Source organism: Squalius cephalus (genome assembly GCF_949319135.1).
Source record: "Squalius cephalus genome assembly, chromosome: 9".
Classification (NCBI taxonomy): domain Eukaryota; kingdom Metazoa; phylum Chordata; class Actinopteri; order Cypriniformes; family Leuciscidae; genus Squalius; species Squalius cephalus.
Genome location: NC_137130.1, coordinates 19,028,316 through 19,151,142, shown reverse-complemented (window position 1 = coordinate 19,151,142; position 122,827 = coordinate 19,028,316). Strand labels below are relative to the sequence as shown.

The 122,827-nt window shown below is 38.5% G+C and overlaps 1 protein-coding gene and 1 long non-coding RNA gene across 7 annotated transcripts; one reads left to right on the top strand and one right to left on the bottom strand.

Moving 5' to 3' along the window:
* Positions 1–1,133: 1,133 nt before the first annotated feature.
* Positions 1,134–68,586, bottom strand: tmeff2a (transmembrane protein with EGF-like and two follistatin-like domains 2a). Of its 4 annotated transcripts, none has more exons than XM_079881602.1 (10): positions 67,904–68,586; positions 58,426–58,535; positions 33,018–33,168; positions 27,402–27,428; positions 10,521–10,620; positions 4,078–4,226; positions 3,687–3,746; positions 3,445–3,568; positions 2,884–3,042; positions 1,134–2,016 (listed from the first exon to the last, which is right to left on the bottom strand). In XM_079881602.1, exons 1-10 carry the CDS (start codon positions 68,085–68,087, stop codon positions 1,920–1,922), a joined length of 1,161 nt encoding a protein of 386 aa, XP_079737728.1. In that variant the 5' UTR covers positions 68,088–68,586; the 3' UTR covers positions 1,134–1,919. The 4 variants fall into 4 exon arrangements, with proteins under 4 accessions (XP_079737728.1, XP_079737729.1, XP_079737730.1 ...); XM_079881603.1 differs by having other exon boundaries at positions 10,521–10,617; XM_079881604.1 differs by having other exon boundaries at positions 33,039–33,168.
* Positions 68,587–100,342: 31,756 nt separating this feature from the next.
* Positions 100,343–102,492, top strand: LOC307164746. 3 transcript variants are annotated; one of them, XR_013822332.1, is made up of 6 exons: positions 100,343–100,357; positions 100,463–100,563; positions 101,035–101,128; positions 101,293–101,360; positions 101,688–101,791; positions 102,413–102,492. It is a non-coding gene; the product is annotated as an uncharacterized lncRNA (long non-coding RNA). The 3 variants fall into 3 exon arrangements; XR_013822333.1 differs by lacking the exons at positions 100,343–100,357; positions 100,463–100,563 and adding an exon at positions 100,678–100,739 and having other exon boundaries at positions 101,063–101,128; XR_013822334.1 differs by lacking the exons at positions 100,343–100,357; positions 100,463–100,563 and adding an exon at positions 100,681–100,739 and having other exon boundaries at positions 101,038–101,128.
* Positions 102,493–122,827: the final 20,335 nt, after the last annotated feature.

Sequence of the window (122,827 nt, the reverse complement as noted above, 5' to 3'; positions counted from 1 at the left end):
CGAGAAAGGAAAAGACCTCAGCCTTCATTAGCCGAATGATAGCTGACAGATTTCTTTCTCTCGTCTCTGGGACCTTTTGACCAGTGATGAAAAAAGCAGAAGATGGTAAAGACATTTGAGAGATAATTTGACAATTTTCCTCAGATCTTAAAGGCCCTGAAGAAAAGTGTTTCTCAAAGCCTTCTCAACCACCCACATGAAATGCTTCTCGCCTTGCATTTCAGCCTAGCAAGATTTGACAGTTTTAGTTTTTTGTTCTTCAAGAATGCAATAACAAGAGTCAAATAATTGTTGTCTAATATTTTAAAGCAGATTTTCTCAACCAGGGTTATATTAAAAGTGAATTACTGTAAAATAGCCACTTTAAAATCAGTAATGCAAATGCTAAATGACATTCAGAGAAATATAAGAAACACATTTATGGTTTGGTTCAAAATTTTGAAATGGTTCTGTCTGATGATAAGATACAATGAAACAATGATATTCATTTAAAATGAAGGTCTTGGAATGGATCAGATATTGCTTTCTTCACGTGGCTTGGAAATTGATTCTGTCTTGCTAAACATGCGAAGTATGTCTACTATGTACCTGAATCTTGCACTTTACTGTTCGACAGGAACATTGTATGCAAATTCAGTTTTTACGGCACCACATCACCAGGGCTTCAATGTCTTCCTGCATTGTTGAAGACACATGAGTCTGAGGATAAAGATTCTGCTAAGTGGAAGCAGAATACAAACACATATTTGTGCACATAGACATGTATGCTCATTTTCATTAAGGATCTCTCTCTCTCTTACCCCTGTGGCACACAGACTGTCTGACAGGACAGGAAGTCCCCGGACAAGGAATGTCTGGAATTTCTTAGTCCTCAAGGGTCCTCCTGTTCTCCACATGACCTTTAGAGGTCAGTAATATTCTCATCTTTTGAACAGCTCAGCTAATTCAACACCTTGTTTAAAAATCTAAGACTGACAGTATATCATCTGTAGTTGCTAGTAAATTAGAAGCCACATTATTACCTTACATTTGTCTTTCTTCTCCTTTTTTTGTTTTTTTTGGGGAAATTAAGAGGTTAATTTTGAAATGTACCACTATTATTTTCAATGTTTTTGAAAGAAGTCTCTTATGTTCACCCAGGCTGATTTTATTTGATCAAAATACAATAAAAACAGTAATATTGTTACAATTGGAAATAACTGTTCTATACTGCAATATTTTAAACATTTGTGCTGCTTAATATTTTTTTGTGGAAACTGTGATACATTTTTTTTCCAGGATTATTTGACGAACAGAATATTAAAAAGAAAATCATTTATTTGAAACACTATAAATGTCTTAACTGTCACATTTGACCAATTTAATACATCCTTGCTGAATAAAATGATAAAAAATTGCTGATCCCAAACTTTTGAACAGTAGTGTACATGATTACATTACATTAAAAACAGCAAAATAATTGTTGAGATTGATTTTGCTGGGCCTGTCGAAGCCTCGCAATGTTTATCTGTAGAAAATCATTTTTCCAGTCCCACTAGAATCACCTGAAATGACCTTCAAGCCAGATCCTTCAAAAGTCATATCATCCACAAAGGAATAAACACACAGTGCTTTGTGATATAAATTATTTATTTACATTACAGAAAAAGGACCCCATCAAGACAAACAAATTAACTATTGGAAATATTACCCATACTTAACCAAATAACAGGACTTGTCCTATCATGTTGTCCTAAAATTCTCTGTTTGTGTCCTGTGCCACAGGTGCAAGGCATCGTGTGTAGAACCCATCGTCCTCCGTCCCTCCATCCCATCATCCAGCAGGATGCAGTGTCTCTGTGGGGACGGAGATTGAGTGTTTTTATTTTCTGTCCAAACTACGTTTCCCATGATTCTCTGCTCACGAGCGGTCACGGCGCTCAAATGAGGCGGGTGGAGGCGCGCAGGGTGTTTTCAGAGTTGTAGTGCATTGTGTTCTGCTTCTGCCGGTTGATTCTGTTGGTCCGTGGGCACTTCCTGTGGAGGAAGCAAAAGGACGCCCTTATCGTACATATAACTTATGTATATTTTTACTGAGCAGATTTTTAAGTGACAATATGTGCATGGCATATATGAAAAGCATCACAACCTGCTGTTTTTCTGTTTTAACAATAGCCTACATGTAACTTGCTTCCACCAGGCAGCTCTATATTATTTCTAATCGAAACGATGCCTGGAAGAAAAAAACTTTTGCTATAAAAAACTCTTCTAATGTTTTTAAAAGAATGTTTCATGTATTCATCTGCATTAGTATTCATCAGATTTCCACAGCTATGATTTGAATGCTCACCAAGGCTGCATTTATTTGATCAAAGATACAGTCAAAACAGTAATATTGAGAAATATCATTGCAATTTAAAATAAATGGTTTCTATTTTAACATATTTTAAAATGTAATTTATTCCTGTGATGGCAAAGCTGAATTTTCAGCATCATTACCCCAGTCTTCAGTGTCACGTGATCCTTCAAAAATCATTCTAATATGCTGATTTGCTGCCCAAAAAAACCCATTTCTTATTATTATCATCAATGTTAAAAACAACTGTGCTGCTTACTATTTTTGGTAGTGTATGTAGACTGAAGATCTGCGGTTTAATCATCCACCCATCACTTCTAATCATGATCCATGAACATACTGATAACACTCCCTCTTCTGATGAGCATTTCAGTTGATGGGTGAGTTATTTAGTGCTACTTGAAGTGCTTTAGATTTCACTACCACACACACATCCTTCAACAATGACCTTTCACAGAGTGTAAAAAGACTCCTGCTGGCAGGACCTCGCACTCTATAAAGAGCTGCGAGTGTGTGTGATCTACATGAGGTAGTGTGTTTATACTCACCGGGTGATACACAGCACCACTACACATATGATGGCCACCTGCAGAGCCCCAATGACAGACGCGATGAGGACGTAGCGGAGCTTTCCAGAGCCAGGCACCACATACAGCACATTATATTCCTTAGTTTCACACTGCGGACCGCTGAATCCTGAGTGACAGCTGAAGAAAGAAACACAGCATTATGTACTCGTTAGATTAGATATGTGTTTATTTAGGTTGTTTTAAAGAGTCCACGCGGTCTCTGTAATATCTCTATTCACACACACAAAATGTGTTTACTTGAGTTAAAATCAAACAAACAAACAAGTAAACTGCCAAGGAAAATTCAAATTTTCGTTTAGTTGAAATACCTAAATCTAAAACTAAATAAAAATAATCATTTTTTAAACGAGGCAGATCTTTCGTGGTTTGAACACTAGGGGGAGACAAAGTTCTGTGATACAGAGTTACATACACAATCATAAGAAGCTGTGTGCCTAAACACACACGTATTCACAAGGTATTTTTCTAAACGGGATGTGCTTGAGTGATCAGACACATCATGAGTGTGTGCGTGTGTACCTGCAGGACGGTGTTGAGAGCATGTTGGGATATTCACAGTCTCCGTGAACACAATAGTTCTTATAGTGCTCAGGGCAGGGGATGTACAATCCTCTCGCAACCTCTGAAACCTCAGGCTTCTCCTCTATAATTCAAACACAGACACACACAAATGGGTCAGAACAACTGGAATCCAAGGGCGTCGTCAGAACCACAGCACATACATGTTAAAATCAACTTTTTATTATTAAACACACATTCACCTGTGTAGTCTGTCCTGGCATATTGTCCATCTCCTGCTTTGGTGCCTGTAATCATGTCGCCTACAGGATAGAAATGAATTCAGATGTTAAAATGAACAAATCTGCCTCTGCCAGTCTGCTGGTTATATAATAAAACATGTTTTTTGTTTTCATTTGTACATTGTCATTTTGAAGATGATATTTGGAAAATTGCTATATTCCAGAGACTAATGATATGAACACGAATGGACTTGATTATGTAACAGTGATTTATAATGTTCATCTTTCCATGTGTTCTCTCTTGTTGTCTTATATAAATGCAAATGAAATGGAAGAAGACATCATGTAACAATATAAGAAATGAATACATTATATAAAGCAATCATAAATGATTTCAAAATGGTCTTCTTACCCTGACAGTGACCCAGGAACTTGACCTCGATTCGTTCCTGCCGCTGACACGACGCCTCTTTTACCTGGCAGGGGTTGTCATAAGAACGGCCATCTGACGCACACACGGGGTTAAAACTGATGTGGGAGCAGTCGATGTTACAGACGCACCTGTGTAGGGAGAAACAACACAGTAAATGCCAATTACTGTCAAATCAAAGACGGTGAAAAAGATCATTAAATAAGTGTCACACCTTGTTTGATCAAGCTGTCAGCTAAGAATAACACTTCAGACATGCAAACTGGGACTTAAAATAATTGCTGGAGGGAATTCAATGTTTCACATTTGATATTGAAGCAAAATCTTTAATGGCCTCTTTGGAAATAATGCATCTTTTTTGGCCTTTTACCAATTTTATGAATATTAATTAGGAGAGTGAGGACAGGAATTGATGGGGAGGAGGAAATATCCAAGAAACGTCAGATTGGAATGTCGGCAGCGCACAACAACACAGCTCAAGGGCTGGGAATCATTGCAGATTTCCTGATTCAATTTTAATTCTCAAGCTCAATTCAGTTAAATTCCAATTCATTCGGCTATATATCAATGTCCATTTTTCTTACACATGAAAGTGATTCTCTTTCTCTTCTGACTTAATAGAAAGATATTATTTTGTGGTACATTGTCTTTATAAAGCATCACAATCAATACAGATTTTAAGAATCAATATCAAGTTTAACTGAAGATCGATATTTAACCCATATTTAAAAAAAATCAATCATCAAACTTTTCTTATGGCCTGCAGCAAATGCATTTATAACAGTAAAATAAAATAAACAAAGTTCTGATCAGGTTTATTGTGCCCCTGATCCGAGTCTTTGAATATTGAGTAACTGCCGATACCAAGTCCCGAACCGATACTTGTATTTTCTTAGTGCTTGGTGCACACTTCAAGTTATTAAAATCAATCCAATGTATACAGGGCCGTGCAGAGAGTTTCTCAGGGGCTTAAATGTAATAAAGCGGCATCTATCACTACATAGTGTTTCCAATAGAACTACTACTACAGTAATCATAGGCCTAACACACACACACACACACGCACACACACACACACGCACACACGCACACACACACACGCACGCACGCACGCACGCACGCACGCACGCACGCACGCACGCACACACACAGAAATATATAATGTATGTATGCACTCACAGTATAAAGACATTGGTAGATGTAAATGTTACAAAGGTTTATTTTTTTTTCAAGAAAAAAAAAAAGTGAAATTAAGGTTAGAAAGCATGACACTTGGACTTAGGAAAGCAGATACCGATCAGTTGAAAAATTGCTAAATCGGCCCTGATTTCGATCCTTGAGATCGGCTCGGGACATCCCTAAAACACATTTATACACTATAGTTCAAAAGGTTGGTTAGATGTTCATTGTTTTTAAAAGAAAGTCTATTTTGTTAAAAAAGGCTGTATTTATTTGATCAAAATTACAATAAAAATGGTTATATTATTAAATATTATTGCAATTTAAAACATGTTTTCTATTGTAATATATTTTTAAAATGTAATTTATTAATGTGATGGCAAAACTGAATTTTCAGCATCTTTACTCTTCAGTGCCACATGATACTTCAGAAATTATAATATGATAATATGTTCATTTGGTGTCAAGAAACATTTCTTGTAATTATCAGTGTTGAAAACCATTGTGCTTCTTATTATTTTAGTGGAATAAAATATATATATATATAAAAGAAAAATATAAAGAACATCTACACAGCAAAGTCTGTCCCACAAACAACACCTGCCAGGAATGGACAGTTTTAAGTATTTTGTGTATTCTATTGTTGCTGGTAGTTTCAATCAATCCCACGAACACTTGTTCTTATGCCTACAAGAAAATTGCTTTTGTAAGAGCCAGTTCTGCAAAGGGTGAACATTACGACTTTAATGTACACCTCTCCATCATGAGTGTGTTAAGCTCAGCATTTTCACATTCATCCTGTGAGACTACAGTGCTGCAACATACACAGATTACAATGGTAAAAAACACAGGCCTCTTTACAAAAGGTCTGCATCAGCGGGAACGGTAACCTCACATAAACATTAACTGACATTCATAATTACCCATTTGGCTTGAGGCTGAGTGAATTACCATTAGAAGCAGATTAACACCAACATCAACAGCGTTTTTATGATCTGTCTACTCTATAAATGTTGATAAGGGTGTCAAGATTGCAAATGTAATGAGTAAAGTCTTTTTTCATCAACTCGGATCAGCGTGAAGCGAGAAGGGAAAGCTCGGAAATGAATGTGGATGGGATTGAACTGGATGTGGCAGTGATTTTCAACCTAGCACATTCTTGAGACTATCATCTCAGGGCTTAATAACTAGCACAGAGGACTGGCTTAGCAACCAAAGCACAGCGAACACATCAGCGGAGAATAATACAACGCTCCGTTTCAAAGAGGAATGATGAGTTTCAATGCTTTGATGTTCCTTCGCTCGTTTTAATGGCTGCTCTTATTCACATACCTTCATTAGTGACGGTAATGGGCGCTTACGTGCATGTGCGTATGCACGGATGAAAGGCTATGCGCTTCTGACAAGGAGACAAAGACGCATTGAATAACGGACAAAGTTTCTTACATTAGCGACAGACATGCAACACACACAGACTTTGTATTCGTGTGTGAACAAGTCATTCATTTCTGCCTGAGAGAACAAAAAATCTGTCATCTTGTCTTTACTGTGTATGTTATGTGAGTTTATTTGGTATTTCTCAGAGGAGTTGATATACAAAGTTCTGTCATGAAACTGTAGATGGCACATGCTTATAGGTCCTTGACCCAATCTGCTTGCAGTCACATCATTCTCTGTTGGGCACAGCTGATTGGTTTCTGCTGCATCAGTAGCCAATGAGCTCGCTGTTCAACATTCAAATACTTGCCAATCATTTGCTGCAGCAGTTTGCAGCGCGCTTTCAGAAACCCTCCACCTTCCCCAGCTCCACCTGTATAGATCTGCAGCTGCAGGGTGATTCATGTATGCTTGTACAGCATCAGTAGTTATGAACAACAGCAGCAGTAGCAGCATAGCAAGACCAAACACATTAACACTGTCACATTCATTACAAGGCCAAATTCTCCAATAGTTGTCATGACAGATATTAATTTGTGGTCCGTATCTTCAGCATTCAGGTGTTTCTGCTGTAGTTTCTCTCTAAAGTGTGTATGAGTCATCTGTGTGCCACTGCAGGAACATGTTGAGCAGAAATGACAATTAAACTGCCGTCCCCAGTCACTTCTCACTGCAGCAAACGGACGACAGTATAATTATAAATCTGTCATTATTTGTATGTGTGTGTGTGCTTTTCTTTCTTCAACTTTCCTTTTTAATATTTCCACCCTGCCAGTGAGCTTTAGTGGAGTAAGGAGCCGTTTTGTATTCTGGCACTACTGGAATAATGTGAAGTGACTACAAATGTGCAGATAAAAATATCTGTTTTAAATAGAGACGTTGACTGAATTGAACTATGGTATGAAGTCCACTCAAGGGCAGCTTTGATTGTTTGCCATTGCTAATTGAGATCTGTAATGCATTGTAATTTAGATAAATGCCTGGGAGTGCTGAATGTGAGATAAAACAAACAGGCGCAATGATATTGAGATGTATTTATTATGAAGCACTGGTAATGGTCACACAAGCACACGCGCACACACGCACGCACGCACACACACACACACACACTTGCTCTCCAATGTGACCGTCTGTAGTGGTCATAAAGGCTAATGTGTCTTGAGAGCATGAATATTTAATGTCGACTCTCACATTCTGGACACACACTGCAAATGCACTGCATCAACAACACACACACACACACACACACACACACACACACACACACACACACACACACACACACACACACACACACACACACACACACACACACACGCACGCACACATCAAAGATTTCCAATAGCAAATCAAGTAAAAATGGCTTTGCGAGTGAGTCCAACTGAAGGGATGAGATTTCCTTTAAAAATGTAGGTTGTTTGGATGGTAGCCTCTGTGTGTGTGAGTGTGTGTTTATCTTGTTGAGTGAGGGGATATGTCTTATTGATTTGTAAGAGCCATGTGGTTTCTCTGTTATCTAAACTTTTCCAGCATGGCCCGTGGGCTTTCTGTCTGTCCAGCTGCCCTTTACTCAAACACTTTAGTTTAGTCTCTCTCTCTCTCTCTCTCTCTCTCTCTCTCTCTCTCTCTGGCTGGATAATGATGATGGAGTCTGTACTTGTTGATGATCAATCTTAGTATTCAGGGTAATTTGTAGTTTAGTTTCTTTAAAGGAGAACTCGGCAACTCTAGCGAACTCTAGTGACTTCTTCGCTGATTTTTCCTTTTGTTGTTGCATGTTTTCCCCACGAGCTCCCCCTACAGCTGTGGGGGGGGGGGGGGGGGTATATTTCACAACACGGTCGTAAAAAACTCACTTGTGGCGGCCTCCTCCACCTCTCTACCGCTGCTCATGTGCAAAGTCACCAATATCACCAGAACAGGTTGTTTAACCATCCAAATTTATTCTAGACAGTTTTATTAAGTTAAAAAAGTTACCAAGTTCTCCTTTAACCCAATGTTTCAAATGTTCGATTTCGATTAGTAGTGTAGATAGTATCTATCTATCTATCTATCTATCTATCTATCTATCTATCTATCTATCTATCTATCTATCTATCTATCTATCTATCTATCTATCTATCTATCTATCTATCTATCTATCTATCTATCTATCTATCTATAAGTCCTAAACAACAGCCAAACAAATCAGGTGCTTGTCACTACACACACAATCAGTGCACAAACACACACTGACATGTTATTAATGCATCCTCTAGCACTGATTTTATTTATAATCTCTCATCTCATTTTTTCAGTAATCCTTTCAAATGACGCAGGGAGATGGAAAAATGGAGCGAGACTAAAAAAAGAAGGACTGCTGATAGAGGTAGAGTGTTTTTTGGTGGAGGAACAGTGAGGTGAGTGAGTCATCTGCAGTCAAGTGTATCAGAGCGAGGGGCCTGTCATGGGACCATCCCTACGACTCAGGCATAAATGCCTCAAATTGTGCTGATATCTCTGAGGAGGGAGAGGCCGGGCTGTTTCATTCTGATGCCTCCAAACACCCCATCTCTCCAGCCAGTGCTTGTTGAATCTTTAGTGAATCTACAGGCTGTCTTTGCCAAGGCCGACATGTAATTCCCTTCAGACGCCCTGAGAGAGATAGGCAGGAGGGAGGAAGAGAGGCCTACTTCTATTAGGATTAAAGAGTAGTCTCGTTCCTTCTTGCTGACAGTTTGAGCTGTTCACTGATGCCCAGGGCAATGAAAACCTCCTCTCCACATCCACGTGTGGATTTTAAATATATGATGTGAGTCAGGATATTTTGTTTACAACTCAAATAGATTCTCTAGAAATGATAACCATTTCTCATTGAATATAACAAAGATGTTGTTAGAAGAGCAAATTGACTGCTTATAGTGGTTTTCTGCTTATTTTTGACTGAATATTAAAGAGTTTTCAGAGCTGGAGCATCAGGGCTAAACAGCCATTCATCAGCAGAGATGAAACTGTCATAATTGGCCTTGTTTATTGCTCATTTCTCTCGGGCAAGTTCTGAGATTCTTTGAAGTATGTGGACGAGTCTCATATTGCCCTATAGTGTCCCATATTCCATATGCTATTACAGTACCAACAAATCATACAACCAACAAATCTCTTTGTTACTGACCAGAGAAAGCATTCACATTAAAGAAACAGTTATTGCCTCAATTTATTGAAGACTGGAGTAATGATGCAGAAAATTCTGCTTTGTCATCACAGGAATAAATTACATTTTAAAATATAGAAAAATAGAAAACAGGAATTTTAAATTGTAGAAATATTTACTGTATTTTTGATCAAATTAATGCAGCCTTGGTAAGCAAGAGACTTTCAAAAACATTAAAATATACCAACCCCACACTTTTGAACAGATTCAATACAATGAAAGTATATGGACACCAGGGCTGTCAAGGAAGATTTTCAAGGCAAGAATTTTGTGAATGACAATTTTTTTTTGACAGTTTCTCACAGACATGTTAATATGCCCCAGAACACGTATAGCATATAGTACACAGAGTGCCCTTTTTGGAGCTTAACAGTCTCTGGTCCCCATCAGCTTTTCAATGTATGAAATAGAGCAGTGTGAACATTCTTCAAATTATCTTCTTCAGTGTTCCGCAGAAGAAATTACGTCATAAAGGTTTACAATGACAATACAGTGAGTATATGATGATTTATTCAATTTTTAATTCACTAAAGAAATGCTTGGCTGGGCATCTTTTTTTAATTTTTATTTTTATTTTTTATTCTGTATTAGTTCTCCTACAGTTTGCTTTTGTGCTTACCAGACATCTTCTGCATCCACGTCACACTCCGCTCCAAACTGGCAAATGTCACAGGTGGACGTCTCCTTCTGTCCATTCTCTGCCGAACCCTCGTTCCCTGCTTGGATACACAAATAAGCTATTAAAGGTCTGACAAATATTATTTGGGGCAAGATGAGCACGCAATCACAGTCCATCTCTCTCTCTCTCTCTCTCTCTCTCTCTCTCTCTCTCTCTCTCTCTCTCTCTCTCTCTCTCTCTCTCTCTCTCTCTCTCTCTCTCTCTCTCTCACACACACACGCAAACATGCATGAATAGATGGAGAGACAGAGGACAGACATTATTCTCATTCTGCCTTTGTCTCTGGCTCTCATGAGAAGTTCAAATCCCCCACTGATCTTTCCTCAGCCTCACCCCTCATTTCATCATGATGATTTCTGATATGCCGCTCCTGCTCCCTGGCGATAGAGGCTTCCCAGGAGCCGGAGCTTAAAGCCCCTCGCTATCGCATATCTGCCCTCATCAGTGGACGGGGAAAAGCAATCCCGTACGCCATGGAATTTAAATTACGTCTCCTCCTCGGAGGATCATCATTCCCCTTTGGATCCTGACCCTCCATTATGAGGTGCTATTTTTAAAACTTATACCGCAAAGACAGAGAGATGAGAAAAGAAAGGCAGAAGGATAAAAGGAAGAAAAGTAAAAAGAAAGAAATATACTAAGAACAACGTTAAAGTCACAGGTGTATCAGTCATTATTTTGCTATATTTTTTGTCCTTCTATTGAATCTTTTTGAAATTTTTCTTTTCTTTCAGAGACCAAAAAAAAAAAAATACTGCTTAGTTATTTTAAACTGTTTAAATCCAGCAATTTGAGAATTAGTACAACTGCTCAATACAACAGTTCAATAAACTGTTAATATTTAGTCATTTTAACAGTGTAACATCATTAATAAAATAAAGTTAAGTAACTTACATTTTAGACACAATATTGCCATTCATTTGTGCATTTTGCTCCACCAATGAAAATAGTTAGAAACAAGTAGTTTGGCATCAAAATGAAAAGAATCAACTGTTGTGTCTTGATGCTAAATGAATCAGTGTTCTGACAAATGAAGTAAATTGTTCAATCATTCATTCATAGCCATTTTTTTAGTATGATTCACTGCCTCACTTACTTTAAAAACAGCCACTTGTTTTGTTCCTGAACAAATCAGTGATTAGAACGAATCACTTGAGAGAATGATTCACTCAAAAGACAACCACTGGCATAGTGATGCAACCTGCAGAGCCACTAAAAATGCCCACCACTAATACAGACAGTCTGTAAGCTCAAAAACAGACAACCAGAGAGACACAAACAACGAAAAGTACTGGTGAAAAGCACAAGTACAATGAAAAGTACAAGTGAATTCATGAAAAAGAGTAAAATAAATGTCCCTCCAAAACTGTAAGTATAAGATAATTTTACTTTATTTTGATTACTTTGTGTGAAGACAATGCAACCATTAACATCACAAGCATGCACTAATAGATCAAGCTTTGCTCCAAACACATCTCTTGTCCCGCATCATGACCAGAGCTGATTAACCCAGTGCCCAGCTTCTCCCTGAGTTGTGGCTGCATGGACCAAGGGTCTGGAAATGAGAGACGTGTCAGAGGGAAGGGGCAGTAACGGTTATCTCCAGCTTTAGATGGACCCTCTGAATCGATTTTCCCTGACCAGAAACACAGTCAATCGCCAACCCCCTCTGCTTTTATCTACAACCTCTGACAAAAAAAAAAAATCTATTTAAGAATAGTTATGATACACTATGTGTGAACACCCAAGGTCAATGATTGATTTAATATATATTTTGTGAATAATGGTAGAATTCTTAAGTCTTTCATAACCTTAAATGTCTTTGCGTTATACATTAAAATGTAGCAATCTGAGCACACGCTGAGCAGAGGAATAGGTTTTGCTTTAAATGGTAGATGGAAAGGATATACTCAAATGAACAGAAGACAGATGGTGAGTGTCCAAGAAAATGGCTCTTAATGGGACAAACCTACTTGTGCAGAAACTAAGGAGAAAGGTGGGGGTGGATTTAGGGCACAACATGGGCTGTCAGACAGATGATGAATGAAGCCACCCATCTCCTGCACAGTGTATGGAAACTGACCTTCACAACAGATAGCAAGAATGAGTGCAGCATTCCAGTCTGGGTTGGAGGAGGTGTATATGAACTAAGATCACACTTAAGAGAAGTAAAAACAGCACCAAGAGACTGGGTAGAACATGCATTTTTCCTAATCAGTATATTTACCTTGTTTTCCAGTGAAATACATATCAACATTCTTAAAATTAGATCAGTTTTACTTAAAAAAAAAAAAAAAAAAAAAAAAAAAAATTGGTCATGATTTAACTTAAATGTGGCCATAAATCCATGGGAAAGAGTCACATTTATATTGCATTTGATTTGGCTGAATGCCAGGGTTTATTGCATGGACAATTCAAAACAACCACTGGCCAATTTTTTTATTTATGGCCACAGTATCTAAATGTGGGGCTCCATAGTCAAGACCGCATAAAAGTTTTGTTTTCAGAATTTACAATTTTTCAAATTATAACTCTAATAATAGTAAGTGGTTTGCTTGTTTTGCAGTGCACATTGTACTGTAGATCGTTTCGTTTTACCCCATTTGCACCAAATGCTCTTAGAAAATGTTTATTGTTTTGTTCATGAACATGAGATGAAAATGAATCTTTTGAGTGGTATTCCTTGCAATGTACACAATGAACGAATGGATGGATGATGACTCCTGGGTCATCTAACAAAAAGCAGCTCAGAGCACGCACACACACACCATTTGTGAAATGGAAAGAGTTCAGATCACCACAGTTAAACATTTGGTGAAACAAAAAGAATCATGAGAATCTCTTTGTTAAGCTCTTCTGGTACTCCAAAAGGTCACGTTTTATCATGCATATATATACTTTGCAGTTTAAAGGTTAACATGTGATTAACATGTTACTGAAATGCAATGTTCTATTACCCTACTATGAAAAAACAAATGTGTAATGTAAGAAAAGCCTGTATTCCCTATTCTCCCTGAAGAGATGGCTCCACACAAGAACACGATGAGCTCTTGAGGGACAGAAAGGTCAAGTGAATCTCCACAGATGGAGAGGACACATTACATCTTTGAATCAATAGAGAATGTAGGAAGCATAATGCTTACAGTGGAAAGATGATAGCCTGAAAGAGGATCTTTGGATTTCCACTGATCTCTACGAGCTAATGATGCTTCTTCTATGCGGTTAATGTGACATTTAAGCATTACGCATGATCCACAGAATCGTCTTAACACTTGCTTTCTTGAGAGAATCTCAGAGTGATGAATTTTTTTTCCCCCTCCCTTTGTATTGCAGTAAAATGTTTTTTTTTTTTTTTTTTTTCTGGCAATGATTGCAAAATTCGGGGAATGACTGAATCACAAAGTGTTTGTGCATCAAAAAAGGCATGCGCATGAGTAATTGACTTGAGCTCAATCCGGCTAGTAAAAACACTACAAATATTGTAAATCGATTACTTAGAGCTTTTACATGTGCATCAGTGTAATGATACTATTTCAAATTGGTTTCTAAGCTATGGGTATCTGAGTACAAATGTTATTTTTAACCTTGTTATTATGCAATTTTTTTTTCTTTTTTTCCGAAACAAAGGGATACTCTTTTTTGTTTGTTTGAAAATATTCAATTACCATTATTGCATTGTTGCTAACCATTACTGCTAGTTTCATATAAATGTCATATATTTGTCATATCTACTCATTATTTTTTAACTTATTTTACTTTCAGAGGACTTGATTACTCATATTTTGGATGGATAATTTTGTAGTTGAGTATTACAAAAATCCCCAAAATGTAATATATGACTAAACATTTTGAGAGGATGTATATTACCACATTTGACCTGCAAACTTGTCTGATAAATACAGTACCAGGCTCTCAATGTTCCAATCATGTAGTCATCAACTGAGTCTTCACCACATTGGGTCCATTATAACCCACTTCACACAAATAAGGCTCTGTGAGTAACCCCGTCCAATTGGGAAAAGCATGTCGTAAAACCCCCTCTGGCACTTTGCCTCTTCTATCCACACCTGACAGCATAGAAGACCTTGCCAATGACCCATTTGCGCATGTAATTACAGCAATCCGCTGACGACGGTGGCGCAGAGCGAAGGTGTCTAATTTTGTGGAGTGCTCCCAAGGCTCTTTTCTTCCACTGGCTGACAGCTTTTGGAGAGCGTTTTGAAAGCCAGATGAGGGTTTGAATTGGCAAGAGCAGTAAGAGCCAACGTGCGAAATTCAGGAAAGAAGGCCTGAAACGGGCTGCCCTTCTTCTAGGGATTAGGGAAGAAGAATTAGGAGAGGAATTACAGCTTAAAACTTCATTTTTTCCAGCTTTGACCAGATTAAGCACTGCTCGCAGAAAGTCTTCCATTGAGCGCCTATAAGACCCAGCAGAAGATCTATGAATCAGTTTTACTCTGGGTTATTACAGTGCACTAAGGTCAACCATGTAAAATAAACACACAGATTCCATATCGCTCAGAAAGACTTTTACCATCACATATAAATTAAATGTATACCCCCCACATAAGCACCATTTCACTTGCATTTGATACAGCTGTGTTGTGTCTCTAGAGCTCTCCATTATACTCCCATGAAAAGTGCTACGAGTTTCAGAGCCTCTTACATTCACACACAAACCAGCACGTGTGCTGATCTCCAGCTCTGACTATGATCGGCCCCTGATGGCACCCATAATAGCACTCGTGATGGAGCCACTCTCAGTAATATAATGGAAGAAGAGTGCAGGGGAAGGAAAGGAGATGAAAAGTAGAGGATGACGAGAAATGAGAGGAAAAACAGGATGAAATGAACACCATTTGATGTTTGTGGTATGTAGCACAGAGAACGAAAGAAAGAAAAACAATACAACCAAGTAAACATGACAATGACGGAAAGGGTTCGAAAACAGATGAAGAATAAGAGACAAAGAGACAGACTGAAAGAGAAAAAAAACACAAAGGGACAGAAGAAAACATCTCCAGCAGCCAAGCGGTCGATGGACAGTCAATAAAGTGTCACTTTCTGCAAGCTAAGAAGCCAGCCTTGATGAAGGGATCTGACCAGGATTGAGGCTGAAATTAACATTTGAATTAATGGCCATATCAATTAGTGCTTTACCCACTGGATGACCTTCCCTAAACCACACTCTCATATGAGACCCTAAAATACCACAGATTAAAAAAAAATATACATTTGATAAGAATTTCTTACATGCATAGCTGTGGAAAAAGACTGCTGAATTTTGAAACTTTGAAGGAAGATAGGCTCCAGCTTTCTGCTATTTAACAAAGCCTACATTAAACTGTTGTGTTTCCACTTCCTTGTGGTCTTGTGTCCATAAAGGATATATATATATATATATATATATATATATACAGGTGCTGGTCATATAATTAGAATATCATCAAAAAGTTTATTTATTTCAGTAATTCCATTAAAAAAGTGAAACTTGTATATTATATAGACTCATTACATGCAAAGTGAGATATCTCAAGCCTTTATTTGTTATAATTTTGATGATTATAGCTTACAGCTTGTGAAAACCACAAAATCAAAAATTAGAATATTACATGAAATCACAGGTTTTGGTTCTTTTGGCAGTGTGGGCAGGTGCAAATCCTGCTGGAAAATGAAGGAAGCATCTCCATAAAGCTTGTCTGCTGAAGGAAGCATGAAGTGCTCTGGAAATGTCCTGGTAGACGGCTGCGTTGAGTGGACAGCACAGTGGACCAACACCAGCCGGTGACACGGCTCCCCAAACCAACACAGACTGTGGAAACTTCACACTGGACTTCAAGCATCTTGGATTGTGTGCCTCTCCATTCTTCCTCCAGACTCTGGGACCTTGGTTTCCAAATGAGATGCAAAATTTGCTCTCATCAGAAAAGAGGACTTTGGTCCACTGTGCTTTATTAAATCCAGAGTCAATGCAGCCGTCTACCAGGACATGTTCAGAACACTTCATGCTTCCTTTATTTTCCAGCAGGATTTGCACCTGCCCACACTGCCTAAAGAACCAAAACCTGGTTCAATGACCATGGGATTACTGTGTAATTACTGTGTGATTTCATGTAATATTCTAATTTTCTGAGATTTTGATTTTGTGGTTTTCACAAGCTGTAAGCCATAATCATCAAAATTATAACAAATAAAGGCTTGAGATGTCTCACTTTGCATGTAATGAGTCTATATAATATACAAGTTTCACTTTTTTAACGGAATTACTGAAATAAATCAACTTTTTGATGATATTCTAATTATATGACCAGCACCTGTATATATATATATATATATATATATATATATATACAGTATATATATATATATATATATATATATATATATATATATATATATATATATATACAGTATAGTTTTTCATTGATCATTTGATCCTCAGAAATAAACAGGCAGGTTTTGCTGCTGTGCAAGTTTTGCAGTTTAATTTCAATAAATGGATTAAGAACATAAAGCTTGTGTCTTAAAAAATCAAGGAGCATTTGATTTCCTTATACAATGACCTCTTTATGCCCCCCAATAAATTCTCCCAGCACACCCCCTGCTGCAGTGAATCATGTTTGTCCGAGCAGAAAGATGCTGGCACCTTGTCTTTCCATCTGAACTCCCAGGCACAGAGAGCAGTTGAGATGTTCCAGCACTGTTGGTGCCAATCTTTGCCATCAAGCCCCACTAATCCTTCTGGCACCACAGTGCCAATCTTTCACTCCAGTTTTACCCGCTGATCTTTAGAAAGATCCAAATCAGTAGTGCAATGCAAGCTTCTGGTACACAAGTTCTAGCTGCTATAGGATATTGCAGAGAGGATTCCATAAAATATGATAGAACTTAATATGATCTCTTTCATAAAAATGCCATGTTTCATTCACTTTGTTCTGATTGTATATTTATAAAAAAACAATGTTATTTTCCCTGAAGCAGATCTTATGAACTCATTTGACGATGAATGATTTAGCAAGGATGACGTGAGGTTTTCCACCTCAGTACAACAACAACTAGTTTTTTTCTCTCTATCAAGTTAAAGGTCATTTCACAACTCAAAGGAATATGAAGTCATTGCTCAGAGACTTAAACCAAATTTAGATATTGGCCTTTAACAACATCTGCCCGCCAGGGACCTTTTAACACCCAACAGATGCACAAACGAAACACAAATGAAAACAAATGAAAGCATCAAAGGTTTTGTTAATGATTTTCAGTTTTTTTCAAGGTAATTAAAGCAACAGATTTCCAATAACTGGAGAATATGTAAAAGTATGGTATTTGGGGTAAAAGGCGCCCCTGTTGTTGGGGAGAAAGGAACAATAATTAACATGATAATAAATATAGCTGCCTGACTTTTACATTTGTTGACATGACATGGTTAGATGGGAAATATCATAAAAGTTGGGTATATAACACTTGATGTATCAAGTGTTTCCATTCAGTGTTTTTTTATGTGATATCCCAAAATAGTGACTGAACCTTTATGTGACAAGAATACAGTACACAGTAACAAACACTCAAACAAACACACACCGCAACTGTTTTTGTGCTAAATTTAAAGTCCTAAAAGAAATACAATATGTTTTTATCACTTTAAATCATTCACTTTATTCAAAACTGATTATTCTTTGTTCTTTAATAAAGTTCTTGCATAAATTAGATAGTGTGGATCTTAATTACCTCCCCATCTTGTATTACTGTACAACTCACCTCAGTACTAGGTAGATTGTAACAACAGAATTCTTTGTATTTGACATAAACTCACATAGGGCCCTATCTTGCACCCAGCGCAATTGACTTTGTACACCGACGCATGTATCATTCCTATTTTGCACCCAACGCACAGCGGACTTTTCCCTCCACAGACGCACGTCAGTAAATTAGGGAATGAACTTGCGCTGACGGGGGCGGTTCAGCGAAAAGAGGAGGCGTATTCCGGCGCAAACATTCCCTGGTGCTATTTTGCAGTTCCAGAAAACAATTCCGTTATTCAGATGCTATTTTAAGGGCGAATGCTTGGCCATAATGTAGCGTGTGCACAACGCACATAGCTACACTTTGCTTCTCTCATCTACACAGACGCAGTAGTTGCCATTTTTGCAAACCATACATAATTACAAGGAAAAATATTCCACATGGGGGAAATCATTGTGGTGTCCATGAAGATGTGAAAAAATAGGCATAAATCTAGCTTACACATTTACCCAAATTATTATACGCCTGTTTAACCGAAGCTAATTTGGGTGGTTTTCTCCCATCCCCAATGTCACTTCTCTGTCTTTTACTGCCCTGACGAGAACGTCGGTCTCCTCGGCTGTGAGGCGTGCGCCTGGCAAATGACGATGACGCTCTGATTGGTTTATTTCACGTTACGCCCAAACCACACCTATGAGTAATGTAGCTACTTCAAACCAACCCATTTTAGATTTGCGAGATCCGCCCACAAAGTTATTTGCGTTTCGTGTTTCGCGTTCGATACTTGCATTTCAGATCGTTAAAATAGGGCCCAAAATTGTGTAGTACACATCCAAGTGAGTTTTGTTTTTAGTAGACAAATGTGGCTAATGTGTATCAAAGTTTGAGAGATCTTTAACAAACAACCACTGAGTTACTGATGCTGAAACAAAAAGTGTTACTTCCATCCCCATTCTCCTCTATGCATGTATATATGCTTCTAGGATTATAATTTTCTTTTGAAGTGGGATGTAATCAGCAAGGTTTAACACCTTTTTTAGCAAAGTAACTGATTGACAGGCGAGTAGGTGGTCCTTCGCTGCTGTGCATTATACTGTAGCATTACACTATAATTTGTGAACGTGGCCACATGTTTCTGACACTCTGTTTGGTTTGAGTGATTTGATCACTTTGGAGCCCATTTGCACCAGTAACCATTGATCAGATTACAGAAACAGGGTCTATTAACAGAAGGCACTAGTAGTCAATAATCCTGAACCAGCTGCAAAAAGCCTTAAGAAAGTGGACAACAGATGTTAAAATATAATCATCCATTATGCCTCTAGCCCACAAATAACCCCTACCATGTTACAGCAGAAATGTGAAATTCTTTTCCATTTCAAAACACCTCCAGCTCCAGCACAAACTCCAGACTCAAGCCCAGCGGAGCTCCTCGCTTCTCTATTTTGATTTTCTATTCAAAGACAGATAAACAAACCACCAACCTCAGCGGATTTTGCAGATGCATCCCAGGATAAATGAGCCTTTAAGAATTGAAAGCTATAAACAACCAAGCCCTTAGATGTTTACATTTCAAACACAGAGGTTTGTCTCCAAGGAGTTCAGGCTTAGCTAGTTCCAGTAATTTGGGAGATGGAGACTGCTGTTATGATGGGCATTCCTGCACCACTGAGGGTTGATGCTTTACTGATTTTAACCAGAACAGATTGCAGTCAGTTAGTTTTTAGTGGCACTCAAGAAATGAAGCTCACTATTATCAGAGAATAGTGTCCTTGTAAGATCCATGACTGGAAAGGGATTAAACTCCTCATACTGTAGATGCAGCCGCTGAAAAACTACTCTATTTTCCCCAGTTACTGTATAAATGCTTCTAGTGTTTCCTTCTGTCGCCTTATCTTTCTCTCCATACATTTCTTTCTCATCTCCTGGACTGTAAATCTCCATTTTCTATGTTGATATAATTTATTCTGTCTATTTGCAGAAAAAATTTAAACATCTCTTTGTCTGCCATTTCTGTTTGGTTCTACTGTATGTATATAAGCCAAAATGAACTCTGCTCTTTTCTTTCACTTTCTCTTGTGACCTTGGGGCCATTTTGTCACTTCCTGCCACGGCTCATCAATCACAATGTCTCCTGACCCGTCTAGAGCGCTAATCTCCATATAATCCCACCATTACCGTGAACGGCTCATCTTTTTGTGTCTAGTGTGATTCCTGTTCATCCTCTCTGCCACTTTCCCACTTTCTCCAGCCTGCCCGTATCATTATATTGTATTTCCCAAAATACATTTTAATAGAAATCCCCTTCTGCCCCAAGGATGACCCACATTAAAACAGCACATTTATTTTTGAGCGACAGAAGGTTCAAACAGCCCCAATACACCTTTGTCTCATTTGATTTGGCTCCTTCCACATGTGCCTGAGATTTACATTTCATCTGTGGAGACCCTGACTATATTAATAACTCCGGAGGTATTTGTCAGAGCTCGGAACGAATCACGAATGAGTAGATGCTGCCATAAAATGATTGCATTTTCTCTTGTTGGGGCTGGAAATAGCTTAGTCTCTGAAATGGGTTTTCACAAAGGCAACAAGGGCAAATCTATGTCTTGTTTGTGATAAGAACAAAGTGGAATATGAAGTCATTTCTATTTTCAATGTTATTTTCAATTTTCATACTTTAAGGAAGCGCTAAATCCCTTTCATTCAGCTATGGAGAATAAGAACAGAAAAAAGTGCTTTGATCTGCGTGATCAAATCATGTAAATTCATTCCACACAAATCAATTAAGTTTACTTATTGTTTTCCTTTTCGGTTTAGTTCAATAATTATTTGTTAGAAAACATAACTTGTTCATGTGAATTCAACATGATGGAATTGTGGAATGGAATAATTATATTTTAGTGACCCAATTCAGCAGCCTCAACATGCCTTTATGCTTGCCCACGCCATGATCCATTTTCATTTGTGTCACATTACTCAGTAATATTACTACATTACTACCTAGCTATCTACCAACTAACAGCATGTTACCGGATGCTAAATAATAGCTCATTGACTAAAGCAATGTTCTTCATGGAAACGGTTCTAAATCAAATCATAATTGGACATTAAAGTCCCCCCTTTCTAAATTTCAACATTTTACTCTTCAAATCAAGTTTAATTTTTTTTTAAGTAAATGGCCCGCAAGTTGTGACAAAACAATCAAGAAAATAGCTTCAGTTTAACCAAGTTAACTGAACAAGCAGGAATTTTTTTTTTTTTTGCACTTTATGAATTCTGAGAGAAATAAAATAAGAGAGATTTCATTCCTGCTTTAGCAACTTCTTTGCTATGGAAGCTCTAAATAAATGTAGCGGTACACAAAGGTGAGAGGAAACATTCTCCAAAAACCAGTCCACATAAGTTATTCAATACAATATATGTCTAAAATTTGAATATCTGTTTTTCCTCTGTATGTTTTGTTAGTTAATACAATGTAGCTTTTATGTTTTAATCGATTATAAGCCAAGATTTCATGCATTGTGTCACAAATTGACATAAATCATATATAATTTGGTTTTAGCTATAAAGGGCCATATTGAGTATTTGGTTTAATTTTTTCCTATACAAAGTATATTAAACAAATCGTTCCATAACAGATGAAAAAATAACATCTTTCCATAACAGAAATAATTCTTATGATAATATTAATTTTACTCAGTCAGATTAACAATTCAAATAAATGTGCCATCCTTCAGTTAATGGTTTAAAATAGATTTCAGTCAGTACTTAATTTGTAATTTGCCAGATCAAAAACATAAATTAGGAAGGCGCTGTGACCGACACTAACCATTCAGCTTCAGTTTTCCCAGAACATACAATGACTTCACTAAACGGTGATGGCACAACTACTGTATAAGAGCATCATTCACAACCTGGTGTATTATTTTGTCATGTATATAGCTACATAAAAACCAAATATCATTAGTTGATCAGTGATACTCTCTCTCACCGATGACGATGTTGCCTCTACCATTACATTGGTTTCTGTCTGATCTAACTCTTGTTGCTTGTGTCTCCTGCTATCCTGATTAGCAGGGCCTAAAATGAACACTCCCCAAGCTCCAAAGTAAAAATTGGCATTGTCTCACTGCACGCAAAACAATAAGCAGTTTGCACCAACCTATGAGAGTGGTTTTGAACTTAAAAAATCTGATTGGTCAAAAAAATAAATATATATAGTACATTGAGAGCCAACAGCAAAACATAACCCCCAAATACTTTGGCATAAACATGTGCTCACACTGTCCCACTCACACACACATTATTTTACCTTGAAATGCACTTGTTAATGCCATATCATTTAAAAACAAATACCCAAAATCCAAAATTTGACATTTACCGGAACAGGATCCAGCTTAAATTAAGCACTGGATTCAGTCTTCGGTACAGTATATAAACTCAATAATCCATGATAAAACACCACCCTCTCATTGAAGCTATAGGTTATGGACAAGATATCCCAGTCCGAGAGCTTTTCAATAGGGCATTTATATCAGATGAACTTATAAATTATTTCCGTTGTGATGTTTTAAAAGCCTTTTCCAGCCGCAATGCCAGATACTGATAAACACCATGTCTAACTCAGTGAGGACTGCAGTACAGAAACAGTGCACATGTTCACACTCAGCTTGAATGTTAAGCACGCAAACTCTGAGCACAGCTAGACACTTTTCCTTAGTCTTCACCTCCCATTCCAGACGGCACTGCGCCCGCCTTTATCGCAGCAGCTGAAATGGGGAGATTAGATTATTCTCTTTCTCATTCCTCTAAGCTTGTTACCATGGTGATACCACGGTGACTGAGGAAGGTCCTCACCCGGAGACGGCTGTGCAGCTGACTATCGTCACCTCAGGAACGTGAGGTCATTAATTTCCCTCTGGTAAAAGCTGCAGAGTGTTTTAGAACATTTTAAGGCACGACTTAACAACCATTTTATGTGAAAGATCAAACACGGTCAACCGCAGCTGCAAAGACTAAATAAATACACAACGAAAACCCAAAGCACACAAACCAACTCCCTTAAAGACTGCTTCCTGTGTCTGTATTGATTATAGAAAATCTACCAAAATTAAAAACATAATGGATCCTTGAAGCAGAGCCCCGGATACACAGTAAATGGATTTCATTTGGAGGTAATTATAAATAATGAAGTGCTGGTGGAGCCGTACTGCTGCAGTTTTGACAGCTGAAGTGATACAGCGATTAATCATTGAATAAAATCAGGCGTTCCTTGCTTTACAGTGATGGAACACGGATATTTGCTTCTTGAATTAAAAGAGAGAGAAAAATATAAAAAATACAAACAAATAAATAAAGAAATAGATAAATAAAAATAAAAAGGTAGATAGATTTTTTTTTATAGTTAGTTCTGTCAGGAGAACCCCCAAAAAGGAGAAAACTAGCGATCAGCAAATGAACATATAGGCCTTTGTCACAGTCCGCTTGTCGTGACGTCCTGCTCCGATTAGTAGCGTAAAGGAATTTCCGCCTGCAGAAGAAAATGTAACTAATTTAGTTGAACTTAACAATAAACGTCATCAATATTTAAAACTGTTTATTTAGACTTTACTATGTAGTCATTTTATTATTTTATTGTAACATTATGTAAGAGACACTGCCGGTGTTCTGCCAGTCATGAGATTAACTAGCAGCACGCAGCTCAAGTTACTACCCGAGGAATCATCGGACTGATCTCATTTTATTTTTAATGTTATTTTGTTTATTTCTGCATTATATTCCCACCCATTATTTTCTACAGTATAATGCTATACAATCGTTGCATTCAGACATGAGGATATGACTCACTTAAGATGATCAAACCAATTATTACTTAATAATCATCTATGGGTGGAAAATATTTCTTTATAACTTCAATTTGATCTAATTATTAATAATTGCAATGTAAAGTATGAGCATGACAATTTTTTAACATTCTTGTTTAATACAATAAATTTCCCCCAAACCTTTAATTTAATCCCCTCAAAATAGACTTTAGTTGTAATTAATATTTTAAGATTTGTCTTGCTCTTTAATGTCATATGTTGTTTGTATTGTATTCTTGCAGTTCTGCAATTATTGTGCAATGTGCATACACATAGAGTATAGCTTGAGCACCCACTTTTAAATCCCGAAATATGCGTCGGAACTGGTGTGTCTTTAGAAGAAGTATCTGTGCTGAATTTACATGAATAAATCACAACAATCACGTGCTATGGGCACAACCATTGATACAGGCAGCAACGGAAGTTTTTTTACGCTCCTATTTGAAGCTTCCGCTTTTCGAATGCGGAAGTGTGATAAAGGCCTTTTGAGATCTAATGACACAATTTAAACATTAGGACTGCAATTAAATTAAACAACAATAACATACATGCTGGTTTCACAGACAAGGTTTAATCCTAGTCCCAGACTAAAATGCATGTTTGAGCTGTCTTGACTGAAAGCAACATGCACTGAGATATCTTAAAATATGTCAGTGCCTTTGTTTTGTCTCAAGATGCACACCAGTAATGTTTTTTTATTTCCTAAGGCATGTTTATATAAGATACTTAAATGTCCTAATTTAACTAGCTTAATCTAAGCCCTGTCTGTGAAACCAGGCCTTAAAGTTGAGGTAAGTGATTTCTGAACATCATTGTTGTGTGTTGTGATATCTGAAATCAACCCAAATCGAAGATGACGAACAAATTGTTAAAAATGAACATACAGTACATGAGTATATACAAGCAAGAGTTCATGTTAGTCGACTCGCCAGCAGCACAAACTCAAAACCAATGTTACTCACGTATATGGAGCAGAAACAACACAACCTCAGGTCTCTCCAGCGCAGGAAAGCTTTTCTAATATTAAAAGGATGCTGGGTCCTAAAGCTCTTGCCTGATCATAACCCTTCTTTTTCCAGTGATATTCCTCTGACCTTTTGTAATGTCTCGCAGTCTTTCTTCAAATCCGCCCATTAGCACCTGCTACTAGATGGCATGGCTTCACCATCTGATTCCAAACAGCATGCTTTTCCATTAATGACCATTCAAAACTATCTGTGTATTCATGTAATGCAATTTGTGTGTGCAAATGCGCAATAAAGACCTGGTGACGAGAATCATAATATATTAATAACTTGGTGAATAAACTTCATTAGAATCAGAATTAATATCAACTGCTATGAAATGTTTGATAATCAGCAAACAGCCTAATCTCTTGCCATCAACCACAATAATCATCTGTTTCTCTATAATAGTGTTATGCTGCATGTAGCATGTCACACTCAAACAGCCTGAGAAGCTTCTCTCTGTGCTTTGCCATAAGTGACCAGCAACATCCAGGCCCAGTAGGCGACCCATATGATTTATCTGCAGCCATTGAAATACATTTGATTTTTATCACACCGATGGTGCTGTGCTTACCTTAATGCCCTTCTCTCTCACTCCCTTTCTGTTCCATCCATAAACTGCAATCATTTACCACAGCCTTTATCGCCCTCATCTTTCTCCTCCTCCTCCTCTTTACTTATCTTTCTCTTTATCAGCCTTCCATTTCTCTTTCCCTCTCCTTTCCTTTCTCCACCCATTTTATCGATGTGCACGTTCTCCGGTCTCTTATCACTCTTCTTTTCTCTCTCTATCCATATTTTCTCCTCTCCCCTCATCATATTGTCTTCTCCACATTCACTGCATTGAATCTATTTTTCTGGTCTGTAGAGAGTTAGTTATTGTCATCTACTAACATTAAGGCATTAAGGCATTTGTCTAACAAATATCTACACATTCTTAGTTGGTATACTTGTTAAATGAGAAGTTCATGATGAATTAAGTCCTTCATAAGCACTATTCAGGGAGGAAACGTTTTCTAAACCAGGACTTACAAACTTTTGTCATGGAACCCAAATAAAAAGGTAGCTATAAAACACCCATTTATACTGTGTAAGAAAATGTTAAGTGCAATATTTTAAAGACAACATGCTGTTTGCAAAATAATTGGCTTTTATATTGTTTTAGAACTGAAGCCAACGTTAACTATTAGAGTATTATCTTGAAAATATTGCATTAAATAATCACTTTTCTACCCACTATTAGAGTGTTGTAAACAAGCTTGAGAGAAACATCTAGCTATTTTTACTGTTTCTTTAATCAAATAAATGCAGCCTAGGTGAGCATAAGAGACGTCTTTCAAACACATTTAAAAAATCTTACCGACCCCAAACCTTTGATTGGTAGTGTATATGTGAAATTATAATGATGTATACAATTAAGGGAGAAATTAGTGTGAGAATCTCATTCCTGATGCTGCTACTACAATTCATGTTCTGACACAATTGACCCACCAACAATTAAAATTTAGCAAAAGATTCATTTTATAATGAAGATAGAACAGGCAGCACAACAAGATATTTAGCTCTAGTTACAGTGTTCAATCACAGACATTCCTATCCGGATGGGATTCAATTTCTCTAAAAACTCCAAGTACTGTGAAATATAAATTTACCTAACCTCCTCAGGGAAAATAGTCCCGTCCAAATGACACATATACCAACCATGCTGCTGCTATTTGCAAAAAGCACAGACCGCATCGAGCAAACAGGAAATGGCTGGCAAAATAAGACCACAATAAGCAGCAGTATAGGAGGAGGTTACACTACTCAATTAGCGGATGTGGCCTGTTCGGTCAAGAGAGAGGAATAAAAGGGTTGACTGGAAGAGCGAGAGATTAAATCAAAGAAGAGTGACACATTTCAAACGAAGCTAATATACAGTTTGAGCCGCAGACTATTCTACTGTCAGTCAGACATTGCACTTTGGGGGAAGAGTGTAATAATTCTGTTTATCTGAACAATACGTGAGTGGGTGTAATTGAATCTCAGTTTCAGTGGGCGGCTTGTGGAGGAGAGCAGATGACTGCTGACAGGCCGAGAGGAAGTGAGTGTGTGTTTATGAGCATCATTTGTGGGGAAGTGTAAACAAGTGCAGAGTGATTTAATGAGCAGCATGCACACAAATTCATGTGTCCAAATGGGAAAATGTTTGAGCTGGTTTGCCTTACCTTCATCTCCTGATCCTGAACCAGCCTCTATAAAACACAAAAAACAGATAATTAGATCAATGTCTTCTCCAAAGTCTTTATATCATTTTAGTGAATCCACCAAGGGTCAAAATTCACACAGGTTTTACTGCATGTAAAACTAATTTAGAAAGCATTTTCTAGTTCATCAATCTCATGCATGCCATTTAAGGCTTTACGTTAACTGAGAGACCACATTAAACAATTGTCACAATACAGCAATATTTAAATTAATTGCAATAAACTAAAAGGTTGAAATAATTGTATTGTGTGAGATTAATACAGTATCTAGTCTGATGGTTTCTATTTGATAATTTGATTGATCTATTTGATTTTTTTTGTTTTAATGTCCATTATTCGTGGACACTACACTCTTTTTTTTTTTGCAGTGATGCCATATAAGAAGAACCTATTTGGTTTCCACAAAGAACCTTTCAGTGATCGGTTCCTAAAATATATTTTTTTTCTTTCTTGGGGTGCAGAACATTTTACAATTCTGGAGAACCATTTACAACAGAAATATTGGAAAACGATCGAATTGGAAAATGAATGGATGGATGGATTAAAACATGTACATTATTGCTCATCTGGGTCTCTGGAGTCCGGGCATACGATTCTAATATACATTACAGATATGGTTCTGTGTACTTGAACTGTGGGAGGATCAAAGGTGAATATGTGACCCATTTGGCTTCTGTAGGCAGAGGTGGGCTGTACAAATGATACAAGAGGGAGATATTACAAATGCATATACACTCGAATTCACCACAGTCTGATTCAGATTCAGTGTTTCAACTGAAACCATAGAAACTATAACCACAATATTGCCACAATATTTGGGACTAAATCAAGTATTATAATGTAAATTACAGTATGTCCTTTGACTGGATATGAAGGTACAAAATGACACTCAAGTGAAAATGAGGGAAGGGTAGTCTTCCGGTTTCCCTCAGATTAGTTTCTTATTTTTCCCCTGGCTTTTTTTTTAATACTCTACTCTATTGTATTGCAGTCTAAATTGTTTATATGCATTTTTTTGTCTATTTTTAGCAAGATTTTATACAGCACAGTGGTCAAATACTGTTGTTTTTAATGTGCTTTATAAATAGATTTTGATTTGATAGAAAGATAAAACCATATGCATCTTCAAAGTTCAAACGCATACATACTACAATTTACCTGTGTAGGACTATGTGTTAGATCAAGCATGAATACCATCCTCAATCCCTTAGACAAAATAAAATGCTCTATTTTTAAAGAAAATAACCTAGTACGGAACCACACTCACACACACAGAAGTTCAAACTGATTTATTGGCTGTCAGTTTTTCTAATTGCCTGACAGTTACGTTCTTGAATCAGAGACAGATATGTCGCCCACAATCTGTCTTTGACCATCTAAAAGATGCTCTCTAGCCATCTGGACATAAAACGCTAAGCTTTGGCTTTAATACAAAGAATAGGTCTAAACCTGTCAAAATACTTTGACCTGTAGCCTATATTTGATATGCTTGCACAACAGTATCACCTGTGTACGTGTATACAATTAGAAAATATGACTCATATTAACTCTCTAAAGCCTGGCATATAAATAAGAGTCTATCTATTGAAAATTTAAACAAAAAACATGTACATTTATCACAAATAATGAATTAATATGTTAGCAAGAATATTATTAAAATCTAATTGATTTTTATTATAACAGAGAGCAGGCTGTATATAATGTTTTGATGATCATGTTTTTTTTTATGACTCGTCATGAAACTAATAACAAAGATGACTGAAATAAATATCTAAATGAATATTAGAAAGCTATTGTTTAAATATGATATCTATATGGGGTCTATATATCTATATGTTAGTATATTTATAGGGTTAAAACGATTTCAAATATAGTCTACAATCAACAACTAAAGAATGCATAAACATAAATCATCAATTATAATTTTCCATCCTTGTATTCAATTCAAAAGACAAAAACATAAAAGCATTATACAGAACCAATGAATCTGTCCAGAAGCATTGGATCAAAAAAGTGGAAAACCTTCCACAGCCTCAAAAAAATCAAGAAGTTCCCTAGTACATCAAAAAGACTATTTCACAGTGAGGATGGAAGTAAAGCGAGACGAACAGCCTGTTTCTCGGCACACTTCTTCCTGTGAGACTGGACTCTACTGAGTCTGCGGGCATGAAACAATGGCAGGAGTCTTATTTAAAGTAAGAGACCTGCTTCTCATTCAGAGGTATCAGCGGGTTACGCATCTCCCCTGCCTTTGTCATTTATCAGGAAGAATGTGTGATGAGGTGACTTTGCACTTTTCCTCGGGCTCCCACGATGCCACGGGTTGAGCAAAACTTGAGCTCGTGGCTCAGAGGCAGATGGTCTCTGTCAGCAGAGACAAATGCAGCTGTGATTTAACATGCCACGGCCGCTGTTACAACACACAATTACCTATTTCAAGAACAGCACGCTTGACAGACATGTACATCAAGTAACATCAGTACCAGGCACAAAGAATAATTGATAAAACAGCCTGTTGAGCTTGCAGTCCTCAGTTTATGTGAACGTTTTGAGAAAGAAATAGACATTTCTTGGAATGTGAAGCATACTCCCTGCATATAAGATACTTTAGCACTATGTGGAGTGCGATTACGCAGAAAGGCTATCTTAACCTCCATTTCTAATGTCGAAAATGAAGTGCCTACTCCTCTCTACAGTTACGCACCACTAAGCTAATGGCTAGCTGCCCTGTGCCGCACTGAAAACTCAATATAAGCACTGGCCCGTCTCCTTAATCAGTGCATTACTCACACTGATCTTACAGCAGCACAGGGGTGAACTCGCTACCGTTTGTGAGGTAAATAGCCCACTTATCAATGCCAGAAAAAAGAGAGAAGCATATATACTCACCTCTGTGATACTTCTCAATATTTGGCACAGTGTCAGCGGAGCACATCAAGGACTCATTTTGGGAAACTAAGCAACACTCTAGTAGCATTTTAGTAGCCAAGTGTGATGGAGGAGAGGTTTGACACAGTAATGGAGGTGAAATTACTTAGCGGGACAAGGCACTAACAGGATTTCACCAAATAATATTGGAAGTGACTGTTGGTGAATGGGATTACAGCTAAATTTAGTGACTAGTAACTTGTATATTACCTAAACTTTTAATGCTTACAATACTTTGAATTGAAGGATTGTAACTGACAAGCACAATGGCGCTTCTGATGCCATTCAGCGTCACTCAACACATGCCGAATGGTATTCAGCACCACGGAGAGCACCAAACACAGAACCAAATCTGAAGACATTAATTGATAAAAATATTACTGACCACAAAATCATGATCGGTAGTGAAAATGCATCGCTGTAAAGCTGTGTAATGATTGAGCAATTGCAGTCTGATTTAACTCAAAAAACAACAAAAACTGTGACAGATGAATGCTTTAACACATGACTGTCCGTGTTTACATGCCAATGGCATTTCTTAAAGGGAGAGCAGCATTTAATACTAAGAGTCAGACAGAGAGTGGAAAATATGACATACTATAAAAATGTAATATGATGTGATATGACGCCTTTAATACTTTCTCCAGTTATTACAATCAATGTTCTATTTCCTGGTGCATAAAGGTGCTCACTTTCAGTTATGATATTGATGTATGAATGAAGACAGAGGAGCCAAGTTGCAACCAGCCTTGGAGAAATAAAGAAAATAGCAGAGTGTGATACACTTCACTTATCTCTGTAGGTCATCTGTCAGCCGCTGGATCATTTGCCAGGGAATTAGTGGAGAGGAAATCAGTGTCAAAGAGTTAGATGAGCTGGTACACGCATCAGAACTGTGAGGCAGTCCATTTCTCTGTCTCTTTCCTCAACGCCCTCAGGGCTGAAAGTGTGAAAAACTCATCCGGCTGCGGGTATATTATTTTGGTCTAACATAAAGCTCTTTTTGGACAGAAATCAATTTTTTTTTTCTTTTCAGATTTAATCCTTGACATAATGATGCATGTAAAATGCACTATTAATTTTGAATTGAACATAGTCAGAATTTCAAACATCAAACATGAAAGTCAAGACATTTATAATATTACAAAAGATTTTTATTTCAAATAAATTATTTTATTAAGTTACTTAAAATTAAGTTATTTTACATTTTATTTCACAATATTACTGTTTTTACACAAATAAATGCAGCCTTGGTGAGCATAAGAGACTTCTTTCAAAAACATAAAAAAATCTTCCCAAAACAAACTTTTGAATGGTAATGTAAATAAATTTATATAAAAAAAACATAAATAATTTAAGCAATTAAACCCCTGACCTGTACGTGGATTTCATAATAAGGACTGCAAGTCTGCAGTCACAATATTGTAATGTATTTAAATTATCTTCATTTAGGAACTTAACTTGTCTCTACAAATATATATGTAGTTAATTAGATTCCTCAATACTGTAGCGAAGGAAACAAAGGAAATGAAGAAATATTTACAAAGTACCAAGCTGTTACAGGCAATTCAGAAGAACTAGATGCCCAATTTGTGAGGTTCATGGAATCAAACCATTGAAAGATATTTTAAAAAAACCCTCCAGTTTTCTGAGACACTTTGGAAGTAAATAAGATCACAACTGCAATTGTAGCTTTATTTTCAGATTTATATCCATGAGGTACTTAAACCGGACTGGTCTGATGTACACTCAATGCATGAACATAAAGATAGAAATAAAAACAAAAGATGACAGGAAAGTGTTCAGAGAGAGAGACAGCCAAACAGAGAGATGATTCAGTGGCGCCATTCAAGCATCACAGAGACAAAGACTCTTGTTTTTTGTGTCTTGTTTCAGTAAATTAGCTTTTTACCTTACAGAGCACCTACAGACAAGTACATGCTCGAACATTCAGGAATAAATGAGAACCAACATCCTGCTGGGATTGAATTATGACTTTACCTGTATACACACAAACAGGCACACACGACGAGAAGAGAACATTTCATTCTCTGGATGCTCCATAAGCACAATTACTCGCCTCCCACTCTCTCTCCTCCCTAGAGATCATTTTTAGAGGTTTCAGTGTGTTTAGGCACTGTTTAATGGAGTCTGACTCAGCAACTCCCAGAGCACCAAACATCTGCTTTACTCTCTGCAATATACCATTAACTGACCACAGAGCACACTTTCACTCGTATCATTTGGTTTTTGCTTTGCCTTAAACATGCAACACCCATTCACAATCACAAACATAATATAAAAGGAAAAAGGGGGATGTTTATCCGAAATCATTTCTAACAATTAACAATCCAGTCTTGTGGAACAGCATTCATGCCTTAAAAAGCTCAGAATGCAGCTTTTAAAACATAGCAAAGCTTTACACAAAGCAGTAATACACAGCTCTAGCCTGTTAAAGGTATTATGGGTATTGTCTGACTGACGTATAACATGTTTAACACAACACAGATATGCCAACTCTCTGTCTGTTTCAGACCACAGGGATGAATAAATTGAAATTCTGCTCAATCTGATAACTTCATACTCACAGTTCAAAATTTAATTGGCAAATGATTAGGTTGTGGATTAACCTTCAAGAGACATACGCACCAAACCCACGACTGAACGTACCAGCTGGACAGGATCCTTCAGAAACCACCAGGATCTCGGTTTGCTGTTTGCAGGCGTCTCTCCGCAGAAAACACTCGTTTTCGTAGTTTTCGTTGTTGGAGCCACACACAGGAACATAATCAATGTTGCACTGAAAAAGAAGGGATTTTAAGCATTAGAAAATAAATGAGAACAATATTAGATTAAGAAAACATGGGGCCAAAATTCAAGTCAAAGATTACAAGCATTAGTAACAAAAGACATTTGGATAAACACGATTATATATTATACGTTTTTAGTATTACAACTATCTGATTATGTTATTTGTATCATTTAAATATAATAAAAATCAAAAAATAATCAAACATTCATTGAAACATACTTGGTATTAATATTACGAGTAGCATTAAAAAAATGTAATAAATTCCAATTCATATTTTATGTAAGTATAGCATGAAATGGGAACAAAGGAGTCTTTCTTTAAGAACATGTTGTATTATATTACGCAAGAATAATAATTAAGCATGAAACTGACCTACATATCTCTCACAGCTTAATTGGGATGTTTTAGCACCGCTTTATTTTGAGAGTTTTAGATGAGCTTAGAATAAGAATTGTGAGATCTGAATGCGAATTAAGCTACTGTGAGCTCTGAAGGGTCGAAACACAGTCTGCCAACAACACTGCCCACGTTCCCAAAGCAGTGGAAAAAAAGATTACAGTGTAAGAAAACGCCAGGGAGGAATATATCACAAAATATCGTGAAACATTTGCAAATGTGTGGTTTCAGGTTGTTTGGTTATAAAATGTTATACTTTTAAAGAGGAAATTTAGGTTTGCACAATATACGCAAAAATGTTATCCAAAAAAAATCGAATAAAAAATAGAAGCAAACAATGGAAACAACAAAATAATTTAGTGATAATGCTATTGCAGACTTTTAAAATGATCTGACAGAAATAACAACAACAACAACAACAACAACAAACGATTAATTAGGCTACACATCAATGTGAAAACAAAGATTTTTACCATACAGGGTATAACATAAAGGCCATAACATAATGAATAATTCATTAATTCAGATTTAAATTGATTAAATCGGTATCGAAATAATTTCATTATCAGTTCATCCCCAGAATTATGACAAACAAAATTATTTTTGATGAAAGACAAAGACAAAATGAAAGACAAAAGAAAATCTACTTCAATGCACCAAAAAAGTTCTCAAATATTCCAGTGAATCTCTTTAAAATCCACTAAAGCTTGACTTCATGAGAAGCAGGTAGTTGAAAATCACTGGGTGGCCTGGTGGAAAATGAAGCTGTTCCAAACCTCACGCAGGTATTTTGGAAGAGTCTGACCAGACCGCACACACATATGCACCTGGACACACAGAGACACACTGTGTCTGGTCCAGCAGGCAGGGTCTGTCTGGCCCCTGGGGAGGCAGGTACAGTGCAGGGCTGCAGTGGCCTGTCAGCTCACATGTCGGCTGAGGGACTGTGTGGCTGGAAGCCAGCTGGTTGGCAGGGGTCACAGGAATAACTGTGCCCATCGATTCTGGAGCGGGATTTGTACTCGCTGTTTTATCGGCTGAGAAGCAATATTATGCAGGATGAGAAAGCTCTGAGCCAACACTGGCAAGAGATCCAGAGAGAGTGGAGTGAAATAGGAGGAACAAGGGAAAAACTAGGTCTACAGGAGATGATTATACTGGATGAATAGAAATGAGTGGAATAGAGCAAAAAGGAAAAAGACAGACATGAATGTATATACAGATTCTTTTTTGCCATATATATATATATATATATATATATAAAGAGTTCAGATGCAAAAGCCTCTAAGTGCCATCTGAAATTTTCTTTTAGAATGATCAAACTCGTATATTTAAGTTCAATAATTTCACTTAAATGGCAATGACAATGACCTATTAGTTGTCATTTAAGTGAAATTACTGAACTTAAATATACAAGCTTTATAAAAATGATCATTCTAGAAGAAAATTTCAGATGGCACTTAGAGGCTTTTGCATCTGAACTCTTCATATATATATATATATATATATATATATATATATATATATATATATATATATATATATATATATATATATACACACACACACACACACACACACGCACTACCGTTCAAAAGTTTGGGGTCAGTAACATTTTTAATGTTTTTAAAAGAAGTATCTTCTGCTCACCAAGGCTGCATTTATATAAAAGTATATATATATAAACATATATACAAGTATATATATGTAAAATGTGTGTGTGTGTGTGTGTGTGTGTATTGTGTTTAAAAACACAAGAAGAAGGGTGGGGGAAGAAAAACAATGCAAAGTCTATGGATACGTTTTTTAACTTTTTTTAACTTGCACGCCACATCTTTGCAAAGCACGTGAAACTCTATCAAACACGTCCTTCTAGCGCATGTATGCATAGAAAATCAATAGAAAAGTAGTGCAGTGGAATGCACAAATTAATTCTGTGTGAACGGCTCCTGAAGCTGTTTACACTGAAAACGACCAAAATCCATTTGACCTTTGTGTCAGAAATGCAAGAGCTTGGGAGGAAACCAGAAATAGAATGGGTCATCTGTTTACTGTTGGTGACTTGTTGCGTTGCAAAAGACAATATTCAATGATTATAATGGGTTCTGTTTACTACTGAATCGTCGCTCGCATCTGGTGTAGACCACATTACTTTGTTTGGTACTGTTTTTGTTGGTCAAAGTCAAAGCAAATACAACCCACAACACAGTATTTAGTTCCCGAATGAATCAGTTATTTTGAATGAATCAGTCAAGTAAATAATTCAATGACTCATTCAGAAAAACACTCACTGTAGTTAATTATTTTAAAATGTTATATATGAATAATGGATGGATTGATATGACTAAACATTCATATATGGGGTTGGTGTGCCATAGTGGTTAAAGATCTGGGTCGATAACCAAAAAGTTGTAGGTGTGAAGCGTGAACATTGCAAGGGCCAATCTTTGATCTAATGCCCTTGAGCAGTGACAGATTTGTTTTCCAACTAAAAAAAATCTCATTCAACTAAGGTCAAATGCGAATTGAGTTCTCTTTGATAAAAATAATCCACAACTAGCACACCTGAGACGGAGAGTGTTAGAAAAGACTGAGTGACAGTAAAATGCATCCGAGACACCCGAACAGAAAAACCTCAGAAATTCTGAAATCTCAGAAGAGCAAAGCATTGAGATGATCTCGAAATAAACATAGAAAAAATGAGAGGAGGAGTAGGAAGAGAGAGAGAGTGAAATGGATATTACCCCCTTTTAAATCTTTTCCTTTTTTGACATTTTTACAGCTTCAAGTGTTCAATCAATCTTTTTTGGCCTGGCATGATGCAATAGTGAGAAAGGCTGGCCAGCCCCAGACAGCCCCCAGCATGCCCAGAGAACTGCCTGTTTTGCAGAGCCCCTGCGGTTTAGTCCTTTTAACTTTACCTCTTGAGGGGAAGGAGTGCATTAGCACTTCATCTTTGAGGAAAAATAACTGGTGATTATGATAGAAAAGTTCATTGAAATAAATTGAGGGCAAGCAATGAGCCTCTGACACACTAACAGTTAAATGAGCAGACAGAAACTTCAGCTACAACAAAAAACAGCTTTTCACTTGCAGGTCAGATGAGTAGGATTGAAGTAGCATTCTGATGAATGAAAGGACCTCGAAAAAGCTGAAAAGCATGATGATAGATTAACACATACCTGTATACCTGTCCCATTCCACTGCAGAAAATGTTTGATCTTTTCAAAGTTAGCCATGATAAAAAATAGCATTAGACAAGCCTTTTCTTGTTTGCAGACAACTGAATTACGCAAACTACACGTCAGTCCCAGAATGTCTAATGCACCGTTCACACTGGTGTTCTTGCATTTAAAAAGCAATGGACCGAAACGGGATGGAACAAATATGGAATAAAGATAAAGATGACTCATCCTGCACTACACAGATTTTTGTCCAATAAAATGAGCTCTAGAAAGAGTTTGACCCAACCCCCTCAATTATAAATATCACCTGCAACTAACTAGCAAATCATGGTTCACAACTGTGGTGTATAAACCAAAAGATACTGGCTATCCGTCTGCCTTCTTATCCACCTTCGGTTTCAATACAGAAGTAAGCTTTTTCATGTGAATATGTGAGACTTCTGATTTATTAGTGGTTATAGATTAGAAAAATAACAAAGTCTAGTGAACAGGAAAAAGATTACATTACAAAACAGCGTATTTTCGAAAATAAAATTAAAATAATATTACAAACACCAGTTTAACCTAATCTAACCAAATATGCCTAAATTAGTTTAGAGTTTGTTTGGAAAAAGTACAACTGCACTTTAAAAAGAATAAATTTCATATTTTGTAATGCATATACAGTATAGGAAAGTGAACAAATAAACATGTTTGATATATTAAAACTTTTGTGTATCTCCTATTATTTTAATTATTTAATTAATATGACACTTATGTTTTTGAAGAAAAACATTAATTCCAATACAGGTCATTTTTCTTTATGTATTCTTGTAGGTTTTTTGGTTCCTGCATTCTAGGGTTAACTTAAGACAAAGTGGGGGAGAAAAGGAAACTGTAAGGGACACAGTGAGAGAGGGACAGGCATAGGAAGGAGCAAAAAGACCTCAGAGATAAAGAAACATGTAAGTGACGAACATAAGGCCAGACAGCATGTGTTCGAAAGCAATCTAACGCATTGAGCCTCCCAACAGAGGCCAGATACACAAACACTCATGATGGAGGCCGACAAATGTCTTCACCCAAAAAAACAAAATGACTCACTACACAAACTGGCTCTTAAGTACCTTTAAGTCAAGTCAGTTTACTGAACTGGCATCTCTGTAACACCACAGGCAGGTGTATGTAGATAACAGGCAAGTACAGCTCCTATTTGCTTCAGTAGGGGAAGTCTGAAATATTACTACCAACTTTAAGAAATAATTACAAACTCATCTTTTTTTAAACTGGTTTATAATGATTAAAGTGCCCCTATTATGCTTTTTCGAATATAATATAGCTGTTTGTGACAGTAAAAGGTCTGCAAAGTTCAGTGCACGACAAATAAAGTTATTGTCTCCTAAAAGAAAGAATAAATTCTGGACTGCTGAAACGAGTCATCAGCAATTCCAGTCTCACTTCCTGTTATGTACCTACGTAACAATGTAACAAAAAATTGTTGTTTTACCTCCGCTTCACGTCGGGGTACCGATCAGCCTGTCGGTGTTGTATTTGCTATAACAACCACCTCGCTCTACATTATCCCTTACATATTGCGTTTGTAGAGAATAACACCAAATCAGTAAAAGAACAAATATTGCATTACGAAATATCTCCATGCTGAGCCTGTTTTTGCACTTCCTGCTTTTCCCTGCTTGAGAATTCCTGTCCAATGAATGGACGACCTTAGCACACGTGTGGTTTTGTTTACAAATTTTGGTTCACTTGCAAAAAGAGCAGTGTGAAAGCGAACCGTACAAAACAAAAAAAATCAACATTGTATTTGGTCCGGACCAAAGAAAGTGAACTATCGGACTTTCCTGGTGTGAATACACCCTGAATCTTCGAACAAACCGTTTTCAGACTCGAAATGAGGTGATGTACAGTGTCATTATATACACTGCACATCACCAGTCTGAAAACGGTTCAACAATTATTGTTTTTTTTTAAACTTTGGATGCATGTAAACCTGTTGTATGAGACATCCAAATCAAAATTAGGAACCTTTAAAATAGCATAATAGGAGCAGTTTAATCAATTACTTTATTCCTTTGTATTGAGCTGGATGTATAATTTTTTTTTTTTTTTTTAAATCTATTGTTGTACTTTAATTTTATTATGAAGCCAACTTTTTCTATTTTGAGATGTGAGAATGTGAAACGTGAGAAAGGCGCTTTATAAATGTATTATTATTTTTAAAAACAAGATTGTTAGAATGCTGTCCTTTTTAAGGAGGTATTGGATGTTGTTTTACCTAGTGTACTTTCCATTATAAATGCCTCTCTGCATAGCAGCAGTTTCCTGTTTTCCTGTTTAAAACATGCTGTGGTTCACCCCTTGCTAAAACAAACAAAACTAGATTCTTCTGAACTTCATAACTACAGACCCATTTCAAAGTTGCCCTTTTTGCTAAAAGTTCTGGAAAAAGTGGTTTTAAATCAACTTACACCGTATAAAATTTTAAATAACATCTTAGATCCTTTTCAGTTTGCTTTTAAAGCTAAGAACAGTACTGAGTCTGCCCTAAGGTGATACACTACAGGTGAATGGTAAACTTTTAAAATAATAGATATTACTATGAAACTTTCTCAGTTGATTACTTACACAAGTATATATATATAAAAAAATTATTACACGTTTTTGAAATTTGTATGTTTAATTATGCAAATTAGGCATTATCTCATTAAATATGCACGATTTTGCATTTATTTTCGGTAGATAGATCTGAACATATGATAAAGCCAGGTGCAAAACATTTTTTTCATTTTGTTTACACACAAGATGAAAAAAAAAAATCTAAGGGATTTCAGGATATATGCTTTCATTGCCTAGGAAATCAAAATATACTGTCCACTGTCCTTAAAAAAATCGATTTTCACCTTATTTAAAAAAAAAAAAAAAAAGTCACATAAATCAGGCCAGGAATGATTTATTAACAAATCCCTCTGAAAATATCGTCAGAATACTGCTAAGTGTATAACTGGAAAGTCTGGTGTACATAGGTGATACATAGGCTGAGATGTTTGTACTGGAGAATGACAAAAAACTAATTTTGGAGAAAACGGCATTTAAAGATTTTAAATTGCTCTAAATTAGATTTCGTCATTAGCTTTAAATCCTCCTTTGGACATTCACGGTTGGTTAATGATAGAAAGGAAATGCCCATATTTGGGTTACATAGCGTTGTGCAGGAGACTCAGAGCTTTACAACGATACCGGTCACGACAGACTTCAGTAAACAGACGGAACTCGGCATGTCGTGTTGGAATGCTAACTTCTCGGTAAATTCGGGAGAAACTTACTGCCGCAAGTAAACAAAATGTAATAAAATAAACATCTTAATGTATATTTTCAACGTTTTCTTTATAGCAGCTTGAAAGAACATATACTGAAGGAGTAAACTAGCCCAAAATCTCAAAACTGATCACTGCATGAAAAATCAATGTTTTGCCTGCCGTGTCTCGCCTTAAGAGTGACAAATTATATTTTGTTATCAGTTGACTCTGGAAACTGTGCAGTCCTTGTTCTGTTGGATTTAAGCGCAGCTTTTGACACCTTAGACCATTGTTTTTTGTTAAAAAGATGGCATCTGTGATACTGCCTTAGAATGGTTTGAGTCTTATCTTTCAAATAGGAGTATATCTGTAAAATTGGAGAATTTTCATCTTCCCCAGTGCCAATCACCTGTGGGGTGCCACAGAGTTCGATCCTGGGTCCAGTTTTATTTTCTCTTTACATGCTCCCACTGCTCTCGATCTTTGAGCATAATAAGATCTCCTATCACATCTATGCAGATGATACCCAGCTCTATTTACCATTAGACTCTGATAGTGATTCTGTTTCTTCCCTGCTAGCATGTTTAAAAGATATAGAGAATGGATGGATGAAAATTTTCTCCAATTGAATGAAAACAAGACAGAGGACGTCCTCTTTGGCTCCAAACCGCAGATTGACAAATACAGTGTTTGCTTGGAGAATTTTCAATCAAACAATCACTCTTATGTAAAAAAAAAATCAAAAAATCTGGGGGTCATTTTTGATTCAGACCCGAAGTTTGACAAACAAATAAATTCAGTGGTCAGGGCCAGCTTTTTCCAGCTAAAGCGACTTCGAACGTTAAAGCACCTTCTGACTTTTAGGGATTTGGATACTGTTATTCTCGCTTTTATTTTCAAGACTTGATTACTGTAATGCCTTGTATGCTGGAATTACTCAATCATCACTCTCACGATTACAGATTGTCCAAAATGCTGCAGCTCGTTTCCTGACTGGGACAAAAAAGAGGGAACGTATCTCACCAATCCAGGCCTCTCTCCATTGGCTCCCTGTGAAACAAAGAATTGATATTAAGGATTTCAGCTCTACATGGACTTTTATATATCAGAAGTTTTTATTCTCCTCAGAGATCACTTAGATCTTCATCTCAGCTGCTATTAAATGTCCCGAAAGCTCGTTTGACAACAAACGGAGATAGGTCTTTTTCAGTCTATGCTCCAAAACTTTGGGACACACTACCTTTAATGATTAGAGCTTCTCCTACATTAAACGTTTTTAAAGCCTCAATTAAAACCGTCTCAGGTTACGACTGTAACCTATGTTCCCTGAGAACAGGGAACGAGACACTACGTCAGAATGACGCTATGGGGAACGCCTCAGGCGTGACAGGTGTCTGAAATAAATATCAACTCACGTCAATTATGTTGACCGGCGACAGCCCGTGAATCATCAGCTTGATTGATTAACGCGCAACCTGGATGTATAAAGGGAAGCCTTGCATACATGACAACATCCTATCGTCTGAAGGGACTGTTGCAGGCAGGCCCCGAGGCATGGCAGGAAGACGTAGTGTCTCGTTCCCTGTTCTCAGGGAACATAGGTTACAGTCGTAACCTGAGACGTTCCCTTTCGAAAGGGAACTCTACACTACGTCAGAATGACGCTATGGGGAACGATATACCAACGCCACCATGCTGAGGGGAGTGCATGCCCAAAGGCAGTGACAACTGTCCGAACCAGTAATTCAGAAACACTGGAACCACTCACCCTTAGGTCACATCGGGCTGTCAGTGACAGCACTCCCTACCGGTCATCACCCAAGCTAATGAACCAAGAAACCGCCAGAACATAGTTAATGGGGGGTATATCTGGGCCAGCTCAAAGGCTTAGGACCACAGCTTCCAAAAGAAGGGGTCCCTTCTAGGGAGTGTGGCTAGGGGGCCCAAGGGACTCCCAGCCAGTCACTATTCAGGGGAGCGTGCCACCTGAAATGCCACCAGGCAGGCCTGACCTGGTGTCACTACATAAGACACTAGAGTCTGGCCACTTCCTGTCTGTCTGAAGACAGAGCCTCTGGACACTTGCCTTAAGAAGGCATCCAACCCGAGGGACTGCAAAACAGGCAGTGAACCACTCAGCCCGGATCTCAGAGACGGGACATCCTGGAGAGTATGACTCAGCATAGTGCTTTACAACCCTTGCCAGCGAGGGGAGTCTCTCTACTCGATCCATGGATCTACCCAGTGTTTGTGTTTCAAAACACTGAGGAGGCCTGTGAGGGCCTAAAGGGAGCTACCTCCAGGAAGGCCTGGTAGGACCTCTAACCTGGCGACCACAACATGGGGGAGCTTGTATTCAACCACAATATGTGGGAGCTTACCTTCAGGAAGGCCGGTGAGGCCTCTGACCTGGCAACCACAACATGTGGGAGCTCATATCAGGAAGGCCGGTGAGGCTTCTAACCTGGCGACCATAGCATGTGGGAGCTCCTATCAGGAAGGCCGGTGAGGCCTATAACCTGGCGACCACAACATGTGGGAGCTCATATCAGGAAGGCCGGTGAGGCCTCTAACCTGGTGACCACAGCATGTGGGAGCTCCTATCAGGAAGGCCAGTGAGGCCTCTAACCTGGCGACCACATCATGTGGGAGCTCATATCAGGAAGGCCGGTGAGGCCTCTAACCTGGCGACCACAGGATGTGGGAGCTCACTTTCAGAAAGGGAATAAAGCGTACAGCGCACAACCCTTACCATAAAAAATGGAAATAGAAAGTACATGAAAGAAAGTGCATGTACTTAGCCATTCTGAACCCAAGAAGGCCTGATGAGGCCTCTAACCTGGCGACCACAGCATGTGGGAGCTCATACTCGGGAAGGCCGGTGAGGCCTGTAACACGGTGACCACAGTGTGTGGGAGCTCATCAGAATGTGGAAGTAAGCTAGAGCAAAAAGTCTGTCGTAATAAAGTGACGACAGGACGTAACCTAGAATGGGACCCGAAGTGAAAGACCAGGGTCTGAGCCACATAGGAAGGGACGGAAGCGATACGCGCATGACCCTTACCATAGAAAATGGATTTAGAAAGTACACAAGACATAAGTCGTGTGACTTACCATAAGCATGGTTTAAAAAAGGTACGGAACGTATGTACCAAAAAGGAATGAAGTAAAGGTTTGCACGTACTTCATCACTCTAAAACACAGTATGTGTGAGCCCACATTCGGGAAGGCCGGATGAGGCCTGTAACCTGACATGTAAAAGCTCAAACCCAGGAAGGCCTGGTGAGGCCTGTAACCAGGGAACCACCGTACGTGGGAACCTATAATCAGGAAAGCCAGAAGAAGCCTGCAACCTGATAGACACAATACGTGGGAGTTCTCATTCAGTAAGGCCTGGAGAGGCCTGCCACCTGACATGAAAGAACTCATAACCAGGAAGGCCGCAGAGGCCTAAAGCCTGGTGACCACTAATTGTGGAAGGTTAAAACTCAGGAAGGCCGGTGAGGCCTGTGACCTAACGACCACCGCACGTGGGAGCTCAAATTCAAGAAGGCCTGGTGAGGCCTATAACTTGATAATCACAGTAAGTGGAAGCTCACAGCATGTAGGAGCTCACATTCAGGAAGGCCGGCGAGGCCTGTAACCGGACATGTGAAGGCTCCTAACCAAGAAGGCCTGGTGAGGCCTATAACCTGGCGACTACAGTATGTGGGAGCTCATATACAACCACAGTATGTGGGAGCTCATACTCAGGAAGGCCTGGTGAGGCCTCTGACCTGATAACCACAGAATGTGGGAGCTCATAACCAGGAAGGCCAGATGAGGCCTGTAACCTGATGACCACAGTATGTAGGAGCTCACATTCAGGAAGGCCGGTGAGGCCTGTAACCTGACATGTGGAGGCTCGTAACCAGGAAGGCCTGGTGAGGCCTATAACCTGGCAACTACAGTATGTGGGAGCTCATATTCAACCACAGTATGTGGGAGCTCATACTCAGGAAGGCCTAGTGAGGCCTGTGACCTGACAACCACAGCATGTGGGAGCTCATATTCAACCAAAATATGTGGAAGCTCTCATTCAGGAAGGCCTGGTGAGGCCTCTGACCTGATAACCATAGAATGTGGAGGCTCATATTCAAGAAGGCCTGGTGAGGCCTAAAACTTGATAACCACAGAATGTGGGAGCTCATATTCAACCACAGTATGTGAGAGCTATACTCAGGAAGGCCTAGTGAGGCCTATGACCTGATAACCACAGTATGTGGGAGCTCATATTCAAGAAGGCCTGGTGAGGCCTAAAACTTGATAACCACAGAATGTGGGAGCTCATATTCAACCACAGTATGTGGGAGCTCATAATCAAGAAGGCCTGGTAAGGCCTATAACTTGATAACCACAGTAAGTGGAAGCTCACAGTATATAGGAGCTCACATTCAGGAAGGCCGGCGAGGCCCGAAACCTGACATGTGAAAACTCCTAACCAAGAAGGCCTGGTGAGGCCTATAACCTGGCGACTACAGTATGTGGGAGCTCATGTACAACCACAGTATGAGGGAGCTCACATTCAGGAAGGCCGGCGAGGCCCGAAACCTGACATGTGAAAAACTCCTAACCAAGAAGGCCTGGTGAGGCCTATAACCTGGCGACTACAGTATGTGGGAGCTCATAACCAGGAAGGCCGGATGAGGCCTGTAACCTGATGACCACAGTATGTGGGAGCTCACATTCAGGAAGGCCGGGTGAGGCCTGCAACCTGACATGTAGAAGCCCATCACCAGGAAGGCCGGTGAGGCCTGTAACCTGGCGCCACAGTATGTGGGAGCTCATAACCAGGAAGGCCTGGCGAGGCCTGTAACGTGGCGACCACCGTGTATGGGAGCTCATATTCAGGAAGGCCTAGTAAGGCCTGTAACCTGATATCCCAGTATGTGGGAGCTCACAACCAGGAAGGCCGGATGAGGCCTGTAACCTGGCGACCACAGTATGTGGGAGCTCATAACCAGGAAGGCCTGATGAGGCCTGTAACCTGATTACCACAGTATGTGGGAGCTCACATTCAGGAAGGCCGGTGAGGCCTGTAACCTGACATGTGGAAGCTCATAACCAGGAAGGCCTGGTGAGGCCTATAACCTGGCAACTACAGTATGTGGGAGCTCATTTTCAAGAAGGCCTGGTGAGGCCTCTGACCTGATAACCACAGAATGTGGGAGCTCATTTTCAAGAAGGCCTGGTGAGGCCTCTGACCTGATAACCACAGTATGTGGGAGCTCATATTCAATCACAGTATGTGGGAGCTCATACTCAGGAAGGCCTGGTGAGGCCTATGACCTGATAACCACAGTATGTGGGAGCTCATATTCAAGAAGGCTTGGTGAAGCCTATAACTTGATAACCACAGAATGTGGGAGCTCATATTCAACCACAGTATGTGGGAGCTCATATTCAAGAAGGCCTGGTGAGGCCTATAACTTGATAACCACAGAATGTGGGAGCTCATATTCAACCACAGTATGTGGGAGCTCATTTTCAGGAAGGCCTAGTGAGGCCTATGACCTGATAACCACATTATATGGGAGCTATATTCAAGAAGGCCTGGTGAGGCCTATAACTTGATAACCACAGAATGTGGGAGCTCATATTCAACCACAGTATGTGGGAGCTCATTTTCAGGAAGGCCTAGTGAGGCCTATGACCTGATAACCACATTATATGGGAGCTATATTCAAGAAGGCCTGGAGCGGCCTATAACTTGATAACCACAGTATGTGGGAGCTCATATTCAGGAAGGCCTAGTGAGGCCTATGACCTGATAACCATAATATGTGGGAGCTCATTTAACCATAGTATGTGGAAGCTCATATTCAGGAAGGCCTAGTGAGGCCTATAACCTGATAACCACATTACTCCTTGACAGTCAATTCCTGGGAGCTCACCTCAGGGAGGCCCAAGCACTGTCCGGTTGCAAAATGGGGACTGTCTGGTCAAGGAGGCCTGTTAAGACCTACTACCTGACCATCGAAAAAATCTTTAGATTTAATCCCATAACATTTTGACCCAGACTCTAAAACAGGAGATGTGGTCTGAAAAGAAACAGAAATATGTTAATTTCACATTTTACAAAAAGACCAGAATTACACCTGCTCTTTTTGTTCACTGCTCATTTTTCAATTAAAATGCAGCCAAAAACACTGGATAACGCGATCTGGATGATAGGCTGAATTACTAAATATCTAACTTCTTAAAAGTCAGATAATATTCCATCATTTTAATTCATAGAATTAAATGCAGCCATACTCACCAGACAATACTGTTTTAACATTTATACGTTCTCGTAATCTACACACTGCCTCGGCAAGCGCGAGAAAAGAGCCGTTAAAAAATATTTGGCTTTCATCCCTCGAGAAGAAAGTCAACAGGTGCGAGGTTGAAACATCCGACAGCGCACGGATTTTTTCTTTCTCACGCGCGCCGAGATATTTCTTAATGAACACTGCCAGCACCCTTAGGAACTGACTGTGAACGCCTCGTACCCAAACAGTATTGTTTCACAGATCGCACGCACCACAGCTCAGATGCTGAACCCTCCTCCCTCGAGAAAAGGATCCGCGAAAGCGGAGCATTTTTAAATAAAAAACGCTCACAGTTTGCACAAGAGGCTCTCTCGAGAGCCTCCCGCGCGCTTCAGCGATATTCTCAATACAGACAAACAGTCCCTGAAGACGAAAAGATGTTGTCATGTATGCAAGGCTTCCCTTTATACATCCAGGTTGCGCGTTAATCAATCAAGCTGATGATTCACGGGCTGTCGCCGGTCAACATAATTGACGTGAGTTGATATTTATTTCAGACACCTGTCACGCCTGAGGCGTTCCCCATAGCGTCATTCTGACGTAGTGTAGAGTTCCCTTTCGAAAGGGAACTACCTTTTTTCTCAAGCTTATTAGTAACTCGGTTTTATTTTGTATGCATTTTTTAAATGCTATGGGATTGTGATGTTCCAGGTTATGACTATCTTTTGCTTATTATAAATTTTCTGTTTGTATTTTTTTAGGTTTTTGGTTTGAAATTTTGACATGTTCTGTTTTACTATGTGTGTATTTTTGCTTTACTTGTGGAGCACTTTGGTCAACATTCATGTTGTTAAAAGGTACTATATAAATAAACTTTGACCTTGACCTAGAATAATGTATTTCAAAATAGCAATGGAATATGACAATAATGATATCATAAATTGTGCCTCTTAACCTCAAATTACACTAAAGGCTACTTTAGACCGGTCCAGTTAACGTGCATACACTAAACAAACAGGTGATTGGCACTTTTAACTATAAGATGGTGCTCCACTAGGCATATTGGGGGTTACATTTTCTCTCAAGTGGTCCAAATACTCTCTAACATATACTCCTTGTGAATTTTGTCTCTTAGTCTACCGCCAAGATTTGACAGTGTTTCAAAGCTATTTGTGTATGTGAGCAGGTTTTCTTGTATACAATATCCTTTATGTATTATATTTACAATATTTTGCCTTTGTTGCTCATGGGAACTAAAACTCTTTATTGTAATGCATTGTGTGTTTTGATACCTCTGATTTTAACCTCCATTGGTGGTGCTGAAGTTCCTGTTTTGTCCTGCAGGGGCTGCTGTGGGGCTGTGCTCTGGCTAGAAGAGGTCTTGTTTTGCTCCAATTTCCCTCATTATCTTTTACTTATTTTGAAGCCTGTGTTTCTTGACAACATCGAAAAAGTCCCTACAAACATCACTCAGAGACACCTGTGCTACCCTGTTTTAACATTTCATTTACACTATACCTAGAATTGATGTCACACTAAATCACAGGCAGGAAGCCAACAGAAAAGTGTTGCAGCATTATTAGAGTGAGTATTAGAGCTAGCAAGTGGCAGCCCATTATTTCCTTGTTTTTCACCCATCCATCAGTTTTTTTCCCCAATCCAGGCATTCATTCCCGCATCAGTCAGTCCATCTATTAGTTGATCTATTCATCAATTCAGTGGCACAAATCAGCTGTTCTCTTTCTGACAAGTCAATCCATCTATGCTAGGCACCGCTTGTACTGCCTGAGCTTACACAAAGAAACTTCTCAAGCAGTAGGGCTAGACTGAACCAAGACAGGCAATTAAAGTCAGACACAGTGAGCAGCAGAAGCGATCGGAGCGGTGATAAGACTGACTGCATACTGCGTCTACAGTTCTGTACGAGGAAGCGCTAACAGCAGTGAAAACTACCGTACAGTGGCTGACATGTTAAGACAACACACTCCCATAAGAAAACGGCAGTCTAGCGACTTGTATCCTGCACCACCAAAATGTCACTCTTGTGCTGTATACAAAAGTCATTCTGGTCCCACATTCAGATGGTTTTGGAGGACTCCATAGTTTACCCAGGTTTATTTAGGGTAAGAATGAAGATTGTCATCACTAAATCACTCTCATGGTGTTTGGAACCCAAACATTTTTTGTTGCTGCAAAATGTCTTTTGCTACAGAGCAAATTTAATATCAATATTGCAGCTTTTTTTTGTGTGGCTATTTTCATGTTCTCAATGGTTACTTCTTGTCCCAACAACAGGATAAAAGCATCATAGAAATATTATTAAAAAAGTGAATTCAAGTTGTACGCTGCCAAGGTGAAAAAATAACATCAACACGATAATATTCAAAGATCTGAATCTTCTAAACTGAGATGATGAGAATGAGACTTTTTGGGATGTCCAGGATTGTGAGACTATCTTGGTTAAGATGGGGAGTTAGCAAACAGGTGAAAAGGCAGTTGGTTTGTACCCGCACAAATACTGAAGTGAGGTTGTCATACAGTATGTGTTTACTGTACAACACTGTGAGGGAATGAAACTCTGAATGTAAGGATATCCACCAGGAAGTGTGAAATTTGAGTGTCATATTTAAAACAGTTTCTTGAGTGCAGATGCAAAACTCCCATATGGTCCAACAGACTGAGAAGTGCTAAAGGAGTCTTGATCTGATACGGAGTAAGAAAAGCAAATGTGTGTACTTGTCTACTTTCCAGTGGGAACACAACAGCTTGAGATGAAACAGGCATAGCGAGTTAATTATGCATTGTGGAACATGATATAACCCATTTGATTCATTAAGCATTATGTAGCATTTCTTTTCACCCTTGGGCACATTATGAGGGCTGAAACAGCACGACTCAAGAAACATGAGAGGCCAGAACGATGCTCAAAGTGCACCATGAGTGAGCGGCTGTGACAGCAAACAGACATCGCGTGCACACGCGCGCACAGCTCAATCTGACATGTACAGAGACAGTCACAGACAAGAAGTCTGCCCGGTCTGTTTTTTTCTCTTCCATTAAGATAACGTAACATCAGTAACATCAGCTGATCCTTATCAGGAGAACAAATCTGTCAAAGATGGAGTCGAAGCCCTGAGGAACGGAGAAACAAGTCAGGGCATCGTCTGTTTGAATTCCAGTGACATCCATGGTACTACTCCAACCACCGTTTCCTTGGAAAACACAAGGCTGTCCGAACCTTGAAATCTGAAAATCTCAGATGTCACGAGTGGCACTTGCACTAAGAAGACTTAATGTTCCAGGCACTGGAACACCTGTGGTTCGTGACAAAAGACAGAGATAGCGTCTTCGAGTGGCCCTGTCAGCTGGGTCTGTGGAGTGATGGATGTCTGGCACAGCGTTTGTGACAGAGTAAAAGCTCCAGGGAATGTCGACGGAAAACTGGGCCTTTCTGTCAGGTCATTAGTCCCATACCAAAGGGATGAGTTGACCTTAAACCAGTGAAGGAATGTGAACGGGAGAGTCTCGCACAAGGACGCGAGGGTGAACGTTCACTCACATGCGTTTTGTTCTCTCATCATTCCAAAAATGTTGCTCGTATCAGTTGAGGGACTTTGCCTTGTGAGAAAAGGTTTGAGATAGCTATCTGAAATTATGAATTCAAAAGAAAATTACAGTTCAAGTTAAGCTCAGGCAACAGCACTTTTGGCATTATGTTGGTTACCACAAAAATAATTTTGACCTGTTTCTCCATAATGAAAAAAAAAAGAATCAACATGAAAAAATATTTGAAATTGATTAAAAAAATTAATCTGAAAAATAATTCTGATTCATACTTTAGAAAGCATCTTATTGATTCTGCAATCCTATTATAGTATTTTTCACAAATAAAGAATTTATTAAAAACACACACAAAAAAAAGTTTGTAACCAACAGTGCAGTCTGGTAAGTCACTTTTTCTCAAATAAAGAGCAGGTAATGCTAATTTGATAATTACACGTTTTTAGGCACTAGGTAGGCTACAAATGTATTCGCTTTTAAATACTTTAGATATTCAAACATGTTAATGTTAAATGTGTATTTGTTAAATGCCAATGGTATAAGAGAAAGTATTAGCATTTGCATTTCTGCTACTAATAATGGAAAGGCAAAGTTTTCATTAACTGAATTTGAAAACTCACACTTTGTTTCATTGCACGAACTTTATTGTGAATAATGGGTGGTAGATGCACTACAAATAATGTTCAGTGAAGCTTTGTTAATGGATCATTTGAAAACAGCAAAGACTAAAGGATCTTGGCTCATCAAAGATTGATAAAAAACGAGAAATCGATATCGTCAACCTGGCCCTATAGTTTACCTGTAGCTTATCCACATTGTGTGCACGAAATAGACAGTGACCATTTTAAAGTGCTAATTAAAAATAGCTGTTTCGTACAAAAACTTTCAGCTCTCCAAAACTGAAAATGTTATCAGCAGATGTTTATAATTAGAAAATGTCAAATAATACACAAGTTTAACAGAAAATTTATGTAAATGCTTTCAGAACAATTTTAAGATTCACAGTTTTGCTTTTAAATCCTCTGAACAAATGGGCCCCATAGTTAAGTGCTTCACCATAACCTTTACATTTTTAAAGACAAAAGACCAAAAATTTTTTTTGTGGCCATCAACATTACTCCACAAATGCTGTCAACTGAGTTTAACTTGTACTGAACCTGGAATATTCATTTAACTCCAGTTTCATCTGGGGAAAGTAAGAGATTAACTATGTCTAAGTGCGTTTGGATTCGACGCTTGCTTTCTTAAAGAAGCACATTATCTGTGACAGCTCTCAGGGACGGTGGCCAACAGGGTCATGGTAGGGAAAAAATAGAAGCAGATCAGCCACGATATCCCGGAGAGGCACAAACAAGAAAAAAAAAAAAAAGAATCTGGTGCATGTCTCACCAGATGATGTATTTTTTGCGCCCCCTCACACAGAGACATGCCTGCCATTGTGTGACTGAGTGACATTCCTCATTCCCAGGATGCCCATGTGCGTGCTGTTTGCCTCTGATGAGGGTGGGGGGAGGCTATGGGGAGGGCAGAAAGGCTCATGCCTCACTCCGTAACCGCTTGGCAGTCTGCTCTTGATTAGAGCAACGCTCTTCCCAGCGAGGAGCTCCCGGGCCCTGTCAGGGGAGACGGCTCTTCGGTAATAGCGTCTGACAGGCTGAGGGGAGCCACGCGGGGACTGATACAGATGCTGCTATCCTGAGTGGCACCAGGCTCAAGCGAATATCACCTACCTCTGTAGAATCCCCACACCCCCGACTCTCCAGCTGCCAAACCACCAACCAATCTCATGTCTGGCACATGCCAGCCGAGGGACTCGGTGTACATGGATGTATGACACATCCCGCATCTAACATAGTCCAAATGCTGCCGGTATGACTGCGTTTTCCAATCCCACCAGACTGACTTAAACAGGAAACTGGACCTAATTCCACCCTGAAATAACTTCCATCCGGATTTTAATTGCTTCATTTTTGATATATTGGTGAAAGTTATCTCCTGTGGCAGCTCATGGAGAGAAGCTATTAGGGGTGAAAGACATGAAAAAAGGAGCACAAGAAAAAAAAGATTAGGCTTAAAAAAAGAAAAATAGGCTGAATGAAAAAATACTCATGTATGGATTGCCATGAAATGCTCGTCACCCAAAATGATTCAAATGCATTTCTGCAAGTCATTTAAAGCAGAAGAGTGTGATTTCTACACCACTAGTGGCACCAAACGCAATTGCCAAACCAATGATTTTTAAACAGGTTTCAAACACTACCTCCATCTTCCACGGGTTAGAAATTACACACTTTACTTTTAAACACATTTCTAAAATGCAAATTTCTGACTCTGAGTTCTGACTGGAGGAACCACAATAAAATATAAAATGGCCAATAAATCCACACACCTGTGACTGCACATAACCTGAATTCTACATTAGTCATACAATAATGATTTTACTGTTATTGTATGCATTATAAAAGGAATAGCCTATTGTACATTATAAAAGGAATGTTGTTTGATTAACTTTTATAGACCTTAGTTTTAAATCAAAGACCATTCTGAAAAACAATATATATATATATATATATATATATATATATATATATATATATATATATATATATATATATATATTTTAATTGTTTGTTCTTTGGTGGAGACTCTGCAACAATGGAAATAATAATAATGGGAAAAAAACGGTCCCTATTATTTTGTAAAATCATGTCATAATACAATTTGCTCATTAGAAAAATACTAAAAATGTTTAAAAACACTAAAACAATTGTTATACTAAACATTAAAGTAGCAGACTGTACACTGATAATCTATTCGATTTACTCCAGTAATACAAAATGGATGAAAAATCAAGAAACAAGAAGCAAACATGTGTGCGTTCCAGATGGTGTACCACAGATGCCAGATTTAAAAGAAATATGAAGTCACCAAGAAAAATCTTTTTATTACTTTATTCAAAGTCATCCCTTCATCATTAACCCTTTTATTGTCATCTAATGTACACTGTGTGCTTGCAAAGTAAGGAAAATGGGGTAATTATTGTCTTAGGTGCTCATGCTGAAAAACACCATTTTACCTGTAGTGAAATCACATAACACAAAACGTCTCATGGCCTATTTCTCCACACAAACATGAGAAGACACTGGAATTTGCAGTTACAGGCACTCCAAGCACATTTTGGTATTGCACCTGTACAATATGATTCATGGTCATAGTCTTGTAGGACTGTCTAATGGCACCAGGGAATAAAGCCCCACTTTTAATCTGTCTCCAGCTACGGTGAAACCATCTGACTGAAGAATAAAAGGATCACAAATGCATGGTAATATATGCAAAGAGGTCTGGCTGAAAATGGCTCTTATGATGGGCAGCAGAAGGCCCGGAGGGAAGTCGTCCACCTTCTGCCACTGTCTGCGCGCCTTGCGAGTTCATTCCCAGAGTTCACGCTAAAGGAGAACTGAAGGAGACGCAGTTTTTCATGGGTAAGTTCACTTGAGCGCAGCACCGTGGCTAGAACCCAAACTAGAAGCTGTTTGCTACGTCAACCGGTTCACATCCATCTGAAAATGGCAACACCTCAGTTATCCAATGATGGCCGGAGGGATAGTGTATCAACCAGAAACGGTGCTTGAGAGATGAGCCAAGCAGAGAGAAGATGGCTATGATAACTGATCAGTCCAGTTAAACTGAATCAAGACCGCACATCATCAAAAGGCAAGGGACAATTCCATAAACTAGCTTGCAAACAAGCCAAAAAACAAAAAGCCCAGGCAGTCTGTGAGCTAAGCAATAACCCCCCATTAATGAATCACAAAAAGCCCAGGCAGTCTGTGAGCTAAGCAATAACCCCCCATTAATGAATCACATGAGTAGGCAATGAAAGTGCACATGAATGACTGAGCATCAGAGCTTTGGATCAGAGGTGTCATAACACAGCGAGTCATCAGCACGGGCATGACTGAACATGCAGAATCACAACACGATCCGTTATGACATGATGGTACATGTCCAGATGAGGACAATCAAAGATTTGCTAGAAAGAGGGAAAAATCTGACAGGGAAAAAAGCAGTTCTTTTTCTGCTGGCTTTTTGAAATTGGATTTCACTTAAATGTTGTCTGTACAGAACTATGGCACAGTTTCAAAATATTAAAAAAGAGAACATTTGGTCTTCATTTATTCACCCCAATGTTGTTATGTCAGTTGAAACATTCAAAAAATATTTGAAACATTGTTCAAAATATCTTCACAGAAGAAAAGTCATACAGGCTTGGAACAACATTTCATTGTTGCAACAACAATTTTCTGTTTTGTTAATCTTTAATTATCTAGGATTTGCCAAAAAGAATATAAGAGACCAAGAGCTCAAAGTTTGGCTGGTTAGCATGACTCTGTAAGCTCATTCTGGTAGAAAAAGTAATTATGCCATTCTGGCAGCAAATTTCAATGTTATTATAGAATATATTTCTATATAGTTTTTATAGAACTTGTAGAAGACCCTAAACTTAAGGAGTCAAAACACTTGAAAACATCCTGAACAAAGCCTAAAATCACTGTTCCAGAACTCCTGCTTCGGTTTTCAGAGACATGCATCTTTAGTAGTCATTTTAATAGTCACGTTGCTTTGCCACATCAAACTTGTTTCGGAAAACTATTTATGAGATTCATGCTGTGCCCCTGGGTTTCAAAGTTAACTTATTCATGGTCCAAAGACATACTATAAATTGCATTACATAAACTGTACTGCTTTACTGCATATTTTCCAGCAGGTAAAATCACATAAAACCGGCTAAATTGAAATTGGGGTTAACTAACCTCTCACAATGCAATAAGGTGCTAAAGAAAGTTTTTGCAAGTATTACAACAAGTACATACGTAAATGAACTGACTTTAATTTCTGCATTGCTCTCAGTTTCTCTTTTCAGTCAGCCGCAGGGATACTTCGGTGCATTTGATTCATTTTCTTGGCTAGATTCAATTTTACTTTTCACACTTCTTTTTTTAAACTTCAACATGCTTATTCAAAAATGTATGGATCATAATAAAAACAGAAAACATAAAATAAACAAATAAAAAAAATATCACAGTTTCCACACAAAATATTAAGCTGTTAAAACTGTTTCATCACTTATATAATGAAATGTTTCTTGAGCAGCAAATCAGCATATTTCTTAAGGATCATGTGACACTGAAGACTGGAGTCTTAAATACATATTAAAATACAATAAACATTTTTTTTTAAAATTGTAATACTATTTCACAATATTATTATTCTATCTTTGATCAAATCAATTCAGCCTTGCTGAGCACTGTTGTATTTCTCATTTCGAAGTTGCTTTAGATAAAAGCATCTGCTAGATGAATAAATGCAAAATAAATGTAAATGTAAAGAGACTTCTTTCAAAAACATTTAAAGAAACATTTGAAAGATAGTGTATATACTACTCCTATATAGATAAATAAAAAATAAAAACTTTCCAGCACATGCATGCAAGACAAGACCAAAGTGAAGTGACAGCATTTCATCCCATAAAAAAAAGAAAAAAAAAAGAAAATCACTAAATCCAACCCAATTATGAGCACCATGTAATAGTTATTGCTTCACTTTGGCCACATTGGTTAGTGAATTATAATTCAGCTGGGCAGAATGATTTAGAATTATTAGTGTAAAAGTGGTCCATCTCCCTTAAAGAATGGGGGGGGTTTCTCTTTTCTCAGTGGTACGGTTCATAAAGACACACTTGAAAGTAAAATTCAACCAAACATTCAGACATAATGAATACTTAAAAAACCATTAAAGAGCCAATCTTAAATAAACATCACAGTATGAGTGATGTGCTAGGCGCCTCTGAGAGCTGGTGTGAGGTGAATAAACATCACTCAATGGACATCAGGGGCTGAATGACCTCTATTCATCGGCAGATCAAACCTTCTTCCTCTCTTCAGCAACACTACCTCCCTGACTGTAGACTTCCCTTGGGCTTCATACCCATCACAAGCCACTCGACGATCCTTCTTTGATGAATTATTTCACTTAATGGAATAAAGACATGGACCATTATTAGGTTTAGGCTAGCTGACGTCAGAGCTTCACTTGCACACATGTGGCACACAGTCCAGGATGCCTAAATCAAGCTTATCCTTTTCTCGCCGATGGCATTAGTCCCTCACTTGAAAACAAATTAAAACAATGTGACCCACTGAGGCCAGACACAGAATGGGGTTTGTCCTAAAAACAGAATACCATCATGAGTCTGAGAAGTCTGAGGCCTATTTGGACCAAAAAAGAAGAGGAGGGGTTGGACAAACAGGTAATGCCATTTATCTCTCCAAAGAAACTAATGTTCCTTCGCGAAATGGGATAAAAATAACAGACTCATTGAGTGCCTATGTGCTCAGTGCCTTGGAGGGACTCTAATGCATTTTCATTTAGACCAAACTCAGATGTTATTAGCAACGACTCTCTCTGTCTTCATTTCACTGTGATCTCACAGCCAAAGCAGATAAAGTGGGCCACTTTCTAGTAGTCCCCTAGGTTGGACAGAAAACAGCGAAAGGCAGATATACTGAAGGATAGTTGAAATCGCAGTTATCATGGCATCATGGCATGGCAATCTAAATTGTGTTTAAAAAAAAAATTTTCCTAAGGTTTTTTTTTTTTTTTTTTTAAACAACTGTTGTAAAAAGACAAGCTCTGGGAAGATTCAAACATGAATTTTAATTAAAGAAATCTGGCCATTGAACAACCCTGGCACTTGACATACACATCATCAAAGAAGAAATGTTTTTGAGAGGGGGGGCGTACGTAAATGTGTATGATTAAAGATTACAGTGGCACGTATTTAAAAACAAATTATGTTCACAGATAAACCATTCATTATAAACACTGCAACATTCCATAAAAAATAGAAGAGTCAATTTTGAGTTCATGATGACATTAAGAATGCTTTAAGTTAAGCCGGGGACACACTTAACGACTGTAAGGTTGATTATGAATGTAATTTGATACTTACAACTGATCATGCCCAAACGCGCAGAGTCACTTGAAAACAGTTGCATTAAAACAGTGTTTGAAACAGTCTGTAAGTGAGATCAGTTCAGTCTTAAAATGTTTCAGCTAGTCGTTAAGTGTGTCCCCGGCATTAGGGCTGGGTGGTATGACCAAAATTCTGTTTCACGGTATAACTCATTTTATTTCACCATAATGATATATTTCACGATATAGTTATTTATATACTCTGGAAAAACGACAAAAAGGGCTTTATATAATAAATAAACCCAATTACTTTAGTATAGTATCAATATAGTTTTGGTAAACTATATTGATAGCTAAATATAGTAAATTAAAAACACTCAACTTTTAGATGAACTGCCCCCAACTGATTGTTATTAAATACAACTCGTAGCTGTAGGCTAATTAAACTTTAAATAAAGTGCTGCTGAATTATTTTTTAATCTCATGTTATTGTTTTACTTCATCAATCAAGATTGAACTATTCTACTCATAATAAATTACTTTTACTTCCTTTTAATTTTGTAGGATATTACTAATACTAGTTATATGGCTTAAATGTGTTCCCCGGTACAGTTTTGCCATGTCTGCTTATTATACTGCGTTTTTAAGGGGCTTGTTTTAACATTTTTCTGATAACTGGCAACCCCTTCACCTGGAGCTTTAATCAAGTAGGAGAGCAGCAGTATGCAAACTGAACAGCTGCTACAGTGAACTAAGTAGTTTAAATTATACACACCTTGTAACCACGTCATTATTTTACTGAAACCCGGTGAAGACCGACATACCGCCACTCAGACTTTAAAATTCGCCTCTCAGTTGTGACCTTTCAACGTGAGTACGTAATGTGTGGCGCATCGCAGAGCTAGTGCAAGACAAGCATTTGTGGTTAAAAGTATATATGTATTATATATATATATATATTTATTATTATTATTATTATTATTATTACTAGTTTTTTTTTTTTTTACCGTTTCACTAGATAAGATCCTTATTCTTCAGCTGGAATCGTGTAGAGCCCTTTAAAGCTGCATTGAAACTGCAATTTGGACCTTCATACTGTTGGACCCCATTGAAGTCCACTATATGGAGAAAAATCCTGGAATGTTTTCCTCAAATACCTTAATTTCTTTTCGACTGAAGAAAGAAATCTTGGATGACGTGGGGTGAGTGAATTATCAGGAAATTTTAATTCTGAAGTGAACCAATCCTTTTATAGTTTTAAGTGTTTCGTTTCTACTTAAAGTGATATGTTGTTGCCATGAATTCTTGCAAAAGTTTATCAAGAAAAAGAAAACTAATTTTATTTATAAAGTATCACATATTGTTACAATATTTTGCTGAAAAGAAAACTCAATACAAAATAGATTTTAAATATATAATCCAAAATATTGTAACAAAATGTGATACTGACGCAGTGATAAAAGAAATCTGTCATACAACCTCTGACCCTTCACAACACACTAAACCTGGATTAGTGATGCTGGTTCCTAGTGAAAGTGGTCTTACCTTGAAGTTGCATATACATGTTATTATGTCCCCGATTCTGAGACACTCGCCATCAAACTTGCAAGTGTTGGTGTCACAAAGGAAGAGATCTGTGTCCCGGTCATCATCCCCTGCAACAACCCAAAGAGACAGAAAACATCATGAGTTTCTGCATAAACACAGCTGTGTCAAAACACTTTTTGTACAGACACTTCTGATAAAAATAATTCAGCAGAACTATCGGAGAGAACACATCATCCCAGCAGGATGGCTGGCAGGACTTCTGAAGGGTTCATCAAGTTGCGATGAGCAACTCCATTTGCCAAGACCATATTTTGCTCTTGAGACATTTTCTTATCGGGAATGAAACAAGTGTTCATGGAGGAATAATGATTCAGCACACGGTGAACTTCTTGGAATAGGCGCATGAGAACCTTATTCAGCTTTTATAATAAGCTGAGTACAGGCTCTGTGAAATATTCTCAATTTGCTGAGGAGCTGGACAGACTCCGAAAAATAGCACTTCATCAAAAATCAAGAGCTCGCAGACAGTTTAAGTCCACAAGGATTCCTTAAGATGATTACAATTAAGATGAGTTGTTTCTAAAAACAGACCACCGCTGAGTCAAAACCTAATTTTACTATTCAGCATACAGAAGCTGACTGCTGTTCATTTAACAATAAGCTCCCAAAATAATGACTTTACCCGTTTACCCGCACTACATCATTCAGACCCTATCTGATACCTTTTATAATTATGTAAGGAATAAGCATCTTTATCATTTGCTTAATATCATAAAAATGACACAAACATTACGCAAAGAATAATATCTCATGAAACATTCCATATTACCCGCATATATTCCGACTCAAAGAGCCATACATCATCATAATAAACTACACGACACAAAACAGTGGGTCTGCTCGTGTGCCCTGGGATTTTTGCTGTCAAAGCAAATAAGCTTCTTGCAAGTGCTACACAGTATTTTTACCCCGTGTTATCCGGTGAGCCCTGGAAGCTAGAACGAACCAGAACATTGCTCATTGTAACGACAACACCAGAGGGCGTGCAGCTACTTTAGGCCCCTGCTAAAGGGCCACATACAGTGCAGAAAAATGTCTTACGTAACCTAGTGCACTTATTTGCATTTCAGCTAAAGAAATTATCAATGGACCTCAAATGCTACTGGGAGGAAAAAAAGAACAGTCGTCAGTTGCAATTTTCACATTATGTGCCTCAGTTCTGGAGACCTTGAGAAATGATTTTGGCTCTTGGTATGTGCATTAATCTCTCATGTAAAATTAGAGAAGCTGTTCATACGAATGTTTTGCAACAGGAATGTTTCATTTAAATTCATCTTGTTCCCAATCTGTTCTTAAGGAGCTGTGATAAACTGACATTCAATCAATTCAGCTTACTGAAGCAACAAATACAAGTCAGAGTATTTGCCAAAGCTAATTAGTCAAAACCATCATCAATCCCTCAGCTTACTGATAAAATAAGAATCCATGCCTTAATTTGAGTCTAATACTTTTTACACAAAATCTTTTCCTCGCATTCAGGGGGATCACAGACCATTTTAAGGCAGAATCAGTAGAAGTCTTGGCTCTCTTGGTGCTTTAAAAGGATGGTTTACCACTCCAAATTAAAGTGGTCATTTACCATTCCAAACCAGTATGACTTTCTTCAAAACAAAAAAAGTTTTATATATATATATATACAGTGGTGGTCAGAATTAATGGCACCCCTGGTAAATATGATAAAAAATGTCTGTAAAAAAATAAATCTGCATTGTTTATCCTTTTGATCTTTCATTCAAATAAATCGCAAAAATCTAACCTTTCATTGAAGTAAAAGAATTGAAAGTGGGGAGGAAATCACATTATGAAATAAATGTTTTTCTCCAAAACATGTTGGCCACAATTATTGGCACCCCTAGAATTTTTTACGAGTAAAATATCTCTGAAGTATATTCCCATTAATATTTACCTTTATTTAGCACCAGGGTAACTAGGAACATGAAATTGTCTAGCTATGTCTTCTTGTTTCACAGGAGTTTAAATATGACAAATACACAAAGGCCAAATTTCTTTAATCATCCATCACAATGAGTAAAACCAAAGAATATAGTTCTGATGTGCATCAAAAGATTGTTGAGCTTCACAAAATAGAAAGGGGCTGTAAGAGAAGAGCTAAAGAATTGAAAATCCCCATTTTGACCATCAGGGCAATAATTAAGAAGTTATAATCAACTAAAGATGTTACGAATCTGCCAGGAAGAGGACGTGTGTCTATGTTGTCTTAATGCATGGCGAGGAGGAAAGTTTGAGTGGCCAAAGACTCTCCAAGGATCACAGATGGAGAATTGCAGAGATTACTTGAGTCTTGGGGGTCAGAAAGCCTAACATTTTTTATCAAACAACCCTTACACAACCACATGTTGTTTGGGAGGGTTTCAAGAAAAATCCTCCTCGCTCCTCCAAAAACAAACTCCAGCATATTCAGTTGTCAGACATGACTGGAACTTCAAAAGGGACCGGATTATGTGGTCAGATGAAACAAAAAAAAGGGCTTTTTGGCAGCAAACCCACCAGATGTGTTTGGTGCAAACAGTGATAAAAAGTACCCCATGCCTACGGTTAAAAATACTGCTGGATCTTATATGTTGTGGGCATATTTTTTTTGCTGGAGGTCCTGGACATCTTGTTCAGATACATGGCATTATGGATTTTAGCAAATACCAACAGATAAAAAATCAAAACTTGACGGCCTCTGCTAGAAATCTTATAATGGGCCGTGGTTGGATCTTCCATCAGGACAACGATCCAAAACAAACATCAAAATCAACACAAAAATGGGTAACTGAGCACAAAATGAAGCTTCTGCCATGACCGTCCCAGTCCCCTAAACTGAACCCTATAGAAAATGAGTGGGGTGAACTGAAAAGAAGAAGCGCCTGCATGGATCTGGGAATCTGAAGGATCTGGAGAGAGTGTATGTATGGAGGAATGGTCTCTGATCTCTTGTCAGGTGTTCTCCAAACTCATATAGAAGAAAACTCAGATCTGTTATCTTGGCAAAAGGAGGTTGCAAAAAGTAACCAAAAAGCAACAGGGAGCCAATAATTATGGCCAGCGTGTTTTGGAGAAAAGCATTTATTTTATAACGTGATTTACCCCCCACTTTCAATTCTTTTACTTCACTGAAAGGTTAGGATTTTGCAAATTTTTTGAATGAAAGATCAAAAGGATAAACAATGCAGATTTATTTTTTACAGCCATTTTTTATCATATTTACCAGGGGTGCCATTAATTCTGACCACCACTATATATATATATATATATATATATATATATATATATATATTCTTAGTATAGACTAAAAAAAAAACATAAATATTTTATTTTGTGTTCATGCAACTTTATTATCAAACAATTGTTCTGGAAGCTGCACTTGGCACACAAATCTAATGTGGCACGTACTCTCGTCGGTCTGAGCGAGCATGATGCATCTGCTTGCATTATTGATGCGAGCACTACCTCTGCGAAGTCATACAGATGCAAGGCATTTTGTCACACCTCTATTGCTTGGCTGACCTTCCATAGCTGTGTCATGATACAGCTTGACCTCACGATAGTGCATGTCTGAGACGTGCAGCATTCAACGAGGCAACAGGAGCAGGATGGGGAAATGGTGCAATGGATCGGAGAAGAACAGAGTCACAGGAGATTCTCTCTCACCAGACACAAAATCCCTCCATTCAGTTTAATTAATCTGAAGCAGTGCAGCTACACTGAGAAAGCAAATTCCGTTAAAAAACAACACATGAGGTGCCACCGTTTCAGAAAACGTAAAAAGCACACACAAAAGAGTCAACCACCAACCGCACTTGAGAAGATATATTCCGTCTAACACAAACTGATTATAGTGAGAGCGATTCAACAGTCTGTACTTGTTTACCAACCTTTTTTGTCACATGAACCTTCACAGCCCCACAAGTATATCTGAAGCACCCTTTCTTTGATAAAAGAAAAAGAAACGTGTTCCTTTTACTGGATACATTATACGTTATATCATTTAGCATTATACAAAATGTCTTTTGCACAAAATAATGTCTCAGTGCTTTTTGTCCAGTCAAACATTCATTATTGTATGGAAACAAAAAACAAAAACAAAAAAAAAAAACGGTTGAAACATTCTTCAAAATATCTTCTTTGTGTTTAACAAAAGAAATAAGGCACACTGGTTTGGAAAGACATGAGGGTGAGTAAATGATGACAGAATTTTCATTCTTTCATTTTGGTGAACTATCCCTTTAAAAGAAGCTGCTTATATATGTACCCCCTGGTCTGGACCACCAAAAAGTTCAAAGCCATATAAGGTTGGGATGACAAAGTTAAAACAGAGACTGAAGAAAGTTAGAAGGTCACACTAGAGGAAATGAGTTCTGGAAACAGGCAGTGGCATCCTTGAAATTTTATTACGTTAATTTCTTCATCAAGGACACTGAGAGGCCTTTAAATGCTTAACCAGATTTTAAACTTGACCAAACATCAGTCAGATAATATGATTAACTGTAAATAAGCTTTTGGAAGTCTGTTAAAAATGCTTTTTGAGCAGGGACGAGTTACCATGAGCGGAAAGGAATTTTGTTCTGCTCTCTTTAAAGTCTCTCTGGCAGTACAATCTTTCAGTAGCCTGGTTGTCAACACGAATAGATAAGATCTGTTTTTCTATTCTTTGCGAAGAAAGCACAGTATGTGTGTGGACAACAAGAAACATCCTGCAAATTTCAATAAAAATTCCTCAAAGTCATTCCTTGAAGTCACAGAGCAATGATTAGAGCAGCCAAACAGGAAATTACATCTTTCATCCTAAGATGCTCTACTATCTGACGGCCCACAAAAAACAAGTAAAGCAACTCTTCCTGAATCTAAAATAGACTTTCTGTAAGTTCAAAATCTTATGAAGTTCAAGGTATGTATAGCAAAATGTGCTGTGCAAACAGCCTGCGTGACACACGGCCGTAAATAAGATCAGTTGATGCATCACTTTTCGCAACAATGATTTGCAAAGGCGATATTGTTTTTTTTTTTTTTTGAGCCGTCACAAGCCAGGCAAATAATTTAACCCCCCAACAAACAGCCTTATACTGACATTTAGTACAAAACACAAGTACGTGATATAGACTTAAGGAAGGTTATAGAGTTTATAGTAAGATAAAAATAAGTAATAATAAAGTGGTTAAAACCATCAATAAATATATGTGCCACTATAATGTCACTAAGCAAAAATAATGACTACATTTTCAAATACTTCATTCTGACATTGGTCACAAACACAAATAGTCCTGTCCCAAACTCATGCCATTGGTTGTTTTTTGGGAATTTAAATTGGAATTGGGCTACATTGTCTTTAAGCACTGATCATGTAACGTTTAGCCGATGAACACTGGATACGATAAAAATAGAGTTTACTGGTGACTCACATGAAGAACAGCATTACATCAAACAATAACTGACAAAGGACTTAGAACAGGGAGTATAAACACACAGGCTGAAATGAGGGAACTAACCAGGCACAGGTGGAGGATGAACTAATCAGGGACAAACAAGAACAGGTGCAGACAGGACAGAACATAATAGTGACAGATTAACTATAGACGAAAACATTTTAATATAAAAAAAAACTACACACTTCACATTAAATGATTTAAAATTGTGCACCCAATCTATTTTGTAAATGAATGTTATATAGGCTAATGCATGTTATCTTATTGTGAACAATTCATCCATATATATGTTTCATATTTATGTTAATATATGATATATATATATGATGATATATATTTTTTAAACTCAGAATTTTTTATCAAAATGTCATACCTTGTATGCCGGACTTCTCCAATCATTTAGACTGTTTAGATCTATATTCGACACCCACATCTCAAAATCCAATCAACAACTTATTCATAGAACCAAGTCCCTACCCTATTTTTTATTTAAATATTTTTTGATAATCCGTTACACTGGAATGCGTCACAATATGGAAGAAACGATCTTTCGCTACTTTCATTTTATTGTGGAATCCTATGCATCCTATATAAGGCCAGATTTGCATATTTCCCCAGAAGTTGGGTTTCCCACAAACAAGTCATTTTAAGATTCTGAAGCAAAACATTCCGTAAAGAACTTTATAATCAGTATAACCTTGGTAACTGCTTTTGGATAGGTGTTTGGAGCAGCATAATTTGCCCTATGGCTTGGCCACTTTTGCATAAAAGCTATTTAGTGGCTAATGGATGGCAATATAAAACAAATGGGTTGTGAGTTACAGCTGTAGCTTTATAGTGACAAGGTGAAGGGCAGATTAATGCATTCAGTTTAGAGAATGTACCGAACTTCATAACATACTTATGAATAACACTAGACTATACTAATTCATATTTTCACCTCCAATATTATAGCCAACAACATCCACTTCATCAGTAATGGAGCTCTAACAATCCTAATTAAAAGTGTTGCCAGTACCACCTTCAGCTGCTTGTTTCTTTCATCTGCTGTGAAATAAGAAATGTTGTTTAGCTCAAACACCTGGTATTGCAGGTCTACTCGCTCTCCTCAAGAGTGTTGTAATTTTATCAAAACATACTAGAAGTGTGAGCCAATGTTACGTCTCATGATGTGCAAAATGGGTGAGTATCAGGGGAGATGCAGATTGTTATTTCGGCCTTGCATTGAGGTGAATAATTTAAAGGAGCAAGTTGGTAGAGACACAAATATTCTAAAGGTGAAGTATAAACAACTCCGTGAGTGAGACATCAGACCAGTTGTCTGGCCAGTACAGAGCTGGAATTCAAACCCCAGGACATTGTTTAAAAATGTTTTTAGCTTTTGCTTGAGGTGTAATTCAAATCTCTAAGAGATAATTACTCTACAGATTCTGTTCTGAATCCTCTACTAGTACGCAACACCATTATGTAGAGATGGAGTGCATTTTGAAAAATCTCGACACTTTGTAAGTAATTTGAAAATACTTTGATAATTTGAAAACAAAAACAGACATACAGCAAATGTTCAAAAAAAAAAAAAAAACCGGTTGAAAAAATGAAAATTCTTTCATAATTTACTCACCCTCATTTCATTCTGCATTATGATTTCTTTCTTTTTCTTTGTTTTGTGGAACACAAAAGAATATATTTTGAAAGAACCATGGGGTTCTTCAAAATTGTAGTCCTCAACATTGGACGTTCATTGTATGGATAAAAAACACAGACAATCTTTTTTTTTTTCCACAGAAGAAAGAAAGTCATCCACAGAAGAAAATAAGTCATGTACAGGTTTGGAAAGACATGAGGGGGAGTAAATGATGAGTAAACATTTTTTTTTTTTTAATGAACTAGGCTATCCCTTTAAGAGTTTAACTACCAAAAACTGGCAGTTAATGTTGTTGTGTCTCTTCAAATTAATAAAAGTCCCTTATCTCCTCTCACCTCCTTTGTAGCTGATATGAAAAAGCCCTTGGTGAGCCAGCACTGAAAAAAAAAAAAAAAAGGGTCCTCTAAAGGACAGCTATTGATATCTATGACCAATACAAATAAAAGCTCACTGCCGGGTCGTGGGTTTTGAGTCGGTACATAAAATTAAAGCTTACAGAATTCTAATCATGCACAGGGAAGACATTTCAGTAAAAAGGCCCTTACTTTGCAAGAGTATTCACATCGCTTGTGTCCATTGCCAACCGCCGCAAGTTAGGATTGTTGACTAAACAGCTGGCTTGCATTTGTTTTGCTGGACATTATTGCTGTGTTCAGCACATAATTACTGGTGAGTTAAACTATATTCAGTCAGTTGGAACTTCAGGTTTTATACCACGGAGTCCTCTCTTCAGACCTGATAAATGTAATAATGCCAATTTATATTGGCATTCTGTTGGCTCTGTGCACTATCCTCTTAATTCAGCAATTAATTAAAGTGATATAGTTCACCTAAAAATGAAAATACTATAATTTACTCACCCTCAACTTTTTTGTAAGAAGACACAAAATTTATTTTGAAGAATGTTTTTTTTTTTTTTTTTTTCACTGACTTTCATTTTGTGTTCCACAGAAGAAAGAAATTCTGGTCAAATGTGACTGACAGCTGTTTGAAAAAACAGTCAGTAAAAGCTTTTAGACACTCATGACAATCTGATAAGTTATTAAAAACTATCAATTCAAACAATGGCCACACCTGTTTGAAAATGAATACAATAGACCATTAGGTGCTTGATTCTGGCAATTAGTGTTATATTTCGTAGTCTGCAATGGTTGTATGATTACATTTGTAGTAAGGATTTAGGAAAATGCATCATACAGCCTAGCCCATTATCAACACCTTTTTGTAAATCATGGAAACACTGAAGTGGCCTTCAGGCATGCCTGTGGTAGAGTTTCCCACGTCTCATGCATGCCATTGCCATGAGTTGTATAACCAAAGTGCAGGCAATAGGTAAGGATAGACGTTTTGGAACGACACCTAATTGCCCACGGTGACCTGCTGATTGATAGTCAGGCGCCACAGCGGGAAACTGCGCAGAAATATGCGGTGAGTTCCGCGCGTCTCTTGCGCCTCAGGGCGCGCATGATGATTATTTCACGTGCATCCGCAATCATCTGAACGGCGCTCTGACAGTGAGGGTGAGAGGTCGGCGCAATCCAAATCAAATCCCACTTAATATCCGAGTCTACAACGGAATGATGCACGGAGATTATTATGCTGGCTTGATGGAATTGTTACCAAGAAAAATATGACTTGACTTCTAAATGATTTCTTACACGTATCCCACATTCAAGGCTGAAACCTATTATCACCATCAAAATATCACCACCACTTTCAACAAAAAAGAAATATATAAATAATAATTTTAGGTAATTGCGGATAAATAGCCTAGTTATCTTCCAAGTTAGAAAATAAACAAGCAATATAGTCTCTGAGTCTCAAATTATCCACAGAAACTTGATTCACATGTGAAGACAGAATGACAAGTATTTACCACTTTTTCTGGCTAATTAGCCTATTTACGTGTTTCTTGCTCTTCATGGGTGAAAACTTTGACAGGCTACAAACCATCCGTTTTCTTTTAAACGCACTGAACTTGAAAAACAGGTCAATTAATGTAGGAAATGTGGTGTCAGACACGGTAGGCTAGCGATACATTTTTGTTTTCATGAAAAATCATTATTTACATATCACGTGAGGGTTAAAAAAGACGATTAGGAAATAACTATACGGTAACACACCAAATACGATCCTGACCATCACTAAAACAGGTCTTTTTTTAAAACATCTTTTTTTTACAGCAGCAGTGAAATGCAAAAGCTTGCATCAACACATTAGGATCAATTTAGGTCCATAACTTATGGTACTTGTACGATAAACAGCCGTCTTCCGTTGCCAAGGGAACTTCAAACCGTATTCCCTCCAACCCAAGGAGCAGCGGGCTAAATGAACACCTTACCTGAGCAATTCCATCCAGTTGGAGTCTGACAGTCGCTGAGAGAGGATGGGAAAGCGCCAAGTTGTTGCACAGGGAAAGTGGCGAGAAAAGACAAGACTGCAATCCAAACCCAGTGTCCCACTATCCGGCTCCACTGGTGCGGACTTCGGGGCTCATGTAGGGCCGCCGCCACCGAGACACCCATCTCAGTTCCCCCGACACTGCTCACAGACGCGCCCTGGTCCTAATGTTGTCAACTTTGCCGGTGCGCTTAGAAGCCAAGAGGGGGGCATTTTCCGACGAAAGGAGTGTGCCCCATGAAGCAGTTGTTTCTGGATGACCAGAGCATGGATCCGCCCGAAGCGAGAAGGTGCAGATGCGGAATGAGAGAGGTCTGGGTGCGATGATAGGGGAGGGGATGGTTTCGGGAGGAGAGTGGGTAAGCGAGGTGTTCAGAAAGCAAGGCAAAAATAAAAAAGACGCAAGGGGTGTTTTTGAGAGACACAAATGGGGCAAAAATCATATATCCCATTCGAGTGACATGCCGAAGTTACAACATCCACTGAAGCGCCGGTTAGAGAGACTGTCCTCCGTCCTCAGTCCGTGCGCTCGCGGAGAGCCGTGAGTTTATCAGAGTATCGCGGAGGGCCATTCCTCTGTACCTGTGAACCACAATAACGCACTGAAGGCGAGCGGCAGGTTTCCAGACCGCTCCGCATCACGTGTTCTGAAGGGATCGGGAGGGGCGGGACGGTGCCGCGGCTCTGATTGGTCGATAGGGATGCAGGAGTGTCAGGAGCGAGGCGATGGTCCAGCTCGAGCTTATCGACGGTCAGTGCAGAATAGTGTACCCTGTGGTCTACTTTAACAGAGATTTGGTTTGCAAACGCGTGGGCGAAGGGCCATTCAGGGAAAGTCTTCCCAGTAGCCTTTAATTGAGCACTGCTGCTCGAGCACGGTGGCAGCAGAAATCGATTGGAAACTTGCAGTGTTGTGAAATGATCCCCATGTCCTAAACAAAAGACTAGCCTATATCCTACAGCATAAGATGATAAAACCGAGGGACGAGGAGTTCACGACTCTCGCAGATGTTCACAGCGGTGGAAATAAATAAGCAGAGGCTTTTTTAATGGTCGCGAGCTGAGCAATGGAGCCTTTTTAACGACATTTAATGACGTATCATTTCGTATCAGAAAATCTACTTTCGCGAGGCGTACCGACGATAATAAAACATTACTTTCGACCGCAACCACCACTTGCAAGTTGCATGTTTCCGACTTGCATGAAGTAGGCTAGGCTACAGCTGGTTAGACTGCGTTTTCTCCTGGATACTGACTCAAATGATCAGAGAAAGTCAACGTAAGCTGCGTTTTTGCACGGCAACCGTTGTTAATATAGGACAATACGTGATACCCGACCAAACGCGAACTGGCCGAAATCTTCTTTATCTTGTTTAGGCTATTATTTGCTAACTTAATTTTAATATTATTAAAAAATATACAGAGAGAAGTTAAAGAGAAATATATGTAAATATGTTAGAGAGAGGGCAAAGTCAACGACTTTGAACCCCCAGGGCAGACGGCACTACAGTTGTCCCACAAATATTTGCACACTTAACATGTATTTAAAGTAACAAACCATCAAACCAAGCCTGCCAGCCACTATTTATCAAAAAACACAAAAACAGTACAAGTAGCCTACAGTTTTTAAGCAAATCTAGATTAATCAATATAGGAAATTCTCAGTTGAAATCTGGCATTAGTCTGATGGCCAAAAAGCAAAATTTTGATTCATAATCCTCCACATGCCTTCTGGTAAACTGTAGATCTCATATATGGCTCTTTTTAAAAAAAAAAAAAAAAACAGTGGCTTACTCTTTGCCAGCTGTGAGTGGTGAAGAACCTGGACAACTGTTGTTTATTGCAGAGTTTCTCCAAACTCAGTCTTAGTCCTTCAGCTCTGTCATTGGTCTCTCAGTGGCTTCCCTCCCGAGTCTCCTTCTTGGTCACTGAGTTTTTTGAGGATCATTTACCCACCTCATGTTGTTCCAAACCCATGTGACTGACTTTATTCTGTAGAACACAAAAAAGAGAAATTCTGCAACTTTCCCACACAATGAAAGCAGCATTGACCAGGGGACAAAAAAAAAAAGCACCATTAATTTTGTCCAGTCTTCTCAGCTCGAGAGGAAAATGAGAACCAATGGCATTTGGTGTTATTGACACCAAACCTGTGGGAGGTGTCGTCATACCAATTTGGAATGTTGTAAGAGCTTGAAGGCTACTGCACACATCTTATGGACTATTTTATTGTGTTTTTGGTCCTTGTTTGGAATTTTTTATTCGCCTTTTCAATCACTGGTCTTTATGAAATTTAAATCTTTAGAAATGTAACTAATTTTAAGCTCTGTTTGAGCGCAACACTAATAAATGAAGTCAAATTCATAGCAGTAAGGCATATATATATATATATATATATATATATATATATATATATATATATATATATATATATATATATAATAACCCCCAATAACACTTCTTTGAATAGTCACTTTTGTATTTTCTCTTTATGAGAAGAGCACATTTGGAAACGGTCTGAAACCTGTTGCTTCAGCAGTTTAAATGTGGACTTCTGGTCATGTCCTCAAGACAAAAAATTATGATATACTCTCGACTGTTCATTTCTCTTCTACCTGATCATTCCCACATTTCTCCTGGAGTCTTGCTTCATACCAGCTCAGTATTATTAGCATGGTTCGGAGCTCCGCTGGAGAGCAGCTAGCTCTGGGCTATCACCGACAGACACTCTTGACAGATAAAACAACACACCCTTGCCATAGGATTTCTGTAGTTTTCTCAGTGCGGTATCATGTATCACATGATGGATTTGACCTTGTAATTAAGACTATGAAACATGAATTAATCATTCAGATTTGTAGGAGACGTGGAAAAGTTATAAGGACCTCTATAAGGACCTGTTCAGAAAAAGGAAGAAAATATTTTTTAAAGATATTCAAACCAAAGGCAATGAGTGGAGTTTTAAAGGACTAGACAATTATTTCATTGATAGGAATAAAGAGGTCAGGACTCAACTCCAGAACCATGTGAAATTAAAAACCAGTTTAAAAGGAGTCTTGGCACATCTCCCTCAGCTGCTTTTAGTTATTTGATATAGCAAAAATATTCTAAATCAATGAACACTATAAGAATTCTACATTTTCAAAGAAATACTCCCACAGGGAAATGTCAAAGATAAAATGATAAATTACATTTACAGAAGCTTGTCTTTGTTCTCTCTAGACTCTTTAACCTGGACTTATTTCAAGTGCAGTAGATTCTCAGTATATTCTTCCACTCACGGGTATAGACACACTTACTGTAGTTTGTTGGTCACTGTTCAATTCCTCCCAGTTAGATCCATACATTTTAATAAATCATTTACATCACATCTAACATGTCATCTCTAACCCGGACAGGAAAAATCCCCTGTGGAACATACCTGGAGAGTTGACATGGCAACTGGAACTTCATGTTCCTTTTCGAGGGAACTCGCACTGCGTCGTTAGAAACGACTCTTTGGGGACGCTCCCTAAGCGTACGTCTCTGAAGTATGAATGAAACTATTCCAATCCTGATTGGTGTTGTGTTATGATGTAATGCGACGGCATACCCGGAAGTATAAAGTGACGCGGGCACACACACGCGTTAGCTTTCGCTCTTCAGCAAGCGCTCTCTGTTGTTATCTGTTCTATTTGGTGTTGTTTATCACGTATCAGAAAAAGAATTATTATAATGGCGAGTGAATAATTCAGAAGATGTGTGCACCACTTCCCTAGATTCCTAACGGGTGGGGACACACATCAACTATGTGTGAATTGTTTGGAAGTGCAGCACGTCCAGGCAGCTCTTGAGGGGGCTGCTTGTAGTGACTGTGAAGCACTCCCTATTAGACTGCTGCGCTCTCGCCTGGCTATTTTCGATGATGATGGCCAGGCTCGCGTTCCCCGCGGTTCGGGCCCAGACTCAGATCGTGGGGTTCGTAAAGGGGTCTTGCAGATGTGAATGAGACTGCTGCAGCACCTTCTCATTCTTCATCTGAAGGTTCTGAGGCCCCTGTTCATGGTGCAGAAGCCCGCGCTGTGGCTTCTTCTGCCCGTGACGAGGGCCCGATGCTCGAGCTGTCTGCTTCTGAGGAAGTGGATGTGCTCAGCATTGAGGAGGATGAACGTGAAATAGACTCACTGGTTCATGTTTCCGCCTATGAGGAGCTCATTGAGGTTGTGCTGTGGCCAGACTTAACATCAGCTGCATGGCCGCATGAGAAGCAGGAAGCGCTGAATAAAAGCAAGCTGGATGAGCGCTTCCTGCAGCACCTTTCACAACCTCAGCGCTGGGGCTTACCATTTTCCCCAGACCTACATCATGAAATATCTAAATCATGGGAAAAACCCCACTCCTCTCGAATCTCGAATCCATCTGTGGTGGATTATATCCATGTAGTAGGCGCGAGAGAGTTGGGGTATGGGAAGATGCCACAGATGGAAGAGGCTCTCGCTATTTACCTCTCTCCTGAAGCGGCATCATCCCTTTGATTTGCGGAGTTGCGTAAAGCCACAGATTTGTCTCTCCGGGCTACTAAGGAGACGGCCGGTGCCATCAGCCGCTCCATGGCAGCTTTCGTAGCCACGGAGAGACATCTGTGGCTGAACTTATCCGGTATTAAGGAAAAAGACAAGCCATTTCTTCTGGATGCGCCGCTCTCGCCTTCTGGCCTGTTCGGTGAGGCAGCACTTAAGTACCTGTCATTACCTAATAGCCATTACCTCACTTAAGAGGGTGGGAGATCTCCAGGCCCTGGCAATATCACCAGCTTGCTTGGAGTTTGCCCCGGGAGAAGTTAAGGCCATCTTGCATCCATGAACTGGCTATGTGCCCAAGGTGCCCTCCAGTATGGCACGGTCTACGGTTCTGCAGGCATTTCATCTTCCACCACATGTGTCGGCAGAAGAAGAGAGGCTCCATGTGCTCTGTCCTGTCAGAGCACTGAGTATTTACCTTGAGAGGTCCTCTTCTTGGAGGAGGTCGGACCAACTGTTGGTGTGTTTTGGGTCACCTAAGAAAGGGCTCCCTGCATCCAAACAAACAATTAGCAATTGGATAGTACAGGCTATAACCTCGGCCTACAAGGTGCGCAATCTGCCTTCACCTTTGGCCGTGAGGGCTCATTCCACTAGGGGCATAGCTTCCTCTAGGACCTTCTACTCGGGAGTGCCCCTCCAGGAGATCTGTGAGGCAGCTGGTTGGGCTACCCCACACACCTTTATTAGGTTTTATAGTTTGCACCTCCCCAATACACCGGGTGCACAAGTGCTCTCGTCCTAGCTTGTGTCTGATAAAGTGTCACACTAGGGCAGGCATATTTGGTGCGTGGCATAGTGGGCATTCTTTCCCCAACGACGCAGTGTGAGTTCCCTCGAAAGGGAACGTATCGGGTTACGGCTGCTTCATCGCAAGGTTAACGTGTGCGTCACTTTATACTTCCAGGTATGCCGTCACGTTATGTCATGACGCAACACCAATCAGGATTGGAATAGTTTAATTCATACTTCAGAGACGTACGCTTAGGGAGCATCCCCGAAGAGTTGTTTCTAACGACGCAGTGTCTGAGGGTTGCAAACATAACCTGAGACGTTTTCATAACTTTCATTCTATGTAAGTCTTCGCTGGAAGAGTATGGTGAGCAGGTTAATGAGGAAGGCTGCCTGGGGACCAGTGAGAAGGTCACATCTCTGGAGGGAGCGTGTGGTGTTTGAGTCTTCTAGCAGCATGGGATCCGTTAATGATGCAGGCATTTTAAAACGCTCCCTTAAGTTCTGCTGGTGCTTCTGTCATCCTGCTGAGTAGCTCTTCTCTTTATCTGTATATGTAAAAAAAAAAAAAAAAATCATGACAGGCATATCACGTGAATAAATTATGGATATTGATTTGCTTTGCATAGGATCATTTAGGAATGTATGTTCTGAAATTACATTAAAAAGGTAATGATTAATTCTTAATCTGATATTTTTATACGATTCCCCTTAGATCAATAGCTCAATAAGGACAATTTTAAATGACTTATTACATAATTCTGCCACACGCATGCAATCTATAATCCATATAGAGAAGTGAATAATTTAGAGATATTTATGAATTAATTGATTTTATTTTCACAGCTGAACTCCTGCTTACCAGCTGAACAGTTTTTTTTTTTTTAACCTCATTCCCTCATAATAGATGGATGAGCAGATGTTTTTGTTCTTTGCTGCTGGATATCACACACAGATTTCAGTACAGCTGTGGATTTTCTCAGCAGTAACAAATTGATTGCTATCATCCTTCTTGGACAAATGCTAAGAAAATGATATGGCTTGTTAGAGATATTTATGAATTCATTGATTTGCTTCTGTATTCTGTTTGATTTGAACTGCGCAACGAGCAAACCTTACTGTTGCTAAATTTCTCAAATTTCCCAAGGTTGTCAAATTGAATAAATGTTTGATACTAATGATGCAACTAATATAAGCAATTAGTTGATTAATTAGCTAAAAAAATATTATCTTTACTCCTTTCAGAGAAGATTTGTCAATAAGTGGTGTAATGGTCACATATTTGGCTATTAAAAAAATGCAGATAACAAATGTGGAGTAGCTTGTGTACGGGCAGGTTGGCATCCAAAGCATTTTAAATAAACTACCAGAAAAACAAAGATTAAAAGATTTCGATTTAAATCAGGGGGTTTTCATGTATTTTGATGCCCCAAATATGATAATCCCTTTGCGAGAGACCCTGTTCCTAAAATATAAAGGCAGCTACAATTTCATGTAAACACCTCATGTATACCGCAAAAATAAAATCTGAAAAATTAGGGACAAATGTAAATAAATGTGAATGCTAGTGTAGCATGATTCTGTCTGGCACCACATCAGTTGGCACACCACCATGCAACTTCACATCTACACTGATGCACCACATTATCTGATCACGAGCTTGAACATGGCCAGTTTCATGAGCTCTTTAATTATTGGACTGTCACACCATAACTTGGCCATGGGTGAGTTTTGCCAATCAGCTGTAGTCATGGGTTACTGCCAGTTTAGAGCCTTATCGACAGCAGTAAAAAATAACAGGACCTCTGGCAGACTGCCACTTCAAGCTGTCGGCTAGGGGCCCTGAAGTCCTGCTGTGGCGGAGACTGACAGAGAAGGTGCTTGTTTCACACTGGATACGAGATGACAGTGTGAAATACGAGCACAGAGATGGTCCCATCAAGTTATTGGGGAACACTATGATAAGTTTGGATCGAGATAAGTATTAGGCACAATGAAAGTGTATGGTGACAGTTGGCTGTCAAACTCCAAAAAAGGATGCAGAAAAAGAGTTTTATCCATGCAACTGAAGATGAGAGATATTGACTATAGCAAGCTGTTATCTGAATGACTGCTATTTGTGGACTACCGACATGTAAACCATAACTTGATATAACCTCGTTAAAACTGCACAGCATCTATTTTTGCTTGTCATCTATTGATCAGAAAGTCCCTCACTAAGACGTCATGACCTCATCTGGCTTTTAGAGTATTAAGATCAATAATCACATTATAAATGCATCAATTTACAGCCATGATGGTGAGTTATCGTAATCATAACTTTAAATACAACTGTTCTTATCTAAAGCAGAGATGCAAATTATATTTTGTTATATTTTTAATCATTGATTGAAATAAGCTATGATGTGTCATAATTGCTGCAATTATGGATTCTACCAGTACAAGAGGTATTTAAAGCAAAGACGACTCAGGTTTTGAACCTAAAAATTTGTGTTAATGTCACAGCACTGAAGCCTTAAAAAAGACACTCGGATGAAAGCCAATATTTCTGAGTTTCTTAATGAATTGGATAACACATTTGTAGTGGACATATAACAAAGCAAATGTGTGAAGATAGAAGACTTCCATAATGAGAGTTGACACGCATTGACATCTATTAACCTTCAAAAGACTCAGTCAAAGACAAGAATAATGCATTATTATTAAGAACTGAATTAAAAAAATATATAATTTATTCATTCATATATGGTTTAAACTGATATGTTAACAGTAAATTTAACATCAAAGACAATGTTACTTAGAAATTCACAGTAAGAGTCAGCTTCTAGACAGAGATGTCTGATTAGCTAATTATTTTACCAGACATGAATAGTTTCACGTGTTAGGAATGTTTCCAGCACCTTGTTGAATCTATGCCATGAAGAATTAAGGCAGTTTTGAAAGCAAAAGGGGGTCCAACTCTGTCCTAGCAAGGGGTATGGCTGGTGAGTGTATATTAGCTTAATACCCAAACAGAGACCACAATTTAAAAATGCTTTTTAAAAACAAAAGGCTTAGAATATATATTTTTTATTTCATTTTTAAGATTAAGATACTATTTATAGAAAGTTCTTAAGCAGAAATGTAATTTATGGTATTTGTGGTATTTTAACATACCACAGAGTTGTTAAAATGGTGATTTATACACATGATTAAGAAGATCAATGTTCTCTGAGGTAAATTACTTCAGATTCGTGGTCTGAATTTACATTAAATCTGTCATTTGAAGTTCCTGTCATTTGAAAGAATCTGAATTAAAAAGCTAGACTATATCATTTTACTGTGAGATTTATGAAAAAGCTACAGGCTCTTTCACATTTTTTAAATCTGTCAATTTATACTTGCTGAAATGTTTACTTTTCTGTTTTTCTTTTCTTTATTTGCCTTCTGAGTGTAATTTACAGCAAGTGTAACTCATCCACGGTGCGGGAAAAACCACCACAGCAAAGTGTTCGTTTCGAAATCTGAGCGACATAGAGCTTTCTGATACTTTGTGAGGCTGAGCAAGCTGCCTGCAGAAATGTCACGCTCTCTGGCTGTGAAATCCAACGCTTCCTTCTCCTTTTTCTGGCTAAGCTGCTACGATGAAAAATATTGATTCACCATGGGGACACACAACAGCCTTATCTGCCCGAACCTTTGTGCTCCACAGGCTTTAACCATCAACCCCTGCACAGCCTCATGGGTTTATTGTAGAAGTCTTTAAGCATCCCATTCTGCCTCCTGTGGACATTAAAGGAACTGCAACAGCATTTGTGAACACAAAATAAAACAATTTACCTATCATCACTTGTAAGTTCCATCAAGTTTGCATTGGTTAAATTGCATTGGTTAGTAAGTTGTTAATTTAAGTTAATCAGTAAATGCAATTTCAGTGAAGTAAAAATAGTGGAGTTTTTACACAGATAATTTGCAAGGCTATATTCACATGTGTAAGATGTTGTGTAATATCCATATTCTTAAAAATGTGCTTGTTTTATTTAGCTGAACATACCCCCACATACATTATGTAAACCGACAGCATCACTGCCCCCGATCTGAACTTTAACTCATGTTTTTTGCTCCTAGATCCTCCCACTCTATATGAAACATATGTTTAACATTTAAGGCATTTAGTGAGTGTATTTATTCAGAGAACCTACAAAAACTTCAGCTTCACATGTGAATCAGCTTTACGTTTGCTCTGTGTATCAGTACCAGGACTAAATATGTTTCTTTATAGCCTACATCAAACTAGGACATATCTCATAGTAACCACGGAGCATTTAATAGCTTAATGTGAACAAAAGAAAATGGCCTCTACTTGCATTCAGCACAACTCTTTTATTAAGGGTCTGGTGTAAAAGCAGCAGTTAAAATGTCATACTACAAATAGGTGTTGTGGATTGTGCACTAAACAGCAAGCATTTCATGAGAACAATCAAAGACTGCCAACCACGAACAACACAGCAATATGAGGGCCGCTAAACTGCCTTTAATAGGGCTATTTAGTACCAGTTTATGGCTTCTTCTCAATATCCAGCAGAGCCATGAAAACCACAGAACTTACATTTCAAAAGGATTTATGCTTTAAGATATCAAATGTCCTATTAATAAAACAATAATAAAAAAAAGCTACATCTGAAAGCATTTATTTCATAAAACGTTCAAATATGCTATAACTGATGAATTACTAGTGTGTCACAAACACTCATTCTTAGTTTCATTATCATGGACTTTTAGGTTGTTTTCACGTTTCCTGTCTTCCTTTGTTCAGTTTTCCGCCACTCTTTAGGTGTCATGTTAACAGATATGATTGATTTTCAGGTCAGCTGTGTCATTAATTACCCTCGTTTGCCTTGCTATTGAAGTTGCTGTGTTTGTATCACCCATTGTCTGGTCAGGTTTACGCATATCGGTTGGTTTCATATCTTGTTTTGTATTACCTTCTGAGTGGATTATTAAAGACATTATACCTGATCTTCATCGTGTTTACTGCAACCGTTGGTGACAGTGTCAGACAAAAAGTAGAATAAAATTTGACATACAATTTTGACCCCATTTAGTTTGGGGTTAAAAGAAGGGATTTCAGCGAGGTTCATTTTAGTAGCACATATTTTAAGTTGAGATTAAAAAATAGAAAGAAACGCAAAGATAAAATCTTTCATAACAGTTGATTACTAAAACTCTAAAGTCTTAAGACTAGACTACCTCCTTTTTATTCCTTTTTTTTAATACCAAGCTTCTCCAGTTTCTCATTTTTGCAGATATTCAAATTAGCCTGGCATCAAATACCAAACCCTTGGTGTGAAAAAGGTCTGTTAAAGCTCTTTGTGTGGATCCAGTCAAATGTTGGACACAGACCTATACAGGCACGTTTCTTCGTGTTTCTCTACGATGGCCGTCTTGGAATGCAGCGGTGCAGTCTATCTCTAACTCACACACTCACTAGTAATTAAACACCTCAATGAACAGATTAAGAGTTTCCCCATTTGGAAATTTCATTACCATTGCTGTAATTGGATTCCAAATTTAATTAGCACTCCTCTGCGAAACAGCAGGTGATGTTGTGGCGGCAATCAAAGCTGTCCAAGTACAGAGAGGTCACTGAAAGAGTTTGGCCACTGCCATAGTGGGATGAATGTGGGATGTTACACCTGAGCTGATAATTTCTGACCTGTTGCTCATAGAGGTGTATAAGCATGTATGGTGATGGTACACCCCCATACTTAAAGAAACATAAAAGGAATTATTTAATATGCATTATATCATGCGTTCAGAGCTTTAATGATAAGTTACGGTTCTCATCCTCATGGTCATAACTGTAATTAATTTTAGCTTTAACAAATGCCACAATTACAAGAAATATGGTACATTTTATAAGGGCAAGAGTACAAAATATAATCAAGAGCTTTAAAGTCTGGACCTTTATGAATTATGGACCAGTCTTTCTCTAAAATGTGTTCTTTTCTAATAATGATGGATAAGAAAAACCTGGCTTTCTGATATCCAAAAAGATTACATAAATTATTAAGAGCCTGATGAAATGAAAATATCTGTTCAGAATAGGAAATACGCATATTCAATAGAAGAAAATGTTAGACTTCCTATGGCACTTTGAAGTAAAAAAGCCATATTTTTCATTAATCTCTATGTATGAATGTACACTGAAAAAAATGATTTGTTGAATTTAATCCATTTTTTTATCGTAAGTGGTTGCACACAATTGATTTTACCTACATTTAAACAAATGTATTAAGTTGAACTTAATACATTTTAGTTCAACTCATGTTCGAACTCATGTTTTAGTTTGAATCATTTTTTTTCAGTGTATGTATGCAAGTATGTATCAAGTATGTATGTGCACATAAATATATATATATTTGGTCCCACTTTATATTGTGTCTTTAAGTACTATGTACTTACATGTACTTACATTGAAATTAATAATTTGATACAATGTACTTATTGTGTAACTACATGTTTTTACATTGTACTTACATTTTAAAAATTCCTGCATGTAATTACAGCTGTAATTAATTTATGTAATTACATTTGTAATTACACAGTTGACCCTTCCCTTACACCTTAAACCTACCCAATCCACCACACCTGTCCCTAACCTTACCCGTATCACACCTCAAGAGCAGCAAAAGTGTTTTACAATACAACATGAACACAATAAGTACATTGTACTTATTTTTTGATGTAAGTACATAGTACTTAACACCACTTAATATAAAGTGGGACCATATATATTTTTTTGCCTTGTGGGTTGCAAAAAGGTTAAATATGGCTGTCAAAGAAGAAGCTTGGAGAACAGTGTAATTACATAATCTACCAGCAGGGGCTAACTGGACCCATGCTAACCCAGAGTCCTGCACGGGTCCGATTTTGTAAATCCGTACCCACCCGTACCCGCAGTGCTTAAAACCGCATCCGACCCGTTTTCCGACATTCTAAGGATTTCCCAATAAATATCTCAATGACTTGTTATTGAGCCATTCCACCGAATGGGTGACATTTCTGTCCCCAGAACATCATATGTATAAAATTGCATGAAAATTAACTCTAAAATACATTTTATTATTAAGCAAAATGTCCTGCATATTAAGCTAACTACAAATTTTAAAATTTATAATTAAAAACATTAATAAAAACTACATAGAACACACAAAAAATAGCATTTTCTGCATGTCCCCACTCTCTGTCTCTAAACTTTGCCATGAAATATAATGATTAAAATCCTTCAGAAATCTTAAGTTTTGGGGATTGTTGTATGACTTTATATCCAATCTATTTAAAATGTTTGTTTGTTTTTATGAGAAAAAGTATTTTATCTAATATTTTAGATAAAATACACATTTTAGTCATATCCCCGGGTTTTCACTCAGTCCTTTTACCCTAACACATTCCCCCCTCTGAAAAACTTGGAATATTCCACAAGACACATTTTCAACAGGAAGTTGCATCATCTTGATCTTCTAAAGGCAATGGGCAGACCATAAGTAAGTCCTCTCATTTTAATTTCTGTATATTTGATGACTATGACTGAGAAGGTCAGTCTCAACATACTGTCCTGTTACCTAAATGATTTCTTAGAATTTATTTGTTTATTTTAAAAATATTAACTTTTAAGTTACTAGAATTTGCTCAGTGTCCTCATGCTATTAGCATATGCTATGTGGCCATATGTCATGTATTTGATAACTTTTTGCTTAAAAACTCAATCTTGTTACTTTCAGTCCTGTTACTTATATGAAAAATAACAGGAGTGAGTTAAAGTAACAGGAGTGAATAGAGTCCTCTGTTTTGTTGATTTAATACTGTAAATATTAGTTGATATAATACTATTCACCTGAATTATGAGTTTTAAGGTTGCAATTACTTATATTGTAGACATTAGCATTAGTTTTACAATGTGAACACTGTACTTCCAGGAAGCCAGTCCACCACAAAGTGACAAACGTTTTGTCTTTGTCTTCCTTATATTTTGTAGAAGACGGAGAAAACCCATACTATGCAGGTGCCAGAAACACCCACCCATGGCATATTGCAGTGGAAGGAGCAAAACACACCCGCAACCTGTCTTTTTTTCCCTTTTTGGTCTTACCTTCCCTCTTTCTCCCTCCCTCTCTCTTCTTCTCTCTCTCCTTATTTCTCTTTCCACCTCCTTTGCTGTGAAGTACTACTAGCATATAGTACATCACTTCAACATAGAAATCTTATGCACACACAGTCATGTACACTCTCTCTCATGCACACACATATGGACACTCATTCCTGTTTCCTGTTATGAAATAGTTCATTCCTGTTACTATTATTTATTTATTTTCTAAAAAAATAAAGTTAAACCACTGTTTTTATCAGTTTTGTTTGGTCCATCATTTATACAACTGTTTAATAAATTAAATTATAAAAAAATATATAAACTTGAGGCTTCGGTCTTCTTTAAAATGAAAAAATGGCTTCGTGTTTTTTATTAAAATACACTTTGCCTTAATATATAGTGATTTTTTGTCACAAATATCAGTTATTTGAACATATAACCAACAATTTCTTTAAAATAAACACTTTCTTGTAGGGAAAACAAAGGAATTAATTGACATGCTTTTAAACATGCTTTTTAAATGGCACATGAGTTTCGGTAACAGGACTGAGAAAACATGCGTCCATCTTCTGCTTAGAAACCTTGTAAAAAATTAAATAAAGTTGTCTGAGATTGACGAATAGTTAAATATCTGAGTATTAGATTCAGTGTTGAAAAAAAAAAAAAAAAAAAAAAGTTTAATTTTGAAGAGTTACAACAAGCAAATGTCACCCATTCGGTGGAATGGCCCTATTACTACTGAGTGCCAGGAGTAGCCTAATTTACAAAGAAAACCCCTCTAGAAAACCATGCATATTGGTGGTGGCCCTCTGTGATCAGGGTAATAAATTAAATCTACAATATATGGTGAAACGTTGTCAAAGTAAATCCAACACACACTGAGGCAGGATGACAGAGATAAAAGAACTATCGGTTTCAGTTTATTTTGATGGTCCCTTTAACACATTCTATTTACTATAAGTAACGTTCCTACATGTCTACTAACTCTCATCAGAGTATTAGTAGAGTGTCAGCGTTATGTCTGCTCTTTGTTAGTCTGTTGTCCAAGTAAAAGGCAAAAAAAACAAAAAAACAAAAAAAAAAACAGATCATGTAAAATGTAATTTAAATTTTAAGACACATGAAGCTTTACAATTCTCTACACACTCAGACCTCAACACATGGTACATGATACATGATACAAGAGGACAAGGATGACAATCAAATAGGTGGTCATAAAGGAACAAATACATCTTGACATCACAAGACAAGAAGTTAATAAACTTGACATCAAAAATCAACAACTACAATGTTAATAAAACTGTCAAACAGACAAACAATGCATCAATATAATGCATTCATGCACTAGTGTATGCGGGGAACATAAGACTCAAACCAATAATCTACATTTATTTTTTTATTTATTTTTTAGGATTTTTAGAGATTGACACTCATAGTTACAATGAGTTTCTCACATTGGATCAAAATTTTACTGTCAAACTAAGCAATCTCTGGTTGAGAGATTTTTCTAGTTTTTTTAAAAAAAATGTTATTTTCTTTTTAGACCTGTGTGAATTTCACACAAGCTGCAAATGAATGAAGAGCGCTATTGATCAAACAGGCTCATTTTTGCAGGCCCTGGAGGTGTGAGCTGAAAACCACCAGGGATATCAATGAAAGCCCCAGCAAATGACATGAAGATAAAAACGTGAACACATAGAATCAGTGGGTGATAACATGAGAAACAAACAGTCATTCTGAGCTGTTCCACAGTCCTGTACTGTATGAGGGGAATTCACTGAGAACACATAGAACCGTGTACTAAATAAATTAACATTGTATAAGGACTACAACTACCACTGCCCTGTCCAAAATTGCACACTTCATGTGCACTTGTATCTTCTGGACTTACAATGGCCACTGCGTGCACATGTCTGTAACATGTCTGTAAAGTCCATAAGACTGTAGCGTGTCCCGTTTGTCATTTTAGGTTTCAGAAGGGTGCTCCTTTGTGAGTGATATATGCCCTCGATATACACCCTCCACAGCAGACTTCTACCTGACAGTCAAAGCATTACTTCATTAGTCCTTATGCAGTAACTTGTTCGCAGCTTTAAAATTCAGGAATGACTGTGTGTCATTTATGTCGTAAACCTTAGAAAGCCCTTATTTTACACAATAATAGAAAACGTCACAGGTTATGCATGTAACCATGATTCCCTGAGAAGTTGAATGAGACACTGCGTCTCCTAGAGGGTGCTATGGGGAATGCCTACAGCATGACCCATGTCTGAAGCATGAGTCCAAACACGACAATGAACTTGATATGGTTAGGCTACAGCCTATGACGTCACTACTGGTGCGACAGTGAGTATAAAAGGGCACCTGTGAAATACGTCATTCTCTTTCTTATCTGAAGGAGACATTCGGCCAACAGCTTGACACAATATCGGGCGGAGCTCAGGGGAGCGGAGGCCTTTAACAGAACAACTCTCTATAGTGAGAGGAGGCCTAGTGACGTTCCCCACCCAAGAGTACCAAGGAGGTTCACAGAGAACCTGCCACTCAGTACCACTGCCTAGCTGAGCTCAAAGAACGGAGGCATCAGCATGACGATTCCCTAAAGCCTAACAGGGTGATATGGCCAGCAGCCTTTTCACCCTGTAGCCCAAGACTGGCTTCCCACTGAAGCTAAGCAGGGTTGAGCCTGGTTAGTACCTGGACCTCCTGGGAAAACTAGGTAGCTGCTGGAAGAAGTGTTAATGAGGCCAGCAGGGGGTGCTCACCCTGTGATCTGTATGAGTCCTAACGTCCCAGTATAGTGTTAGGGACACTATACATTCAAAAAGCACCGTCCTTCGGATGAGATGTTAAACCGAGGTCCTGACTCTCTGTGGTCATTAAAAATCCCAGGATGTCCTTCGAAAAAAGAGTAGGGGTTTAACCCATTGGCCTCTATCAAAAATGGCCACCTAATCATTTCCATATACTGACTGACTTCATCACCATGTCTCCTCTCCACTAATAAGCTGGTGTGTGGTGGGCATTCTGGCGCACTATGGTCGTATCCAGGTGGATGCTGCACATTGGTGGTGGTTGAGGAGATTCCCCTCTTCTATGTAAAGTGCTTTGAGTGCCAAAAAAAGAGCTATATAAATGTAACAAATTATTATTAACTATGTTCCACCCACAGGACAGCTTCCAAGGAGTCTAACAGAGAGCCTACAACTCAGAAACTGCTATTCAAGCGGAGCTCTAAGGAACAGAGGCCTCAAAGGATGACTCTTTATAGCGAGAGGAGTCTAGCAACGCTTAATTAAAGACAGTAGCGAAACAGGCTCAGGACAGCCTAACAATGGTGCTACTGCCTAGTCAAATTCTATGGACAGAGGCTGAGAGGAGGCCTCCAAAGTGAGAGGAGGCCTACTATGCCCAAAGCTAATTCTACCCATCAGGGAGGCGCACATAGCGCCTAGAAACTTGATACCACTGCCCAGGCAGAGCTCTGAGGAGTTGAGTAGTCAAGGAGGCTCACAGAGAGGCTAACAACTTGACACTACTGCCTGGCTGAGCTCTAAGGACGGAGGCCTCTGCATAATGACTTTCTAAAGCGAGAAGAGACCTACTATGCCCTACACTTGAGACAGCTTCCCAAGGAGGCTCACAGAGAGCCTAACAACTCGGAAATGCTATCCCCGCAGAGCTCTAGAAAGCGGAGGCCTCAGAAGGATGAGAGGCTTCACAAAACCTAACAACCCAGATACGCTATTCAGGCAGAGCTGTAAGTGAGCGGAAGCTTCACAAGAGAACTCAATTGCGAGAGGAGGACTAACGATGTTTCCTTCAGAAAGCAGTGGCCAAGAAGGCTCACATATACCCCTTTTCCACCAAGGCAGTTTGAGTGCTGGTTCAGAGCCAGAGCCTAGTTTCAAATCAGTTCTTTGTCTTTCGACACCCAAAGCACAAGCTCTGAACCAGGAGAAGTGGTTCTTAAGTAGCACCAAAACATTGCTGGTCTAGAAGTAAGAACCGCTTGCGTCAGGGGCTGGGGGCGGGGTTACCGTGACAAAACAAGACGAACAGAAGCTTGTGACCGCCATTTTTTAAATAGCAGCTAATCGAGCTAATAGCAGCTTGATTGTAATGTCCATCAATGCAAGTTACGGCGGGCTACATGAACACGTTGGATTCGCCGTGTTTGGATGCCGATGTAGGTTCGCAAAGCCATGAGCATCAACGACTGCCATTGTTGATGGAAGGCTTTTTCGAGATGCATCGGGCGGCGCAGACCGATCGGAGCTGCGGGAGTGTTTGGAGAGCATACGACTCCTTGTGCTTTTGGATCGCTTTCGCAGTGCTTTGATGCCATGTGCGATCGGTCTGCGAGAAGCCGAACCATCTCGAACAAGCCTGGTGTGTTTGTGTATGGCGCTGCCGCGCAAGCGTTGCTGGGCAACATGAGATGTATACAGTGACATAAGATCTGGCTCTGTGGTGGCTCTCTGGCCTGTGGAAAGGCAAACCGGTTCTTAGAAAGCTCGTCAGTCGAACCAACTCCGAACTGGCAATAGCTCTGGCTCTGAACTAGCACCCGGTTATGGATTGATAATAGAGCCCAGGGGTAAAGGGGTAATAGAGCCCAAACTCAGCTCTACTGCCTGCCGAGTTCTGGGGATGGAGGCCGGAATATGGTGACTCTCTAAAGTGAGAGGAGGCCTATCGGCGTCCTACGCTCAGAACAGCTTACCAAGGAGGCTTCGCAAAGCCTAACAACTCGGAAGCGATCAATCCATAATATAACCGGTAGAGCTTCGTGAGTAGCCTATAACCGATCAAAAGGCTTGTAGTTGTCAGTAAACATGACAAAATAATGTTATTGCTAACATTGCATAAATAAAAGTTATTAAAAAACCCACAGCATGTCCATTTCCATTCCACTGCGTACTTTTCTATTCTTTTTCTATGTAAACATGCGCTTGAAGTACATGTTTGACCATTGCGCTCGCATCTTGCTCTGCAATGTTTTGTTTATGCTTGTAAAGCTCCTTCACCGAGCGCTCATTTTCAGCGTTGCCATGTCCACTTATTATAGGCATCCCTGGGGCTTGTTATTTTTCCATATTAATAGGTGAAGTGACAACTTTGTTCAGCTGGAGTGTGTACATGGCATTTGTGCCAGTGTCATAGTTCTTTGAACGGAGAAAAGACAGCTGTTAAAGCCATCAAAATGCTTGTGCAACAGGGATGGACAGAGGGGTGGCCAAGCTTCAATCAGGGGTGGAACTGGCCACCCATGGCCCCTGCTGAAGACAAGAAAGACAATGACATATTTCACAGATGCTCTTTTATACTGACGGTCGCACCAGTAGTGACGTCATAGGCTGCCACCTGCCAATGTCAAGTTCATTGTCGTGTTTGGACTCATGCTTCAGACACTGGTCATGCCGAAGCATTCCCCATAGCACCCTCTAGGGGACGCAGTGTGAGTTCCCATTTGAAAGGGAACTGTTATTCTAAAAACCCTTTAGAAATTCCCAAGGGAATCCACGGTGAATAAGCATCCCACTGATAGCGCTGTTTATTTTGCATGTGTTTTCTGTGTTGTTTAACATGCAGTTTTTTAAATGAATTACACAAATGTGCAGTAAATGGTAAAACTATATACACCACCAGTGTGTTTATGATTACAACAATAAATTACAATATATAATAACAAATACCAGTTTGCAACATCAACAAACAGCAAAACAGACTATTTTTGTACAGCTAAAATAATTGGAAGTGGCTAAGACCAGAAGCCTTGCACATTCAGATTAAAAATGGCCACGTCATTCTTATGTTAAAGGTGGATAAATACTTTCTTTCAAGGATAACATAGTTATGTGCAGTACATATAGAAATCAAAACAGTAACTACAGATTTACTTTCTATTTTTATCTCATTTCAAGATGCATTTTTCAATAACACGCTTTGGTAAAGCACTTCATGTGCTCACATAGTAACAATATCCTGCCAGATTCAACGACAAAAAAGCGAACTTGTCAAGACTGTGTTAAATATATTGTACTTCCTGTACAATATACCTTTTCATTCACATTATCGGTTTTGTTCCTTTTGTAAGTTGCTGCATTTACATGCTTAGAGGCTCAGAGCCAAATACCAAGTCAAAGGTTTAGCCAGGGTTTAGCCACAAATCCAGTTTGGCAGTTCAATCTCGAACCGTTCAAAACAATTCCAGCACTAACAAATTAAAAGAGGAAGTGACCTGTGCTCCTGCATTCAACTGAGAATGTCAAGTCAAGCCCGACTAGCTTATCACCGTAGCCAGACGAAAGGGAATGGACAGCAGATGACATTTATGAAAGATGTGCTTCATAAATCAAAGCTAACATAAACTACCAAACAGCATATTGTTGGCTGGTATTCAGTTAAATAGAAGAAGTGGAGTTGAGTGCAACTGAATGACTCTAGTTGATCATTTCCAATGCTAGAAGAAGTGTTTTGGTAAGTTTGTTGGTTATAAATAACATTATTACAGTATATCAGCAATCTGGGACTGAAGAATGACACGCTCAAGCACTCAATAGTATGTGTTTACAGCAATAAACAATACAGTGCCTGTAATTTACAGTTTGCCGTTCTCCCTGTCATGAAACTGTAGTCACATTTTATGAAAACACATCATGATACGGTGCTTCATGTCTCGTCTTTGAAGCATAATTAATTAGAGGAAGCCATGCAGTGGTTAATTAAATTTTCAATCCATTTCATAACAGGCACATTGTTTGCATGCCCAGCAGTTCTACGTCACTCAAAACGGTGCTCGATCAAAGGGAGGCTCACTTTGAGCAAAGTGACAGATGAGTTTCAGTGAGTAACAGCAGGAGGGAAGCCCATCACCATCAGCACTTTTAAAGCAAGTTTCTCACAGTGTTATATCAAAACTAATTATTACATGAGATACATGACATGAGATAAAACATGTCCCACAACTTTAGCTATCATCTGTTTTGAAAAAATAAAAAAAAATAAAAAAAAATAAAAAAAAATTCAACATAGAAGTCATATAATCAGAAAGTTCTTAACACAAATGTAATTTTTTTTAGTAATGACAATATATTGCTCACTACCTCTAAAAGTACCTGTCCTTGAACTCACTACTAAAATATATACACAGGGTCAGTAAGATTTTTTGAAGGTTTTTGAAAGTAGTCTCCAAGTGCATTTATTTGATCAATAATGCAGTAAAAACTGTAATATAGTGATATATTACTACAATTTATTTTTTAATTTTTTTTTTACAATTTAATTTTTCAATTAATTTAATATATTTTAAAATGTAATTTATTCCTGAGAAGGCAAAGCTGAATTTTCAGCATTCTTGAGTGTCACATGATCCTTCAGAAATCATTATAATATGCTGATTTGATTTTATTATCAATGTTGTACTACCAATATTAGGTAGTACAACATTGATCATAAATCAAATCAGCATTTGGGGAAACAGATCTTTTTTTTATGAATAGAAAGTTCAAAAGATCAGCCTTTTTTAAAAGTAAAAATCATCTGTAACATTATAATATGTATTTACTGTCACTTTTGATAAATGTAATATATCCTTTCTCAATAAAATAATTTATTTGAAAAAATCGTAATAAACCTTAACTTTTGAACGGCAATGTATAAACTCTAAAAATCAAAAATATATGCATCTTTAAAAAAGGATATTTAAATATATTGATTTAAATATACTTTCATTAGTTTTATAGGGGTTCACATGTGTGTCCCTAACTTATTTTCAAAACAGATATTTATGAAAACAAAGTCAGCCTTTTTCCTGCCTTCCTCCATCAAGGTAATCTTTCCATAATTTACTTGCTACCAGTTGCAAGATAAATCAACTCTTGGTAGACTGATTGTCAGGTAATTACCTTAATTCAAAATATACATTATTATAGTTGCAAACATGACTATTGCGCTTAGTTAAAACGCTGTGCAAAATCTTATTATGTTTTTAACACTGTATTATATATCTGACAGTGGTGGCCATTCAAGTGCTGAAAATCAATTTGAAATCACTGTTATTAAACGAAATGAATGCTAAATTTGCTGATTTTTACAATAAAATTTGACATGACAGTACACTACTTTTGTACGCATAAGTGACAGCAAGAAAATTCTGCCCAAATAAAGCACCAAACAAAGCTCCTAACTTGTGCTAAAGTTTATATAACTTAAAATCTTCTCATCAACAGTCCTAACAGCTCTGGTTAGCACTCTTTCTTGGTTTTTATCTCTTATTCCTGAAAAAGTGGCTTTGCTTTCACGATTTGAAATCAGCCTGACAAGCTCAGTGAGGGTCTTAATTTTACACTGAACGTGAGTGAGACAGCTTCACTATAGGGGAGCATTCACATTAGTACACATTAGCCGGCATGCTAATCGCTGTTCTGGTAGGTAGGAGGTCGAGAGTCCAGGAGATGAACTGGAGGCTTAGCTCCCCTGCTAATGCACGCTAATGCTGGCTAATGTGCTGGGGAGATGTAATTGGGCTCCAGCAGTGAGAGCTCTGTGGGCGTGTGTCCTCTCACCGAGGGTTACGATTTATAAGACTTGTCCACCCAACTAAAAATGTGTATGTTTATGTGATTATGTAATATCGAACGATTAGCAGGAGACAAAAGCAGAAACATTAGATTAGTAGATCAACCTGAACTTCTGTGAGTTAGCTTGTATAAAAGTGTGCCACCCCAGGGGACAGGTGTTAAAGCTCTGATTCATGAATAGGAAAATCCCACATACTCAAATCAGCCATTAGTTTTTTTCCAGCACTTTCTCTATCCATCCATTCGGCAAAGCACAGAAATCCACAACAAATCTTCACAATACTCTTTAGAAGATAGTGGTAGAAATTAAAAAAATTCCTGCAAATTTTTGCCAAAGTAGTACATAGTAGGGGTGTAACTGTTCTCAGTAAAAAAACTTTTACACTGTCATCTCCCAGGTGCTGATAGTGCATGTATGGGTGAGACCTGAACAGCACGTTGCCATCTGTGCAAACTATTTAAGCCTTGCCAATTAAAAAATTCAAGCACAAGAGGACGCGAAAGAGAACTTGCGCATGCTGTGAGAAGATTTGTGTGTGTGTGCACTGAAGTGCGCAAACGGTAAACCGCGTCTCAGACAGTGCGCAAATATTAGGTTTTCTTTCAAGTCTTGTACTTGAACAGACACATTCACACAAAAATCATCAATATGCCGTCTTGCAGAGTATCCTAGCAAACATAGTAGATGAGTGCATGTAAACAGTTGAGAAAGACAATGCATGTGTATCAATATTTGTGTACTGGATCTGTGCATTATGTCTTAAAGTGACAGCACCCTAATATTCCTGCTGTCTCAGAGTTTCCGCTATAAAAAAATGGTGCCGGTCAAAGTGACCGGCAGAGGTTTCGTTTTCCGGACATTTTGATGATATGCCGGTCAAATATCGCCTCTTAATTAAAGTTGAGGAAAACTGGAGGCAGGCTATGTAAGTTAAAAAATGACATAATCAGGCCGTATAGAATGCAACATGTTTATTAGCCTAACTTTCAAATAGACGGAAAAAAACATGAACGTCCGATTGGCGTCAATCAACGCCAACTGTTTTTACTATGGTTTCACATTCATAGTTTAACAAACCAATCCCCCTTCCCCACATAAAATATCTGAATAGTAGCCTATTGTTTTTACTCAAGCGAACTTCCCAGTGTCTCTCCACAACTTGCAATGCGCATAAGCCGCGTAACCTTGTTCTCCGCAAGGCGACTTCGCTGCTTCGTCTTGATCCGATTCTGCAGCGAGAACCCCCTCTCTGCAGGAACACTCGAGACCCATTTTCTACTATGGTTTTGTACGTTTCTTCATTCGGATCTATTTGCGATCCATTCCATTCTAAACAAACAACGCAGTTTATATGCTTCGTCCTTGTTTCATTTTTCATTAAGATAATAATTAATAAATGCACGCATAATTATCAGTGAACTTGATAAATGTTGCAGATATGTTTTGCTATGCATGCACAAACAAATGCCTTTCAACTTATGTGTGCAAAATTCAGAATAAACTGAATGTGCAGCAATTTGTACAAATAGAGAGTCTGTAGGTCTACTATAGGTGTTGTAGCCATTAAATAAGCTCATTTAGTTTAATATTTGTTAAAATATTATAATGTTATTTTTTCATCTATGTTGATTATGAAAAGTGAACCGCACGAGTAAGATAGGATGCGCAATATATCGAGAGACATGGCGTGGGTCAGACATGATTTTGACCACTTAATTAAGTTTTGTTTTGTAGAAAGCCTTTTTTTAAGTGAATTTCGTATTGTATAAATTGTATCTTAATTTTAATAATTTTTTTATCAACCAATTGCCTGGATTTAATAAATAAGAAAGATAGATATAGCAGACGATAGGCCTAATCATGGAGGCGCCCGCGCGGTCACTTGCATTGCTCGTGAACTGGAGCGCATCTCATCCTAATTTAACGAAACTCAGCGTAGGCCTCACAGACATGAAATATATCTTAAGAAAGCTTGAAATGTCTTTTTAACAATTTAAAACGAAAATAAATAGGCTACTCTCTGATTATGTAATCCATGATGTGCATTTCTCTCTATAGGCGCGTTCACTACGGAGATGGCGATCGTCAACTTCATCTTTACAGCTGTTGTTACTGTTAATAAACTAAAAATTATAGGCCTATAATTTTATTAAACAATAAATTAAATTAAATTGTAATTGTATTAAAAAAGCAACAAAAAAAAATCCTGTTTAAGTTTTTTTTTTTTTTTACCTATGCTAATTATGCATTAAATTCAGGTAGGCTACTGAGTCGCTGTCCTCAGTGCCCAGAAAAGCGCTGAAACGGAGATGAAGGGGAACCCGTTTTTATTTATTTTTTGGCTTATTTTAACTGGCCCATCCAGTTTTCTGGAGGCCCACCTACAATCAAAATCCTGGCGCCGCTAGTGTTTCGCAGCGGTCTGTTATCAAGAAATAACAGACCGCATTCCACATTGGAATTCAACCAAGCCATGTAATAATGTTTAAAGTCCCCGTGAACTGGAAGTTGCAAACGACTTTTCTCCAGTGTTATGACGTATTTCCAAGTGAAACGGAATATTGAACAGAGGGCAGGGTTTTACTTAGTGCCCCTCCTCTCAATCTCTCGCTCATAGCAGACTAACGGTTTGAGGGGAGTGGTTAAGCGTTTTCAAACCAAGCCGTCAAACCTACGTCATCAGAAAAAGACGCCATTCCAGACCGGAAGAAACTTTTCAGATTTTGATTAAAGATTACCATGGTAAAAAAATTTTTTTTTTATATTTACTTGCACGGATTAATTGTTCCCCACAAGACTAGTAATATGCGCTAACAAAGTAAATAGGGTCAATTTTGATTTCATGGGGACTTTAATAACTTTCAAACGGTATAGCCTGTTCCTTTATAACATAGCCAAAGGTCGGTGTATTTTTGCTTTATACATTTTAGGCTTATTCTCAAATTCAGATTGTGTTAGGGGGGGCGGGATTATTAGGAAATTTTAATCGGACAACTTGACCGGAGAGATTTAATTTTGTCGGACATTTCTTTTTTTTTTTTCGGCCAATGTCCGGCAATTACCGGACAACGGAAACCCTGTAGCTGTCTGTGTTTTTAATGCTAATTAAACAACAAAAAACAACAGAATCACACTCAGCTCTTGACTGAATAGCTTTTGTAACTTTAATAATGATTCATCTCTATTTAATCTAAAGAGTAAGGATTATATGCAATGGTGTTCTACATTTGATTACATTTCTGTATTAGCCTACTGTTAGACACTGGAAAAGCGCTGTTTATTTTATTTGTATCTTTGCTCTGTTGTATTTATTTGTGCTTGTGCTGTAGTTTGATTATTTGTTCTTATTTTCTTTATTTTTATTTGACAGTAGTCCTTTTTTCCCTAAACATAGCACATACCGAACCGTTCAGAAACACCCCCACTATAGTGACAAAAGTAGTATGTCCGGATTCACAGCACTCATAAAAGAGTAGGCTAAAAGTAATCGGATAACCTACTACTTCTGGCAAGATTCTGAAGTTTGCATGGTGGACACTTTACTCTCCCGTGAGGGAATATGACAGATATTCACACTGTAATTGTGAATGACAGTGAAGCGATGTAACTGAAGCTGGTAGGTCATGTGATGATAGCAAATGAGTTATGTCTAGATTACATTCATACTACACACATTCATACTATATAGAACATACTTTTTTAGTGAAGTAATTACTTATTCAAAATAAGTACCTACTCAAGAGAGTATGTGATTTAGGACGCAACCTATGATTATTCAATTAAGCTACAGGGTATAAGTCAAGCAGCAAATGATCATTTCATTACTTGCTTAATGACAGTTCTAACCTGCGTTTCAACCTACTGACTCTCAGGTCTTAATCTTTAAGCTGCTGCAGGAGCGAGACGGCTGGAATGTCTGCTATCCATTTTACTTTGTAATGCTTTTTTTTATTTTTTTTTATAGCTATTTATCTTGAAATAGAGTACACATCTTTGGTCATTCTAGAACAGACTCAGTTAAAGCTTTAGAAGAGACAGATTTATATGCTTTTAAAATGTAGGAGCTCCAATTTCCTCTTTAAAAATCCTCCCAGCTTTGCTGTGGGTAGATCAGAGACACTGTAATTCTCAAATGTCCTGTCGAGGTATTTATTTACTTATAGGTGCACACTAAAATGATGGCATGCATAAAGGATTGTTCACACAGAATGTGTTTCTGGAATCCACTTGCGCAGGGCCGCTGCTGGCCAAATGGGTGCCCTAAGCAGAATTGTGTTGTTGTGATTTAAAATTACTTAATGTATATTAACAATGAGTATCAAAAGCAATTAATTTTATGGTTTTATTTAACCACACTGTTAAAATACATGATGTATATAATATAAACAATCGACTTATGTACATGATGTATTATAACAAATGCCTGCAGAGGGCGCCAACGTCTTGGTGAGTGTTGTTGTTCCACTTTATAGCATGATCAATTCCTTGTTTTTGGCCAAACAGCATTTAATTAAAAAGTCCACTTAATCTTTGATATTTGTCCAGTTCATTGCGATAGAAATGCTACAGCCACTGTCATTTCTTGAACAAAAACATGTGGACATCAAAACATGCAAACTCATATATAGCGAGGTTTTAAACTTTTATTTTGAAATAGCGGTGAACATCAATTTGCATATTTAGAAACATGTATTCTCCTGTGTTAGCAGCATATAGGTTTATAAATGATAGCACTATGATATGCTACATTATGATTTTTATATGGTTTTAATAAATCGCACAGCCTTAGAAAACTGTCTAATAATGCAGTTCATTGATTTTTGTCAGTGAAATGCTCCACTTCGAGTGACAGACAGTCCTACCAACATTTTTACCATGGTTCAAAATGCAATCCATAGCACATTAAAATAATTAAAATTATGTACAGTAACATAAGTTGCATTAGTATCAAATCAGGCAGATGCGTCACTGGTGGTGGTCAAATTATTAACGCAACGTTAAACACGTATAATCTCACCCATCATCTTCAATACCCAAAACCTTCACGTTTGTGAACTGAACACACCTCCTTAAAGTGATGCAGGGGATTCATATTGTTTTTTTCTGTTCTTTTTCGCTTCTCAGCGCCAGACTGCTGTTATCTTTCCCAGGCATTGTCAGCCAGCCGCAAAGTTACATGGGGTGGGGGCGGGGCCGATTGCGGAAATAGGTTGTCGGTGTGCTTACAGTACACAATAAAATGCGTTTATGCAACGTCTCGCACATGATATGATGTTTTAAATGGAATCACTCAAATTAAAAGAAGTAAAAAAATAAATAAACAAATAAAACAAAATAAAATAAAATAAAAACCTTTCTCTGGTTGCATTTTTTTATTTTATTCCATTGCCCTGCGTTTTTTAAATACAAAAATGCAATATGTGGGCCCCTAAAGAGATATTTGTTTAATTTTTGAATTGCAAATACACAAAGCTTCAGTCAACAATAAGTTCATCAAAACACACTCTTGCTGCAAGCATAGATATCATATAAAGGCTAGATGTCTTAAGGCGGAGTCACTTCCGGCATCACCGGCGGCCATCTTAGGACAGGGCTCTGTGAATTAAGGTGAGTGAGCAGCACGCACACAAATCCTCTTATCTCGCTGAAATCTGGACGGATTTACAAACGGTTTGGTTTCTTACAAACGTTATTAACGTGGCTATAATTCTGAATGCTTAAACATTTTGAACATAATTATTCATATGTATGCAGTATAATAGCTACATCTCTGACGTTTATAACAAACCAAACCGTTTGAAAATCGGTAGAAAATTGAGCAAGTTATGGTTATTTAAAAGTACATGCACCATGTTATGAGTGAGCGAGCACCCTGTCGTAAGATGGCCGCCGTGTGCGGATGTCGAGCTCCATTGGCCAGCAGCGCGGACGAGACATCTAGCCTTTATATGATATCTATGGCTGCAAGTATGTTCTACAAATATGCTCTGCACTCAGATTAACACAGGATTTGTCCAACCCGATCTCATGGCAATTCGTACGAATTTTATGAGTTGGCTAATTCGTACAAATTCATACAACCTCACTCGTATGAATTCGTACGATTTTTGCTAAATCGTACATATTTTGCGAGTTGCCCAATATGAATTCGTACTCCTGACCTACCCCTGACCCCGCCCCTAAACCCATCACTGGGGTTTAGACAAAAGTAGCCTACGAATTAGCCACCATTTACTCATTCGTACGAATTGGTCGTGAGCTAGTGTTGGATTTGTCATATGCATGTCTGTTTGCACAGGAAAATGATATTCCACAAATCTCTCAGTCACAATAATTCCAGGTATGTCTGTGAAAATATTGCCTATTGTCCAAAATGTTGTCTGTTGTTTAGGTTCCACAATCTTTTATGTCTCTTTGTTAGAGTAACCATCCTCAAAGTCTGCCAGCTGCTGTAAGATCACACCGACCAACATATTTAGTTTGTTGAGGTATCAGTTGCTTGGCTAATGAGACCATATATAAGCATGGATTCTCTGGCTCCTGCTGGCTGCTCTGAGATAGATGATGTGCATTAGCTTTCCTGTGGTAAGAATAGAGAAATTTTCAGGGGGCCTGATGAAAAATTGCCCATTTGAAAGTGGGGCAGACAGTCTCTGCTCGGGAGACGGCGGGTTTGTCTGAGAGAGAGAGAGAGAGAGAGAGAGAGAGAGAGAGAGAGAGAGAGAGAGAGAGAGAGAGAGAGAGAGAGAGAGAGAGAGAGAGAGAGAGAGAGAGAGAGAGAGAGAGAGAGAGAGAGAGAGAGAGAGAGAGAGAGAGAGAGAGAGAGAGAGAGAGAGAGAGAGAGAGAGAGATTGTACAGTATGTTTGTGTGTGTGTGAATGAGGGTGAGTGGGACTTTTCTTCTTGTGCTGGGTAATAAATTGCATGGCTATAATCAACATTTATATTTAGAATATGTATGGATATGCAAGTGCGCCACTGCATGTGTGCAAGGCCTCAATTATTTGTTTTTATTGGAGTTGTCTATATACATATCTCATGCTCAGTTGTGTACAGTTCTAATCAGAAGCAGAAACCCAGAGATGAGATGGTGGAGAGTTTGTGTGTGATGGCAGCAGGTGTTTGTGTATATGAATGTAATCAGGCTGGCTGACAGCTCTTACGCTGGGCTTGTATTAAGGCCTGCACCCTCCAGCAAGCCAATATATTTCCCAGGTGGACCAGAAGGTCAATTTCAGGATAGTTGTGGTACAGACGATAAGAAGAGAGGAGAAACCTCACTTGTCTTTCATTCTAAAAGGGAAAACAAAGTAGCACACAATCAACACAGATAGATAGATGGATGGAAACTGAACTGAATCACACCTGCATAGCAGAGGTACTGCTGTCTTGCCAATTGAAATGACTCACTGTTCTTGAGTCCTATGCAGTTTGTGTATGCAAACTTTGGCTCATTTTTTTTTTTTTTTCTGGGAAAGTAGCCATTTAAAAAAAAATATATATATATAGCTAAATAAATATAATTAAAATGAATAATGTTGGATGTACAATAAGTCTTCTTAAAATAATATTTATAAACAATTAATCAATTTACCATTGTAAAAAATAGATATAAATATGCAACAAATAGTAAGACGTTCAGTGAAGTACACCAAGTAGCTGTTTTGTGGAAAAATAATCTGATATTTTCATACATTGTCTCCAAATCTTGAATTATGTCACATAGATACTACTCAAATAACCTAAAGGCTCCAGTAATCCAATGTCTGGAAGCATATGATACTAGTCATACCTAACACATACTAATTCACTGACAGTGCTCTCCAGTGGGTCATAGATAGTAGTCAACATGTGAACTGTGATCTGAATACTTACAGATCATGTCATGCCATCTGTATCTTGAAATACTGAGAAACTCCAGACCCTCTTTTAATTAGTTCTATGAGTTCATCTCTGAACAGTTTCGGCTATTGAAGCAGTAATTACTGCATTTATAAATCTGAATCTTACTCACTCTGAAGTCTGACAGAATCACGATCCGTTCTAGCCAATCTCTTGCATTTGGAGAGCGCCATAGTTTTCAGCTCCAGATTTGTGTGCTGTTTTTAGCCCTGATTGGTGTACATTTCCATCATCAAAGATCCTTAGCCAATGCCAGAACCCAAGCCGTGTGGATTAACAAAGCTGGAAATCTGCATTCAAAGTCAAAAATCTTTCAATGAGATGATCCGCACACAGTTTTGGCATCTGGCTTTCTTGCATCTGCCAGATTGGCTCAATGCACCCCTGGAAATCTGCTGTAGGATCAAAAGAGGTGGGGGGCTTTAATAGAGAGTTTGTGTTGCCCAGGGCAAGAGGCTGATAATGCCTCTCTCTTCTGGATCCCTGGTGTAATGGCTGTAAAATAGCTTCTTGAGCACATTTGCGGAAATCGTTTTACTCATCAAGAGGTCCCTTGAATAATAATGGCCTCTTGTCTAATAATTCACATTAGCACGCATGGTGTTAATTTGTCTAACAGTTTCTTCTCCTGATAAGTATGAAAATTGGTAAGAATAAATACCTGAATTCTTTATAGAATTGACACACACTTGAACTGCTAGATCTGAGTTGATATGCTTTCCACATCGATTCCCTCTGTGAAATAATACAATTTCTTTGTTGCTTGCTGAGCTCTTCTCGTGCACTAGTTTGAGAAACTCTTTCCCTGTCATCCATATTCGCCATGCTAGGTGCCTCAGAAAGGACCCCTTTGATATACTCAAGCGCTTGTAGGGCACCTCTCCAGCTGGCATTTGGGCCGGAAAAGATGAATGCCTCCCCACCTGGGCTGCACGCCTAATCCGTCTCCTTCATCCCGAAGAGAAGGAATAAGGAATCGGGGTGATAGCAAAAAAGAGATGGTAAAGAATGTAGGAAAAGAAAGATGTGGGATGAGAAGAGAGAGATAATTATATGTAGTGCAGATGTTCTCTACTGGTTTTGCTTGAGAATTCGACTACATTACACATCAAATGGCAACCAAAATGTATTGTTCAAAATCAACATTGAGATGCATTATTATTATTATTATTATTATTATTTTTACTATTTTATGTTTTATTTTATTACTAAATATTTATTTATTATTTATACATTTGATTATTTCATATTTAATATTGTTTTCTAATTTTACAGCCTTTGATGTCAACAAAACACAGGTCTTCTTGTCCTTTTTTAAAATTGATAGTCCATTTATTTACTAAATATATGATTATTGGTTACCTTTTATAGTCTCTCTCTCTCTCTCTCTCTCTCTCTCTCTCTCTCTCTCTCTCTCTCTCTCTCACTCTCTCTCTCTCTTGTTGTTTGAAGTTCACTTCTAAATGATTTTGGCCCCCTGCTTGCATGGTTTCCATACACTGTAAAAAATATTTTTGCAATTTAGTTATTTCAACTTATTTTTGTGAGTAGAGATAACTAGATTGTCCAGACAACAAAAAATTGTAAGTTTTCTTGTCCTCAACTAGACTGAAAGTTGAATGAACGACTTAAATTGTTATTTTAACTCAAAAATGTATGTTTAAACAACTGCACTAGATTTTCTGTTGAATTAACAAGTATAATTGTTATTTTAACTTATAAATGTAAGTTGAAACAACTGCACTAAATTTTCTGCTGGTTTTACTTCAGTTATACTCTAATGCTTTATTAGAAGTAAATTTGTAAACTAAACTTAGTAAACTAAACTTAATTTATCTATATATCTTGCTGTCTGGTAGACTGCATAAAAACCTAAACTTCAATTGTATTAGTGTGTACATTAAAAACATTACACTGTAAACCCCAATGTTGTCGTTAATAAAGAAATCAAGTTGTCATAACTTAACATTACTTACAAGTTTTTGCATCAAAAATTAAACATTTGATTTTAATGTACTCATCTGGCAGCAAAAATCTTTCAGATTAAGATTTTAAGTGTTATGCACTCAAAATGTCAAGTAATTTAAATGATTCCCTATGTGTCTGTTTAATATGATTGTGCCTGAAATTCTGCCTTGACAACACGCTGATTGGTCGATGCACAAGGCAGTAGTTTTTTTGTTAATCGTGAATTTGCTGATGCAGGCAGCAGGCCAGAGGCACTGACACTGCATAAAAACAGTAATTTCGGGGTTAAAACGGAGCCGGCCCGTCCATCACGTAGCCTACGGACATTTCAGGCTTCGCATTTGGAACTGAATCACACAAGACCATAGACAGTATATAAACACAAGACTGACGCAGGCTGTAAATGGAATCTTTTTTTGAACCGACTCTCGAGCCTCTTCTCCCCCTCCCCCGCTGACTCACTGCAGTTCTTGCGCGCGCAGCCGCAGAGAGCGTCCGGTATTTTCTGAGAAAACGTATGGTAAGTGTGAATTCATAAAACTATTTTACATAACATGTTTGCCAGAACATAACGTCAACATTTGTTCAATGTTCTAACGTTTTTATTTTTTACTGTATTTTCTAGACCGACATTGTTTTCGAGCCGTTAATTCCCGCTCCTGCTCCATTCAAATCTTGCGCGCTGATAACGTCCGGTATTTTCTGTGAGATTTACATCAGACGAAGGTAAGTTTGAATTCATAAAATCATTGTAAATAACATGTTTACCATAAAACAACGGCAAAGTTTTTCAATGCCATATTTTATCTGAACCGTATTTTATAGCCCACTGCCTTCGTTAACTTACTGCGTACGCTGACATCGTCCAGTGTTTTCAGACGTTTAGCCTATATCAGACGAGGGTAAGTGCAAATTCATGAAACCTTTTTAAATAGAGTATTTACCAAAACATAAGATTTGGTGTTGATTTAAATTGAGTGTGTTTATGTTGTAAAATAAGTCTAGCTATCTTAGTTAGTCTAACTTAGTTAGGTACGTTAACTGCTAACTGATGTTACTTAACTTAGCATCTGCAACTGTAACTACACACATTTCTAAGTTAGTCATTAGTTAAATATTTACGTTTATTAATTAATTAACTGTTAATTAATTAGCTAGTGTGCTTGAGTTGTTAACGTATTCTCCTTTGACAAATAGTAGACACTTTCTTCTCAACTGTCCTCAGAGGCTTCAGAAACAGCACTGAAGGAAGCTGACTTTTGATTGATGTGAGGCAGACAAGGCCGAAAAGGTTTTAGCTATGTACTTAAAAATAGCCTATATCATATTTGTTAAAGTGCAGTGTATCACTCCATTTGTTTGTTTTAATGTTCTAGTAAGTGTAGAAATCTACCATGTACTTAGTTTTATTATGATGTAATGTACTGTGCAAGTTATATATATGATTGTTTTCAGGCCAGTTGGTAAATGCTGCCATTCTTCTCAAATACTGCTGCTCTTCAAAGAACAGAGTCATTCATCAGGTAACACACACAAAAATAGTTTTTGTTTGAATACCATTTAGTTTCCCAAGTTATCTTGTATTTTATTTAGTTAATGAAACGGCAAGAAAGCACTTTGACTTGCTTTATTTCCATTCTTGTTGCTGTCCAACTAACAAAATTGCTTTGTATTGTTACATTTTTATTATTATATCACTCTAACCTGTTATTTACAATTATGAGCACAGATTAATTAAATTACACTAAAAAATTGTCTAGCAGTTTTTATTCATGGTCAGATTCAATCCATCATGGATGGATTTGAGCACATAGACGATTCACTGATTTTTTTACTTCCTTGTGTTCAAGCTTCAGTCAAGTTGATTAAAAGCTGCTTGTTCACCAACCGGACCAAACAGGATTTTTTCTTTTACCTCAGTTTCATCTCAGTTGCAGAGCTCTACCAGATATAGGTAAGTCTTCACCACAATCTTTGAATTAAAAAAAAAGTTACTGTCAAATTGAATCGTTATGGGTGATATAAATAGCAAGTAATACGTCTGTGGTTTGAAATGTCACGGTTTTCATTATTACTATTCAGTGTTTGGATTTTGCCTCGCGCCATTTCAATGCGCTTTTGTTCATGTTTTAAGAAATCTTGATAATAGGGTGAATTATTCACAATGTTGTCACAAATTTAAAGGGGTCATATAATGCCATTTTTGCACAAGCTAATATGAGTCTTTTTTTCTTTCTTTTTTACCTCAGTCACTTCAATTCAACTCAGTTGCAGAGCGCCAGATATACGTAAGTTTTGACCACAATCTTTGAATTACAAAAGTAAATGTCATATTGAATCGATATGGGTGATGTACAATTAATACGTCTGTGGTTTGAATGTTTTCATTATTTCTATTCGTAGTTTGGATCTTGCGCCATGTCATCACGCTTATGTTCATGTTTTAAGAAATCTTGATAATAGGGTGAATTAGTCATGATATTGTCACAAATTTAAGATTATTGAGTGTATTTCAAATCAGAGTGTTTTGCACATAGAAGATTTGCTCATTGTATTTCCTCGTGTTGACTCACAGGTTCCGTCAAGTTGACTAAAAGCTTGTTCACCAACCGGATTTATTACCTCAGTCACTACATAAGTTGCAGAGCACCAGATACAGGTGAGTTTTCACTGCAATCTTTGGCAATCATTAAAATTAACTATCAATTTGAATTGATGTGTGTAAAATAAGTAACTTATTATATCTGTACTTTTAAATGTTACTGTTTTTATTGATATTGGAAATGGTTGTGGCGCTCTCGTGAACTCATTTTGAGGCCCACACAGAAGAAAAAGAATAGTTGAAAAAAGTATTTTTTCTTTTCTTTTTTTTACGAAGTATTCTCGTTGCTTGATAAACTTAAGGTTGAGCCACTGTAGTCACTTGGACTATTGTAACAATGTTTTTACAATTTTTTTCTGGGCTGGCAGATATCGATTACCCAGCAGTCTATGAAGGAGTGAGCCAGCTCTCAGATTTCATCAAAAATATCTTAATTTGTGTTCCGAAGATGAACGAAAGTCTTACAGGGTTGGAACAACACCTTTAATGCTTTTCATAGTTTCTTTTTGAAAGGAATGTTGTGAACAGGATGTTTCATGTGTTGGTATGTTGTGGGAGTGGCATTTTAGAGTGTTTAGTTTAATTGATGAATTTGTTGAAGCTTGAGAGCATAAATAATTGGTAACTTAGTTGATATTAAAATGGCATTTAAGCCAATTCATAGGTCTTTAATGTGTTAAACAATGTTTAAACGGTATCTTTTGGAACAAAGGATGTTTCTATATTGAATGCTGTGGGTTGATCTTGTTTAATGTAACAGATTAATCCACAAGACATGCATTGAGACAGGTGTAAAACACCTTTTCACAAGGTTGTTTTCTGCAATTTCATTGCAGTTCATTGCAAAAAAAAATTGAATTGTATATAACACCTGATGTACTTGTTACATCATAAGAAGAATGGCATCTACGCTAATGTTAGTCTTTTTGTTTATTCCAAGGTTTACTGAAGTCAGCCGGATCCGGGTCGTATCCAGATCAGGTGGTGGACCTGCGCCTGGACACGTCCACAACGCATCCCTGAAGTGCCAGCCTCATCAGCCCTGTGAAGGCCTCATTGACACTACAGCCATCAGCACTGATCCTCAACAAACTCGTCTCCATACCGGCGTGACTCCGACTTCCAGTCAGATGAAACTGGATAATATTCTGAATGTTCTGATCCAATCTGACTTCTGACCTGTAATGCTGCCTGAATCATAATCATACACTGTTCGTTCTTTGCCCAGAGGAGAACTGAGTGACTGAGCCTGGGTTCTCCCAAGGTTTTTTTTCTCCATTCTGTCACCTGATGGAGTTTTGGTTCCTTGCCACTGTTGCCTTGGCTTTTGGCTTGCTTAGTTAGGGACATTTAATATTCAACAATATTATTGATTTGCCTTACTTAAGGTGAAAGATGACGCAATTTTCTCCTAGAAACAAACTTTGTTGTATTATTTTCATGTTATCACTGTGCTGCTTTGATACAATCTGTATTGTAAAAAGTGCTATATAAATAAAGGTGACTTAACTAATTAACTTATTGTAAATTGTATCAGTGATCGTCAATTTTACATATTTTTTTAAATCAAATGTATTTTACAAATTAATGTTCTAGTAGTAATTCATTATTTGGTACTGCTGCAGTTTTTAAAACACCACTTTAGTTGGCTGAACTTATTGGGTGTAGTTTAGAAAACTAATCTTTAGTTTGCTGAACTTATTGGGTGTAGTTTAGAAAACTTAACTTTAGTTGAATGAACTTATTGGGTGTAGTTTAGAAAACTAATCTTTAGTTTGCTGAACTTATTGGATGTAGTTTAGAAAACTTAGCTTTAGTTGACTGAACTTAAATTCGAAGTTTACTTAACTAAATTAAATCAGTTCATTGTACTTTATAACTTGTCAGGTAAACTTATCCAAATTTGCCAGGTACACTTTTATAAATAAGTTAGTAAAACTCAAAAAAATCCATGCAAAAAGATAACAAAAAATAATGAGTTAAGTCAACAAAAGATTTTTTTACAGTGTAGTTCTTCTCTAGTTCTTCCATAGTTACACCTGATTCATCCAACACATCCATCTTACACCTGATTTACTAAATGAGCTATCAAGGACTGAAATACCACTGATTTATTCATTTTAAACAACATGCAAATGCCTTGACCCAAGTCACCTACATAATGATAGTGTGGGATGTAAATCAAGTGTGCATTTTAACATTGATTCTGTCAAATTAAGCATAGTGGGAAAATTACATTCACACTTAAAAAAAAGACAAAAACGTTTATTTGCTTAAGCCATTATTAACGAGTCTTCCTTTGCCTTATTTCAGACAGATCCTCTTATCCAGTAACCTATGACCTAAATTTGTAAGTTTAATAATTAAACGTGTTACATTACACCCATAAAAGAGCTAGAAATGAACTGGGCTATTAGCTGCAACTAGTGTCATTAGCAAATGAATTGTGCATGACTTGAATTTATATTTCATCTAAAGAAAGAAATTGTAAATTAATGGATTCAAACTGCTCTTTATAAAGCTTCATATTAAATGCATTTGGAATATTAAAAAAGTGAGCAAGTAAATATGTGCTCAGAATTTGATTATCTGGTTCCACTGTTTAACATTAACTGGATTGCAGAGTATCTTAAGCTTGTCTAAATAACTTATATTGACCCATTTTGTACCATTAGAAAAATTCAAAATGCTGTATTACTTCATACATAAAACAACACGTCTTGATTAAACCTGCCATATTGTCTGTTCATCGCTATAGTTTCACAGTACTCTCTAAAGAAAAAAATAACAAGAACTTTGAGACTTGTCCTCATTCTTGACTATTTATATACTTGTCATTAAAACACTCCAGAATTGGCACAGAATTACTTTAGATGAAAGTCAGCCTAAAAAGGCACAGACATGACTGACCCATAGCCAATGTAATCAATACGTAGCACTCTTTAGTAGCAGATTTAGATTATAGAAACTGCATGTGTGTGTGACCTTTAATGTTCATTTACAGAATATGATTATATTCTTATATACTCATTGAAAAAAAAGGCACCTTCAAGGGCAGCACGACTTTCAATTTGTTAAGCAGCTCAAAAATCAGTTAGTCTGGAACTATGAGCAATGAAGTTCAGGAATCAGCATGTATTCTTTCCATTATCATCTGCAGAACAGCTTAAATTACGCTTTTTGCTTTTCAGACCGTATGATATGATATGTGACCCTGGACCACAAAACCAGTCACATGGGTCATTTGTTTTAAATTGAGATCTATACAGTACATCATCTGAAAGCTGATAAATAAGCTTTCCATTGATGGTTTGTTAGGATAGGATAATATTTGGTCGAGATACTACTATTTGAAAATCTGGAATCTGAGGGTGCAAATAAATCTAAACATTGAGAAAATCGCCTTTAAAGTTGTCCATTTATGTTTGCGATTGTGCTGCATTCACTCACAAATATACATTTTTTATATATTTACGGTAAGAAATGTACAAAATATCTTCATGGAACATGATCTTTACTTAATATCATAATGATTTTTGGCATAAAAGAAAAATCTATAATTTTGACCCATACAATGTATTGTTGGCTATTGCCACAAATATACCCGTGCGACTTGTGACTGGTTTTGTGATCCAGGGTCACATATGAGCTGGTGCGACATCAACAGTCTTTAATGTCAGACTGTATGATATGCATCTGCGACACTGGACATTATCAACAACAGCAGGACGTTTTAAGTAAGTCACCATAGTCTGTGTTTTTTCTGGTACATGCAAAATTAAAATGAAACAGCACAAGCACAAACTTATTTTTTAGAGCAAACTAAAGGTAATTTTGACTGTATAAACAATACATAATATGCATTGTATATCATATACAGTAGATGAACAGTGAACGTCTCTTTCTCTCACACATACACAGCTACATCACGACACTTTGTCAGAGGCACGGATTCATCACAAATGCAGTTAGGTTAGCATGTCACAAAGCAAGCAAAGACTGACAATTTCTTCTCATGATGAAAGAAACCATTTGTTTCAGATGGCACAATTGTGAATCGTAGAGAATGCACCGGGCTTTAGCTGGGAAACTTGTCAATCTGTTTCCAAAAGTAAAATAATGGCAAATGTTTTTGAAAGAAAAAAGCTTGTTGAATTGCACTAATTGAACAAAATATGCATTGCATTACCCGTGCTTGCATTTTAATGCATTGTATTTTTAGAGACTGCATTTTTATGGGCTGAAATTGAACATGGTTGAATATTTAAGCTGTGAATATTTCAGTTCAAAACATTTCACACACATTTTCATTATTAAAAATTCAATAATAGTGTTTGGCCCTCCAAGTTCTACCAAACATATAATTAATCAATTAGGCCTTTTTAAATCGAAGGTACATAATCAAGCTAGGAGTCTTGGAGCTCTTTTTGATGCCGAGTTAAAGTTTGATAAGCATATAAATTCAGTGGTTATAGATGTAGCTTCTTCCAATTAAGAAATATAGCGAAATTGAAACCTTTTTTGTCTTTTAATGATTTGGAAGTTGTTATGCATGCTTTTATTACGTCCAGATTGGACTTAGGGCTGGGCGATATATCGCATGACATTGTTAGGCGCATCTCGTCAGTAAAGCCGGTTCCTTGATTAGGCCTAGTAGTAAATCGCCATCACCTGCTTTCAGATGGAGCGGCAATACTACAAAGAGCCGTAGTTAACGGACAAGCTGAGCCATATCGCATTAATTATCGCAGGCGATACGTCCCGCGATATTAATGCGATATGGCTCAGCTTGTCCGTTAACTACGGCTCTTTGTAGTGAATGCCGCTCCATCTGAAAGCAGGTGATGGCGATTTACTACTAATCAAGGAACCGGCTTTACTGACGAGATGCGCCTAACAATGTCATGCGATATCGCCCAGCCCTAATTGGACTATTGTAATTCATTGTATTATGGTATTTCTCATGCATCACTTTCACGTCTGCAGTTGGTCCAAAATGCTGCTGCCAGACTTTTAACCGGGACTAGGAAATATGAGAGTATAACACCTGTAGCATCCCTTCATTGGCTTCCAGTCAAATTTAGGATTAAGTATAAAATGTTATTATTTGTTTTTAAGGGCTTAAATGGGATGGCACCAAGTTACATTAGTAAACTTCTTCAGCAACATACATCCTCTAGGCCTTTAAGATCTGCACAAAAGTTTCAGCTAACCATTCCTAAGTCTCGACTTAAATCAAAAGGAGACAGGGCCTTCTCTGTTGCAGCTCCTTGTTTATGGAACAGTTTACCCCTCCATGTTAGATCTTGTGCCACCCTTGATGCATATAAAACATATTTAAAGACTCATCTCTTCTCTCTTGCATTTGATTGTAATTAAATTTTTTGTTTATTAAATACTTAATGTATATAAATATAAATATAAATATAAAGACTAAATATAAATGTTTATTTGTTTGTTAAATACTTTGTTTTATAGTCTTAGGTTATATGTGCTGGGCTGTATGTCAAGCACTTTGGCCAACGTGTGTTGTTTTTAAATGTGTTATATAAATAAATGTGATTGATTGATTGATAATCCATATTCACCTTTCAGATTTCACTTATAAAATGTTCATTCTTATTAAAAATACAACCTATAATGTTCGACAGGCAATTTTTAGTCCATTTTATTTCACTTTACAAATTCGCTTCCACAAATTCAGTGGTTCAATTCAACATTATACATCCGGGAACTGCAGGAATATCAATAGATTGCCGATTCATGATGTCGACATCACCAGCAGGAGGTGCAAGTGCAGCTTCACGGTTACAACGTTTAAGATTATAACGTTATTCGCCAATGCTGATGTAAATCTGAGGTAGTAGAAATATATTTATCTCAGTTGTTCAGTTTTCTTAACTTTATAGCAGCTGTGCTGGACTGGGGATTCCATCGGGTTTCCCCTGCAGACTTTTAATGTAGCTTAATGGACTAATACAGTGATATAAAAGACCAAACTCGTACCTTATTGGGAATGCAGGCTATATAGGCTACAGGCATACAGATGGACTCAGAATATAAACGTAACGTAACAGGCAAAGTTTTACGCTGTGTTTCCCAGTGAAATAATTGCCTAAAGTTGGCTTGACATTGAACTTTTGATATTTGATATTAGTTTAGGGACCATCTCTAAAGTTACATACGACATTGGTATTCCGGTTTCTAACTTCTATAGCATTTGAAGAGAATGACTTCCAGTCATAAAACGAACTGTAAAGTGTTCAGGTGTCAAGCATGATGCACACCTTTTAGATTGTTGATATGAAAATAAATATTAGATAAAAAAATAGCAATAATTACACATGATTTGACAGTTTATTTTGTTAAATAATAAAATTCTAAAAAGTGTGCATCCCTGACACCTACATGAACACTTTACACTTGGTTTTATGACTGGAAGTCATTCCCTTCAAATGCTATTGAAGTTAGAATCCTGTATACCCTTGTCGTATGTAACTTTAGAGATGGTCCCTAAAGTTGCAAATATCAAACGTTCGATGTCAAGCCAACTTTATGCCAGTATTTCACTGGGAAACACTTAGCATGAAACTCCTTAGTCCACCTGCTTGCCTGTAGCCTATATAGTATAGCCTACATTACCAATAAGGTGCGAGTTTGGACTTTTATATCACTGTATTAGTCCATTAAGCTACATTAAGAGTCTGAAGGCAGGAGAATCCAGAGGGAACCCCCAGTCTAGCACTGAACAACCGAGAGAAATATATTTCTACTACCTCAGATTTAACGTTTGATCTGTACATCAGCATCAGGGAATAACGTTATAATCTCGTTCAAGGTAGAGAAGGCTGCTTACATGTGCAAAACTAAATGTGAAGACTTGTAAATGTAAACACCGCTTTTATGTCTTTATCAGCTTTTCCATATATATACTGGCCCTGATAATCATCACAAATACTTGTCGCTTGCTCCATTTCTGTAAACCTGTTTTTATGAATAATTGAATAATAATAAAAAAAAAAATCGTCATACTGTCGTGAATTATCCTTTTGTCATTGTGTATGGGAGATGGTTATATATTGATCTCAGAGGTTAAATAGAATAACAGGCTGTAGATAAATGATAACAGAGATTTGTTTTATGTTGTTCAGGGGTGATTTCATTCAGACTTAAGTCACCCTCACAAACAACAACTGATCCAACAAAACTCAACAGTCAGTGGAATTTGTTGTTTGTTGGGGCAGTTTGAATCTTTTAAGCTTGGATTCTATAGCATGCCCTTTTCCTGTCTCATTATATAACTGCCATCAAGGATATTTTTTTTCTTGTTATGTAGCCATAAAAAAAGAAAAAGAAGAAGAAAATAAATGCTTCTCATAGAATGTAATGAGGCACATGAAGTTAATAAACACAGCAATGTGCTGTACCTTTCCTATGAGGTCATGACAAGACTCTAAGCACCTGCCTCTAGCTTCAAGGACACCATGGCCATTTCTGTTTTCCTGAGCTCTCTTAAACTCTTTTATCCCCCTTTGATTTGTATCTTTATTAAAAATGAAAGCAACTTAGAATGCACATCATCATCGACCACACTGCTTCACTCCCCAGCACATTATAAAACAAGACTTTGAACATCCATTGGGGCTGCAAATCTGTGACATTGGGCAAATTTGGACATGGTTCTTTTCGAAGAGGTCTACAATACCTGGAGAAAGCTATTCCTCTCCATGGGAGTTTGTGATTTGAAATGTCAGTAGTTGTTAGGAATATTAGTGAAATGTAACAATTCTTAAAATACTATCTCAACAGCCATTTATGAACACTATTCATTTGCACACCTTGTAAGATTATGTAAGACAATATAAAAAATATTTTTGGATTAACATATCCAAAAACCACTAGAACAATGTGATATATTTTGTGACTTGTGTGCTTACATTATCCCAAATGTTTTTTAACCGAAGTAACTGCCCTTGTCATTGCGTCGGCAGTCAATGGCGTCATATCCACGTTACCTTCGAAGTCTGGTTTTACTTCCGTAGAAACCATGGAAAGCCCAAAGACGCTTTAGGTAACCCTTAAAAAACATACCTCAGGTCTTTGTGCAGACCCGGGATGTCATTCACATACAGTACCTTTCTCCTTGTTAATTTTTTAATGTTAGACATCAACCTTCTTAGTATTCCTCAATCAATTTATTATAAACAATATAACAAGAAAAAAAAAGTTTTTCCCATTAATTTTTTGTACAAATTGTATAGGGTCACTAACGACCCGAGGTGTGTAACAGTGAAAGTGTATTTTTTCTGCACAACAATTTAATTTTTGATGACTGAATACGTGCAATTCACCTTTATTCCACAAGGTAGCCATGTCTGATACACAATGATGAAGTTACAGCAGGCAAAAACAAAACTAAAAAACAGATCATCAAAACCTGAAATGGCTCAGCGATTTACTGCAGATCAAAGTACTGAACGCAATAAAATATTAGTGTCACTGTCACTTGATGGTGGATCTGGTGAAGAACCTCTCAGCGATCAAAATATTGATTTTAAAGATGTTGAAAATGACAGTTTTGAGAATATGTTTGAGATCGCAAATACCGTATTGCTTTTATAAAATGGTTACCACACAATATTAAAGCCCCAAAATATGTATCTATCAATGCAATTCATGTAGTAAAATCACCAAGCCTTCCTTCCGCTGGAAAAATAGTCCCTGACCTTGAACAGCAACAGAAGTTACATTATTTTGCCATTAGATGGCAGCAAATACTGTCTTTATGAGTGACTCAGTCAGTAGAGAAGACTTTTATACTGAAAGGACTGAAACTTTTGAACACAGAGAAGCAAGATGCAAATGACAAGCACGGAAAACCCAGGGGGCCAATGTTTCAGAAAACATTGAAGCTTCCCTTGGCGCCGCCATTGATTAGCAGACCATCACCTGCTGTTAGCAATCCATTGACTCCCATTCATTTTGGCGTCACTTTGACAGCGAATAACTTTACATCTGAGGCGTTTAAAGACTCCATTTGTCCATTATTTATTTCTAAAGAAACACGAAAATGTATAAAAGGCTCCATTTCCTTGTATCTTACGTTATGGCCCCGTAGAAGCAGTTTTTGTAAAAATAGGCTAACGATTGCGTCATAACCACGTGACTCTCTGTCGCACAGTAGAGAAATTACCGTATGGACAGGAGGAGAAGCTCACGGGCAATCGGGGGGACGTGGAGGCAAAATGACAAAATAATTAATCAGAATACTTAGCAAAAGTTTCTCCTGCTCCTAGCTCATGGACACCTCCTACTCACGCTCTCCGTCTCTGCAAGTTTCGGAAGGGAATGATTCAGATTTCTCTTGGCACAGCTACTAGAAGACAGACGGGTTGCTCTCGTCACATCTACGTCGTCAAGCTCAGTTTGAGTCTGCGCAGTATGGTCAGCCATCAGGAAGTGAGTGCTTCTAATTGACTTCCCTTTTCTCCATTGAATCCAATGGGGTCGCTGTGTACATTTCTTTTACTGTCTGTGGGAAAACCCCTTAACTGTTAAAAGGACAAGATATGTAACAGACATTCAAACAGATTTTTTTATTACAAATAGGACTGACCTGTAGGAAAATGCTATATCTACTATTAATGCAGGTACAGTAGCAAACTCGATCTCTCACAATTCTCTAAGCTTCAATAAATGAGAACATAATGTTTAAATTACTAAGTGGTTGCTAGGGGTGTTGTTAACTTAGTGATGCATATAACCTTTGGGTGAAGCGGTCATAGCCTTTTATCGTGAATAAAACACAGCTATTGACCAATCAGAATCAAGGACTGGAACTAACCATTTATAATATGTTTTATTAGACAGGTGAGCAAATGTTTGGATAGCTTTATCATCAGAAAACAAATAATTGTTATATAGGTCAACACGGTTGTTTAAATCTCGTTTTCTTGATTTACCACAAAGTAACATTGTCCCATGCCTTGCATATAGCATAATCAGAAAGAGCTTTAAATTTGTAGTAATGCAATGTAAATGCAGCATTTTCTCCACCATGAAATATATTTAAAAATAAATTGCATGGCATTTAGCAACACAAATCATCCAGCTCTTATTAATATGATATTGTAATATTGATCTATTGATCAATGGTTGTTGTGCATTAGGCGTAAGTAGACTGAGTGTGTGTTGGCCGTTTGGCCAGAAGCTAGAATTTTACTTGTTAAATATGAATATTTTTCTTACACAAACTCATCATTTTGCTTCAGAAGGCCTTTATTAACCCCCTGGAGCTGTGTGAAGTTCGTTTATGACGGATGGATGGATGCACGTTTTTGAGCTTCAATCTGTTGGTTGCAATCCACTGCCATTATAAAACTTGGAAGAGGGTGAGTAAAGCAGGGTGAGTAAATCATGGGGTAATTTTCATTTTAAAGTGATCTAATACTTTAACGATTCAGAAAGGATGAATTACTGTCTGGCCAACTTAAATTTCGGCATGAAGATAAAGGTTGGGATCATGATTTTTCTGTAGTCAATTGCGAGTGTTTATTAGCACTGTCTGTTATTTGCTTTTAGGATTTGAAGGAACGTCTGGACACAGAAACTGTGGCGCGTGATGTCAGAATTAACAACTTTATTGACCACTCCTTTTAATTATTTAGCTATTTTAACAATTATTTTGTGTATTTTCAAAGATGCAAGTACTATTTAGACAAATTAAAACGAATAATGCATTAAAATATTGTATAGTCAAGTTTTCAACTAACTTCAACAAAACAAAGGGAAAACAGTCAGAGCAAAGAAACACATGATTATTACTCATCAACAGCAGCAGATGAGAAATATTGTATCACTACACTGAATTTTATGTTAAAATCAACTTGGTACAGAAGCCCTGGCACGTTTGACTTCATGTCTTGGAACATCTCCTGTGGGCCAAGTGAAATTGTATATTGTAACCATCCGTTCTTTCTCCTTCTCCTAGAGTCATGACTTTTTGTTTTCTCATCCCCCTTATATTTGGGAAACAGTTGGATGATGAAGGAAAGTGAAGCCTTGTGCTCTGAAGCGTAACTGTGAGTTGCTGTGGTTTTATGCTCACACTGAGTCCCAAAGTCCCAGCCCTGTTGTTAGCCACTTAGCTTCAGCATCACACAGGAGTGCAAGAGTTCACTCTGCTGTGTCGAAAAAACATAAGCATCTTTCTCCCAGAGAGATCTCCAGCCTGATTCACACCCAGAGTCAAATGCTTATGGAAGCATTTCTGGTCAAACAACCATAGCTCTACCAGCCTCACACTTTTACATATGACCATGGCCATATGTTGAGGACAACAGCTATTATTTACATTTACATTTATTCATTTAGCAGACACTTTTATCCAAAGTGACTTACAAATGAGAACAATAGAAGCAGTTAAACTAACTATAGGACAACAATATGCAAGTGCTATGACCCTTCTCAGTTTAATCTAACGCAGTACATGTACTTTTTTAATTTTAATTTTATTTTTTATAAATAGATATAGAATAGAAGAGAAAATGTTAGTATTAATGGATCAAGTGTTGCCGAAAAAGATGTGTCTTTAGCCGTTTCTTGAAAATGGCTACGGACTCAGCAGCTCTGGTTGAGTTCTGGTTGAATTCCACCAGCAGGGAACAGTCAAGGTAAAGGTCCGAGAAAGAGATTTTGTGCCTCTTTGAGATGGCACCACAAGACGACGTTCACTTGCAGAGTGCAAGTTTCTGGATGGCACGTAAGTCTGATGTAATGAGTTTAGGTAAAAGGGAGCAGAGCCAGTGGTTGTTCTGTAGGGAAATGTCAGCGACTTGAATTTGATGCGAGCAGCAACTGGCAACCAGTGCAATTTTGTGAGGAGAGGAGTGACGTGTGCTCTCACTCGTTAAAGACCCCTAACTGCAGCATTTTGGATCAGTTGCAGACGTTTGATAGTGCAAGCTGGAAGACCAGCCAGGAGAGCATTACAATAGTCCAGTCTGGATAGAACAAGCGCTTGGACAAGGAGTTGTTTTGCATGCTCTCATAGGAAGGACCTGATCCTCCTAATGTTGTATAAGGCAAATCTGAAGGACCGGGCAGTTTTAGCAATGTGGTCTGTGAAGTTCAATTGATCATCAATCACAACTCCAAGGTTCCTGGCTGACCTTGATGGAGTTATGGATGACGAACCTAGATGAATGGAGAAGTTGTGGTGTAGTGTTGGGTTGGCTGGGACAACAAGCAGCTCTGTCTTCGCAAGCGGTGTGTGAAAATAAACGCAAAATGGCCTGTATAGAACACCAAAGTGTGTTAAACTTGAAGCTGTTGAAGAAATAAAGCCAGCAGACACAACATTAAATGTCATCTGCAGAATGTTTTGCTTCCCTCCTGACATGATCTTTCATTAATGCTGCAGGAAGCAATTGCATAAACCGGCATAACATTAGTTTTATTCTTGTACGCACTAAAAACAGACAGTTCCGTTTGTTGGTAGAATGTGAACATGCAGAACTGCTTGTGTCTCAGTGTGTGCGGATGAAATAAATCCATCCGTAACATTTCTTTGTCGATTGTCTCCACGCGATTCAACTCTCAAAGTACTGCACAACTGCTCCTGATGTAAAACGCAATTAAATGATTTGGCGATTATGCTGTGGATTTAAATGTGACGCATGAATTGAAATTATTTTAATACATTTTATGTTGTTATTTTTAATGCAGTTAATATTTCTAAATTTATTTGACAAATGTTTGTGTAATTTTTGAGGATTGGTCAGGATCATTTTAATAATTCGTAATAATTCATAATAATTGGACTTCTCAATGTTTAACGGGCCATTAAAGTGCCATTAAAAGGAAAAGTGTATTAGTACAGTAGGTGCATTGGAGTGTATTAGGAATAATACATGAATTTCTTTCACCTTTTCAAACTGACTATATTTTGTTTTTATTATTTGTCATAATTACATATCTTTACTTTTGTAACTTCATTCTATATGTATGTAAGCTGCGTTGCAACCATGCAAAATTGTGAAAATGCTATAGAAATAAATTTGAATTGAATTAAACAATACCTGATATTCAAAGTGTGGTTAAATTATTGAAAAGGTAAAGGTCATAATTGTAAAACGTACTTCATGATTGTAAATTATGCTTTTTTTTTTTTTGCAACTCAAAACACATTTCATGTAAACTTGTATCTATACTATTTTTATACTCAACATTTAGAATTTAAATACAGTTAATTGTTTTGTACATTTAATCATAACAGGTCAACTGAGGATTAAACAAAAATAATTTAATTAAGTAGTTCTTATTTTACAAATTAATTTTATTTGCAAATTGCTCATTGTTTCGTTTGCACTGTAGGCAAAAGTTGTCTTTGGAAATCCTGCCCTTACAGCATCTGTTCCCTAGTGAAAACAACATATACCAAAATGTATTTAAAATATACGTATTGTTTTGTGTAGTGCACTTTTTAAAATTATTATTCTCAGGTTAGGTAAAGTAAGTCGAGTCTGACCTAAATTATAAGCATTTTAAATGACTTACAATTTGGTCAGAAGACTTCTCTGTGGTATGTTCTTGTATACCGTCTTTAAAAACACTATAAATCAAGCCTTGTTAGTCAGTTTTTGTAATCAATTAAAATTATTTTAATTGGTTACTTTTCTTTTTATAATAAACAAAAATATAAAGGCAAATAAAACTTTAATTAAGATTTGAGTCAAAGGTGTAGTCAGCTCTGGGCTTGTTGTCTTCCACTTGGGGTTTCTTGTCCTCAGCTCTGGGCTTCTTGTCTTCCACTTAGGGTTTCTTGTCCTCAGCTTGGGATTTCTTGCCCTCAGCTCTGGGCTTATTGTCCTCAGCGTGGGGTTTATTGTCCTTAGCTTGGGGTTTCTTGTCCTCAGCTCTGGGCTTCTTGTCTTCACCTTGGGGTTTCTTGTCCTCAGCGTGGGGTTTATTGTCCTCAGCTTGGTGTTTCTTGTCCTCAGCTCTGGGCTTCTTGTCTTCACCTTGGGGTTTCTTGTCCTCAGCTCTGGGCTTCTTGTCTTCACCTTTGGGTTTCTTGTCCTCAGCTCTGGGCTTCTTGTCCTTAGCTTGGGGTTTCTTGTCCTCAGCTTGGGGTTTCTTGTCCTCAGCTCTGGGCTTCTTGTCTTCATCTTGGGGTTTCTTGTCCTCAGCTCTGGGCTTCTTGTCTTCACCTTGGGGTTTATTGTCCTCAGCTCTGGGCTTCTTGTCCTCAGCTTGGGGTTTATTGTCCTCAGCTCTGGGCTTCTTGTCCTCAGCTTGGGTTTTCTTGTCCTCAGCTCTGGGCTTCTTGTATTCAACTTGGGGTTTCTTGTCCACAGCTCTGGGTTCCCCTTCGTTACGGGGAACTCCCGCTGCGTCGAATACAACGCTACGGGGAATGCCTTCGGCATGCGCTATCTGAAGCCACTATACAACTATTCCAATCTGGATTGGTGCGCGTCATCGTGCGTCATGACGTTGCATGTGACGGTGACCCGGACGCTATATAAGGGTCACAGGAACAAGGAAATGACAGCTTCTGTTCTTCAGCAGCGTTCTGTGTCACTGTGTGTTCTATTTGGTGTTGTTTGTCTGATAGAAAAGATATATTATGGCGGAAAAGAGATTTAAGAGTTGTGTACCTCCTTGCCCACGTTTTTTATGTGAGGGAGATACTCACGCTCTTTGTGTGGTTTGTTTGGGAATGGAGCATGCTCAGGCAGTACTCGAGGGTGCTGCCTGTGAGCATTGTGAAAAGTTGCCCCTGAGAAAGCTCCATTCCCGCCTGGCTCTATTCGATAAAGAGTCAGGTCAACCACGTGCTCCCCGTGGATCAGGACCCGCGTCTGCTGAGGCAGTGCGGCGACTGCATTCATGGGGATCACAAAAGGATTTAGCTATGGATGTTGAGACGACCGAGGTCCTTTCTCAACATTCAGATGCTGAATCCATTCGTCCCGCTCAGGGTTCGGGAGCCCGCGCTGCGGCTTCTCCCGTCCCTGAAAAGGACCCGATGCTTCACTTATCTAGCTCCGAGGAGTTAGATATTGTGGGCATCGAGGCAGAGGAATGCGTGATACCGCCATCCCATTCCCCTGCTTTTGAGGAGCTGCTGGATGTTGTGACCAGAGCGGTGGCCAAGTTAAATATCGAATGGCCGCCGCAGGTGCAGGAAACGACTGTTAAAAGCAAGCTGGATGAACGTTTCCTGCAAACCCGGTCACAACCTCCACGGCGTAGCCTGCCATTTTTCCACGATCTCCACACCGAGGTGTCGAGAACGTGGAATAAACCCTTCTCCTCCCGTGTTTCCGGTCCCAACACACATATTTATTCTGATATAATGGGAGCGAGGGAGATGGGTTATGGGATGATGCCGCGGGTAGAGGAGACTTTCGCTTCCCATCTCTCTCCCGACGCGGCATCATCTCTGCAGGCTCCGGCGCTCCCCACCAAGCCCTGCCGTACTACATCAGCTTTGGTGGGGAAGGCATATATGGCGGCGGGTCGGGCTGGTAGCTGCCTGCACACTATGGGGCTGCTTCAGGCGTACCAGGCCGACCTGCTGAAGGAAGTGGATGAGAGTGGGGAAGTCTCCTACGACGATGTTCGAGAACTTCGTCGTGCGGTAGACGTGTCTCTCCGTGCCACCAAAGAGACGGCCCGCGCTATCGGTCGCTCTATGGCAGCACTGGTGGCTACGGAGAGGCACCTGTGGCTGACGCTATCGGGTATCAGCGACAAGGACAGGGCTTGTCTGCTCGATGCCCCCCTCTCTCCTCACGGCCTCTTCGGCGACGGCGTCAGTAACGTCGTCGAGAGGTTTCAGGAGACGAGGAGGCAGTCAGCCGCATTTAAACAGTTAATTCCCCGCCGTCATCCCAAACCTCGCGAGCCTGCCGCCAGGGGGCAGTCTCGTGAGGGCGCCGCCTCTAGCTCCTCTCACATCCAGCAGCAGAAAGAGAGTGTTGCCTCCCGGACACCCCCGCAAAAGGCCTGGCGCCGGAGGCAACTCTCTCGGTCGAAAGCCCCGGCTCAGAAGGCGGATCTGAGGACCGTCATTCAGGGCAGGAAGGCTTCGACTAAGAGGCCATGACGGGATCCGCAGGCCTCAGAGGGTGTCCCCCTCCGTGTGACATTTTTAAAACTTCGCTCCACGGAGCCCTCAGGAAATCGATGTAACCAGATTCGGGTTACATCCATTTCTAACGAATGTACGGCATTACCAAAAACCCTGTCTCATTCGACCCTCTCGAGGTCTGCTGAAAAGAGAAAGATTCGGTTGCTCCCTGCCAGTAAACTGCTTCAGGTCACTATGAAATCTACTTTATCACCTGAGACTAGCCCAGAAAGATTAATTCCACTTTCAGATTATTTAGACGCCTGGAAAGGCCTTCCGAATATATCGAAATGGGTTCTGGGTATAGTTAAGAAAGGTTATAGGATCCAATTTAAAATTCAACCACCTCATTTTCAAGGGGTGTTGCACACGTTGGTTCCTGCTGATCAAAGCCAGGTGATGGAAGATGAAATTAGTTCCCTTTTAGCAAAGGAAGCGATTGAGGTCGTCCCCGCTAGGGAGAGGGAACTCGGTTTCTATAGCCGGTATTTCATCGTTCCTAAAAAGGATGGTGGACTTCGTCCTATAATAGATCTTAGGGTTTTGAACAGATCTCTGAGGAGATTTAAGTTCAAGATGCTTACGATACCCAATATCGTTCAACAAATTAGATCCGAGGACTGGTTTGTGACGATAGATCTTAAGGATGCTTATTTTCATATTTCCATCATTCCTTATCATAGGAAGTTCCTTAGATTCGCTTTTGGGGGAAAAGCTTATCAATATAGGGTTCTTCCTTTCGGCCTAGCCTTATCTCCTCGCACATTCACAAAATGCATGGATGCAGCCCTTGCTCCACTGAGACTTCAGGGGATTCGCATTCTTAATTATATAGATGATTGGCTAATTCTGGCAGAATCAGAAAGCCTAGCAATTCAACATCGAGGTGTTGTTTTGCATCATCTTCAGTGCTTGGGATTAAGGCTCAATGTTAAGAAGAGTTCCTTGTCTCCCCAGCAAAGAACAACATTTCTGGGGACAGAGTGGGATTCGCAAGCCATGCGGGTCCAATTGACTCAAACTCGTATCGAGAGTATCTTAACTGAGGTCAAGATGATTAGGCTAGGCCAGGCTATCACTGTAAAACGCTTTCAAAGAGTTTTGGGCCTTATGGCAGCCGCTTCAGTGGTAATTCCCTTCGGCTTGCTCCATATGAGGGCCCTACAGTGGTGGCTCAGGACCAGGGGGTTTTCCCCGAGGGGTAACCCCTTCCGTACGATTAGAGTTACGTCCAGATGCCTTCGTGCTCTAGTCAGCTGGAAAGATGTTCGGTTCCTGTCTCAAGGCCAGGTGCTGGGGACTTCGGGTCAGAGAAAGATTCTGACCACAGATGCTTCCCGCACAGGCTGGGGTGCGGTTATGGAGGGCCGTTTCACCCGGGGGGTCTGGGAAGACCGCCATCTTTCTCGACATATTAATTTCCTCGAGATGATGGCAGTGTTTTTCGCCTTTAGGCATTTTCTCCCAGACCTCAGAGGCCATCATGTCCTGGTTAGGACTGATAATGTATCAGTGGTCTCTTATATCAACCATCAGGGGGGCTTGAGGTCTCGACCTCTGTGTAAACTAGCCCATCATATATTACTGTGGTCCAAGGACAAATTTCTCTCTGTGAGATCCATGTATATACCTGGGGTTGAAAACGTGGGAGCAGACACCCTGTCGAGGCAGGGGCCGAGGCCCGGGGAATGGAGGCTTCACCCTGAGGTGGTGAAGCTTATTTGGGAGAGATTTGGCCAGGCGGAGGTGGACTTATTCGCTTCTCATGAGAATTCTCATTGCCCGCTCTGGTTCTCTCTTTCACACCCTGCACCTTTGGGTTTGGATGCTATGGTACAGACGTGGCCGAGGCGACGTCTGTATGCCTTTCCCCCGGTGTCTTTGCTCCCTGGAGTTCTGGAAAGAATAAGGAGGTATGGAGTGGATATTATTCTTGTGGCTCCGTTCTGGCCGACTCGGATTTGGTTTTCTGACCTGGTCAGTCTCCTGGCAGACTCCCCATGGCAGTTACCATTTAGGGGAGATCTGTTGACTCAGGCGGCGGGCTCTTTATTTCACCCTCGCCCTGAAGATTGGAATCTTTGGGTCTGGCCCTTGAGGGGGTCCAGATCCCTTTAGGTTCTAATTTATTCTGGAACTCTTGGCTATGCAGGATAGTTTAAGGGAGGGGAACCCAGTCTTTACTGCCCATTGGCTTCAGTATGGGAATTTCTACTCCCTTCCGGGACCTCTCATCCATGTTCAGAGCCTCTATGGCGCTTTCTGCCTCCGTATGCTCTGAGGGTGGGCAAGTGGGACCGTCCCATAACCTCCATTGAATCCTGTAGCTTTTTGGATAAATCCTGTCGTTGCAGGCTGACAGGTTACCCCTGACTCCTGTCGGCGCTGCAGGGTGTTTGAGGATTATAAGCTTCTATCTCATCCCCGGTCTATATAGGACCGGAGGCTTTTTAATTCTTCAGGTATTTATCCTCTGTTGCATGGACGGTGCAAGAGAGCCTGATTTTGGGCTTCCGAAGAAGGGAGTTTTCCTCTAGACAGGTTAGGAGTTGAAAAGGGCCTGTTCATATTATACAGGTTATATTTCAATTTTGAGGCTGCTGAGGCATCTTTCCCTGACCACACCAAATAAGGATTATGATTCTTGGTCTAGTGGGATCTGTCAACTCCTAGCGTAGCGTCTCTGAGTGTGCCAGATGTTTCACACCAGGGGCGCCTGTTCTCGGTGGGGGCTAGCTGGTACTCGTTCCCCGTAGCGTTGTATTCGACGCAGCGGGAGTTCCCCGTAACGAAGGGGAACGTCTCGGGTTACTGGATGTAACCCTGGTTCCCCGAGAGAGGGGAACGAGACGCTGCGTCCCTTCTCCCCACTTTCGGGGCGCCCTGAGAACAGCTGCTTTGAACCTTGTCGAAGCTGTCATTTCCTTGTTCCTGTGACCCTTATATAGCGTCCGGGTCACCGTCACATGCAACGTCATGACGCACGATGACGCGCACCAATCCAGATTGGAATAGTTGTATAGTGGCTTCAGATAGCGCATGCCGAAGGCATTCCCCGTAGCGTTGTATTCGACGCAGCGTCTCGTTCCCCTCTCTCGGGGAACCAGGGTTACATCCAGTAACCCGAGACGTTTCTTGTCTTCCACTTGGGGTTTTTTGTCCTCAGCTCTGGTCTTCTTGTCCTTAGCTCTGGGTTTCTTGTCTTCCACTTGGGGTTTCTTGCCCTCAGCTCTGGGCTTCTTGTATTCACCTTGGGGTTTCTTGTCCTCAGCTTGGGGTTTCTTGTCCTCAGCTCTGGGCTTCTTGTCTTCACCTTGGGGTTTATTGTCCTCAGCTCTGGACTTCTTGTCCTCAGCTTGGGGTTTCTTGTCCTCAGCTCTGGGCTTCTTGTCCTCAGCTTGGGTTTTCTTGTCCTCAGCTTGGGTTTTCTTGTCCTCAGCTCTGGGCTTCTTGTATTCAACTTGGGGTTTCTTGTCCACAGCTCTGGGTTTCTTGTCTTCCACTTGGGGTTTTTTGTCCTCAGCTCTGGTCTTCTTGTCCTTAGCTCTGTGTTTCTTGTCTTCCACTTGGGGTTTCTTGCCCTCAGCTCTGGGCTTCTTGTATTCACCTTGGGGTTTCTTGTCCTCAGCTTGGGGTTTCTTGTCCTCAGCTCTGGGCTTCTTGTCTTCAGCTCTGGGCTTCTTGTCTTCAGCTCTGGGCTTCTTGTCTTCAGCACGGGGTTTCATGTCCTCAGCTCTGGGCTTCTTGTCTTCAGCTTGGGGTTTCTTGTCTTCAGCTTGGGATTTCTTGTCCTCAGCTCTGGGCTTCTTGTCTTCAGCTCGGGGTTTCTTGTCCTAAGCTTGGGGTTTCTAGTATACTCCTGTTGTTTAAACACACACTTCTGCTCCTCCGTCTCATAGGCACACACAAATAACTAACAATTACTGTACATGTCTGCCAATACCATATAAGGCATTTCTCAGAAACAAAATAAATAACAATATTGTAAACAATGCATTATATTCAATACATTGGCCAAATATGTATAACAAAAAAAGTGTCTACAATAGACAAGTAGGTAGGGTAATTGCATTTCATTAATGTTATACATCAGTAAACTACAAAACCATTAAAATATTTACTGACATATCGCTTGAGACAGACACATATAACTATTATAATTGAGTATTTCTTTATTGCACAATGCACATTTCTTAATATTAAGCCTAACATGTGTTTTAATGTCACTATTAGTAAGGATAGTATGATCT

Bases quoted from the DNA above. Each gene is read 5' to 3' on its own strand.
- tmeff2a (XM_079881602.1), bottom strand. From the start codon at position 68,087: ATGGGTGTCTCGGTGGCGGCGGCCCTACATGAGCCCCGAAGTCCGCAC. The intron at 3,569-3,686 runs GTGAATGTGTGT...TTTGAATTATAG, and splicing joins TGCCAGGACAGACTACACAG to AGGAGAAGCCTGAGGTTTCA. The intron at 3,043-3,444 runs GTACACACGCAC...TTCTTTCTTCAG, and splicing joins CTCTCAACACCGTCCTGCAG to CTGTCACTCAGGATTCAGCG.